General features: G+C 36.1%; 2 protein-coding genes across 2 annotated transcripts; one reads left to right on the top strand and one right to left on the bottom strand.

The window, feature by feature from the left end:
- Positions 1-33,084: 33,084 nt before the first annotated feature.
- LOC138711782 (cationic amino acid transporter 4) lies at positions 33,085-133,444 on the top strand. Its single transcript, XM_069842985.1, has 9 exons — positions 33,085-33,175; positions 37,603-37,768; positions 90,723-90,971; positions 97,826-98,200; positions 104,603-104,934; positions 107,513-107,761; positions 112,696-112,921; positions 125,973-126,134; positions 129,297-133,444. Exons 2-9 carry the CDS (start codon positions 37,627-37,629, stop codon positions 129,539-129,541), a joined length of 1,980 nt encoding a protein of 659 aa, XP_069699086.1. The 5' UTR covers positions 33,085-33,175; positions 37,603-37,626; the 3' UTR covers positions 129,542-133,444.
- LOC138711783 (tigger transposable element-derived protein 4-like) lies at positions 113,467-116,239 on the bottom strand. Its single transcript, XM_069842986.1, has 2 exons — positions 116,021-116,239; positions 113,467-115,795 (listed from the first exon to the last, which is right to left on the bottom strand). Exon 2 carries the CDS (start codon positions 115,792-115,794, stop codon positions 113,848-113,850), a length of 1,947 nt encoding a protein of 648 aa, XP_069699087.1. The 5' UTR covers position 115,795; positions 116,021-116,239; the 3' UTR covers positions 113,467-113,847.
- Positions 133,445-144,179: the final 10,735 nt, after the last annotated feature.

Genomic DNA, 144,179 nt, shown 5'->3' with positions numbered 1-144,179 from the left:
GCCATCAGGTAGAGGCAATGACTGTTAGATTTGGCAATGCTGGGATCTATTGTATTTCTGCCACGCGGCTAGGGGTTGAGTAGAGGATGGGGGTTTATGAGGGATTACCAATTCCAAGAAGAGAGGCCGTCATGTTTCCGAGCCAAGTATACACTTACTCCGTGTCAGCCAGCAGTAATGTTAATGTGCTGCTAAGAACCGCTGAGCCAGCACGGCACGTACTAAATACAGCTAACGGCTGTACTGAGGGGAATCTTCATAATTGCAGGAAGTTTACCTACTTCTCCTATCTTCATCAGCTGAAACGTCGTGCAGTAGGTCAAAAGCATTAGAGAATTAAGAATAATTAAATTGTAATTTTATATGCCTTGTACCTTCTTAAACACGACGCATGTGAAAGGAACAAGTACACATATTGCCACTAGTTGTTTACAATTTGGAATTTTAAGATGAATTACTGTAATTAAAATTCTAAAAATGTAATTATTGAGAAAAAGACAACTGTAATTTTGTTTCAGAAGGGCGATTTATATCTATGAAATATAAAATGTTCAATTAATAAAATTAAATAAAATTGTATATTAGTTGCCGACGACCAGAATTATTATGCAAGGCAATCTTCAAATAGCTGTCTACAACCAATGGCAAATAACAAAGGATTTTAATTTTAATGCTTCTGTAAATATAACCAAAGTGATGGATTTTATTGCTTCTAGTTCCAGAAGACCCAAAATAAAAATTGATAATAAAATAATTATACAAGTTAATATTCTTAGCTATTTGGATGTAGTATTACTTATTTAAAAATGTAGAAATGGCAAATGTAGTACTTATGAATAGATATTGAATCGCATACACCTTTAGAGAGCAATGAAGTTACTGAGTCTTGGAGAATATAACTGGTGACGTCAGTCTAGGGACACCACGTAGGTATATTCCAGTTCGTAACCTCGGCCTTCAGTTACATTGCAACTAATGTTCGCTACACAAGTAGGTCTACCTTAGAAATTAGTGCAAAGTGTGTTTTGATATATTGTACTCGCATTATTACATAGTGTGGGTATAATTAACTTACTGTAGATAAAAGCTGCAATGCCGAAATTAAACTGTTCGTTTTGATTTGAAATGGTTAGATGAGAAATATGGACATTGATGGGCAACTCGTGCTCACAAAGTGCTAAAAAACCTTGAAAAAGAGAAAGACAGACGGAGCCAGTCGCAGCAGTTACAAGTTGTTTGTAGTTTCGCTGCAAAAGCAGTTCACTGCCGCGGTGCGCTCTGGCGGCTCATGCAGGTGGTCGTGATATCTACTCCATGATTTGAATTTCAGAATGACGCCGGTACAATAATTATTAGTAATTTTAGATAGACTGTACCTAAACACACATAACAAAATTATATTATTTCCTAGCTTTGTAAATTAGTTTAGTACTGGAAACAAACCTGAATACACCTTTTCAAGAGACAACAAACATAGCTGCAACAGTTATTTATTATTATACTATTTGTTAATATTTATTATTATGTGTCTTATTTGAAACATAGAACGCGAGAATTTACAAGCCTTTACACTTTAAAAAGTATTCCTCTGTTCTCAGAAATGTAAGGGCCATATTCATAGACAATCTTAGCGCGGGCTTCCGGTGGATGATCAGCGAACTAACGTTTTTCGTATTCATAAACCAGTCTTAGCGATATGATATGAATCCTGTACAAGTAATCAGTCGATAGCCTGGGCTAGTTTAGCACGCTTGTAGCGCGGGCTAGCGAAATGTCTATGCATAGCACCCTTATAGACCTAGTCTATATTCGCTAACAAACACAAATTCAAGGAAGTATTTTTCACATATCACGGCAGATGAAATAAACTTACTTCTAAGCTCTTTCTGTACAATGAGGGCTTTTACACTTCTTTCTTGTATTAAACTCTGACTCAAGTACATACAGTATATATGGAAGCAAAGAGTATATTTGGAAATTCTGACTTAGGCAGCATTACGAACAGTTCGATTCCTGATTTCGCTGGAATCTGAGTGGCGTGCTGTTCTGTAGATTTATCAATTCAAGCTATAATCTTTCAGGATCTTCTATCGACTGTAAGCCAAAAGGATTTTTTAAAAAATCTCGATTCCTTGTCAATTGTCACTGTTTCCCCAAACTTATCAGTGAATTTTGCTGTAAGTCTTGAAGTAGGGTCTTATATTTGATAAGAAGGTTTTCTTATCACTCTTCAAGATAATTTATAATGAAAGTGAAGTTGTCTATGTTCTACATGATAGGCTACTGCCACATTTTAAATTTATCCATAAATGCTCTTAGCTAGTCGATCATATGTCGTGCAATTCTGTAACTCGCACGCACATCGTGCTAACGATATTTGATATCAGTCTCACATTGTTGATATCCCATTTTTATCTTTAGCTATTCTAAAGCAGATCTAGACAGTATTTATTTACTAAAACCTTCACTGTGTTTATTTGTAACATAAAATGTCATGCGTAAGAAAGTTAATAGAACATAATACTAGCTTTATCTCCTTTCTTAATAAAAAATCTTTCTCTTTCGAATCATCACTAAAGGGAAATGATCTGGGGATTATATTGGTTTCCACTTAAAACGAGCCGCTAATTACTGCAGACGCGAGCAATCTTGTATACAGACACTACAGTACAGAGTCCGTTCTACCTACACTGAGGTTGTGTTCACACTTCGAGAGCACGAGTTGCCCACCCATGGATATGGAAGTGACGTTCTTACAAGTAACGAAGAAAAAAATTTGTGTAAGGTGTGCAAAATAGAAATAAAATCAAGGAAGACCCGGGATATTGAAAATCATTGCAGTAGCAAATCGTATAGAAACATACAGAACTTAAATCAAATGAACACGTTCCTAAAACAACTAAATGTTCGCCACAGTCAGCTGTGTAATCAAATTTCAACAACGAGTTATGTAAGATGATGGTGAGTGCTAATACAAGGTGTGAGGGTATAAGTACCGCCCTTTTCACAGTCGTAGGGGACGGTCTACAGCAGCCGTGGCGAAAATGTGATCATGCACCGAGCCACTGTGTAACCTGTAACGTGCATAGCACCTATGGAGGGAGGCGGACACCCGAAGGGGAAGTGAAGCAACTGTCTGACTTATTAACGGATTTTCATTTTCCTTACGTCAACCACTTAAACATAATTTTATACAGTACAAGGCTACAAACTAATGTTTAGTACGTGCCTAGAACATATTTGTAACAGATAGGTCGGCCTTATAGGCTTTGACGTTAACAACTTTTGTCAGGTTTACTACGCTGCCATCTAGTAGTTACATTAGGAGTCACGTCATAATTCCCATTTGAATTGCATTAGCGACTATACTGCCATCTCGTGTTCGTTTACGGCGAATGGGTGGCGATCCTGGCGGTTGTTCTCTTCAAAGTGCTGCCGATTTTAACATAGCGATGAGTTATTTGTTACATGTATGATCTAGGGTACGTGTAACGAAGAAAGAAATGAATAAGAAAACATTGGGCACATTATCACAACCTAAAATTAACTGTCTTCAGAATGTCTCTGCGACAAAGTTTCAAAATCAGGAATTATGTCACTTACTGCCAGTCGTAGTTGGTCACGAAGGTATTTGTCTGTCAGTCGTGATCTAAATTTCGTTTTTACTATTTTCATTGTTGAAAATAATTTTTCACGAACGTAAGTTGTAGCGAAAATGGCTTCAACAGAGCAAGCGAAAGAACGAAGCTTCGGCTATTTATTTTTTGACAAAGATTTGAAAAGTTCAACATTTGTGAAGTCCTTACATCTAGCTTTAATTTAACATCACATTGTAAATCTGTGAGCATAAATTGAATATCTAACCGCATTATTCGTACATCTGCTGAAAAAGGATCGACGTACAGAGATAATAATAATAATAATAATAATAATAATAATAATAATAATAATAATAATAATAATAATAATAATAATAATAATAATAATAACATTTAACCTTTCAATGTTTCATGAGTGGCATGTGGTATAATGCCGTTTTATGTTATAGAACCGTTTTCCTCGTAATACTTGTGAATAAATCATACATTTAATAGTCTCATCATATTGGCAGCAAAAAGATGCGTTCTCCCATCCTACTTGAAACTTTCGTTTTTGTAGAGGTGCATGGTTTGGAGAGAGACATTGCGACGATACGCCACTCGCAGGTCAGAGACAAATAGAAATGAAACGGAATTTGACTCCAGTGAGTGAAAGGGTGGGGGTTGGGGAAGATAGGAAGCAAGAGAAATGCATAGCTATCGTTGCGAGCCACAATGTGCTCACGAGTCACATTTTCGCCACGGCTGTCCTAGGGCGACGTAGTATATTTCAAACATAGGCGACAATTACCGGTACTTAAAAACAATAATTACTACACCTTTTCGTTCATAAAACAGAAGTTATTTTTCGCTTGTCAAAAATTCAAGGAAGCATTTCTCCACCTTACAGCTGTATAATATGGTAAATCTGTTATTTCACCCTCATATCCTTTAGGAGTTTTCGAAATTGCCGATGTTTTAATGACTTTGATTTTATTTAGTTCATGGTGCCAACAACCAACTCCATAATATTTTTCATATTTCTTGTTTTGCTCCATAGTACCTCTTGATGAATTATAAAATGGATGAAAATTATATTATTATCAATCTTTAATTGTGAAATTACAGGGAAACAAATTATAAGTTTCAGCACAATATATCAATAATTGATCTATCTTTCACAAGGATCGATATTTTGGTCGAAATTCACGTTTCAGTGGGTTTTTCAATTGTATTGTTAATGACATGATACCAGTATATACTAGACTGTGTTAATACAGTGTTGAATAACGTTCTCATGAAATAATAACATGTGAGTGTAATTATTCTGGTTGAGGCCGAACTGGTTAAGAGTTGTAACTCTAGGAGTGAACTACGTCTCCTCTACCTCCCTCCTTGAATAAAGTATTTTACACTGATTCTGAAATGGATTTGTTTTTTTTACTTTATCAGAAGAATAATAGCAAGGAATAATCGCATTATGCAATAAGATGAACACATAAAAGTAACAGAAACTGCTAAACGACTTGGAAAAATAAATTTAAAACGGGCGAGGTCGGTGCAACTCTGCAACAGATCTATGAAGCGTGACGTAGAGTCACTCAAGCGTCAGTGCAAGATTCCGCCTTACTCTCAAGAGAGCTAAACTTAATACGTACAACTTCTAAATGAAGCAACTAACATCACCGTGCATTTTGGAGAACTCAGATATAAAATTCTCGCAATAAGTGATATTTAATAAGATACCGGTAGTGTCCAGCCTGAACAGCTTTTAGTCAAAGCCGTGCTTTAGGAGGTGAAGATAAAATGAATATAGCAGTAGCCAAAATTTTTTAACAAGTAATTCTTAAATTTGTCCGCCGAGTTAGCTCTGTGGTAGAGTGTCTGCCTCCAGACTAGCCGGCCCGGGTTCGATTCCCGGCGGGATCAGAAATTTTCATGTAAAATTTCTACCTCGGGACTAGGAGAGATGGCGGTGCACAACTTCTAATCACTAGATTGTGCACCATATGTCTGGATTAAATCTCAAATCTCTCCACAGTGCATATGAAGAAGATATGAAGAGAAGACATATGTCCCTGTTGATGGTGATTCGTCCGTCGGACGGGGACGTTAAGCCTGGCGGCCCCCTTGGTGCTATTCGACAGGAGTAGGCTACGTGCCGGCACCGGGTTTCCCCTTCTTCCTTGCTCATCTTCTTCATCATCATCATCACTCACTCACTCCAGGCACTACACTTACACATACTCTCACCCTAGTACACGACGTAACTCTCCACAGATACACATCGTGTACAGTGTGGCCCGCCGAAGTGGTGTACAACTATAAAAATGTGTCACAATCCTGCCATTTATCCGAAATATGCGGAACCCGAATCACGTAGAGTGAAGTGGGTAGGCATTGCATACATACATACATACATACTTAAATGTTCACATGAATAAATACGTAAGTTCGATCCAATAGTGAGGTGTCATCGCACAAAGTCAACCGACACATTTTTAGGCCAGTTTTGTCGCGACTATAATTTTTAAAATATACCACATATTCCTATTTATTACGTAAACGGAGATCGACAGACGAAGGATAAATGTATCCAACGTGACCTTGAGTTGGAGCGGGTGACGTCGTCTAGCGATAAAAGAGAGGAGGGAATTCGAGGCACGATTTGGCGAGTAGCGCGTTTGCCAAGACAGTGTAAAGGCTCTTTCACAATGAAAATTAAACATAACGTAAACGTTAACTTAACGTTGCGGTAAAATCAAGAAGTCATACCATCATTCGCGATGGGAACATAAACATAGCAGCAAACATACTTGGTAACCATGGAAACATAACAACGACGCCATTTCCTCATATTCTGTCGTATACTTCAGCGCTCCACGATTGTGTTCTGTTTGCAAATCACGTAAGCATAAGCATGAAAGTTTGGAGTTTGCAAACTTTCATGTTAACGTCTTACGGTAATGTTTGTGTCAATGCTTATGTGAATCATTGTGAATGATCCCAATTGGTAGCCTGGGCGCAAACTTCTATGTTTATGTTATGGTTATGTTTAATTTTCATTGTGAATGGGCCTTAACTCGAGAATGCGACGCCATAGAACGTTCGAAGTGGTGTCATACGATTTGTAACGAACCGAGCTACAATGTCAATTGAGCAATAATCAGCAGTCGAGACGTAACATTGGAAAACATGCAAAAGGGAGCGAACCTTTAAGCAACGAGTTGCAAACGATAGAGCATGATGGTTACTATAGCAACCGGCATGCTGACTCATTGTATACAAGATTGCTAATCCCACAGGCTACTCCGATTTCTTTAATAGAAATCCTATAAAGTTATTCATCGTTAATTCTGAAACAAAGGTTCCCTATATTTCTTTTTATACGTTGCTGACTTCACTGTCTATTGTGGTCACCACGATGGTTGTTGCCTCCGAAATTCGCGGCTGCATTATCTGCGAGGACAATACTTGAATTTAAAGCGTAAAGAAATTCTATACGCGGCTTCTAAAGGAAAGCAAACCTGTGGATCTCGTTGGCATGTTTAACAACTGTGTTCCTGACAAGGAGCTCCAGGAAAAATTCTTCAGTCATTTTATTGGATATAGAAACACGCTGAATTACAGCCCAAGTTGAAAAAGTTTTAAGGGGACACTATATTGAAATTACTAACTTCCATGTTTTTAAAGCTAAATTCACAAAACATTTATCACTGGAGTATCTGGTTAACAATAACACACATACAAAATTATCTCTCTCTATAATAAGTGATTTACATTTTATTAATATATTAATAAAATATTGTATATCTTTATATAAGAAGTCCCTTGCGCAACAGTTTATTTTATTTTTAACTGATATTCACTTATATGATTCTTTTATATACAATGGAACCAACATTACTATCGAGGTTTTATGTATAGTGAATCGTTAAATTGCTAGGAATTTTCTATGATTATTAATATTTTTTAAAATTATTTTATAATACAAATTCTAGTAATTTACTGATTGATTTTACAGAAAAATCCTATAGTAAGTTTTGATCCTATGTATATAAGGATCTTTGTAAGTGAATATCAGTTAAGAATAATGTAAATTGTGGCGGAAGGGATTTTTCATACAAGTGATTCAATATTTTAATAAAATATTAATGAAATATAAACCATTTATCATGTGTGTGTGTCTAATGCCTACCCACTTCACTTTACATGATTCGCATACTGCGGATAGATGGCAGGATTGCGACCCATTTTCAAATTGCACACCACTTCGGCGGGCCACGTTATGCATGATGTGTATCTGTGAAGAGTTATGTCTTGTACTAGGGTGAGCGCATGTTAAGTGTTCGTGTAAGTGTAGTGTAGGGAATGAGTGAGGATGATGATGGTGTGGAAGGGAGAAGGGGAAACCCGGTGCCGGCACGTAGCCTACTCATGTCGAAGAGCACCAAGGAGCCGCCAGTCTTAACGTCCCCATACGACGGACGAATCATTATCTACAGTGACATATGTCTTCCCTTCATATTATGCACTGCGGAGAAATTTGGGATTTAGCCCAGGCATATTGCTACACAATTTAGTGATTAGAAATTGTGCACCGCCATCTCTCCTAGTCCCGAGGTAGAAATTTTACAAGAAAATCTCTGACCCCGCCGGGAATCGAACCCAGGCCGGCTAGTCTAGAGACAGACACGCTACCACAGAGCTAACTCGGCGAATTAACCGGATGAAATTTTGCACATTTAAAATTATTAACCAGATATGTCAGTGATAAAAATTTGGTGAATCTAGCTTCATAAGTATGGTAGTTATTGATTTCAATGTTGTGACCCCTTAAAAATATTTAACTTGGATATTTCAGTAGGCCTATAGTGTTCCCTTAAATAAAACACTACCATCACTACCGCTAAATATATCTATCTGCCCTTCCATTCATCCATCCATCCCCATCTATCCATTGCCATCCACACCCCACTCACCCATATCCATACCCATCCATCCATCTCTTCCTCCATCAATCCATATACCCATACATCCATCCATCCCTTTACATAGCTTATCAGCCCTCGATATCTACCATACAACGGGACGAAGCTGCTGGTATTCATTAATCTATTGACTTAACGGATACGAGGCAGTGTACAGATATGGAATTAAAAATTTGTAGCGAATCTTTATGGGAGGCCACCTGTATGTAGGCAACAATTTCACACGACTGTCCAGAAGTAGCATATACAGGCTGTTAAATATTTTAGGAGGTGACAGTACACATCAAAACAAGAAAAAAATACCTACTAAACATGGGTCCTACAACACATTGGGCTACTTTCTGAGATCTGAAAACTTGTTCATAGGAAGTGCTCAATGTGACGTCCATTCATGGCAATGCATTCCTCTACCCTTCGGTGTAATGAATCACGCACTCTTTGAAATTGGCCTGGTTGTTCTTGTATGTGCTGACATGCATTGAAGACGCGATCCTGTAGTATCTGCACATTGTTGATTGGATTGGCGTAGACCAATTCCTTCATGTGTCTCCATAACCAAAAGTCTAGGGGATTTAGGTTTGGGGAACGAGCAGGCCACGATGTGGGGCCTCCCCGACCAATCCAGCGACTCTGAAATGTCAGCGTCATGTGTTCACTCACGTACACTGCGGAGAAAATGTTCTGGTGCGCCCCGTGCATAAACCACATCTGTAGTCTTTGCCGACATGGCACATTCTCCAGAAAGATAGATAATACGTTAATAAGAAAGTCCTGATAACAGCCCCACTTAATCTTTGTGGTAGAATGTGTGACTCTATTAATCTATCACCGAGAACGTCTGCCCATACATTGATTGAGAATCGGTACTGATGCCTTGTTTCTTCAACTGCATGGGTATTTTCATCAGCCCACACATGCTCATTACGAAAATTCACAACACCATCTCTGCTGAACCCCGCTCATATTCGCAACCAGACGTTTGTTTTCAGTATTCCTTGTGACGTATCAGTATTCCATGCCAAGGGTGTCAACTATGGTATGATTATCTGGTAGTCTGCTGTATTGTAGGGCAGAGAAATACATTGCCATGAATAGACGTCACATTGAGCACGTCCTATGAACAAGTATTCAGAACACAGAAAGTATGTGTTGTAGGACCCATGTTTATTAGACATTATTCTCTTGTTTCATACATATTACCACCCCCTAAAATACTGGATACTTTTTTTAACACCCTGTATACAGGGGCTCTTATTTACGGCACATGCGAAATGTGTTGTAAGCGAAACATACAATAAGGGAGCTCCAAATTTTATTTTCATATCTATTCAATCCGTGGCGCTACAGCCCGTGAAGGGCCTAGACCGACCAGCCGGCTGCTGGCCTCACGCCCACATGCCGAAGCGGAGGTGGACGATCACCCAACCAGAATGGAAGTATCGTGTGGTTAGCACGATGATCCTCCCTGCCGTTATAGCTGGCATTCGCAACCGGATTTCGCTACCTATCTTAGCTCCCCAAGTGCATCACGATGCTGGGTGGGCACCGGTCCCATACACTGGCTGAAATTTCATGAGAAAATGTCTTCCCCCATGAGGACTCGAACCAGCGTGCATTCCGTAACGCGAGTCCTAGGCAGGATGCCTTAGACCACGACGCCACGGCGCGGGACTTTCATATGTATACATTTAAATTCTTTATTCGGAAGTTGCATTGGTTCCACCTTTGCAACCTATGCGGATTGTAGTCACATATTGAACTCATTTTGACGGTGTATAGAGCTTCACTATACAATCACTGCGAGTTTTTTGGTCTTATATTTGGTTATAAATTGCCTTTCGTGAAACATATTCGATATTTAATAAGACGGTATGAGAAGTCTTCAAATCAACACGTTAATCTAAAGAACATTGTGGTGATATTCAACGTTAAATATAATGTTCGTTGACCCATTATAATAATCCAATGAAATTATTCAACTTCCGCAACATGTAGGCAAATTGAATTTACATTCCATTTACAGCAATGATAAAATATATCGTAACTACACCTAACTTCTAGTCAATGTATATCTATGATTCAATTGCAACCCAATTTGATTGATCCATTTGGAATGATTTTGAAAGTCAACATAAACCATTTGCACGTGAACGAAGTTTGACATCGAAATCAACACAACCATATAACATCGATGCAAGAGCCTCGGTATAGCACGCTCACAGCTTTCCTTCACCAGTCAGGTGTTTGTAGACTTGCAGCCATTTTGTCCATATTCTGACATATTTTGAGATTGATTTTTAGTTTTACCCGTGTTTTTTGCGTTATTGTGTTAATCTAACTTCAGTATGAATATGTTTTTTATTAAAAGGAGAAAAGCTGAAGATGAGCCAGTGAAAATAATTTAACAGTAACAAAAGTGAGAACGAACCAATTCCAATGTCGTGAAAGCAACAGTCCGTAACTACCAAGATATATACCGGTATTTATACCTTGGATTTACATTCAGTAGACCTGAAAGCCGTCCTGCACTAGAATGTGTCGTGTGGAGAAAAACTAAGCAACGAATCCCAAGTAAATTGAGAAGACTTTAGTAACTTATCCGGGGAACTATTTTAGCCGATTGTTGTCATCGGAAGAAACGCAACCAAAAGCTATGGAACGGAGAGAATCTATTTCTGAAGAGTTGCAAGTGGGCAGTTATAAAGTAGTGGCGCAAAAATTGAATCGATGATTGCAAAAAGCACATGAGTCGCCAATTCTTAAATTTACAGGAGAAGCAATAAACTAATTTGTATTCATATTGCTGCTTCGAGGATAACTTGCTCACTGTATGTAATTACAAATAACCATTTTTATTAGATGAGTTCATTGTAGTTAATGTATTTCACTAATGTAGAGAGGAATTTGAATTAATAAGTTTGTGACTCATGTGGTTTTTGCACTAATCAACTGAATTGAATATTTGATTTTAACTAAACATTGCCTTTTAATACATAGCACGCTAAGTTATTTGACATAGCATATACACTTAATGTAATTTGTTAATGCAATGATAAACTCGACATAGTGAATACAAATCTCAAACATTAAGAAATCTGTGGTTTTTCTTGTCCTTATTGTCAGAAATCTGTGTTCTAACTTAATCAGTTCCTTCTCAGTATATTTCATCACCTCTTCTTCTTCTTCTTCTTCTTCTTCTTCTTCTTCACTGTCTTCCGACGGCCATTGTTTTAGGTCTTCATACTATGGCTGGAACTCATGAGGGATGTATGAGACAAGTTTTTCAATACCTTGAAGTTTGGACTTTTTGATGGGTACCTTTCCTAACGGATTTGAATTCCCGATAGGCATAGCAAAAATGGTATTGGGCTTATTCAACTTGAAAGTATGTGAAGATATACCATCGATATAGCTTTGTATAACAACAGTACCCATGTTCTCTGCTTCATATTTGAAGGTCATAAGCTCAGATGGTGCAAATGAAATTTTCGAATGTCTTAGAACTTCTTTTCCATATGATTCATTGGAAAGACATCTCCGTTTATAATCGGCTGGCCACCAGGCTTTGAAGTCGAATATATCTTCAGCTGCCAGATGTTCAACTGATATTTTTTTGCATGATCCTACAATGATTGTTCTGTATTCGCCAGGAGCGTAGATCCTATCATGCTTCTTCAGCTTCTTCTTGATGGCACTGAAATCTCTGTCATTAGGCAAGAATGAATGTCCACGTTCCTTTCTCTTTTCTTCCCTGATTACTCTGGAACACTTTTCGAATCATCACTACTTGACATTTTATACTGTGCTAGTGAACACAGAACACTGAAATGACAGACGTCTTACAAGTGTCTGACCTTGAGTCGAATGACGTGAAATTAATTCAATACTGTCAACGTGATGGCTGAAAAACGTTTGCTATTAAATCGCTGCAAGTTCATAATACTCGTTGGGTGCAAAAACAGCATGAGTCATTGACTCGTGTGCTTTTTGCTCTCTCACCTATATTAGGGCTTAATATTCTAGCAAAGACTAATCAGATCTTGCGCCTTTTACACCATATGTGTAACTACATTCTGCGAGAAGGATTATGACATTAACTCAATTTCGTAAAAATGTTGACTCGTTGTTTTTGCAATCATCGATTCAATTGCAGCCCCACACTAATTTTACCTGCCTGCAAGGAAATAGTGAAATCAATGTTAGGTGACGGCACCGAGAAAATATCCTTGGTTCCATTGTCAAACGATACTATTTCCCAACGGATTGATGACACGTCTACACATATCCAGTGCAGTGTACGTGTAAAGCAAAGCCATCGACGGTCGAGTATTTTCATTACAGCTCGATGAATCAATTTATGTAAGTATAAAATGTGAATTATTGAGTTACATCAGATTTTTTCGAATATTGAACAATTCCTTTCAAGTACTGAATTACCCTCAATGTTATCCGGAGCAGATGTATAATTCGATATCTAGTATCTTGGAACAAAATGGGCTGGACTTACGACACTAACAAACATAAAAAAAAACAAGAAACGCGAGAGACTTCTCTCAGTTCAACAACAAATGCGTGTGTGTTTGTCTTCAATTCCACCACGAATTGAACGTTTGTGTAAGATGCAAAAATAAATATTGAATGAAACTGTTTTAATTACTTTTACCAACAATAATGCCTCAGAAGTTTCGCGGCACACCTGGCTAATCTCGCGGCACACTGAGAATCACTGGGTTAAACATTAATACAAATTAAACATTGTTTATACTGCTATTAAGAGTTTAATGTTCTTGATATGTGTAATTATAGTTGTTTTAATTATTATGTGCAATAATTGAATTGAAATATAAAAATAGGAAATTCATCCTTTGAAGAGGTGGAAAAATTCAAATACCTGGGAGCAACAGCAACAAATATAAATGATACTCGGGAGAAAATTAAACACAGAATAAATATGGGAAATGCCTGTTATTATTCGGTTGAGAAGCTTTTATCATCAAGTCTGCTGTCAAAAAATCTGAAAGTTAGAATTTATAAAACAGTTATATTACTAGCTGTTCTTTATGGTTGTGAAACTTGGACTCTCACTTTGAGAGAGGAACATAGGTTAAGGGTATTTGAGAATAAGGTGCTTAGGAAAATATTTGGGACTAAAAGGGATGAAGTTACAGGAGAATGGAGAAAGTTACACAACACAGAACTGCACGCATTGTATTTTTCACCTCACATAATTAGCAACATTAAATCCAGATGTTAGAGATGGGCAGGGCATGTAGCACGTATGGGCGAATCCAGAAATGCATATAGAGTGCTAGTTGGGAGACCGGAGGTAAAAAGACCTTTGGGGAGGCCGAGACGTAGATGGGAAGATAATATTAAAATGAATTTGAGGGAGGTGGGATATGATGATAGAGACTGGATTGATCTTGCTCAGGATAGGGACCGATGGCGGGCTTATGTGAGGGCGACAATGAACCTCCGGTTCCTTAAAAGCCAGTAAGTAAGTAAGAAAGAAAGAAAGAAAGAAAGTAAGTAAGTAAGTAAGTATGCATAATTGAATTAGATGTTTTTAACTAATAACTTGGTTTTCAAAATTATACACTGTACTTAAATAATTAAGAGTGATATAATAATTAACACAACTATTATTTTAATTTATAATATGATTTTAACAAAAAATCTGAACAAATGTGAAGTGGAATGAGAGAGAAATTGCAAGTGTGATTAAGTGAATTAGATATTTGATGTTTTTCAATGTTATGGGTTGAGAGTAGAATGCGGGGTAGGCCTACTATAACTGTAGGAGTATTATAGAAATAAATATATGGAAAGAGGAATAAAATAGGAAATTTAGGAGTGAAGCGAAGAGAAAGGGATCAATACGTAAATAAACAGAGGGTAGGAAAAAAAAGTGATGTAAGTGTTGTAAAATAGAGTAAACGAAAAAGTCAGCAAGTAATGTAGGAGAAAATAGCTGGAAAACAATGATTAAGAGTAGGTAGGATTTGAGGGTAGAGAAGAAAATAAATAAATAAATAACGCAAATTATTAAGGAAGGAATATGCAATATTTAATAGGTGAGCGAGAAATGGAAGGGAGACAGTCTAGGTAGGAGGGAGAGAATAGAAGAGGATATAGAGGGAAGGATTTAGCAATTCAGTCTTAACAGAACATTAGAAAGTAATCAAGAAATTCTCGGCAAAGAATACACTAATAGAAAAGAGTTGTATGTATTAAATGGATGGTGGATCGAAAAACAGAAATGTGAATGCCCACCATAACTGTGAATTGTAAAGTTGACTAACAAATAAATATATCATATCATATCATATCATATCATATCATATCATATCATATCATATCATATCATATCATATCATATCATATCATATCATATATCATATCATATCATATCATATCATATCATATCATATCATATCATATCATATATCATATCATATCATATCATATCATATCATATCATATCATATCATATCACATATCATATCACATATCATATCATATCATATCATATCATATCATATCATATCATATATCATATCATATCATATCATATGATATCATATCATATATCATATATCATATATCATATCATATCATATCATATCATATCATATCATATCATATCATATATCATATCATATATCATATCATATCATATCATATCATATCATATCATATCATATCATATCATATATCATATCATATCATATATCATATCATATCATATCATATCATATCATATCATATCATATCATATCATATCATATCATATCATATCATATCATATCATATATCATATCATATCATATCATATCATATCATATCATATGATTTTAATGTGTTTGATTTTAAAATCTGTTCAATTATCTATTTCACTTGATTATGCTGATACTATCACATTTGCTTCCAATGTACTATATGAGATATTGAACCTATGCCTGAAGATGCCAATTGGCGAAAACGTTTGCAATACAGTATATTTTATTAATAACACCAACAAATTAGTATATGCCTAAATAGTTGTTGTTTTAAAATCGTGATAAATCATTTTGACTGAAATATAGCCTATTCAATAAAATAATCTAAGTTCCGTATTTTAGATCCTATACATCAGCGATCATCACCACAGTGCACCCTCGAGCTAGCGTCTCTTACCCGCGGATAAGACACTGCACTAGCGTGCATCCGTGGCTGCTGCCGGGTATGCTTTCTCTCTCTCCTTTCTGCACGACGGTGCATATTCCGAGACAATCCTTACCCTTTACCCATTTGAGGACATGCTGACGACCACATCGTGAAGGCTTACGACTGGTGACCTAAATTTCATTATCTAGTCGCATAGAGAGGTTCTATTGCTAGTCGGAGTAGCCATCGTTTTATTGGTGACGAAGTCCATTTTGATTGACTCATTGATTTCGTGAGGACTGGATCCTTGATGGATCCTGGCACTCAGTCCGTTTAGGCTCATTGTACGTCCTACATGCGATGATTTGACGAATGACCCTGGTGGCATTCGTGAATGTGACACTGAGAGGCGGGCCATCCTTCCTGGGTCTTACAGGTAAAGTCTCATTCGCTAGTGATAATAGCCTAAACCCAGAGTCCAGGGTCCCAAGCTCTTAGAACCTAGATCAGAATCAGAAACCCCAAGACATCACCACCGCCTATTACAAATTATAGATGAAATGAGGGAGAAGTGAAGTATGTTTGTGGTAGAATCGTGCATAACCGATTACGAAAAATATAAATTATATACTGCTATTGAACGCCTGGCGCTGTAGTCGGTATGCAAAGCTCTTCCGTCTTGCGGAGTGTCTCAGTATTTGAGTTGTTTCTCGGTCTTTGTGGGTGGATGGCAAAGACAGACCACATTGAGCCATGCAGAAGCTCCAAGAGCCCTTGCAAGGACGCGATTATCAACGTGTAGGTCTACCTAATTGATCATTATTCCTCTCTTACTTCAATCAATCAATCCATCGACTCATTGATAATTTCCAAAATAAATTAGGGGAGAGTCGGGTAGTATCGGACATCGAGTAATATCGGACAGTGAGTTTCTTTCATCTACCACACGATGATAGTACCTGATTGACCTGTTTCTGTGATGTCGCATAGAGAAACGTAACCATGTCATTCAGGTACTACCATATGGTGGTAGATGAAAGAAACGCACTGTCCGATACTACCCGATGTCCGATACTACCCGACTCTCCCCTAATATTTACCGCGAATGCCTGATTTACAGTTATGTAACAACGTTAGGAATGCATTTGATTTCGCTACAATGGAAATTTAGTCTGCCAGCTTCTTTGTGTTCTACCAATAGTAACAACAGTACCGCGACCCGACTAAGGAACCGTTACATGGCGGTCAGGCCTTTGATTTTAGACGTTAATGTGGAATTTCAACAAACTTATATTTAATTTTGTATTTTCAACAATAGCCTACTTCTTCTTTCCTTGTGGAAAATGTAGTAAGTTGCCAGTTGTGTATCAGAATCGTTTCCGTTCACATTAAAATGGATAACTGGTTGAAAAGTGGAAGTTTGAAAAGGAAACAGGGTTTAACAAAATCACAAGTTAGTGTCGTGTCAACAGGTCATTCAGCTTCTAGTGATGTGTGTCAATCCTACAAAAGTGAACAGTGTGTAAAGAAAAGAAAGTACGATGATAATTACATTAGATTTGGGTGTTCATATATATATGTGACAAGGACTGTCCAAGACCACAGTGTGTTGTTTGTGGCGACATTCTTGCTGACAGTAGTCTGAAACCTTCTCTACTTATACGCCATTTAAAACTAAACAAATCTGCTGATTTTTTACACGAAAAGCTAACGAATGGAAAAATGATTTAACTACTTTTCTATCCGCTGCAAACAGTGACAATGAGAATGCTCTTGAAGCTTCTTATCGCGTTAGCTACAGAATTGCTAAAACTGAAAAACCTCATTCAATAGCTGAAGATTTAGTGCGGCCATGTATAAATGATGTAGTACAGTGCATCCTTGGAGAATCTTTCACAAAAAAGTCAATATGGTATCATTGTCCGACAATACGATCAACCACCGGATTAAAGACATGGCAAATTATGTCGGAAATGAAATTCGTGCTAGTCCTTCTTTTGCGATTCAACTTGACAAATCGACTGATGTTGCCAATTTAGCCATTTTGTTACTTTTCGTCCGTTATATTAATGGGGAGTCTGTAGAAGAGCAGCTACTATTCTGCAAACCCTTAAAAGAGAGAACTTCGGGAGGAGATATATTTAAGTTAACCGACGAAATACTTTTGCGAAAATTCAATAGACTGGACTCGCTGTGTAGGCATTTGTTTAGATGGTGCGAAATCTATGACAGGGTGTTATGCTGGGTTTGTTACCAAAGTGAAATCGGTAGCGCCGAACGCTTCTTGGACACATTGTTGCATTCATAGACAGGCTCTTATTTCTAAACGCATGCCCGATGGATTGAAATGTGTGCTGGACGATGAAGTGAAAATAATTAATTCTATTAAGGCTCGCCCTACAAATCTCTGCAGTGCTTTGTGAGGAAATGGGAAGCATTTATAAGTGTTTATTGTCTCATACTGAAGTTAGATGGCTATCTCGAGGTAGAACTATTTCCAGACTGTATGAGCTTAAGACGGAGTTTACGTTTTCTCACCAGCCATGCCTTTCACCAAGCAAAGTGCATGGAATATGAAATCTGGCTTCAAACTAGCTTATTTGGCAGACATTTTCTAAAAAAATTAACAGTTTAAACTCATCTCTCCAGGAGTCAAATATAAACGTTTATATTATGCAAGACCGTATCGAATCATTCACTAAAAAAACTTAATTTTTGGGAAACGTGTTTCAATAGGGATCAAACCGAGTGCTTTGATACCCTTCACGACTTCCTGGTGGAAAATCATCTTTCTTTGGACGAAAATGTTAAGAACATGATTAAAGAAAATTTGAAGGGACTTGGAAAAATCTTCAGAGAATATTTCCCTGCTATGTCCAATAATAACAATTGGATTCGCAATCCCTTCGAAGAGTCAACAATTTTAGAATCCACATTAAGCGCAGATGAAAAAAAGCAGCTTCTTGAAATTTCCATTGATTTTCAGTTACAGAAAAGTTATAAATCTTTGTCATTAATTGGTTTTTGGTTGAGTTTAAAGGAGTTCCCAGTGTTAGCGAATAAAGCCATAACGGCTTTATTACCCTTTTCATCCACATATTTGTGCGAAAAGTCGTTTTCTTCATATGCCTATTTAAAAAATAAATACAGAAACAGACTTTGTGCTGAAAGTGATTTGAGACTTTATTTAACTTCTGTGGTTCCTGACTTCAAAGCTCTGTGCCATGGATAGCAGGCGCAACCTTCTCACTGAATTCCAAGGAAGAGGTGAGTAATTACAATGAAAACTTGTATTTATTATTGCAACTAGGCCTACACGTTGTGTAACTTTTAAGCCGTAACTAGAGTAACTAGTATTGTGGATCCCTATCACCACGGCATGGCGCGTCCTCAGGTTGCGGATAGAGGAGACGGCCTCCAGATATGGAGGGTAGCTGCGAATATATTGAATAAGCAGTCGTGGACAGCCGATAAGAGGTGGTCCTCCAGCTTGGGGTTGGGCGAAGGGCTAACAACCCATCACCGTAAAAAAACAGCTTGTTACGAAACCTAACAGTACCAATGGCGGGTTTATGTGAGGGCGGCAATGAACCTCCGGGTTCCTTAAAAGCCAATAAGTAAGTAACTAGGCTATAGGTTTCAATCGTTAAGAGTTAAGTTAATTTAAGGTTATTATACCTTTTATTGGAATTAAATTTTATGCATGTCTACTGTATGTATAGTTAAAAGTCAGTGGTTCACCCAACTCAGATCGTTGTGGAAGGAGTTCGCGAGTCGAAAAAGGTTGGGAACCGCTGGTCTAGTATAGGGTCACGAAGCTCAATACGTAGTAAATATGCATCCACATATAGTTGCTAACAACTAGGATCGCTAATATCGCCTCATTACAATGTGACATAGTACCTTCATAGTCTATTGTTCCTAGCACCCCCACAACTCAAGCTTCGTGACTGTATATAGTGGACTGTGGTATCACGTAATTAGACGAGATTACAAACTCCTACTGCGTGAGAACTAACAGAGATATCAAAATTAATCAAACTGCACTTTCAAATAAAGAGACGAACGTTTCTGACGTAAGTCATGGCTGTACAAGTGGTGGAGTAGCGATAACATAGAGGGGAACAAACGTCATGTCATGCTCCAATAAACGGCCGTAACTCGGGAACGACTCATCGTATAGCTTCATTTTGGTGACACTGAATTACAAGTTCTAAAAATTATATCAATGTCTAAAGTTTATAGAAGTTTGAACGAAAATATTTTTTTAATAGTTGTGTTAAAGAGCTATTTTCAGTCAAATGTCGAAGCATAACATGAAAGAATTTGACAGGGGAAAAGGTTTCTATGTAGGCTATTCAAAATGGAAAGGAAAAATTTTAAGAGTTACAAAGTAAGTCATGGCGATTCATGTTCATACTTGGTGCGTATGATTCGAATCCTCTACCTAACTGTATGCCTTTCATTTCTTACCTCCTATATCACATCTCCGACAAGGATGCCCTTTGTCAGCTACCCTGATCAACATCTACTTGGAGGATTTGGTGAAGAACTGTTTTCAGAATATGATAGTAGGAAGAAGAATAAAGTCCATAAGATTTGCTGATGATATGGCGTTGTTAGCAGACGAGGAGATGATACTAAGGAATATGCTACTGGAGTTAAATGACAGCTGTGAGCAGTATGGAATGAAGGTGACTGCAAACAAGACGAAGACCATGGTCATAGGAAGAAAAATGAAGAAAGTAAACTTGCGAATACTAAATGAGGCAATAGAGCAAGTGAACAGCTTCAAATACTTGGAGTGTACTATAAGCAGTAACATAAGCTGCTGCCACGAAGTCAAAAAGAGGATAGCAATGGCAAAGGGAAGCTTTTAATAGAAAAAGGAGCATCTTCTACGGACCTCTGGAAAAGAATTAAGGAAGAGACTAGTGAAGTGCTTTGTGCGGAATTTGGCATTGTATGGGGCAGAAACATGGACATTACGAGGAAATGAAGAGAAACGAACAGAAGCATTTGAAATATGGATATGGAGAGGAATGGAGCGTGTGAAGTGGACAGACAGAATAAGAAATGAAATTGTGTTGGAAAGAGTGGATGAAGAAAGAATGGTGCTGAAACTGATCAGAAAGAGAAAAAGGTATTGGTTCGGTCTCTGGCTGAAAAGAAACTGCTTACTGAAGGATGCACTGGAAGGAATGGTGAACGGGAGAAGAGTTCGGGGCAGAAGAAGATATCAGATGATGGACTACATTAAGATGTGGGTCATATGCGGAGACTAAGAAGAAGGAAGAAAACATGAACGATTGGAGAATGCTGGGTTTGCAGTGAAAGACATGCTCATGGACAGAACACGTATGTATGTATGTATGTATGTATGTATGTATGTATGTATGTATGTATGTATGTATGTATGTATGTATGTATGTATGGTATGCTTTTTAAAAGACGTTGTCTTTTTCAGTCGGTGAATTTTCTGGCAGATACCTTACCCAATCCCATTCATTGCCTGCCATTCCGATACTTGAGTCGTTTTATTCTGATGACTTGATCGTGCTAAGCATCATCTAGGGCTCTAGGTCCTCTTTCATTGACTCCACACTTCAGGTTCTGAGATTAGAGTGGTATGTTCCTGGTCACGTTGCTATCCTTGGGGATAAGGAAGTAGATGTTGCACCCAAAGACGATGCTGTAAATACCACATTGGTACATTTATATAAGAAGTGACAAGACGTGATAAATTAAGTGAATCCTTTTGGTGGCAATGAGATGAACAAAGGCAATCAGTAGAGGACAATAAACTATGCAAAACTGAAGTCATTATTCGAGAATGGGATTCCTCTACAAAAGTCTCTCGACGTGAAGAGATGGCGCTTACCATTCGGCTATCTTTTACGTAGTTGGCCGTTCTCTACCAAAGTGGCAACTTTCATGTTCTGGTGATAGTAGAACATGTTTTTATTATATTGTATTTTTCAAAGACTCGGAAGATGAAGAGCGCGTAGAAGCATAACTGGTCCGTTAATGAATAAATGTACTTCAACTAACGACTGCATTGCAGGTGGCAGCAACTCCCATAAGGGACAATGCTACAGTTTTTCTCTAGTGGCACGTAGAAAAACATTCCACGTTAAAATAAAGAAATTAAGATCTCAGTAAAGAACATAATTTATATATGGCTGAAATATGTTACTGATATGAACGCTTACGTTATGTGAATAGCGATAGCAGGTCATTGCTCTTGTATTTAGGAAGTGAAATGTTACATTAAATATAATTCGTACTATAGGTTATATAAGTCCTGCGCCGTGGCGTCGTGGTCTAAGGCATCCTGCCTAAGACTCGCATTACGAAATGCGCGCTGGTTCGTGTCCTCATAGGGCAAGATATTTTCTCATGACATTTCGGCCAGTATATGGGACCGGTGCGCAACCAGCATCGTGATGCACTTGGGAGCAAAATCCGGTTACGAAAGCCAGCTATAACGGCTGGGAGAATCATCGTGCTAACCACACGATACCTCCATTCTGGTTAGATGATCGTCCACATCTGATTCGGCATGTAAACGTGAGGCCAACAGCCGGCTGGTCGATCATGGTCCTTCATGAACTGTCGTGCCTCGGATTATTATTATTATTATTATTATTATTATTATTATTATTATTGGCTATATAAGGAATTATTACGTGATAATCTTTGCCCGGGACTGGGAGAGAGAGTCGTAATAAGTGGGAAAGCGTTAAAAACCAAAGTGTTATATGCGAGATATACCTTTTTAGTTGGTTATTTAAAGACGCTGTATCAACTACTCGGTTATTTAGCGTCGATGAGATTAGTGACAGCGAGAGGAGACCGATGATTCGGCATTGATTACCTGACATTCGCCTTACGGTTGGGGAAAATCTCGGAAAAACCCCAACCAGTAATCAGCCCAAGTGTATGCGAGACATTCAAAAAACCTTATGGAATGGATCATTACATTTCTGGGCATTATTTTTCTTCGGTATTGGCAGCAAAATCTTCAGACCATTCGCCTTTCTCATAAATTTCATTGCATAATGATAAAATTTCCTTTTTATCTTCACCCGAGCATTTCACTTATTCAGTAAGAATTCCAACAATGCCTGATGTTTTTCCATGCTTCATTTCCCTAAGCGCTAGTTCAACTTCTTCCCTTAAAATAGAGAATCCTTTTTCGTCTTCTGATACAGCTGCTTCGTCTTCTATAGCCAAGTCATCTGGACGATTCCCTGTCTCATGTCATAATAGAATATGTAACAGTCAACTTCTAGGTTCAGGGTCGGAAAGCGCGGCAGTCCTAAAATTTATAAACATAAACATAATATTCTCGAACAAAATGCAAATGTTAATAAAATACGTTTGATTATGTATAATCGTGTAAATAAAGTAATATTTGTTGTCCAATGCAGGGTTCTTAACTTGCCGTTATCCGTCCCGACTGCAAGAGGAGACTCATAGATGGCGCAAGTATCGAGAAACGCAGACGACTTAGTTCGTCAGAAACTATCCAGAGTGCATCGTAGGCTGTGTATATACATTACACTTCTAATGAATGATGATTGAGAATTTTTGGATGTCACGGGAAATTGGAGTACCCGGAGAAACCCTCTGTTTTGCCTGGACTACGAGCTTGCGCAACAAGTTAAAAATTTAAGATGAACAGATATTTGAACCCGTACCCGGGCGCTAGCACTGAGCCATCGTGGCGGTAAAGTAATAATAGTAATAATAATAAAGGGTATCCAAATTGCTTGGTCACAGTTGGTATAGCGCTGGCCTTCTATGCCCGATGTTGCGAGTTCGATCCCGGGCCAGGTCGATGGCATTTAAGTGTGCTTAAATGCGACAGGCTCATGTCAGTAGATTTACTGGCATGTAAAAGAACTCCTGCGGGACAAAATTTCGGCACACCGGCGACGCTGATATAACCTCGGCAGTTGCGAGCGTCGTTAAATTAAACATATTATTTAACAAATTGCTTGTCGCAAGGTACGGCAAATGGGCAATAATAGAGCGATAATACCTCTTGAAGTAGCGGTCATCAGCACAGTGCACCTTCGGATTAGCGTCTCTTATCCGCGGATAAGAGACTGCACTATGGTGCACCCATGGCTGCTGGCGGTTATGCTCTCTTCCTCTTCCCGCTGCACGACGGGGCATATTACGATGCACTGCTTACTCTTTAGTCGTCAGCACTCGCTGAAAGGATACTGTCTTAGAGAGTCCTTTGGTTGATAGTACCCTGCAAGAGTCCCCTTGCCAGAGATACGGCGAAGACTTGAATGACATTTCCGTAGGAGTAGTTCTGTCGTAAGGAGGGGGTGGCGGAAGAGGCGACCTGATCTCGTTCGGGTTTAATGAACAGCGGACCTGTTACCTTGTAGGCTAAAGAGAAATATCTTTAAAGGTTGAGGGAGATAACCCACGCAGAAAAATTCTGAAGTCCAGACTGGACAGCAGGCTATAATGCTGTTCACACACCTTATTTCATACGTCTCATCTTCTTCGTACATTATTTTTTCTGGGTGTATATCATACTTAAATTACCATAATGAACAGCGACTGACAATACAATTAGGCAACTTTTCTAAAGCGCGAATGTCTCGTGTTGTTCTGGGCGGATGAAAAGCCGCGACCTCCACGAGCTAAGTCTCACGGAAAGGAGTATAATAACCTGTACATACAAATTAACCTTTATTACTAAAACCAAACGAAATATGGTGCAGCAAGATCAATTCCAGCAACGTTCTTTGGGAACAGAATACCACTGAAGAACAGAAAAGACAAATGAAATGGAGGTGGACAAGACACGCTCTACGACGCCACAAGAGAACACTGTAAAATAGGCGATAGGTACTGAACTGTAATTCACAAGGAAATCACAGACGAGGAAGATAGATCACTTGGAAGCGAACTATCGGCAAATAACTATAACTTAGTTAGGGTTACCATAATTCTGGATACAAAAATATGCATCTTAATTACACAACTTTTAACACTGTATCACTTCGGATCGTTTCAAACACGTTACAAAGAACAGATCACAGCCATAACAAAATCACAAAACACCTCCACATATGCAGAACACATCACAAATGCTAACCACACCCACACAGACATTAACACAGACCTGGAAATACTACACATCCAACCAAAAAACCAGTAACTAAACACACTAAAACAATATGAAATATACAGACACACAAAAACACAGCCCAACGAAATTATCAACACACAACTCAACTTCAAAATACGCACACTTTTTGACTCTACACACCCTCACAGGAAACAGAATAAGTGGCGCCAAGACCAACAACGACCAGTCCTGAAGATGACTCATAAATAGGTCGAAACATGTAAACGAGGTACGTTGAAATTTAACACAGGAAAGTCTTACCATACATATTCCGAAACAAAAATATGGATACATTATTGTTTCCCCAAAAATTAATTTGTAGTGTTTTGCCCAAGGACAGGTCTTTCACTAGAAACCCAACATTCTACAACCTCAGATGGAAGCCTCATATGATCCATGTATCTTAATGTTGTCTATAACCTGAAATCTTCTTCTCCCTCGAATCTTTCTTCGTTCGCCATGTTCTCCAGTGCATCCTTTAGTAGGCTGTTCCTTCTCAACCAGTGACCCAGCCAATTTTTTTCCTCTTCCTGATAAGTTTCAGCAATTTTCTTTCTTCACCCACTCTTTTCAACACAGCTTCATTTCTCATTCTGTCATTTTACACGCTCCATTCTTTTCCATATCCACAAATTCAAATGCTTCTATTCGCTTCCCTTCACTTCGTCGTAATGCCCACGTTTCTGCTCCGTACAATGCCACACTCCATACAAAGCACTTCACTAGTATCTTCCTTAGTTCTTTTTCCAAAGGTCTACAGAAGATGCTCCCTTTTCTATTAAAAGCTTCCTTTGCCATTGCTATCCTCCTTTTAACTTTCTGGCAACAGTTGATATTACTACTTATTCCAGGCCTACACCGAAGGTATTTGAATCTGTCCACTTGTTCTACTGCCTCATTTCGAATTCGCACGTTTAGCTTCTTTACTTCTCTTTCAACAAACAAAATCTTCGTCTTGTTTGCATTTATCTTCATCCCATACTGCTCACAGCTGTCATTTAGCTCCAGTAGCATATCCCTTAGTATCATCTTCTCTTCTGCTAACAATGTCATATCATCAAAAAATCTTAAGCACTTTATTGTTCCTCAAACTATCACCTCTCCTACATTCTCACCCCTCCTATTTCTTCACTATTCCCCGAAGTTGATCTGGATAGGGTAGTTGATAAAGGGGATTCTTGACGTACTCCTTTCTCCGTACCACTTGACTTCGGCATTTCTTCTTCTGGCATGACTTTGATCGTTGTTTCATATAAAGGTTCTCAAAAATGTGGGACATCAATTTGCATTAAAGAAGACTATCTACTACAGTGTACCATTACATGAAAAAATCTAACTGAATGCATCATAATTCTACTCTCATAATATTAATATTCTGATACCACAAACAGATACATATGCTAGTCTGAGTGATTTAAACCTACAACCTTAGAAAAAAGTTTTGTCGCACAGATACTTTATAAGTCTTAGAAAGGAGGAAGTGCGCATGATCAGAGGACGAGCGACCTGGTTCACAAGAGAAGGACTAGTTGAGATAATCAAATTAGTTTTGTTTCGTTGTATGTCTGATCATGCGCACTGCCTCCTTTCTGGAACGTAAGAAATATCTGTGCGACAAAATTTTTTTCTAAGACTGTACATAGTATTAATTATGTAATTTTATTATTAATTCTCATACTTCTGGAAACATTAAACTTTGTTTAGGAAATAAGTATTCTCTTTTATGTAACAATAGAAATCCACGCATGAAAACTGTCAATTGGCATTAATCTGAATCAAAGCTTTCATCTCTGTTTTACTTGGAGTCTATTCCTTTCAAGTGTCCAAATGATTTTCATAACAGAAAATTCTCCCTCCACAGGTGCAGAAGTTACTGGAAAAAAGTATCCCGCACAAGTTCCATAACTTTGTTAAAATTGTTATATTTCTTTTCACAGTCTTTTAATTTGTTCGAAACTTCATTTCACAAATTTACACCTTTGAGTTTTGTGTTCGAATCTCTTTCTTTTTCTTTATACTTCTTCACATTTTATTTAATTTTTAAAGCGCAAGATTCATGAGCACGACGTCATCACAAAGTTTGTCAGTAGTGATTAGGATTAGGTATGAGTGAATTTATAGCTCAACTGATTTCTTACCACTACTCCAGTGTAATTCATAACCTGAATCTACAGGTAAAATTTTTCGGCACTCTCAAAACTCCCCTCCCATATTTCGATATATGAAATTGATTGATCATAAACGTTCAGAATATATTCTTCGAAATTCTCTCTGTTCGTTTCACTTTTAGTGATCAATATCATCAGGTTTTGTTCAGTTATCTAGGGGTATGAATTTATATTATCTCCTGGAAATGACCTTTGCAATCTGCGAAAGCATTAATGTATCTTTAACACCGAAGTGTGTAAAACAGTGGCTATTACTATTCGTGAAATAGATGCCATCTCTTGAAGCATGTAACAATTAATTGAGCCGTTCAGAGCAAAAGTGGTGTAAGTCAGAATTGGGTAATGAGGTTTAAAGTAAAAATTATGTAAAATACAGCGCAAAGTAGCAATTAATAGGTCCTTCTTGCTATCCACTGACTACTAATAGTTTAAATAAATTGAATATTAATTGCTATTTCGCGCTGTATTTTACAGAATGTTTACTTAAACCCTCATTACACATTTTTTACTTACACCACTTCTGCTCTGAACGGCTCAATTATTAACCTACTTTTCGAGCCCGAACCAGAAAATACGAACATTTCGTTTGTCTCTTTTTTTAGAATAATGATTATGATGTTTAAATCGTCACTAAGTATTCGATCATTCTTCACAAACGATAGTATTGGTTGTACAGATACGGAAATAAAATTTTGAGCTCCCTTATTGTTTCACTTACAACACACTGCGCATGTGCAGTAAACAAGAACCCCTGTATATATGCTACTTATGGATAGTCTTGCGAAATTGTTGCCTACATACAGGTGGACTCGCAACAAGACCCCGTTTCAAATTTTAATTACGTATCTGTAAATAAACGTACAATACAGTTCGCATTTCTGTATGTGAACTGTCGAATTAATTGGAACTGAATTTAATTGAAACAAATATTAATAAAACCATTTCCTACATTTGAAATTGCACATTCCACTTAGGCAATCGAACATTTCAATTCTAAGGACCTTCGACCTTACTATCATAGAAAATGTTTTCAACGTTTTGAAGTTTCTACGGGAATAACCAAATGTGTCAAAATTAACATTTTTTCTTATTTTTAGCCTAAAAATACTTCATAGTATTGACTTCATTGGAGCGAAATTTCAAGGTCTTCAGAAAAAAAATAACTGCTTTCACGCCACATTTAAATAGTCGCTGCGCTCCAGTCCCTTTACTCTGTATTCAAACTTCTCCGTTGGATATCCGGAATTTATTTTACATTTTTCAACTTTTAATATGTAATATCTCAGACAATAGTAGAGATAACTGAATAAAATTTTCAGGGCATATTCTCACATTATACACGAATAATTCTGTAAGAGGAAATTTTCAAATAGTAAATTAAAGAATAAGTTAAAAATGGTCGTGCAATTTTTCTTTCTGTTCATAAAAATGCAAAATAAAAATATAATAATTAAAATTTCTAATAATCATCAAACAAAATTGATTAGCAGTCTTTTAGCTTTCATTTAAGACAAAATTGGTGATTCTGTGATACTATTGAGAGCAGATACGAGTAGGGGAGAGTTAGGTAGTATCGGACATCGGGTAATATCTGACAGTGCGTTTCTTTCATCTACCACCAGATCGTAATACCTGAATGACATGGTTACGTTTCTGTATGCGACGTCACAGAAACGTAATCATGTTATACAGGTACTATCATCTGGTGGTAGATGAAAGAAACTGACTGTCCGATATGACCCGATGTCCGATACTACCCAACTCTCCCCTACATAATAGACTACTGCATTTTTTATGTGTGATTGTACCATAAAGGACAAAATGTTGATTTAAAAAGCTTCGTACATTGATATGAAACTATGTTAGGGAAACAGAGGCTTTTCTTAAAATAATATGAGAAAAGAGATGTTCTGTATGTCCTTCCACTTAACAGTTCCGTCTTCAGACATACAGGCAACTGATTGTGTGTGTTTAAATATTAGCTTAAAATCTCCGATTATATTCGTTATGTTAACAACTGGATTTTCTTAACAGCTTCAATTTCAGGAATAGGATGTTTAAATGGCCACTTAATTGCGTACAAGTCCACCGTTGTGGAGTTAGTACACCTAACCGTGAAACGAGCCCAGATTAAAATTCTGGTTGAGTCAATTTATCTTGTTTGGTTTTTTCCGAGATTTTCTCTCTCAACCACTTGAAGTAGAATTGCTGGGTAACTTTCGGAGATGGATCTCCGACTCATTACGCCTTGATTAATTTCAACTTCATCTATCGTCTTCAATAGCTTCAGTTCGACCAGAAGATCGGACACACGTGGTACCGTGATTCGCCTACAGATGTCATCTGTCTAGGGCAGCTACATAAATTCCAGGAAGGCGTAGGGGCATTCATAGTTGACTACGGCATATCAGAGAGTGTACCTTCTTCGGACAGATACCGTCTTCGTGAATCGCGGTACCGCGATATTCAGGTCAATGGTTGTAGCAGGACGTACGTCAATTGCGAACAGATGTCATCGATCTCAGGGGGCGGCAGGATATCAACAGAGAGACGGAGGGGCGTTTCTACGTACGCGAGGACTCCGTCAGAACTGGATGCCATAGCTGAATTGATAAGATGGCACGAAGAAGTGAATCGCGTACTAGCAGGAATGCGGTCCTAAGAACTTCAACAATCTTCCCATAATAAGGAGGACGGAACAATATGCCTCAGGCTGCGTTTATCGATGCTCTGTTGTGGTAAATAAATAAATAAATAAATAAATAAATACAAGTAGTGGTAGTAGTACTATTAGGAAAGTTCAGGTTAACAGAGAGGGTTCATCAGCTGCTTGTCTATGACGTGAATATGTTAGGAGAAAATTCACAAACTATTAGGAAAAACACGGGAATTTTACTTGAAGCAAGTAAAGCTATAGGTTTGGAAGTAAATCCCGAAAAGACAAAGTATATGATTATGTCTCGTGACCAGAATATTGTACGAAATGGAAATATAAAAATTGGAGATTTATCCTTCGAACAGGTGGAAAAATTCATATATCTTGAAGCAACAGTAACAAGTATAAATGACACTCGGAGGAAATTAAAAGCAGAATATATATGAGAAATGCCTGTTATTATTCGGTTGAGAAGCTTTTATCATTTAGTCCGCTATCAGAAAATCTTAAAGTTAGAATTTATGAAACAGTTATATTACCGGTTGTTCTGTATGGTTGTGAAACTTCGACTCTCACTTTCAGAGAGGAGCAGAGATTAAGGTTGTTTGAGATTAAGGTTCTTAGTAAAATATTTGGGACTAAGAAGACTAAGGAGAATGGAGAAAGTTACACAACGCAGAACTGCAGGCATTGGATTCTTTACCTTACATACTTAGGAATATTAAATCCAGACGTTTGAGATGGGCAGGACATGTAGCACGTATGGGCGAATCCAGAAATGCATATACAGTGTTAGTTAGGAGGCCGGAGGGAAAAGGACTTTTGGGAAGGCCGAGACGTAGATGGGAGGATAATATAAAAATGGATTTGAGGGAGGTGGGATAAGATGATAGAGACTGGATTAATCTTGCACAGGATAGGGACCCATGGCGGGCTTATGTGAGGGCGGCAATGAACCTGAGGGTTCCTTAAAAGCCATTATTAAGTTGTAAGTGATAGTAGTACTACAGGAAGTCCCAACAAAAACGCCGGATTTAATAATGTGAATAAATGCAACAAAAACATATAACAAAGGAGGTAGCTGTGCAACCAATCCAACAATAACAAGACATTGTTGGGCCATTGTGCATTTTCTTGTTGTTTGTTTGGCGGCGCTATTATCTATTCTGTTATCTGTTTTTGTTGCATTTATTCACATTATTAAATTTTCGGACACTCTTTAATAATAGTAGTAGACTAGTATTGTACAGTGTGAGACCCACCTTACCGGCCCTGGCCGGAGGTGAACATCACTGGTAGTGGGGATGTAGTGGAACCGATAAGAAGTGTCGACAGGCTAAAGGTCTGACCATCCAGCTACCGCAGGGGTTAATACATATACCTAAAGTCGTTCGTTAATGTTCTTATGAAGCTTATACTGTAGACGTTATCAGTTCGGAAGTTGGCGAATAGGGGCGTAGTTTAAAGTACTTTGGAGTAACAGTTGACGCATTACTTTTCCATTCTTCACAGGATCGATGAGGTAAGTCCCGTATAATAGTAGTGGTAGTAATGGTGCTAGTAGTAGTATTGTAGTAATAGTGTTAAATGAATAAATCTTAATGTAAATTTTCGGGAATAAATAATTCTTCAGTTTTCATTATCATTGCATATTTCCATTCCATTTTAGTATACCCTTGAGTAGCTAGCTGGGGAAATGACTAAACTCTTGCGTAAGGACAATTTCTAAAAGACGAGAATTTTATTACACACTTAATACTCAATTAATAATATAGGCCTACGTATAATAGATAATTATTAATTTTGAGTAATATGTAATGGAAAGTCATTTTAGACATGGTTTTTAGAGTCCATTTTTTAAGTTTAGAGTATATTTCATAGTTTTATTTTGTCTATTTTAGGCACCTATCATATACTTACTTATGGCTTTTAAGGAACCCGCAGGTTCATTGCCGCCCTCACATAAGCTCGCCATCCATCCCTATCCTGAGCAAGATTAATCCAGTCTCTACCATCATATCCCAACTCCCTCCAATCTACGTCTCGGCCTCCCCAAAGATCTCTTTCCCTCCGGCCTCCCAACTAACACTCTATATGTATTTCTGGATTCGCCCATACGAGCTAAATGCCCTGCCCATCTCAAACGTCTGGATTTAATATTCCTAATTATGTCAGGTGAAGAATACAATGCGTGCAGTTCTGCACTGTGTATTTTTTTTATTTTAGTAGGTTATTTTACGACGCTTTATCAACATCTTAGGTTATTTAGCGTCTGAATGAGATGAAGGTGATGATGCCGTGAAATGAGTCCGGGGTCCAACACCGAAAGTTACCCAGCATTGCACTGTGTAACTTCCTTCATTCTCCTGTAACTTCATCCCTCTTAGCCCCAAATATTTTCCTAAGCACCTTATTCTCAAACACCCTTAACCTCTGTTCCTCTCTCAAAGTGAGAGTCCAAGTTTCACAACCATACAGAACAACCGGTAATATAATTGTTTTATAAATTCTAACTTTCAGCTTTTTTTAGAACAGACTGGATGACAAAAGCTTCTCAACCAAATAATAACAGACCTTTCCCATATTTATTCTGCGTTTAATTTTCTCCCGAGTGTAATTTATATTTGTTACTGTTGCTCCAAGATATTTGAACTTCTCCACCTCTTCAAAGGATAAATTTCCAATTTTTATCTTTTCATTTCGTACTATGTTCTGGTCACGAGACATAATCATATACTTTGTCTTTTTGCGGATTTACTACCTATCATACAGCTTATTAAAATAATAAATAATGTCAAGCATTTTTTTTTTCAGGATTTACTAGGATTAATTTAGAAAAAAAAATGTAATACAGATCAATAGTTTACTGCGAAATTTTAGAATTCTGTAAGTCATCTTTAAGGAAGTTTGAGAAGCCCTGTTTTAAGGAAAGCTCTCCCAACATAATATTGGGGTAGCTGAAATTTAAACAACTACGGTACTTAGAACACTTCACTTTTATTTCGGAAGACACTAGCCTACTCAGTATTTTAACATCTAACACCGAGTATTCCGCACTAGTCCACATGTTACATGTGATACATCTTCTGTACATTCGTTATTGATTACACAGAACTGTTAAAATTGATTTCTCCTGTAGCGTGCACGGAAAGTCTGTTCAATCTTTGCCAAGTGTCTTGTTATATCCCATTCTAGATGAACTGTTCTTTGTTTCATATGAGAAGATTGGACCTGTACTGTACCATGCCATGACATTAACCGGCGATGTTCCCCTTTTCCCTGCAATCCTTCACGACGCCACCTACATCCACCACGCTCTGCTGATCGATCGGAACTCTGGCGCGTATATATAGCCCGTGGTCACCCAACCCGGGCTTGCGTAATACGAGAAAGAGCGCTACCACTCGCTGTACAACATGCTCTTCGAGATAACAGATGGAACAGGATTTTGTCTAAATTAACTAACCTTCATTTAGGTAAGATACGTGTGTGCTCATTTATGCTGTGAAAGAAGTTGTACTTACAAGAATTCTCTGTACAATGTCAAGTGATATTGATGTTCTATCATGTTCCGGAATAGTGTCAGAATGGTGTTGTAGGTAGATTAAATTTACATTTTATTGCATTCCGATATACTGCTGTATTATAATGCTTCGTCAATTGTTGTTTTCGAATTTATTATATTATTCGAGATAATAATTTAAATTAAGAACGCATTGTGAAAGTGACACGAAAGTACTGTGTAGCTGGTAATTTAATATCATGTTTAGTTATTAACACTTGATTTTTATAACAATGTTAACTGGAACTGTACCATATGGAGTGTAGCAAGTGAACAAGTGCACCCACATTTTCAGTATTTAAGTCGTTGTCAGTACACAGTGTTGCTATCGACTGAGGTAACATATGGTAGATATTGTTCAACGACATACTGGATTTATCATTGCAGTTTCAGTCACTTATGCCACAAACAAATGTTCTGATTTAACTATCGAGTGTTGTTCAATATTTTAATTGCGTAAACTATAAATAACGTACAGTACATTATAATTATATTCTAGTCAGTAGAATACTTGTTATAATGTTCTATAAAAATATTTACCGGCATTACTGCTAAAACAGAGAAATTATTTGGTAAATGGCATTTTATTTAATTAGATCCATTCGAGCACAATGAAGAGAATTAGTATACTATAAATTTGAATTAATTATATATGCTATTACTTCAGGGAAATAAATGGTAATTCGGTAGAAAACGTTGCTCAATATGGCGGGCATCATCGACGATTAGTGACACGTTAGGTTTGGTTTGTTCAGGCTTTTGGTATGCCTACCAGTATCAAGAAATGTATATGTAAGGCATGTTAAAAACATGAACCAAACCAAACCTAACCTATCATTGATGTCCGTCATATTGACCAACGTTTTCTACCGAATTACCAAATAAATTTTTTGTTTTGAATTTAGTTGAATTACAAATTACACATACATATTATAGCTTGCACCCAAAAGAGCAAGTGCTCGTGTTTCGGGCAGGTCCAGTTACATTATGATACCAAAAGTTAAGTGACGTCATTAAAATTTTAAGTAGAGTGAGAGAAAACACACTAGATGAAAAAAATACATAAAATATCTATACGAAGAAAGTTAAATAATGGACAGTTTAAATTTAAATAAAGAAAATATTTAATTATATTACTGAAAAATGTTAAGTTACTTAATTCTAATTTATTTTAATAAACCGATTGTTTGAATTAATACAAGAGGGTGGAAGTGCATTATATAGCGAAATTTATAAACTTGTACTTGCTATTTGGGAAAAGGAAATTGTACCAGAACAATGGAAGGAGTCCATAATTGTACCTATTTTTAAAAAGGGGGACAAAACCAACTGTGGTAACTTTCGAGGAATATCACTTTTGTTGACGTCGTACAAAATTTTGTCCAATATTCTTTTGAGGAGATTAACTCCGTACGTAGATGAAATTATTGGGGATCATCAGTGCGGTTTTCGGCGTAATAGATCGACTATTGATCAGATTTTTTGTATTCGGCAGATAATGGAGAAAAAATGGGAGTATAAGGGTACAGTACATCAGTTATTCATAGATTTCAAAAAGGCATATGACTCGGTTAAGAGGGAAGTATTATATGATATTCTTATTGAATTTGGTATTCCCAAGAAACTAGTTCGATTAATTAAAATGTGTCTCAGTGAAACATACAGCAGAGTCCGTATAGGTCAGTTTCTATCTGATCCTTTTCCAATTCACTGCGGGCTAAAGCAGGGAGATGCACTATCACCTTTACTTTTTAACTTCGCTTTAGAATATGCCATTAGGAAAGTTCAGGATAACAGGCAGGGTTTGGAATTGAACGGGCTACATCAGCTTCTTGTCTATGCAGATGACGTGAATATGTTAGGAGAAAATACACAAACGGTTAGGGAAAACACGGAAATTTTACTTGAAGCAAGTAAAGCGATCGGTTTGGAAGTAAATCCCGAAAAGACAAAGTATATGATTATGTCTCGTGACGGGAATATTGTACGAAATGGAAATATAAATATTGGAGATTTATCCTTCGAAGAGGTGGAAAAATTCAAATATCTTGGAGCAACAGTAACAAATGTAAATGACACTCGGGAGGAAATTAAACGCAGAATAAATATGGGAAATGCGTGTTATTATTCGGTTGAGAAGCTCTTATCATCCAGTCTGCTGTCCAAAAATCTGAAAGTTAGAATTTATAAAACAGTTATATTACCGGTTCTTCTATATGGCTGTGAAACTTGGACTCTCACTCTGAGAGAGGAACATAGGTTAAGGGTGTTTGAGAATAAGGTGCTTAGGAAAATATTTGGGGCTAAGCGGGATGAAGTTACAGGAGAATGGAGAAAGTTACACAACACAGAACTGCACGCATTGTATTCTTCACCTGACATAATTAGGAACTTGAAATCCAGACGTTTGAGATGGGCAGGGCATGTAGCACGTATGGGCGAATCCAGAAATGCATATAGAGTGTTAGTTGGGAGACCGGAGGGAAAAAGACCTTTAGGGAGGCCGAGACGTAGATGGGAGGATAATATTAAAATGGATTTGAGGGAGGTGGGGTATGATGATAGAGACTGGCTTAATCTTGCACAGGATAGGGACCGATGGCGGGCTTATGTGAGGGCGGCAATGAACCTTCGGGTTCCTTAAAAGCCATTTGTAAGTAAACCGATTGTTTGAAATGAAGAACTCTTAATATTCACAAAATTAATACAGTTACCAGTAAAAATGAGTTTATCTCGTACAGAATAATTACTCAATTCTAGATTTATTTTAATAAACTGGTTGTTTGAAATGAAGAAATCTTAATATTCACAGAATTAATACAGTTACCAGTAAAAATAGGATTATCTCGTACAGAATAATTACTTAATTCTATATTTATTTTAATAAACTGATTGTCTGAAATGAAGAACTCAAAATTCACAGAATTAATACAGTTACCAGTAAAAACAGGCTTATCTCGTACAGAATAATTACTTAATCCTAGACTTATTTTACTAAACGTATTGTTTGAAACGAAGCAGTCTTAATATTCACAGAAATAATACAATTACCAGTAAAAATAGGCTTATCTGGTACAGAATAACTATTTAACCCTAGAATTATTTTAATAAACTTATTGTTTGAAATGAAGAATTCTTAATATTCACAGAAATAATACAGTTATCAGTAAAAACAGGCTTATCCCGTACAGAATAATTACTTAATCCTAGACGCATTTTAATAAACTTATTGTTTGAAACGAAGAATTCTTAATATTCACAGAAATAATACAGTTACCAATAAAAATAGGCTTATCTTGTACAGAATAACTTTTTAACCCTATACTTGTTTTAATAAACGTATTTTTTGAAACGAAGAATTCTTAATATTCACCGAAATAATACAGTTACCAGTAAAAATAGGCTTATCTGGTATAGGATAATTATTTAACCCCATACTTATTTTAATAAACTTATTTTTTGAAACGAAGAATTCTTAATATTCACAGAAATAATACAGTTACCAGTAAAAATAGGCTTATCTGGTACAGAATAAGTATTTAACCCTATACTTGTTTTAATAAACTTATTTTTTGAAACGAAGAATTCTTAATATTCGCAGAAATAATACAGTTACCAGTAAAAATAGGCTTATCTGGTACAGAATAACTATTTAGTTTTAATAAACTTATTTTCTGAAACGAAGAATTCTTAATATTCACAGAAATAATACAGTTACCAGTAAAAATAGGCTTATCTGGTATAGAATAACTATTTAACCCTAGACTTATTTTAACAAACTTATTGTTTGAAATGAAGAATTCTTATATTCGCAGAATTAATAGAGTTACTAGTAAAAATAGGCTTATCTTGTACAGAATAACTATGTAATTCTAGATTTATTCCAATGAAGTGATTGTTTGAAATGAAGAACTATTAATATTCACAGAATTTATACAGTTACCAGTAAAAATAGGCTTATCTTGTACAGAATAACTACTTAATCCTAGACGTATTTTAATAAACTGATTGTTTGAAACGAAGAATTCTTAATATTCACAGAATTTATACAGTTATCAGTAAAAATAGGTTCGTCTCGTACAGATTAATACCGGTATTTACTAAAGCATACAATGAAGGAAAGTGTTACGTTGTAAAATAACTAATTAAATTTTTTCTCATTTCAGGAAATAAATGTAAATATAAGGATCATTGTTTCATGTTGAATCACACCATTTTTAGCAGAACCTGTGCTGAAAGAGAGATTTATTTTGGTACAAATTATTAATTGTATTATTTTTAACCAAACGACAAAAAAAGTAATGAATTGTGTATTAATTAACTTGTTATTACCAATTTCAGGTAGATAAAATCAAAAGCACAAACATGCCAAGTTCCCGGAGGATGATTTTAGGTCACGTGGTGACTGACCTCAGCTCGAAGATGAACCGCACAAAGAAGCTGGGTTCTGACCTCATGGAAACACCGCTCAACCGTTGCCTTAATACTTTCGACATTACTCTTCTTGGTATGTAACTGGAAATCTCTATTTTAAAAGATAAATGCTTTTTTTGATACACGTGTAGTAGGTGACAAGTGTGTTTAGCCATTACCTTCTGAACAGATCTGCCCATTACGGATGATGGTGATAGCATGATGATCATATTATTTTATTTTGTAACTATTTTTACTTTAAGACCTATTTAAAATTAGGGATGACATTGCGTATGTACATTCTCTCAAGTATATAATTATCAACGGTAATCTCACTACAGTTCTGATTTATCTAAAGAAAATCAAAACTGGAGTGAGATTTAATTGACTATTAAACGGGTAAAAGGAGGTATATACAGATTAGAAGAAGTAAAGACTCTAATACAATAAAATATTAATAGACTTACTGAAATACTAACCTGTCTTCAAAATGTATTATTGTACCATCTCATCATTACAAATATTCTGCTAGATGGCAGTAGTGTGTTTCAGCTGTCCTCTTGTTACCAATTGTGCCAACTAAACAATTTTCATTGAACTCTACGGACAGGTTTTATTGATTCAGTTTCATTTTTATTAAAACAGTTGCATTCCACTTTAATTATCAATATACACATATGTATATTAAACAGACTCTGATACGTAACTATCCATAATCTCATACAGCAGAAGCTGTAATATAACCTAAATAATATAAAGAAGATAATTGATAGAAAAGTTTTAATTAAAGATGATGAAATAATCACGAATCATTCTAAAAGAAACAATTATTGTTAGTACAATGTTGCAAACAAAGAAACATATGCTAGGGAGGTGATAAAAAGAAAAAATGCTAGGGAAGCGATATAAAACAAATGCTAGGGAGGTGATAAAAACTGTAGGATAAGAAATCATGATTGGTTGAAACACGTTGTTCCGTACCGTTTTATTGGTCAAAAGTAGTGTGGTGTAGTAAAAGTGTAATAGTCACTATAACATACAAGATGTATAAATAATAACTAAATATAAACGTATATGTTCCGTTATTTCAATACTATCACGCATTATGATGAAACAATACGAAATTTCAAATTCAGGCGTCTTTCTATAACACCTACAGCTTACACTAGGCCTATATCATTTGTTCATTAGATGACAAAGACTCCAGTTACATTAAATTTAATTCTATTCTTTTATAGGAATAATGATATCGTTTATTTTCTTTAAACTGGTCTCGACGTCGGCCAAGTTCAGTGTATGTCAAAAGAGATATAAATTTATTTCATCTTCCTATCAAAAGTAAAGATAATCAAGACGTTGCGCTTACGTTCACACATCCCATGGAGTCCTGTTTAGTTTCAGAATATAACAATTTATTTTTTTATTGTAGGGAGGGCTGGAAGTCTGTTCCTTGCTTTGTTTTCTTTCCTTTATTGTATTATACGAGAACCTTACGTCATACTAACCATATAACCTGGGAATTCGACTGCTTGTATTAAGAATTTAAATAATTACGGACAGCAAAAAGAAAACCTTGAACACCTTATACAACAACAATAATAATAATAACAATAATAATAATAATAATAATAATAATAATAATAATAATAATAATAATACTTACTTACTGGCTTTTAAGGAACCCGGAGGTTCAATGCCGCCCTCATATAAGTCCGCCATTGGTCCCTATCCTGAGCAAGATTAATCCATTCTCTATCATCATATCCCACCTCCCTCAAATCCATTTTAATATTACCTTCGCATCTACGTCTCGGTCTCCCTAAAGGCCTTTTTCCCTCCGGCCTGCCAACTAAGACTCTATATGCATTTCTGGATTCGCCCATACGTGCTACATGCCCTGCCCATCTCAAACGTCTGGATTTAATGTTCCTAATTATGTCAGGTGAAGAATACAATGCGTGCAGCTCTGTGTTGTGTAACTTTCTCCATTCTCCTGTAACTTCATCCCTTTTAGTCCCAAATATTTTCCTAAGCACCTTATTCTCAAACACCCTTAACCTATGTTCCTCTCTCAAAGTGAGAGTCCAAGTTTCACAACCATAAAGAACAATCGGTAATATAACTGTTTTATAAATTCTAACTTTCAGAGTTTTTGACAGCAGACTGAATGACAAAAGCTTCTCAACCGAATAATAATAGGCATTTCCCATATTTATTCTGCGTTTAATTTCCTCCCGAGTATCATTTATATTTGTTACTGTTGCTCCAAGATATTTGAAATTCTCTACTTATTCAAAAGATAAATTTCCAATTTTTATATTTCCATTTCGTACAATATTCTCGTCACGAGACATAATCATATACTTTGTCTTTTCGGGATTTACTTCCAAACCTATCTCTTTACTTGCTTCCAATAAAATTCCCGTGTTTTCCCTAATCGTTTGTGGATTTTCTCCTAACATATTCACGTCATCCGCATAGACAAGCAGCTGATGTAACCCGTTGAATTCCAACTCCTCTGTTATCCTGGACTTTCCTAATGGCATACTCTAAGGCAAAGTTAAAAAGTAAAGGTGATAGTGCATCTCCTTGCTTTAGCCCACAGTGAATTGGAAACGCATCTGACAGAAACTGACCTATACGAATTCTGCTGTACGTTTCACTGAGACACATTTTAATTAATCGAAGTAGTTTCTTGGGAATACCAAATTCAATAAGAATATCATATAAAACTTCTCTCTTAACCGAGTCATATGCCTTTTTGAAATCTATGAATAACTGATGCACTGTACCCTTATACTCCCATTTTTTCTCCAATATCTGTCGAATACAAAATATCTGGTCAATAGTTGATCTATTACGTCTAAAACCACACTGATGATCCCCAATAATTTCATCTACATATGGAGTTAATCTTCTCAAAAGAATATTGTCCAATAATAATAATAATAATAATAATAATAATAATAATAATAATAATAATAATAATAATAATAATTTCAAGGGAAAAATTGTTCCGGGGCCGGGTATCGATCCCGGGACCTCTGGTTGAACGTACCAGCGCTCTACCACTGAGCTACCCGGGAACTCCACCCGACACCGTCTCAACTTTTCCCTTTATATCCACACAACTCGCGTGGGCTGACGAAACGCCAGAGACCCACAACGAGTGCACACAATCTCTGTGTGACTTGGAATTGTGGTTTTCTGTTAACGTACACAGTAACGTATATATTAATATAATATATACGTTACTGCGTACGTTAACAGAAAACCACATACTATATATTAATATAATATATACGTTACTGTGTACGTTAACAGAAAACCACAATTCCAAGTCACACAGAGATTGTGTGCACTCCACCCGACACCGTCTCAACTTTTCCCTTTATATCCACACAACTCGCGTGGGCTGACGAAACGCCAGAGACCCACAACGAGTGCACACAATCTCTGTGTGACTTGGAATTGTGGTTTTCTGTTAACGTACACAGTAACGTATATATTAATATAATATATACGTTACTGCGTACGTTAACAGAAAACCACATACTATATATTAATATAATATATACGTTACTGTGTACGTTAACAGAAAACCACAATTCCAAGTCACACAGAGATTGTGTGCACTCGTTGTGGGTCTCTGGCGTTTCGTCAGCCCACGCGAGTTGTGTGGATATAAAGGGAAAAGTTGAGACGGTGTCGGGTGGAGTTCCCGGGTAGCTCAGTGGTAGAGCGCTGGTACGTTCAACCAGAGGTCCCGGGATTGATACCCGGCCCCGGAACAATTTTTCCCTTGAAATTATTCAAATCTGCTTTACAGGGAGCTTCACCTGAAAGACTAGATTTGCATAATAATAATAATATTATTATTATATACTATATACCTAGTTTATTATTATTATTATTATTATTATTATTATTATTATTATTATTATTATTATTATTATTATTATTATTATTATTGCACGATCAATGATAAATTATACATGACGATTCAGGAGGGATAGTAAATATTTTAGAGGGCGGTAGTATGGACTAGTTTGAGTAAGAACATTCATATAAATATGTGTCCAATTTTCAATGAGGGTGCAGATACAGCTGTTTAAAAGTTACCCACAACAAATGACTTAATAATATACAGGGTGCACCGCTCGAATGTACCTAATTTCAATTGTATGTGACTGGTAAACGGTTGAAGATAGAAACCTACAGTAACGTTTATATGAAAGGAAAACTCAACAAGTTTCGATATGCACATCACCATATCTCTACGTGAGCTTCAGCTGTTACTGTGACGATATCGAGGCGATGAACAATTTCTTGCCAAGCACGTTGGAGCATGTCCTCTGGAATGCTCTCAATACCCTCTATGATGCGCTTCCGAAGATAACGAAGGTCTCTGACTGGGGTGGCATACACTTTATCTTTGACGTAGCCCCAGAGAAAGAAATCGAGCGGAGATCTCGGAGGCCAAGCGATCGGTCCTCCCCTATCAATCCAACGGCCAGGGAACACGTTGTGTAAAGTCGTACGAACGTCATTGATCAAGATCTGCGCCGAGACGGTCTAGCATCGCATTGGCTAATTCCACTCGTTTGGGTTTGTCATCCGGCTCCAGACGTTGCATTAACTGCACTTTGTATGCGTACAGTTTGAGACGTTTGTGGAAAATTCGTTGCAATGTTGATTTTGGTACTTGAAGTTCCCGCGAAGCTCTTCTTAATGACTTCCGCGGGCTTCGCTCATACGCGGCTTGAACATTTGCAACCATTTCGTCGGATGTTCTACGACCACCACCATGCTTCTTCAACACTGATTCTGTAGCTAAAAATGTATCGTGCCATTTCTTAATGCTCTTAGCAGTTGGAGCATCATGGTTAAACACTCGCCGATACTCCCTTTGAACTTTAACAATTGATTTAAACTCCGCATACCACAACACAGTTTGCGCTTTCATCTGCGGTGTCGTCATTTTGTCAATCGATACAATCTACGAAAAGAAACCGTGTCTGCGCACCATCTACCGACAGGATTCGAAACTTGTTGAGTTTTCCTTTCATATAAACGTTACCGTAAGATTCTATCTTCAACCGTTCACCAGTCACATACAATTGAAATTAGGTACATTCGAGCGGTACACCCTGTATTTTGGCCTACTGCTTATTTGTATGGTATTAATACATTTCAACAGTCTAATGCACTCTTCCGTTCTGTTGAAAACCATAAGTGTTCTTTGGTTATTTCACCACGATTAATCAACTACTAAGGTTATTTAGCGTCTGAATGAGATGAATGTGATAATGTGAGCGAAATGAGTCCGGAAGTTATCCATCATTTGCTCTTAATGGCTTGAGGAAAAACCCCGGGAAAAATCTCAACCAGGATTTGAACCCGGGCCCGCTCGTTTCAATGCCAGGCATGCTAACCGTTACTCCACAGTGGTGGGCATAACAGTAAGTGTAGCAACAAATTATTTCTGCTTTCGGCTTTATTGCTTCTCAAAACATTCCCCTTTAAATCTTATGTGCTTGTCCATTCGATGGAACCAGTCATTAAAGCACTGCACTCACTGCACTATCAGATCAAGACTGTAGGACGAGTGAAGCAATAATTTCACACCTGAAGTGACTAGAAAGTCCACTGTTTGGTTCCGCAGTGTGGAACGATGCATTGTCATGGTAAAGGATGATGTACGGCTTAGAGGTCGTTCTATACGCACTTTTAACAATGCTAAAAGGAATTGGTTGGGTCACTGGCTGAGAAAAAACTGTCTGCTGAAGGATGCACTGGAAGGAATGGTGAACGGGAGAAGAGTTCGGGGCAGAAGAAGATGATAGACGAAATTAAGAGATGTGGATCATATGCGGAGACAAATAAAATACATAAAATAGAAAAGAAGGAAGAATGCTGGGTTTACAGTGAAAGACGTGCCTTTGGGCAGAAAACTATGAGTGAATGAATGAATGAATCGGCAAATAAATGACTATATACCACTCAGTCTTAACCGTACAACGACTCTTCAGTGGAACGAAGATGACAGGACTAGAGCACCTAAAGCAGGGTTGGGCAGAATTATGCACTCTGTGCTTGCACGGTGTACTACGAGAGAAGTGTGCTTATAGAGTGCACGAAAACCGGTTTATTCAAGTTGCGGTACATACTGTATGTTTCAAAAGAAAAAGTTATTCTACCAAACTAAATAAGAACACAAAGTAATGAAACACTTCCTTAAACACAAAACAAAACATATCTGTTGCACATTAATTCATATTACTCAATTTCTCAAGATTTGGAGAAACTGTATTAGCACAAGCTATGCGAAGAACTGCCGTTAAAAGCCCATCATTTCTTGTTTGAGATTTGTTTATTTTCGTAATAGAAAACAGCTGTTCTCATCTTTAAGGGGAGAGGATGGTATTTTTTTAAACTTTTTTCCTATTTGGTGTAAAATATTAATTTTTTGTATGTAGAGAGCTCATAGCTGTGGCAACTCAACCAAATAAAAATATTTTGAAAAAAAAAATATTTGGGGGCCCAAATTTGAAAAAAATATACCCAATGTATGATTGTACTAAAACCGATATATCTAAACCGTTTTTAAAGATAGATTCAAACAGTTTTTTGCAATGTATTTGCAAAAGCATGTTCTACAAACTGTCAAACAGAATTTTTTATATTCGTCCCTATGTTTGTAAAATAAACAATTAAAATTTAATAACAATTTTCTGATTTCCTTTCTTGCAAAAAAAGGACCCATTTTTAAAATGAAATCAATCAACAAAATTCTGTTACAGAGAAAAGTTTCCTAATAGTCTTAAGAATGTGTGTTCTAAATTTCATATATGTATCTTTAATAGTTCAGAAATTATATCCATTTTTGTCTGGCAATGCAGCAAAAAAAATGAAGTTACTGGAAACCGATAAAAGCGAGCGTGTGATTTAAAAATCCATAGCGCAGGAAGTTTAAAAATGATGTCTCAACATCCGATAAGGGCACAAATACCCACAAAATGTTATGCAATGGATTCCACACATATCAAAGGGTATTTTAAAGAAAAACTTTTTTTTTTAAATTTAATTTACCGGAAACAACAATAAAAGTAGGCGAGTGATTTAAAAATTCATAACGCAGGAAGCTTAAAAATGGCGACTCAACATCCGATATGGGCACAAATACTCACAAAATGTTATGCTATGCATTCCACACATATCACAGAGTATTTTAAACATATTTTTTTTTAATTTACTCATTTTTCACCAAAAAATACTATCCCCTCCACGTAAGTGGAAACAAATAAACACAAAACTTTCTCACACAGCTTATGCAGATTGGGAAAGCGTCCTCTTGGGAATCCGTCATAAAACTGCATAAGACTCGACCTTTAATCATATTTCGCTCGCATCTCTCGATCACATCGCAGGTCAATCAATTCTCACTACAATGAAGGGGGGACGTTATCAATAATCAGTTGGAATCGGAACATGGAGCAAAAATACGCAAATCCATTTCCAGGCAATCTAAATCGTGGAACCTTGATGTAAATTCCTCTAATAGACCGGATAGAATACATGCGTACATTTCTAAATTTTCATTGTTCAAAATTCTATGCGCTTAGATAAGGATGGGAAATGATAGATTATATTTCGCCCTTTTGCATTTGACGTATCCATAACAGCATTTTCTCCTTAAAAGTTGCAATTCTATCTGCAAATTGTGTATTAAGAATTTCTTTTCCCTGAAGTCCTAAATTTAGCTCATTTAAAAGCTGTGTAAGATCTGTTATAGCTGCTGGCATACTACAGAGCGCTGCAGCGCTCGCACTTGGAATATCCCCGTGCGCACGGAGGGCAAATGCACTCAAACGCCCATCGCTGAACTAAAGTATCAGGTAATCTTCTTCTTGATAGTGCTTCGGCCTCGTTTGACTTTTTGTTTTGGCTTATCTTCGTCTGGGAAGATCCACTGTGACGATTGTCGTTTATTTTCTGACTGACAACAGTCATGTTTCATCAGCTCTTATGTAAAAAACAGAATTTTACCGGCCTCTATTAAATTTTTTAAGCATTTCCGTGCACCAATCAAAACGTGTTTCTTTCTCAGCTTCTGTCAAATTATGTGAAATCCATCGAGCACACAGCTTCTTCACAGCAAGAAGATCGCGGAAAACCTTTTTTATTACTCTCAAACATGATTCCCAAAGGTGCCCGAATCTCGGCATGGGCGATTCGATTATCTTCTTTAATCATTAAACGAACAGTGTCGATATTTCTGTCACTGTCCTTGCAGCACATAGAGCCTCGCTGAAATCGTCACTGATGTAAAGTTACGTACGTCCACGTTTGCATTCCGCAAACCAATCATACACAGTCCTTTCGGATGGTAGTTCATTTCCAAAAGCATTCTCAAATCGATGGATACATTCTCTTGGCTTCAGTGATGACTTAAAATCATTAAAATGTCATAGCTCGAAAGTCTTGTCGACATTAATTTGATAGACTATTAACTTAAATTATAAAATATTTTTTTTTATTTATAAACAGTAGTTGTTTTAGAAACTGAACTATCGAATAAAAGACAATATACAGGGTGTTTCCGTGTTGATGATACATACTTTCAGGGATGATGGAGAAGGGCAAATGTATCAATTTGAGATAAGGAACCCCGGTCCGGAAACGCCTCCGTCGCAAATTATAAGCCAAAGCCATAACACTCAGCGATATAGCAGTAGTAAGCGTAGGCAACCCGACCGACATCTAGGCGCACATTATGAGGGGTTGGGAAAGAAAATTCCACGAATGCAATGCAGATGGCGTGAGTTAACTTTAGTAATGCAATGAAGGTAGCGTGATGTGTATCCTTAATGTACTTGGTCAATGATGTCAACGAGAGCCCGAGAGCAAACGTGCTCATAGCCCGTTTGCGCTGATCAGAGCACGTAAGGCACGCAGGTACAAGTCACTGGTGAACACAAGAGTTGTACATTACACATTGACGAGAAGTCGTTCAGTAAGTTTCAGGCTGACTAGACTCTTGACTTCTTATGTAAGTGAAAGATGAGGTGATGCTCTTTTTGTTGGTTTGTGGAAGTTATTTAGTTACAAACACAAGCAGTGTCGAACGCCTGAAATTATTAGTTCATCTACAGAATAATAAAATATTCAAATTAATTTGTTTTTATTGACATTAAATAGTAGTAAATGTATGTGAAAATGTATTTATGTTTACAGGATAAAGTACAAACAAAAGTGTGTGCTGCTAATGGCGTAGACTCCTTACATGTCAGTTACGAGTTGTGTCTATAAATTGTCCAGATTTTCGTACATAAATTCTCAGTTTGACGATGTTTCTTACCATTACGATTTTGTTCTGTCCAGGTATTTTGAATTGCGTGATTATTATTTATCAGAATTCATTATAGAAAAATAGAGACAGTCCAGAACTAGTTGACTCTACATGGTTCGCGGAACTTAACTTTCTCAAGAATATAGGTCTACTCGAGAATCTGAACATTTTGAATTTGAGATAGCAAGGAAAGAATCAATTAATCTGTGTCGACAGATATTATTAAAAGATTTCAGATGAAGATTTCATTGTGGATGTCACAGATCTCACAGCACAATTTTTATAATTTCAACGCCTTCAGTCATTGAACTTCTGCTCAACAGTATAAAATACTGCAATGTTTTAAAAATCTCTGGGAAGAGTTCCATAGACGATTTAAAGATACTGACCTGCTCCATTTAAAGTCGGATTTGTTTTGTGATCCTTACTCACCAAACCCAGAAAATATACTAACACAGTTACAATTGAATACCTGAATTGACAAACATTCCAAGTCCAACATTTACCGAATTGGACTTTTTACCTAAAAAGTTGTTTTACATGATAATAATAATAATAATAATAATAATAATAATAATAATAATAGTTTTATTTTCCCTGGCAGAGTTAAGGCCATCAGGCCTTCTCTTCCACTCAACCAGGATCAAATCACATACAGAAAAATACATACCGGTATACAAATATTAACTTAAAAATAATAATAAACATAATTAAGTAAAAAAAAGAGATTGAATACATATATGCAATCAGTATTAACTTTAAAATAACAATAATAAAAAATATATAATAAAAAAAGAGACTGAATACATAATCACAAACAGTAAAATACATTCTAGTATACAGTATTAACTTAAAAAAAAGAATTAATACATATGAATATAATCTCACAACTAAAGGAATAGTAGAATTAGTATGCTCAGCACAGCACGTGGTACATTGAGACAATGACAATTACCTAGATGTAAGTGTTAATGGAAAAATAAAGTAATGACTGTGTAAAATAAAAATAATAATAATTTATTTATTTATTTACTTTACTTATATTTAATGTGCTGTACAACAGCCAGATGCCAATTACAGTTCAGCACAAACAATAATAATAATAATAATAATAATAATAATAATAATAATAATAATAATAAATAAAAATTATACCTAAAAAACTAATTCTTTGCATTTAAAATATTTCTAAACAACCTAATTTTAAACAACTGAGGACTAAGACTACCCCTGATATCCAGCGGCAGCGAATTCCATGAGCGGGCCATGGCTATTGAGAAAGAACTTGAGTACAGAGATGTCTGATGACGTGGTATTGATAGCAACAGATTGTGCTGTGAACGTGTATTACGATTATGATGTGAAGCTAGGAGAGTAAACTGAGAGCCAAGGTAGTTGGGTGTGGAATCATGTATAATTGGATATAGCAGGCAAAGAGAATGTACTAAACGTCGATCTTGCAAGCGGAGCCAGGAGAGTCGTAGAAAATATTCCGATATATATGATCATGTAGGCTATCACTCTGTATAAAAAAGAATATCCCAAGTCCTACTCTAAGCCTGTGTTTTTGGATCATACAAATATTTATTTCAATACTCATAATGCAAGCCTATATAGTTTCTTTGCGGTCTTGGAAAATTTACTTCAATGGACTAGGAATGTTAGCCAATTCAGGTCTTCCATTACAAATTATTTTGCTGCAGGAAACAACATTTCACCGGAGATATGAAGGTGGGTGGCAAAAATCAGAAAAAGCACTTCTGAATTACGTGAGAAGGCAGGAATTTAAATTTGGTTCTAGAAGTGTGATGATGCTCATATAAGTAGTACATGATTATGTAACAGTTAATAATAATTAGGTTAATTATAGGTGCCATGCGTATAGTAATCAACGGGTAAGGTCAATATTGTATTTTGATAATTTAAATTCTCGCTATTTGTATTGCAGTACGATGTGGCAATGTTGTACGCTGCCTTGCTCTCTCTATCTGTCTCTCACGACGCAAACGCTAGCAGACTACCGCCTTCCGAATTGTCGTCGACTCTAATACTAAAGCACTAAATGAGTTCCGAAGACAGATCAAGGATGCCCAAGTGGAACAAGCCTTAGATTTAGCTGAATGGTCAGCATTACAGTTCCGATACCTACATGCCAGAGAAAGAACCCTATAACTTATTAATTTGACATGGAACACGGTGGGACTTGGGAACTATTTGGGAAAACGGATGCTTGAAAAAATCTGGTCCGTTACATACGAAAATTTCACAAATCCAACTACCCCCATCTATATAATTTATTGTGTTCTATACTGGAAACAACAGATGTAACGCCTGATGTTAGATAGCCCAGTCGAGTAGCTGCCACCTGAAAGCCTTCTGGGGTTAAGTAACTTTTTGTGCAAACGGAGTTTTGTTCCTCAGAGGATTACACAAGTTAAATTCTACAAGTGGGTATGCAAAAAAACAAAAGAATATTAATATTTGATGTGTTTCATTTGTGTAGAAAATTATTTTCAATAAGGATTCGATGTTTAATTTTCATTTAACTGATAACTTTTTTTATGACTTATCTCCCTTTAACCAAACTCTATCGAATTAACGTAACTTTCAAATCCATACTCTGCCCACCTCAGTAGCGTTGTTTTTATATTCTAGGCCCTTTTTTACTCCTCATAAAATTGTACAATAACCCACCACAACAAATACCTTCGGTCTGATCACACTATTTCTTACATCCTTCAGTGACGTTGAAAACCTGACAGATCTTCATCGCCTGGTCGCATGTATTCATTTTTCACAAGAGTAGGGAATGATGAAACTACCGTGTATGATCGATTATTTCAGGGCGTTCTTGAGCATAGATAACAATCTGTCGAGACAGACCAATGAAGGAAGGAGAGTTGCAATTTAGATGATGTGCACATGAATCGCTGACGCATTCTGTTGTTCTCATGCTGTAACGGCATGAAGAACGTACTTTGAAGTACACACTAAAATTAATTCACATTCACAAGTTTTACACTCCACGTAAGTGTAACGATAAAAAGAAAATTAACTAATGACAGATTCTTCTTAATATTTTATATATTTCTGGCAACCAAACAATATAAGAATGTCGGAAATAGTAGTGGTACTTACATACAATATGCTTGAATTGTTCGGATGAGAGATTTAAGAGCATACTGCGTTTCAAGGATGGTAGGTGCATTATAACGGAATCGAGGAAATGTTAGAAAAAACTAGATGAAGTCGAGTTTTTCTGTTCCCGAGATTCTGATACGCACTTAACACATGTGTATTATACTATTTTTGCACGATCATATTTTCACAATTGCAAATATTGTAGGCCTATAATTTTTACTATATTTTTAGACTGAAAATATAGAGTACGTAGATTTATTTTTCAAGGGCTTTGTGCATTGTTTACTTGTAGACCAATAGGTAGCTAAGTAATCTCAAAAATCGAGTTTGTTGATACGCCGCCATTTTAGTCAATGTAACTATTATACATTCAAGGAGTATTATTTTGCTAAAGTATTTGTTAAAGTCGGTGTTAGGGTAAGGTTGCTTATATCGCACCACTTTAGCATTTATAATTTTTATGGAACAATACATTTTTTATTTTCTACATTCCTTTACAGAGATACATTCCCAGAACATTTACCTTTCATGTAAAAAAAGAATCCTTGAATTTGATTTAATATTTTTTAATTAGAATGACATTTTCGAAACACTTGTCAATGGTGCTAATTAGGCAACAGTTTCCTAAATAGAACCTGCGGTTTCTTAAATCGCACATCTTTATCTGCAGGGAATAGGATGAAGGAAAGCTTTTAATGTAATGTAATACATGCAAATTACAAGTTTATTGAAATGAAAGAAAGTAACGCTTCTTCAAATGAAATTGAAAAAAAAATAGAGCATAAATTCCCTTACATTTAAATTGCGTGAATCCGTTTTTTATTGCTACACATTTGCCATGTGTTTTTTTAGTAGGTTATTTTACGACGCTTTATCAACATCTTAGGTTATTTAGCGTCTAAATGAGATGAAGGTGATAATGCCGGTGAAATGAGTCCGGGGTCCACACCGAAAGTTACCCATCATTTGCTCATATTGGGTTGAGGGAAAACCCCGGAAAAAACCTCAACCAGGTAACTTGCCCCGACAGGGAATCGAACCCGAGCCACCTGGTTTCGCGGCCAGACGCGCTAACCGTTACTCCACAGGTGTGAACTTTGCCATGTGCTTTCAGTAGGCAGTTCAGATTGTAAACTGTGTCACCTTTTCTCAACGATCTCGAAGCCAACGAAAAATTGCTTCATGATATACATTGTCTGAAATGATTTGAAAATAGGAACATCTAAACGCTGGGCCTAAGAGTGTTATGACGAGAAAACTGAAGCAGGAGCACACCCTTTTCCTGAGATAATCTAATAGCTTCTATAGGCGGAAATTCGGGCCACAACATCCCTGAATATCACCGGCTTCATTCATCACCAAAATCATATTCATAACAAATCAGTAATACATCTACTGTCTTCGCGCTACGAGTTGGCGCGGGGAGTAGATAGGCGGGACGGGGGAACTTTACTCTACACTCTGACCTGAAAACTTCGTCCACTTACTTGGCTACACGGGAACGGAGTCAGACATAAAAGATTCCGCATCTTCGGTGCTGTCGCCATGACTATCATTATCACATTTTTCAAAATTTCTGGAGTATGATCCGTCCATGATAATCGTCTCTTTATGTTCCAGCCGTGTATATTAATTCGAATCTCTCAACAAAGCCATTAGCCCCACCGCCCCCATCCTGATGGACAACAATGAGTGTTCTGGACACATTCACGGTAGTCAAAACTCCCGTAACATTTTTATCGTGCCAGAACTTGGGAAACGTTAAATTGGTAGGCCTATCTATCCGCATTTCGTCCAGATACAAAATCGGTTTTTCCACTTTCCTAAGCTTTCTTATTTGCTGTAGATATCTTCACGTATTCTAATTTACAGTGTCTTCCTCAATCTTTTTTGCTGCACACTTCTTCCACCTGAAATCCTTTTTCTTCAGTATTCGTCTTAATATTGTCTTTCATTTCAAATCAATTTTCTCTTGTAAAAGGGTAGACGTTTGTTGCAGCTTGGTACTATTTTTTTACTTGTTATTTAACGACACTGTAATAACTACTAGCTTCTTCAGTGTCGATTGAATTGATGATGGCGAGATGGTATTTGGCGAAATGAAACCAAGGATTCGCCATAGATTAACTGACATTCGCCTTCCGCTTGGGAAAACCTCGGAAAAACCCCAACCAGGTAGTCAGCGCAAACGGGAATCGAACTCACTCCCGAGCACAACTGCAGATCAACAGGCAAACGCGCTACCTCCTGAGCTACGCCGGTGGCCCTCTTTCTTTTTCAAATAAAAATTCTCAATTATATCTTTTTTTTTCAATCTCCCGTCGAAGTCATCATCTACATTTGCATTTCGGTAGTCTGGACGTTTACATTTTTTTTTCTCCCTCAGGTGTCGACAACGCACTTTCTTCTGTGCAGTCTTTCATTTCATTCCTTATACGCTGTATTGTTCTTGTGGATAGATTAGAGTACTTTTCTACCTTTGCTGTAGGTTTCGTAGGAGGAATGCAAAGTCACTGTTGTTCTTTCTCTTCATCACACAATTATTTTGCACTTCTAATAATATTCCTTTCTTCGCTATAGATTGTCAATCCTTGTTTCCTCTTTGTCGACATATTTACAATAAACAAAAAAACTGCTATAAACCTAAATAACAGAATACAATAACATAAATTCTATTAACTATATTATTATCAACACTATTAACACGAAAAGCAAAGGATAACTAAAGCAATACAAGATTTGTGGTATACTGAAAACAACTGTCTTGTTGAAACTAATAAAACACTACAGTAAAAACCCCACTATTATTTCACAAAGTCGCAAAGATTCATAGACACGTGCAGTAGATGTTTGTGGAACAGGAATATTGCAGTGAACAGCGCGGTGCGCATGCGCAACTGTTTCCCCTCCGCCCCGTCTAAGTACTTAAGCCGCCTTCTCCTGGCGTCACAACATTACAGGCAACGAGTTAGAAAGAGAAAGATATAGAGTGGTCATTGCGCCGCCATGTTTGAAGAAAATTGAACGACCGTCGGTAATGAACTTATGCGCCCAAAACAAACTGGGCGTGGTGATAACTGACATTAGAATCGTCAGCTGTCTTAATTTCGTTTGCATAAATCAGTTAAATTGAAGTGGAAAAACCTAGTATTTCGCCAAATACGTGCTAGGAACTTAATCTAAACTTATGTACGCTAAATTTAAAACACTTGAGCTATTCCTAGAAGGAATGCTTAAAAGAATAACCTAAGCAAAATTGTCATGTAGTATGACAAGAAGTCCTAGCAAATATACTGAAGAAAATGTTAATATTCCTAGGTTCTTTTAAATGCGACCTGCAAGATTGCCTATAAAATGAACGAGTATGATTCGGATGAGTTTATTAAATTGTTTTCCCAGTCTCTACACGTTGCAAAACTATTTACTATACCATAAGATATGGAATGAAAGTAGGCCCTATATGTAGTAAACAACCTTTACCTCCAAGCTTGTAACGTGGGTGAAACATGACAAAACACGCTTTCAGTTTTTTTGTTACAGTAAAGTATACTTATTATCGAAATGTGAACGTGAGGCCAACAGCCGGCTGGTCTGTCTGAGCCTTTCAAGGGCTGTGGCACAACAGATAATTATTAGTGTATAATTGAGCACCCACGTACAATAATGGGGTAAGTAGTTACGAAATATATTCATACTTACCCCATTATTGCACGTGGGTGCTCAATTATGTTCTTTCATGTCCTTCCAGTCAAAATACTAACAACAATACGACCTACCCCAGAGTTTTGCGTTATTTTGGATGCGAGTGTCGAAATACAATTTTAATATTTGATTGCTATTACTAGGTTTGAAACGGAATTGTAGCGGTTTTATCCGTATTTAGTTTAACTTTATTACTAGTGAACCATTTATTTGATTAATCGTTTGTCTTCGAAATAGGCCTACTTCTTATAAGCTACAGCTCATCGTCTTCTTGTATAAGCAGTAAGGACAGAAGGAGCAGAAATAAAGGATGCCGGTGACGAAATACAATTTTAATATTGTATTGCTATTTGTTTTTCACTGGGTCTGAAACGGAATTGTATTGGTTTTATCCGTATTTGGTTTAAGTACATTACCAGTGAACCATTTATTTTGTTTATGCCGAGCGTTGTTACACATTTATGCATGAAAAAAAATGCTGCTAATTAACAAAACTATGGACTTAACTTCATAAAATTTACATGAAATATGATATATCAGTTGTCTTTTTCCTTTTGACATTGCAGTTATATGCAGCACACACAACAGGCATGTTTTTTCTTCGTTTTTTTTGTACTCCTTACCTCCGTTAAACAACATTGTAAGCAGACGAATTTTTACAAAGGTGGGCGCTTAACTCAGATCTGCCGTGTTTCGCGGTGGCACCGCAAAGAGCGCTGTACAGGACAACATGGCCACTCTATAGTCTTCTCTTTCTATCTCGTTGATTACAGGCCCATCTAGTTCACAATAGAATCAGTCTCAACAACAGTAGCCTACACAGACCTTCGGATTTCATCCAAAAGATTAACTCTTAATATGACGAGTGATTTTAAAGCGAGTATAAATAACAGCAAAAAAAAAAATAGATTAAATTAAATAAAAAACACATTGCTATTCATTTTTATATAGCAACGCGTTATAAAAATTGTATTCCACATTAGCGTTCCTTAGTAACCAAATCAAAACAAGGTAAAGTCAACAAGCATTGTTGTTGCCATTTTTAAAAATGTTATTACACAATTATTTTCTTTTAATTTTAGCAAAATACACAACACGGAGATAACCATATTGTATACCCGCAAAAGTAGCTTTATTACACTCGCGGTCTTGAAAACTCCACTAATGCATAAAGCTGCACTACTGCAATCACTCTTACGAGTACAAAATACACATACTACCAATTTATTAATAGAAGAGTGTAGAAAACGAAATTGTACCAGAACAATGGAAGGAGTCTATAATTGTAACTATCCTTAAAAATTAGGACAAGACTAACTGTAGTAACTTTCGAGGAATATCACGTTTGTTGACGTCGTACAAAATTTTGTCCAATATTCTTCTGAGAAAACTAACTCCATATATAGATGAATTTATTGGGGATCATCAGTGTGGTTTTAGGCGTAATAGATCGACTATTGATAAGATTTTTTGTATTCGACATATATTGAAGAAAAAATGGCAAAATAAAGGTACTGTACATCAGTTATTCATAGATTTCAAAAAATCATATGACTCGGTTAAGAGAGAAGTTTTAATAATATTCTTATTGAATTTGGTATTCCTTAGAAACTAGTTCGATTAATTAAAATGTGTCTCAGTGAAACTTACAGCAGAGTCCATATAGGCCAGTTTCTGTCTGATGCTTCTCCAATTCATTGTAAGCTAAAGCAAGAAGATGCACTATCACCTTTACTTTTTAACTTTGCTCTAGAATATGCCATTAGGAAAGGTTAGGATAACCGGAAGGGTTTGGAACTGAACGGGTTACATCAGCTCCCTGTCTATGCTGATGGCGTGAATATGTTAGGAGAAAATCCACAAAGTATTAGGGAAAACACGGGAATTTTACTTGAAGCAAGTAAAGCGATAGGATTGGAAATAAATCACGAAAAGACAAAGTATATGATTATGTCTCGTAATCAGAATATTGTACGAAATGGAAATATAAAAACTGGAAATTTATTCTTTGTAGAGGTGGAAAAATTCAAATATCTTGGAGCAACAGTAACATATATAAATGGTACTCGGGAGAAAATTAAAGGCAGAATAAATAAGGGAAATGCCTGTTATTATTCGATTGTGAAACTTTTATCTTCAGTCTGCTCTCAAAAAAACTGAAAGTTAGAATTTATAAAACAGTTATATTACCTGTTCTTCTGTATGACTGTGAAAATTGGACTCTCACTTTGAGAGAGGAACAGAGGCTAAGGGTGTTTGAGAATAAGGTGCTATGGAAAATATTTGAGATTAAGAAGGATGAAGTTACAGGAGAATGGAGAAAATTACATAACGCAGAACTGCATGCATTTTATTCTTCACCTGACATAATTAGGAACATTAAATCCAGACCTCTGAGGTGGGCAGGGCATGTAGCACGTATGGACGAGTCCAGAAATGCATATAGTGTGTTAGTTGGGAGGTCAGAGGGGAATAAGACCTTTCGGAAGGTCGAGACGTAGATGGGAGGATAATATAAAAAATGGATTTGAGGGAGGTGGGATATGATGGTGGAGACTGGATTAATCTTTCTCAGGATAGGGACCGATGGCGGGCTTATGTGAGGGCTGTAATGAACCTCCGGGTTCCTTAAAAGCCGTAAGTAAGTACTACCACATTTTATTGTTTGTTAATGTGTCCTACGACAGCTGCTTTTTGTAGTTCTGTGATACTATGTTTCCTAAGATATTATTATTATTATTATTATTATTATTATTATTATTATTATTATTATTATTGCTATTATTATTATTAACTATTATTATTATTATTATTATTATTATTATTATTATTACTTCGTTGTTTAACGATGAACGATGCTGTATCAACTACTAGGTCATTTAGCGTCGATGGGATTGGTGATAGTGAGATTATATTAGGCGAAATGAGACTGAGGATTCGTTATAGATTACCTGATATTTTCCTTACGGTTGGAGGAAACCTCGGAAAAAATCAAACCAAGTAATCAGTCCTAGAAGGAATCGAACCCAAGCCCGAGCGCAATTCCGGATCGGAGGGCAAGCAAGAGCTAAGCCGGTGGTGTATTATTATTATTATTATTATTATTATTATTATTATTATTATTATTATTAATTCAATATGACTAATAATGGAATTATTAATATTATTTCCTCAGAGTAGATAATCATATCCAAAGTACTGAATCAGAGAACGAGCTTCCTTCATCTCACGTTCCGTATTACATAGAACTTTGAGATTAATTACTGCATTAGGCATGCCGTGGATGAGAATCGTATTCCTGCCGCCAGTTGAACTGATGATGTCACAGAAATAGACCCTGCTTAGAGAACAATTATTGGATTTTGCTTGTCAGGACTGACTTAGGCCTAGAGCATCACACACACACACACACACACACAAACACACACACGCGCTCGCGGTGAAAGTATTTTCATATTCATTATTACCAACGTCTACACTTAAACAACATTAAAATTGTTATCATTGTGCATAAGTTACATTTATTACGATGTACCGAAGTACATATGATATTTCAGTGCAGAAATTCTGCGTCATCATATGATGATGGAAGAGTGGAACAGAGAAAAATTCTCTCCGCACCGGGATTTGAACCGGGGTTTTCAGCTCTACGTGCTGACGCTTTATCCACTAAGCCACAACGGATTCCCATCCCGATGCCGGATTGAATCCTCTCAGTTTAGGTTCCACGTCTTGGGTTCCCTCTAGTGGCCTACCCTCATGCACTGCATCATAAATGTATGACAGTGGCACAATGTTCATACATGTGCAGAGGTGCACTCGTTAAGAGTGACTAAATGGCCGGGATCCGACGGAATAAGCGCCGTCTAAATCACTAAGGCTACTATGCATAGATATTTCGTTAACCCGCGCTGCGAGCGTGCTAAACTAGCCCCGGCTATCGACTGATTACTTGTACAGGATTCATATCATGTCATATCGCTAACACTGATTTATGAATACGAAAAACGTTAGTTCGCTGATCATCCACCGGAAGCCCGCGCTAAGAATGTCTATGAATATGGCCCGAAGTGATTATTTTTCGCATATCATACATTGCGATGTACCGAAGTACATATGATATTTCAGTGCATTGTACTTCGGTACATCGTAATATATGATATGCGGAAAATAATCACTTTGGGCCATATCCATAGACATTCTTAGCCCGGGCTTCCGGTGGATGATCAGCGAACTAACGTTTTTCGTATCCATAAACCAGTGTTAGCGATATGATATGATATGAATCCTGTACAAGTAATCACTCAATAGCCGGGGCTAGTTTAGCACGCTCGTAGCGTGGGCTAGTGAAATGTCTATGCTTAGCACCCTTAGTGATTTAGACGGCGCTTATTCCGTCGGATCCCGGCCACTTAGTCACTCATAACGAGTGCACCTCTGCACATGTGTGGACATTGTGCCACTGTCATACATCTATGACGCAGTGCATGAGGGTAGGCCACTAGAGGGAACCCAAGAGGTGGAACTTAAACTGAGAGGATTCGATCCGACATCGGGATGAAAATCCGGTGTGGCTTAGTGGATTAAGCGTCAGCACGTAAAGCTGAAAACCCCGGTTCAAATCCCGGTGCCGGAGAGAATTTTTCTCTGTTCCACTCTTCCATCATAAGTTACATTGTTCTATGTTAGTTACGCCACAACGTAAGTATAGTCTAGACCAGTGATTCCCTAACTTTTTCAAGGCGCAACCCAATTTTGAGCGAAATTTCCGTTCGCGACCCTCACCCTCCCGTACCGGTTCTTGACTCCATTCGAAAAATGTAAATTTCTAAAGCCACCGGCTTAGCTCAGGCGATAGAGGCGCTTATCGTCTGATTCGGAGTTGCGCTCGGGCGTGGGTTCGATTCCCGATTGGGCTGATTACCTAATTGGGTTTTTCTGACATTTTTCCCAACCGTAAGGTGAATATCAAGTAATCTATGGAGAATCCTCGGCCTCATTTCGCCAAATAACAACTCGCTATCACCAATCCCACTGACGCTAAATATCCGGGTAGTTCATACAGCGTCGTTAAATAACCAACTAAATTACAATATGAATCCCTGTAAAATCACAACTATAATTTTACTCAAAACTAATGGATACCAACCGAAGTATGATTTTAAGCAACAGCTTTTTGAGTATTTTCTGGAAGAAACTCAAAACAATTACGTCAGTCACAGATTTATATTGAATCCACTGCATTCAACTGGCTGAAATTCAATACAGGGTGACTCACGAGGAAAGGTAAAAAATTTGGGATGTGAACTCTGTAGTCATTCTGAGTCAAAAATTTCATATGAATATAGTTCCGTTTTCGAACGGTTACGGAGGTATGGCTCTTTGATTTCACAAAAACTTCTGAGATTCCATTGTACTAACTCGCGTTTAGAGACAGATAAAGGACAAATTTAAAGTTTATGTTCATGTATGCATACATATCTAATATTCTAGATGTCGGGGTCGATGTTTTCGCACATTTTCAAAGGTACTTCCTTCTGCTTCAATGCACTGTTGCGCTCGGGCGTGAATCGCGCTCGTCGCTCGAGAGTTGCACGTGGCTGTTCTTTATGCGGCGTGCAGCATCGAAAATACGATCGATTAGTGCCTCTCTCGTTTTCACCTTCCTTTGCTATACCAAGTCTTTCATCCAACCCCAAATACAGTAAATACTCTTCGATATGGTATCTTCTGTTCGGAAAGCGTCGTTCAAATTCAGCGACAACACGCAAGGAACTTCCATCGCACAAACCATAAACATACACAATATTGGCGTATTCTGCAGTCGAAAATTTATAAGGCATCTTGAAAAACACAACTTAACACTTCTGATAACTGTACCTGTATAACTACTGTATTGTAAGTAGCTGACTGAACTGCTGTGAACTGATAAGCGATAGTGTATTTGTGTTGTGTGCGGGATCTGTGTTATTACATCAGATAAGGGCAGGCGATTGGACATTTGTAATGCCCCATCACCCCGTCTGTGAGGGAATGAACTTATCCACGTCGCTCACAGTGCAGATTCCAACGTTACCGTACGTCATTCATTGCGATCGGTGACCTTGTCTCATGTTCTCACGTCAGCAGCACATGGTAACGTCTGATTCACGTTGGGGTGAGACGTTTTAGAAAAAAATGCATCTAGCTCTGCCATCGCTCGAAAACGGACCTATGTTCATATGAACTTTTTCACTCAAAATGGCCTAAGATCGTATACTAAATTTTTTACCCTTCCTGTGTATATATATGTACAGTATGTATATATGTAGAAATAAGTCGTTGAAATATGTACCTACTGATGGAATGTTGAAACTAACGTTTTTCTTCGAAGAGCATACATCAGTTCTGTGTCAAGAGAATACCTAGAGCTTCAAAAAGAAGCTCTTAAATTTTGTATAACATTTGAAACCTCGTGTTTATGAAAAACAAATTTCTCCTTTATGATTGTCATCAAAACAAAACTGAGAAACCGCTTTAAACTTCAAATGATATCACTGTGTGTATCGAATGCTTAGTCCAGATTTGAGAGGCTGTTTTCTGGAAGAATAAAAACAGGCATATTTATCACAATAACTACTTTGTACCTTATAATTATTTAAATATTTTTTTATTTTTTTTTTCATCATTGCTTATTTTTATGTTTATAAATGAAAAATAAATATATGTTAATAAGACGTCTTTATTTTGTAAATCATCTCGTGACACCCCTCAGCTCTTTACACGACCCCCACTTTGGAAATCACTGGTCTAGACTAAAGCAAAGAGTTCTTATGTACGATATATATGTTCAAACAAACTCGTGCACAACTGTAGTAAAGCGATTGCCAAGAAAATATCCTCACAATTCTATTCCAGATAGGGATCTCTGAACGAAATAAAAAATAAAAAAAAAAAAACTTTCACCACATGCAGGTCTACAATGAAGAAAAATTAGGTGAAATAAGAGGACTCAAACATAACCCCAAAAATATCTCCGTCGGCTTGGTCAGAAAACAGGCGTTTCAGATTCTCAGCAAGAACTACAACTTAACAGCTTACATTAAATCCCTATAAAATTACTGTACAATAGTCCACGAATTATTACCACGCGATCACGCGAGTAGATTCCAATTTTGTAACTGTATGCTGAAGGGTACTGATGATAGGAGAATAGATTCTGAATTAATCATAAATTCGGATGAAGCTTGTTTCAAATTGCATGGTCATATCATTACACAAAACAACCAGTACTGGAGCGCAGAAAACCCCGACTTGTGCATGAAGTCCTACTACATAATGAAAAGATTGGTGCGTGATGTGGTTTAAGTGCAAGCAGAATAATAGGGCCTATTTTTTTAAGAAGAAACTATCAATGCTGCAAGATATCAAACAGGAATATTACGATTTTTTTAATTAACAGACATTCATTGCCAGCCAAATTGTTATCAGAAGAATTCTGCTACTGCATACACTGCTTACGAATCACTAAATCTTATTTTAGAGATTTTTAAGGACAGAGTTTTCAGCAATGGGTTTGGCCTTCTTGTAACCTCGAACTCACTATGTAAATTTTTATATGTGGGGAACTTTGAAGACAAAATAAATGTTATATGATATTCTTATTTAATTTGGTATTCCCAAGAAACTACTTCGGTTAATTAAAATGTGTCTCAGTGAAACGTACAGCAGAGTCCGTATAGGTCAATTTCTGTCAGATGCGTTTCCATTTCACTGTGGGCTAAAGCAAGATGCACTATCACCTTTACTTTTTAACTTGCTCTATCTAGAGTATGCCATTAGGAAAGTCCAGGATGACAGAGAGGGTTTGGAATGGAACGAGTTGCATCAGCTGCTTGTGTATGCGGATGACGTGAATATGTTAGGAGAAAATCCACAAAAGATTAGGGAAAATACGGGAATTTTACTTGAAGCAAGTAACGAGATAGATTTGGAAGTAAATCCCGAAAAGACAAAGTATATGATTATGTGTCGTGACGAGAATATTGTACGAAATGGAAATATAAAAATTGGAAATTTATCCTTTGAAGAGGTGGAAAAATTCAAATACCTGGGAGCAACAGTAACAAATATAAATGATACTCAAGAGGAAATTAAACACAGAATAAATATGGAAAATGCCTATTATTATTCGGTTGAGAAGCTTTTATCATTCAGTCTGCTGTCAAGAAATCTGAAAGTTACAATTTATAAAACAGTTATATTACCGGTTGTTCTTTATGGTTGTGAAACTTGGACTCTCACTTTGAGAGAGGAACATAGGTTAAGGGTGTGAGAATAAGGTGCTTAGGAAAATATTTGGGGCTAAGAGGAATGAAGTTACAGGAGAATGGAGAAAGTTACACAACACAGAACTGCACACATTGTATTCTTCACCTCACATAATTAGGGACATTAAATCCAGACGTTTGAGACGGCCAGGGCATGTAGCACGTATGGGCGATCCAAAAATGCATATGGAGTGTTAGTTATGAGACCGGAGGGAAAAAGACCTTTGGGAAGGCCGAGACGTAGATGGGAAGATAATATTAAAATGGATTTGAGGGAAGTGGGATATGATGATAGAGACTGGATTAATCTTGCTCAGGATAGGGACCAGTGGCGGGCTTATGTGAGGGTGGCAATGAACCTCCGGGTTCCTTAAAAGCCAGTAAGTAAGTAAGTAAGTAAGTAAGTAAGTAAGTAAGTAAGTAAGTCACACAATAGAGAAGAATGCTCGCTACTGACAGACATAATTCTGAACAATTCTTGTTAACATAGGTTAGTACTCATTATTATCAGTTTTAAATATAAATGTATGTTTTCAGAAAAATAGGTATATTATGCGATATTATTAACGACGATGTTGGCTCCCTTTCTCCAGTTGCAACGTGAGGCATAGCGCAGGCACAGATCGGAGTCTGACGGCTACTAACGCTACTAACTGCTCTGTATCATTTGACGAGACTTGAACAAATTTGCATCATGCATAGACGAAACGATTAGTAGCCTGTGGGTGGCATAAAGTTGTAGTTATCTAATTAGACATACTAAGTATATATCAAATATTCATATGAATGAGGTCTCGCCCACCTCATTGAATATTACACGACTAGTCTTAACTAGTCAGTTGTATTATTACTGATAAATACGAGAAAAATTCGTACCGGCATCGGGAATCGAACCCAGGACCTCTCAGCTTTGCGCGCTGAGCGCTCTTTACCAACTGAGCCATGCCGGGACACGATCCACGGCGCCGGCCGAACCCCTCTCGTAGTACTGTTAGCAGTTTTCATTAAACTGATGTTGAATACGGCCACAAAGTCATTTAATATGCGCTCCTGCATACATATGACGTGTATCGTCTTAAATGCAGGTAGTAAGGCCGTAAAACAGTACTACGAGAGGGGTTCGGCCGGCGCTGTGGATCGTGTCCCGACATGGCTCAGTTGTTAAAGAGCGCTCAGCGCGAAAAGCTGGGTTCGATTCCCGGTGCCGGTATGAATTTTTCTCGTATTTATCAGTAATAGACATACTAAGTTTTAATATGTAGTCTTACGTCAAAGAGCAGGTTTTGCATATATTTGGGCCAGTCAAGCTTTTCTTAAATCACTGCCGGAAAGATCTTGAGTTCTTGAGAGTTAGATTCACAAAGTCTTCTTGGAAGTAATGGTGATATATTCGTTCCATACTTCTGCTGTTTACTAACATCAATTCTGGTACCCGTATGATACTTTTATACAGGGTGTTTCCGAGATGGTGTTACAAACTTTCAGGGATGATGGCGAAGGGCTCATGTATCAATTTGAGATAAGGAACCCTGGTCCGGAAATGACAGAGTCGAAAGTTACAAGCAAAAATAGTTGTGTGGAAATGAAATAATTTTATTCCTCTATACACATTATTTATGTGTATTTATCTGTACATCTTACACATACTGTATTCATCTGACGTTGTTTACGTTGTCTACTTACAGTATTCCATTTAGTGCGCGTCTGAGGGATGGGGACAGGAAACTACACTAAAGCAATGCAGATAGCGTAATGTGTAACGGACATGGTCGGTCCTGAAATGCACGTCTGTAGACAGCAGTGTATGTGTACAAGTTGCAGTGTCCAGTCGATCAGTCCTAGTGAAATGGAGGAGTACACGAGAGCGGAATAAGCAGACCTGATTTTCGAATATGGATGAGCCAATGGGAACAGTACACAAGCTCACACATTGTATCGGGACAAGTACCCACGTAGGAGACATCCGGCCCAAACCATCTTTCCTCGACTGTTCCAAAGGTTAAGGGAAGGAGGGCACGTGGTACCAAACTACAATTACAATTCCACACAACTATTTTTGCTTATAACTTTCGACTCAATCATTTCCGGACCATGGTTCCTTATCTAAAATTGATACATGTGATCTTCGCCATCATCCCTGAAAGTTTGTAACACCACCTCGGAAAAACACTGTATATAATTTTTAATAGACGCAATTCTTTTTCATATTTGGGGAATTTTGTTTTCCGTTGTTTGGTTTGAATCTCACCAGACTTCAACGCCTAATAAACTCTGCTAACAGATCTCTGCAATTTACTCAATCGTCTGGTTATTTATTCTTGTGTTTATTTTTCTTCAGAAAACAATGAGTTATAGTCCAGTCGCTCTTATTTCCGGCATCCAATCACGTTGCAGGTCGGCTACATTTAAACGTGTGCGTCTTGTCATTCGCTATTGATGATGTAATGAATTTCCTAAGGCTCGATAAATACTTAATATAATCGCCCGCCATTTTGGCTCTTTCGTTGGCGTTCGCAGAAATCACACGAGGACATTATTTGCCGCTCAATTATTTGCTCAATTACAGTGCGTTTGATTTATTATCATAGGAGCTACGGCATGATAATGTTTAACGGTGAAGCAAATACATTCATCTGGTAGCTCGGCAACGAAAGAACAAAAATGGCGAACGATACTACCTACCTAGACTTTATAGAGCCTTCACTTCCTAAGACGTAAGCAAAGGGGAGGAGTCACACCGGAAATAACAGCGACACGACTATAGTGCATACCCTCTTCAGTCACGTGATTCGGGTTACGTATATTGCGGATAGATGACAGGACTCTGACCCAATTTTCAAGTTGCACGCACATCACTTCGGCAGGCCACGCTGTGTGTATCTGTGGAGAGTTATTTCGTGAGTGTATGTGTAAGGAATGGATGAGGACGATGATGAAAATGAGGCACGTAGCCTATCCTGTCCAATAGCACTAAGGGGGCCACCAGGTTTGAAGTCCCCGTCCGACGGACGAATCACTATCAACAGTGACACGTCTTCTCTTCATATGAACTGCGGAGATATTTGGGATTTAACCCAGGCATATTGGTGCACAATCTAGTGATTAGAAGTTGTGCACCGCCATCTCTCTAGTCCCGAGGTAAAAATTTTACACGAAAATATTTGACGCCACCAGGATTCGAACTCGGGCCGGCTAGTGTGGAGACAGACGCGCCACCATAGAGCTAACTCGGCGGACTTCATCTATCGTAATCAATATTTGAGGGGCTCACAAACAGAGTGGACCAAATCCACCAGTGATCAGTTTGTGTATTAATACAATCTCGGATGAAGGAAACTTAGATTTATTCATTGCCATAACAAACGAAGTCCATAACTCATTTGTTACTCCACAGAGCGCAGCATTTCCTATGGAAGCTGAAGGTTGCTAAGCGTGAGCCAGGAACTTTAAGACTCAATATCTCAGAACTATTACAGATGGACTTGGTCCACTCTGGTTGTGAACCCCTCATTTACTGGTAGGCACTCTGGTAATCAATAATGAACTCAGTGGAATAACCACGGATACATATTATAAGGTTAGGGATTTATGCATATAACTTTTCTACGTTATGCGTAAAATAAGGGTAAAAATGTGTACCTACTTTGTCAAATATTAACAACGTAATAAATTCTAAACTTGCTTTAAATACAATAAACTAATAAAATGTTAGCTTGTTGGTCGAGTTATCAGGCCCAAGTAGTGACAGGTGCATAGGTGACTTGCGGAAAATAAAACGTATTTCACTTTTTCTTTCACTTCTTCCCTTGCGATATGCCACACATTGTTTTCCCGTGTTAACTGTACTTTGCTTCTAGCCGACAAACATCCTTGCTTGTGACATCCAACGTTTCGACCATCAAAGGCTGATGAAAATAAAATTATTATCTTGTGTATTTTGTCACTTTGTCACTTTCTCACCAAAAGTCGGTACTTTTCGTCGTTTTAGTTAATTTCGAACTCATTTTCTGGCTGCGGCATTTGTTATGAATAAAATATAGTGTATTTTTGTGTGTAATATTTACTTCGTTTTTCTTATTGCAGTGAACGATGCAGTAGTTCTGCTCACAACGACAAAATATTATATATCTGTGTGTGTTATGGGATTTATTCGATTAATGTAATCGATTAATTGATCAATTTCTGTTGTAAGATTAATCGATCAAAAAATTTAATCGACTAAACGAGTCGATTATAATTAATCAGTTGTAGTTGTATTAATTATTATTTTGTTAATACAAACTCATACTAAAAATTCCGACAATATTCCTCTCTCGGAAATTGCTTATTTAAAAGCACAATAGTACTGTTATTTTCTAACTGCAAAGTAGGTAGCGTAGGGAAAATCTTTGCAAAAACACTTCAGAAAGAGGACAGTGACCTAGTCTATCTCTACTGAAAGTTGAAACACAATGCGAAACCCTTATTAAGTTTTATGGTTTTCCAAGAAAACCTCCACCTCATCTTCCTAGCATATGAAATACATACTTTTCTGGAATTCGTCTCCCTCATCCTTTATAAAATAGCCATGTCTACACTGTGTGCAAGTGAGAGCGTAACTATATTCTTATCTTTCTAAAATCTGGTAATTCGATTACAATAGGGGCCAGTCTTCTGTTCCGACCGCTCGCTGTAGTTTTGCAGTTGCAGTTTCTGTACTGAGTTTGTATATGAAGGTTGTGTGTTTAGTTTGATAAAGAAAAAAAAAATCACTTTTCTGTGGTCTGTGAAAAGTGTAAACTCTATTATGTCATATGAGAATTTGGGAGGTAAACTATGTGAAACATTTGGAGTTAAATTAAACGATCGTTGAGAAGTGCTTGACAGAAAAAAGTTTTTTTTCCTCATGTTTAGTGATGCAGGAAACATTGTTACGGTACTAAACTAGAGCTGCACTTAATTCGGAGCATGTGAATGCACTCACATATTTAAAATAATGGATTTTATTTTTATTTTATTGGCTTATTATACGACGCTGTATCAACATCTAGGTTATTTAGCGTCTGAATGAAATGAAGGTGATAATGCCGGTGAAATGAGTCCGGGGTCCATCACCGAAAGTTACCCAGCATTTGCTCGTATTGGGTTGAGGGAAAACCCCGGAAAAAACCTCAACCAGGTAACTTGCCCCGACCGGGATTCGAACCCGGGGCACTTGGTTTCGCGGCCTGACGCGCTGACCGTTACTCTACAGGTGTGAACTAAAATCATGGATGAAGCAGTATTAACTAGATGAGTCTTCATACTTTTTTATTTATGTTTGTCTCAAAAATTCCTGGAGAAAGTTACACAATAAATTATAAGCCTCATAATAAATATGTTAATAAATAATTGAAATAGTTGTTTTGTAATATAACGATACAATATACAGATATACAACATTTAATATTTATGCTTATCATCGAACAGAAGTTAAATTTAACAATAATTGTGTATCACAAGTATATTGAAACATATTTTCAAATCGATCAAAACTCGATTAATTTATCGATTAATCGATTAAATTCAAACAACAGCACTAAAAAAACACACACACACAAACACGCACGCACGCACACACACACACACACACACACACACACCCCGTAAGATCACCCTAGACTCCCTCCAAAACAGCAGGAACCACAATTCATTAATAGAAGAAATCAGAAAGGAATTGACTTCCTTAAGAGGAACAGGTTGGATCATAACCTTCAGCTGGGTTAAGGCGCATATAGGGATCTTCAGGAACGAGCTTGCCGATCGCCTTGCCAAGAAAGCCACAAGAGAAGATACACTCCACTACAGCAAGATCCCCAATGAGTGGAGTAACAAAGACTTCGCGAGAAGAAAGCCTTGCGAAGTGGGAAAATCAGTGGCAGCTAGCAAAAAACGGTGCGGAAACAAGAAGATATTTTCCACAAGTCTCGCAGAGACTAGCACTACACATACCTGTTTCAGCTGGACTGACAACCATGCTAACTGGTCATGGAAGAATCAACGCATACTACCACAGATTCCGCATCATACAAGACCCAACATGCAGCTGCAATAACGGTGAAAAAACAGTTGATCATATTTTACTCGAGTGCACGAAATACAACAAGCCCCGAAACAAACTGAAAATGATCATAAATTTCAAAGGAGGAAGGTGGCCACCGAACAAGACCGATCTCATGGAAAAATACTTGAAGGAATATTGTAAATTCGTAAGAGAAGTAGATCTAGAAAGTAGACGAAACGTATAGCATTAAGATAACGAAATGTTGAACACGTTAAGGTAAAAAAAAACTATAGAATTAGAATTTAAACTTATACAGAAAAAGAGTTCACAAAATAGATTAAGAATAAGTAATAAATACCAATAAGACATTAGTTGAGGGATTATATTCAAACATATAAAATTTGTCAAAATAGAGTAAAATAAAATATGATTATATTAAGTTAATATAAATAATAATGTAGGATACAAGTCTCATAATAGAATATCAGAATACTTAATAACAATGTAACATATAATATACACTATTCAAAATTATTTCTAAGTTGATAATATGATATATTCATTCTAGTCACAATGGCATTAATTACATTGCCCTATAAGTAATAAATTCTGTCGCATATATGATTGTAAGAACATTGTAATCCTGCAAGCACAAACCAGACATGTAGTATTGCTTATGTAATGGAGCATGTTGTCCAAATAAAGATTAGAAAAAAAAACACACACACACATTGTTTTATTATGCACAAAAGGAAACAAAGTGCATTACTCACAGATAACATCCTTCAAAATGATCCCCCCAGAGCTTCCACACATCTTAGCCAAAGATGATGCAGGCGTTGAATACCATCGACTGTCTGCGATTCGTCTATGTATACCACCTCTCGTCGAAACGCTGTTATGATGTCCTCCCTGTTTGCAAACCGCTTCCCATGCAGCGGCTTCTTCAATTGCGGAATGAGATCAAAGTACCATGGACTGAGATAAGGCGAGTAGGGAGGACGTCCCAATGCACTATCGTCTATCACCCAATGCTTCTCGTAGCTCAGAATAACACTGACAAGCATTTCTACCAACGAAAGAACTGCAATTTTCACGTATGACCGCTGTTCAAGTTTACCTAGTCTACATCTATCTTGGAGCACAGCCTCTAGTCTACTAACTTTTGTATGTGCTGTCAACTAGTCACCAATGCAAACACACGCAATCTAGCGGTGGCATCCCATACAGCAGGCATGTCAATTTATTGATGCCCACAGAAGCAAGCGCGCGCTTTAGAGCCTAGGAGAGCCTGAGCGCTTTACAGCGGAAAGGAAAGAGACAGACGAAAGAGATGGTATATGCCGCTTGGTCGAGCTATATTCAGGGATGGCCAGCACTGATTCAATAAAGGGAAGAGAACTTATTAAAACTGTATCCATGTTAATTTTTAGATTTGCCTGAGAAGTATAAGTGCATTATAAGAATTTTTTTTTATTTTATTGGGTTATTTTACGATGCTGTATCAAAATCTAGGTTTTTAGCGTCTGAATGATATGAAGGTGATAATGCCGGTGAAATGAGTCCGGGTTCCACCACCGAAAGTTACCCAGCATTTGCTCGTATGCATTATAAGAATGTAAGTTTTAATTTTAATGTTCATTTTTCACAAGTTTGATTCTTTTATTCAAAAGAAATATTTTCTCAACGTTTCGTATAGAAAAGTGAAATTTTCAGGTATAGGCCTATTTATTTAGTAGCCTTACAGAATATTTTCGTAACTCTAATATACCGTATATACGTACTGCTGAAGATAGTGTATTGAAAATTTTGAAAATATTCGCATGGAAATTGTTTGTAAGGAAATGAATTAACAAAGCAACTACTGTTACATCACAAGCAAAAGATACGTGGCCATGTGTTGTAAAAATGTCAGCTCTATAGCTTCAGCACATTTCGAGAAAAAATTTAATATTCTGATGATAGGAAGTTGCTCACAAATATCACCTTAAAAGCATAATGCGATAAGAGTTTTATGTAATATTAGTTACACTTAAAACAGATACAGTAGGCCTACCTAGGTAACTTTGCTTTGTACTATAATATTGTTTTCATTAGTTTATTTATTACTTTTGTAAGGCTAAAGATATCATCAATATAAATTCCAACTTATCATGTCATACTCAATCTCTTTCTTTGGAATATCACTTTCTTTATGAATGATGTGTTTCATCCACTTAATACAGTATAATATTATACTACTATGGAATTTAAGTGAATATTCCTTCTTAACTCTCTATTATGTTATTAAGATTTAAAACACAAGTGCAATATTAAGAAATCAGTTTTAGTACTTTTGTTTTACAGACAATATAGATAATATTAAACAGAAAGAAGCCATATAAAAATAACGACATAAAATTTCACGTTCCGTTTGAAGTTTGTACACCACTGTTTTCTTAATCCAACAGGTTCCTTATTCATATACACAACCCTTCCTCTTTCCATACTTAGGGCTTGCTGCCCGCGCACGACGTCAAGGTCAGAAAAATGCGCTTGCTTTGACATCACTGCCATACAGTGTACAATAGGTTTCCAAACGTACAGTATATACTGTACTAACCACATTTTCGGTTATTCGAAAGATATAACATACTTGCCATGACTTATGAAATGATAATCGTATAGGCTAATTTGTGGATACTTCTCCAGAATATTTAAACCAAAAATAGAGAACTCACGAGTCGCCATGTACAACATGCAAGGAAGCCTGAATAATATTATGTTAAGTAGACACCAAAATTGATGGTTAAAAACCCGTTTATAACATTAATTTACACTAGGTCTATATAAGAAGATATTTAAGAGCTGAAAAGACTTTAATTGGATTACAGTCAACTCTGGGTATAGTGAACTCGGTTATAGTGAACATTCGGCTATAGTGAACGTAAATCCGCATACATTAAAAAGTACTTTAATATGTATTTACGTTTATAGTGAACCTTGTATCCTGACAAATTCTTATTTGAAGTCAGACCTTCCTGTATAAAATTGAACGAATGTGTTGGAACAACATTCTAAGTTTCTTATTCCTTTAGTCAAAGGACAAAGGTAGGATTAGTGATTCCTAAGCAATGAGCTGTACTGTAAATCTAGACAACGCGTGACGACCTTGCCTCACTCCACCGTCGAAGGGTTGACATTCTGTTCTCAGGTACTCTACTCTACTGTTATTTCTAATCCTCTACTGTCAAATGGTTACCTTTTGTCCTCAGAAACATTTTCATTATGACTGATAGCATCGAAACAACGGAAAATGAAATTGCCTTCTTTTATTAAAGGGGGATGGACATTATGTCCAGAGCATAAATGAAGGTAAGATTTCGATGGCTTTCAAACTCCGTCAACTCTCTCCCAGTTTCCATTAAGTGACCCGGGAAATTCCAAGGCTGAGTACGCAGACATACCATAACAGCGTTTGTCATTTATACCTGATCTAGTGTTCCAACAGTGAATATATTGTATAAAAATGTCGAAGCGTAAAGTGTTTTGTTTGGAAGATAAGGCGAATATTATAAGTGACGTTGAACGTGGTCTTTCGCAAGCGGACTTGGGTCGATAGCATAGTTTAAATAAATCAGGAGTTTAATCCACTCCACAAAAATGAAATATTTTATTTTCTTGTTCACAATTTCATTCATTTCTGTCATTTAAGGTTAGGGGACAGACACTTCGGATATAGTGAACGAAATATGCAAGTCCGCAGAGGTTCACTATATCCTGAGTTGACTGTATTTTATTTTGGCTTTTCGATTTCATTGACACTACAAGGTTAAGGGAAATTTGGAGATTTAACTTACCCTTTACAATTTCGGAACGTTAGTGGAATGAGTAACTAGGGATTTTCAAGTGTTTCATGGAAAACATTTCTATTGTCTCCTCATAACGTCTGGAAAGCCCTATTCAGTGGTCATTTATAGAAATATTAAAGGAAGGGGAATAAATCGTGCAATATATGAATATATTATGTAGGCTATATACAGAATGATTCAGTGACTATGTTACAAACTCTTAGGGGTGATAGAGGGGACAATTCTGAACAATTTTCATATAGGAACCTATGTTCGGGAACGTACTGTTTTATAATTACAAACCTAGATATATTAGTCAGTGTAACCAGCCAGAATCGAACTCAAGGCCATCCTTTTGAAGTTTGGTGCAAACGACCGTTCCTGCAAACGTTGGTGATTTCTCATAAACATGGTATAAGCTAGTTGGCATCGTAAATGATATTTTGACTGGTTAAATCTTGCAACTTTCCATGCAACTTGCTGATATGCATTTCATTTATGCAAGAGCAAAAGGCAATGGAAGGAAAGTTGTGAGGTTTAATCAGTCAAAATATCATTTACGACGCCAAGTAGCTTATACCATGTTTATGAGAAATCACCAACGTTTTGCAGGAACAGTCGTCTGCAATCAAACTTCAAAAGGATAGCCTTGATTTCGATTCTAACTGGTTGCGCTGACTAACATATCTAGGCTTGTAACTACCAAACGGAAAGTTTCCGGACATAGGTTCCTATACGAAAGTTGTTCATACTGTCTCCTCTATCGTCATAACATAATCACTGAATCACCCTGTATATATATATATATATATATATATATATATATATATATATATATGAAAATCCTTACTGCCATATAGCTATCGGAATGTTTAGAATACGAAATTTAATATTCTGCTTGTCTCTATTCATAAACTCGCGCAACTGGTAATGAATTTATGCAGCAGTCTTGTATGATAAAAGCAATTCACAGGACGAAATTCAAAGCTGTCATGATTTTCGATTGTAATGTATTTACTCATTTTTAACCAACATTTAACAAACACATTTATTTTCCGCACATATTTATTTATTTATTTAACTAGCTAGCGAGTACAAATTAAAATTATAAAACAAAAATGTTTTAGCCACTACCGTAAGAGCCAGGCTCGGTGTACGGTGTGGTCTTCACCAATAATATAATAGAGTAGAACATAACATATAACATGATCTTACAAGTTAGCACGTGGTTTCCCAACGTTTTATTTTAAGCTTGTGCATGAGCCTATTTGTTCGGAATTCTTGATCGCCAGTAATATTAAATTGTGTATGCATACAGAACAGAAAACACACTACAAAGACATATCAACACACAAACAACACAAACAAATAAATACAACCACACAGGCGTATACAAACTCACATACAATAGTTGCGACAGTTTCTACATTGGACAGACAGGCAGATCATTCCAAACTCGATACAAAGAACACAATAAAGCAATAACCAGAGGACACAATACATCTACATATTCCGAACACATAATTAATGCTAACCACATATACAATAACATAGATACAGACATGAAAATCCTACACATACAACCCAAAAACCAAAAACTCAACACACTAGAACAATATGAAATGTACAGACACACCAAAACACATCCTGATCAAATTCTCAACAAACAGATCAATTTCAGAACACACACACTATTTGACACAACATTTCAACACTTTTCAACAATCGAACGCACCCACACAACAGGCAGTGAAGTTCGAGATGATGCTGAGATCTAGTAGGCTCTAAGGATGGTGTAAAGAAGCACTGAAACAGCTGTAAGCCGCACATGCTTACACAATTAACACGGTGAGATCGCCATTTAATCAATTATTAATATCATTAGTTTCAGGGGTTTATTCTTTGAGATATTTCAAACAAAAAAGTTTAATACAGTTTTGCTCGTTTTTGCTTCCTTATCGAGGTAACATTATTTTACATATTTCATAGCGTGTTTTGGGGAAGTCATTAATTGAATTCACAATATACTTAGGCAATTTAAGAGAGCAGTGTATTATGATGATAAATTATTGAAAGAATTTTAGTTTTGTCCTTCAAATGTGCAGAAATTTGATCCGAACAAATGCAACTTTGCAAAAATTCCTTTGCAGAACGAAAACTTAATTTGTTCGGATCAAATTTCTGCACATTTAAAACTAAAATATTAACATTAACATTAACATTAATAATAATAATAATAATAATAATAATAATAATAATAATTCCGTTTGCAGTTCTGGGTAACCAATGCCTGTTCTGTGACTACAAAATCTTTTCTGTTGATCGGTGAAATGGTCTTCCTGTGTTTTGGGTTCCTTTTGGTCTATAATTTAAGATTTTCCTAGGTAAACGATTAACTGGCATCCTCTGAACTGGTATGTTTTTATTTGTTACCATTTCTCCGAGATGTCATTTTTCCCTAATTTTCTCACTTCTAATTCTATCTCGTAAAGTCACTCCACTTAATGAGGGTAGAAACCTTTAAAATTTTTTCAATAATAATACACTGCTCTCTTAAACTGACCGAGCATATTGAGAATTAAATCAATGGCTTTCCCCCCCCAAAAAAAACACTATGAAATGTTTCACATAAAACAATTTTTATCTTGGAAAGGAAGCAAAAACGAGAAAAACTGTATTAAACCTTTTGTTTGAAATATTTCAAAGATTAACGACATTACTTACGGCTCACCCTATGTAAGTAAATAAGAAGGCACCTAAATAAAACCTTTTTTAGGAAAATGTTGTAGTCTATACAGAAGGCATGTTAAAAATGTAAAACCATTTATTTTCATAAAAATCAATGAAATTAATTTTTTGAGATCATTGTTTCTATTATTATGAGAAAGAGAAAACAGATAGTTTGATAAAATTAATTTCCGGTAAGTGTATTTGTTGATAACAATACTGAAATAAAATACACCAGTAATCAGGGAAGAACATAAAGGGTGATTCCCTTTCCAAAAAAATCCTAGCTATACCTGTACCATTAATGTATTAATTATAACTCTGCTGGAAATTGCTTTCTTTACTGCTGCAATTTAACGCATTCCCTGAGACATTTCATTTCTATTATTACGTATTGCACTGCATGGGTGTGGTCATGCTTACAACTCAACCTGTCAGCTGTGCCAACATTCATACACTCTCCATTAAAGTGCCGGTACTCAAGTAAAAATATAACCTATAAATTAAAAAAAAATAATAAAGACTAGACATAGCTTATACAGTTAAGTGCCACTTCTAACCAACAGAGTCTATTTTTGGTATCAAAGAGGTCATATGAAACTTGTGTTGGACAAAGTGATCAGTATGCAAGAGTACTCCTAATCATGGAGCGTATGTGGCTCTAGTGCTAGTATGCTGGTCTTCGATCCAGGTGGTCTTGGTTTGATCTCTGTTCAGGTCGTGATCGAATTTGTAGTAGAAAAAGCAGATGTTGCAGAGGTTTTTTGTCGGGATACTCCTGTTTTCCTCTATCATTTCAGCAACACTCTCCACTTCATCCGCACTTCCCCTCTTTCATCATCATCATCTCCGTTTCTTTGCCCCTTTTCGGGCTTGCAACTGATGCAAAGTCTGCTGTGGACTACTACCGTACTTGGACCCCATAGTAAGTGGTCATTAGTTGCTGGTGGTAGTGCTATATGTACAGTGGACTCTCTCATGGGCTCACGGTACCTCGTGGGACTGTGGTGATGCCTACGTGGAAAGGTAAAGGGATTCTGCAGGCATGCACATCATTCCATTCCAGACAGCACAAAGAATCCACCTAAGCGGCATACATGTGAGAGCAGTCCCATCCTGAATCTCTCCCCTTAAAGCCTTGGTTTTTCTGAACCGACGCATGCCACGTGCGTCGGTTCAGAAAAACGAAGGCTTAAGGGAGACTAGTACAGAGTAGTCATAATCATGAATCCCATACCGTGTTCCCACAGGGCGTGAAACGCTTCTGTAAATTACGCTTTTGTAAGCCACTAACCGTGTGAACGCGGTGTAGTAAGCTTGCCTATAACGTCAAACAGTTCACGATACCGTCGTGACGGGATCAAACATAGTCGTGAGCCACCTGGCTTTGGTGAAGCAAGTTGTCTTGTCAGCTTGTTTTTTGATTTAGTGACAATGATACTATACGATTTTTGAAACTATACCAAATGAAACTTGTTCTGTAGGTACAATTCAACATTGGGCGAGTACAGGAATCGTGATATGGCACAGCAGCAGCTAAACGAATATCTGTTACCGTAAATATACCAGCATTTGGACTGAAGGAAGTTATAATTAAATTTAAGAACTTGAGAAGTTCTGTTGCCAGGAATTAAAAGAAAATTTCTGAGAGTGAGAGCTCAGGAAAGTCTACTGATGAGATCTACAAATCTAAAGTTGCTTGGTTTATGAGAATGAACTCTTTCATTCTACATTCTAATTTTGTTTTTGCAGTTATTGCTTTTCTCGTAGAGTTTTTGTGTCACATTTTAACAGAGGTCGAACTTGCTCTAACAAATCTTTAAATTGTACCTCTGTCATTCTCAACGAATATCTGAAATCCTCAGGATGATTTTTAAGCTCTCCTTCAATAAATGTGGAAGCTTCTAAAGCAGCCGTGGCGAGAACGTGACTCGCGAGACATTGTGGCACGCAGTGATAGCTGTGCATTTCACTTGCTTCTAACCTCCGCCAACCCCCACCCTCTCACTCACTGGAGTCAAACTCCGCTCCATTTGTATTTGTCTCTGACCTGCGAGTGGCATATGTCTCTCTGAAAACCATGTACGGATGGGAGGACGCATTTTTTGCTGTCAATATGATGAGAATATTAAATGTATGATTTGTTCACAAGTATTATGAGGAAAACGGTTGTACAACATAAAACGGCATTACGCTAATGTTACTGATGAAACACTAAAAGATTAAGTGTTACTGTTGTTGCTATCATCATCATCATCATCATCATCATCATCATCATCATCATCTCTGTACGTCGACCCTTTTTCAGCAGATGTACGAATAATGCGGTTAGCTCTTCAATTTCAACTCACTGATTTACTATGTGATGTCAAATGAAAGCTAGATGTAAGGACTTGACAAATGTTGAACTTTTCAAATCTTTGCCAAAAAATAAATATGCGAAGCTTCGTTCTTTCGCTTGCTTTGTTGAAGCCATGTTCGCTACAACTTACGTTTGTGAAAAATTATCTTCACGATCACGACTGACAAACAAATACCTTCGTGATCAACTACGAGTGGCAGTAAGTGACATAATTCCTGATTTTGAAACTTTGTCGCAGAGACATTCTGAAGACAGTTAAGTTTAGGTTGTGATATTGTCCATTTATTGTTCATTTGTATCTTCGTTACACGTACTAAATATTAGTTTGTAGCCTTGTACTGTATAAAATTATATTTAAGTGCTTGACGTAAGGAAAATGAAAATCCGTTTATGTCATCACTTCCCCTTCGGGTATCCGCCTCCCTCCATAGCAGGGACGTCGCTATGGGGGTGCGAAAGGGTGCGCAAGCACCCCATAAAAAATCGGAGCACCCCTTTCCGCACCCCAAAGGACATTTAAACTTCCTGATTTGGGCAATTCATTTTTAAAAATACTAGGCATAAGTTATTTTGAAGAACAAAAACAAACATATTCTTAGAGTGTAAAACAAATTTAATTAAACGCGAGAAATAAAACCTAGCCATCATTCAAACTGTACATAACATTTGACATTTTACACGATTCACATTTAAACGCAAATCAACGTTAATCTTGCTTTTACTCTATCACTAAATAGCGTTACATCAGCTTGAACGTCGTTAGTATTAATATGTATCGGTGCAATGCAGTCGACTCGACAATGAACATTCTTCGATGTCAGACTCATTATTGGTAAGCCTATAGGTTATATTGATTATTTTTCAATATATTTAACATGACTATAATCTTCGTAGAACAACACGACTATTTGTGAAGTTTCAGGAAGATTGAATGAATCTGAATTTTCATATGACATCATATTAGCTGTGTTACGAACTGAGCTTGTATCACGACAATAATGCAATTATGAGGAAATGTTTCATCAGTGCGATAGTGCAGTATACAGTTGACTTCAAACATAGTGTGTTCTTACGAGTTACTAATTTAAATAATATTTTGTTCATAATTATAAGAGATTAAGTGATTTGGTTGTAGAAAGGCAAATTCTACAGTCTGTTATATAATACGAGGCGCATCCAGAAAGTAAGTTTCCCGATTTTTTCCCCTTGAAAGTAAACGTAATTAGCCGTGTCAATTGCGCATGCGTAACAGATCTATGACGTATCAATCATATGCCAGCCGGACAGGTCCCGCCTGGTGCCAGTAGCGTGGCAGCAGTGGTCCGAAATGGAAGCTCTTATTCCTTCTCCCCCCACCGCCTGCGAAGTTCGGTCGGTGATAAAGTTCTTTATTGCACAAAGCATTGCGCCAATTGAAATTCATCGGCAGCTCTGTCAGGTCTATAAGAGGTGAAGACGTCTGTCGCACGCTGGTTCCATTCACAGGCGGCAGAGTTCTATGACAGAGGAATACAAAAGTTGATCCCACGATACGACAAGTGTCTCAATTCTGATGGTGGCTATGTTAAAAAATAGCTGAAACATTGCCAATAAATTTTTTCCTGAAGTATGTGTTTTTTTTAAATAGGGAAACTTACTTTCTGGATGCGCCTCGTATCTACCGGGCAAAAACGTAATATTTCGGACTTCTTTTAAAAAATTACGCAGAAACAAACAAAAGTAAGTGAAGATGAAGATGTTACAATAGAATCTGAAAGTGAAGTGAAAGCGATAGAGTATGATGTACTCGCGCTTAATGAGAGTGAAAAGGGCTTCTCTCTCGATATAGCTGAATCAGTGTCCGATGGTCCTCAACAGTTCGTGTTAAGTGAATACCCGAAAAAAAACATTTGGGAAGGAGCCGGAGGAGAAAAGAAGTTTCCAATCTGAATAGTATTTCTCAAGATGCTGCATTTTGTTTCACGTGCCGTTTTTTCGACTGAGAGTGGTAGTTGTCGTCCCTAACAACAAAGGGAGGAAAAAAGCTGGAAAAAAAAAGCACTGTCCGCCGACGCAGAGATATAAAAAAAACATGAAAATGTTTAATCGCGTAACAAAGTTGTGCTGCATAGGAAGAATACCGACGTATGAAAATAAGAGATCAACAGACATCAGTTGGGATCTTGATAAGCGAAGCACACGCAATTAAGGTGCGAGAAAATCGTATGTTGGACAAATAATAGAAATTCTCAGGTTTACTACTATACAAGGTAGACTATCACTCAGAGAGGCAACAATGAAACCCAAGACAATGAAAAGCGCGGAAATTTCTTATAGTTACTATAGCTAATATCTAAAAACAATCCCATTGTACAAGACAAACTAAAAGAAAGGCCAAAAAATGCTAAATATACTCATCCATTAATTCAGGATGAAATCTTAAATGTCGTTGCTAATGTTACTCTTGAAGTTGTAATAAACAAATAAACAGCGCTATTTATTTTGCTATTATGGTAGACGAAACTAAAGATGTAAGTAAAACTGAAAGTTATCTGTCGTCGTTCGTTTTTATTTAAATGACAAAGTTCATGAACACTTTTTAGATTTTAGACCAGCTAGCCTAACTTGTTGGACGCCACTTCACTTTGTATGTTTTCACTTTGAAGTTGTATGTTTTTATGTCAGGATTAGCCATGCATTCCCTTTTTATTAATGTTCAGCATGAAATGAGAAAATCTGTTATAGAACTGAAAGCTCTGAGTAAGACGAGGTGGATTTGCCAAGCAGCAGCCTGCGAAGCTACGAAGAAAACATTGCCTGTCATTATTGTCACGCTTCACAGACTAGTGGAAGATAGAGGAAGAGGAAATAGATCACAAGAGGCTTATGGGTTATTTAATTCAATATACCTGGAATTTTTAGTTCATTTGTGCTTATTTACCACATTGTTGAAAGATATAAAAATTGTGTCTGATGTTGTACGGAGTAAAGATTGTGACATTGGTAGTGAGTACACTTTGATTGAAAGCACTATTGATCTCCTTAAGATTCTACGAAACTATAGGGTGGATTTTAGAAAAATATGCCTAGAAGGTTGTTTACTGAAAGAAGAAAATGGAATTCAAGACAGCAGGCGTGGAAGGTCACGCCATCTTCCTGAGCACTTGGAAAAATCTGTTACATACAGCATTACCATAAGGAGAAACTTGAGTCAGAAGATGATTACTATGCGGATGACTTTCTACCAATTCTTGATAAAATTTTTAATGAATTGGAATGCAGATTTTCTGAACATAGCTCAATAATTAAAGGCATTAAGTGTTTGCAACCCGGATCTAAGAATTTCTTGGATGTCAAAAAACTACGTCCCTTAATGCATCATTATGGATGTGATGAACAAGGTGTGGAACCCGAAGTGAAACTAATCCCTAAAACCATTGAACATTATGAGAATGAACTTGATGTCACTACTGAAAACATTTTAAAATTTGTCAATATTCTTCAGAAGTATAAATTGGCATTTCATGAAATTCACAAACTTTCCATAATTTCTATTGTAACACCATTATCTAGTGCGGGATGTGAACGTGCATTTTCGTGTTTACGTCGCATTAAAACTTACTTGGGAACAGAACAGGCCTTGAAAGTCTCAGTGATCTCGCTGTAGAGCATATCGTAAAGGCGCTGGATATTGAGGATCTAATTGACAAATTTGGCGCTGCCCATTGTAATCGACATATAGCTTTACATTAGGAAACTCAACACACATTCCCAGGTAAGTGGTGGTGGTGGTGGTGGTGGTGGTGGTGGTGGTGGTGTTACATATTAATGTTAATAAACAAATGTATAGTATGCGCAAAAGTGCATGAGAGGACATTTTGGATTTTTTATGTATCACATTTTTACACCTTGGCACCCCAATTTTACAGCTCGCACCCTATCTGCACCCCCTCTGCTCTGATCCTGGCGACGTCACTGCTCTATAGGTGCTATGCACGTTGCAGGTTACACAGTGGCTCGGCGCACGATTACATTTTCGCCACCGCTGTTCTAAAGCTTTGCGTTGTAGTGTCCACTGTCTATGCTAACCCATCATCTCCTTCTCTTTTTTTTTTTTTGCTGCAAGAAATGAACGATTTCATTCGCTGAAACTGAACACTTAAGCACACATCCTTCAGCAACTAACCCGTCCATGACCACGTCTCGACTGACTACTTCGTTCCTTCCGTGTGAACAGACCACGCTTTCCAGCAAGAAAGAACCAGCTTGGAGCAACCACGATAGTTAAATTGACGCGTTTCACGCCCTGTGGGAACGCAGCATAGGATTAAGTTGGTCTTTTTCGGCGTCCTATCTTCGTCATTTTGATGGTATTCTTAGATTATTTCGACAGTGGAGTACTTTATACTCTAACAAATAGTTACTATACCACCACCATCACAACCATCTTCATCTTCATGGTTAGACCGTTTGATTTGTTTCATTTTTAGGAGTTGGTGAGATACAGATTCATTCTATAACTTTTCTGTTTGTTATTCTCAAAATAAAGAACCAGTATAATGCTGAAAAAGTAGGCTGCATACAACCATGTCAGAATATTACCGAACTTTTAACAGACGCCAGGAATCTGTTGTTATTAATGAATATAGTAGGTCTCAGTTTCATATGGTAGTCAATATCTGACAATATAATAAACATGTGGAAAATTGTAGAGTGGGAGGGCAGTGGAGCAAATAGACCCAATGAATAAATCAAACCCAGCAATGGAGCACAGATTCGATTACTGAACAAAAGCAGTATTACTAGACAGAGATAATTCACTTTACATATTTAAAATTATTAATACACAGTAATTAAAACCCACAAGTTTTGTTTGTTTGCTTGTTTGAGGAAAAGGAAATATTTCACAATAACAAGTTACTAACTATGAGAAGTTACATCTTCTCTCATTTTGAAGTAGAAACAGCGGAAATATATTCAATTTCCTCTTAGATTGTATCTTTAAAAGTTATGTTTAAATGGCTGCAGTAGGGTGCCAATTAATGTCATTTGCAGTATCAACCAACTGAAGTTGTTTTGTAACATTCTCTGTAAACCAATGCCTTTATTTTTAGGTTGCATATCTGCCCTGATAATACAGGTTACAAAATCAATACGTACTTCTCAGAGTCACAAAGAATATGAACACAACCTAGTAAGTCAGTGAAGGAAACTTGAAACAAAGTAACTTTCTCTCTTTGGATAAGAATGACGCAAAATAATAGTACAAAAATCCAGGTTAGAACCGAGAGTTAAAAATATTGTCCGATAAGATTTCCAAATTAAATAATAAATGTCTTACTAAAAGGATATCTTACAACAATAGGGAAAATATAGTAGTATGGATTTTTAAATTTCCAAGAATGTATACTTACACTGTACCAAATTACTTTAAAGCCACTGCTTTTTCTCATTTAGTGTCATAATTAGCCTAATTACTGGCAGGGCTTAATTTCAGCTGGGGCTCAGCTCCGGAACATCTCACCAATGATGAAAAAACTAATATCAGTTGTAGACAGTGTTGCAATCTCAAGTGCCGAATGTGAGAGAGAGAGAGAGTTTTCCACAATGGACATGTTAGTCACCCCGATAACGCATCTCTTTACGTATAAAACGAGCATGATTTACCCTTATAAGACGTGTGGGACCTCCAGTAAATAAATCCAATCTACACGATATGTAAACTCATGGTTGACAAAGGAATGACACTCCACCCTAGACACTAAACAACCCATTTATGCCCATAACTTTTTTTGTTGAATATTTTCATAATTTTACTAATTATAGTTTATATATATATATATATATATATATATATATATATATATATATATATATACACACACACACACAGGGTGCCAAAAAATGTATACACTCTTTAATAGCTCATAACTAACTCACTTTTTAATATTTTTTCAAGTGTCACCGCTTAAAATAATGGCTGAAGTAAGACTAAACTTTGAGGAAAGAAAATTCATTCTAAAGTGCTACTGGAAGACTGAGAACATAAGTGAAGTGCAAAGACGGTAGAATGGAGTTTCAACGAGATGCACCAATGCGACTCACAATTGCTCATTTGCGAGATAAGTTTGAAGATGAAGGAACTGTTTAGAATGTCCATAAGAACAATTCCGGAAGACACGAACATCCACCAGCCCCACAAGAGAAAGAGAAGTCATCAAAAGGTTTCAGCAATCTCCTAGAAAATCTGTTCGGCAAGCAGCTCATGAGACAGGACTTTCAAAATCGAGTGTCCATCGCATTTTGAAGCATGCTCAATGGAAAAGTTTTATTCCTAGATTAGTCCACGCTCTCAATGAAGATGATCATGACCGGAGAATTGAATTTTGTGAGTGGTACCAAGCAAAATGTGCGTAGGACAATCAATTTCCTTACAAGATTGTGTAGTGATGAGGCCACGTTTAAGTTAAATGGCTCAATTAATCGTCACAATTGCACCTACTGGGCATCTAACAATCCTCATGTGACAGTGGAACACCATGTGAACTTACCAGGAGTTACAGTGTGGTGTGGTTTGTCAGCATTTGGTTTAATTGGACCTTTCTTTTTTTATAGCACCGTGACTGGTGCAATTTACCTCAACTTGCTAAAGGAATCCACCATGCCATGCATTGAAGAGATGTTTAGGAATGAAGAATGGTACTTCCAGCAGGATGAAGGACCTCCCCACTACCACGCGATGTGAGGGCCTATCTTAACGGCCACCTGAAGAAGAGATGGATAGAATGAAGAGGTAGTACCGAGTACTCCCCTCGCTTACCGGATTTGACTCCCGATGGATTTTTTTCTGTAGGGAGATGTCAAGCACAATGTTTATAGCACAAAACCAGCTACAATCGATGAGTTGAGAGCAGCCATTGAAAGAGAATGTGCCCAAATACCAATCGAAATGATTAGGAATGTTTTGGATTCCATCGGTCAGCATTATTAGCTGTGCCTGGACCACAATGGCCAACACTTTGAACACTTTCAATAAATGACTGATTTCTATATTGGTTCACATTATTTTAAACTTTGAAACTTTTCTGTATCATAATAATTCTTAACGTTGTAGTCATTGAAAGAGTGTATATATTTTTTTGGCACCCTCTGTACATATATATCCAAGGAGTAACCTTCTATGAATGAAATTTTATTTGTGCCCTTTATTACTCTGTATAGGCCTGGTGCGAAAACGCAACACTAAGCACATACGATATCAATATTGCTTTAAATTACAGCAGGTCATAGAACATTTTGAAATGACATATAATGTAACATTTATGACTTGTATCTATAATTTTATAAATTAAATCACAAATAATTGTCAATCAAGGTTATTTTAAGAATTAACTCTAACATCATATTCAAATTCAGTAAAGGATGTACAAATAGTGCCAAAAGAGAGACTACACTCTAGCACAAAATTCATGAAAATATTTAGAATCCAGTCACTCTTTTTTTTTCCTCACTGTTATTTATACTCGCTTTAACATCTTTGGTCATATCGCGAGTTAATCTTCACTGTGAAATCCAAAGGCCTGTGTACTATTGTTGAGACTGGTTCTATTGTTGTGAACTAGATGGCGACTGTATATGTATTACTGATTTGTTATGAATATGATTTCGGTGATGAATGAGGCCGGTGATATTCAGGGATGTTGTGGCCCCGAATTTCCTGGCATTTGCCTTATGGTTGAGGGAAAACCCTGAAAAACCTCAACCAGAAAATTCAACCCAACCGGGAATCGAATCCGGACCCTCTGCGTAAGAGACTAGCATGCTGACCCCTACACCACAGAGGTGGTCAGTCACTCTTTTAAAACAGTTCATTTTACATGAAAAGCAAGAAAGCATTTTTCATGGCGGACAACTTCACATTTTGCGCATTTCTTCATTGTCGTAGGTTGCACGTAGCGCACCTTGTCCTCCTATTCTGAGATGAAATGTAGTGACTCACATTGTCGAATCGAGAACCTAAGAAAACCCTGCTGGTCATAGGTGTCTTCACAGGACCAGTTTTACTTCTTGGATGGCCGAATCTCTGCAGTATTTCAATAGATATGTTCCTTCGGAATTCCAATAGGTCTAGTGGTGTATGAGAGCCAGTGGCTCTAGTGGATCTTCTGTGAAGGTGCCAAGCATGCTGCAGTGATACATTCAGAATCCAGATGAAAGTAGGCCACCACCATTTCTTTGAATGGACGCTGGTTCTATAGCTGGATACGTTTTCATCCTTTATATCTGTGCCACCCATATTTGAATTGTAAGTTTTTACCTAAAAAGTTGTGAAATCTGCACTATCTTGTTTTGAGAAGCTGAATAGCGAGATGCATTTGCAAGTGTTCTATGCCTTCACAATTAGACACCATGGTAACAACGGAGTTGTCATTCCATCAACAAATTACCAAGGGCGTACTCAAATCTGTACATACGTCATATGAGCTTCTGTATTTTTTCTTCATGTCAGTGACATGACTAAGCGTATATGTCTCAGTAGTCAATTCTATTTCCCCTTATGGTACCTATTAGTCCCACTCCCATTTCTGTAAATGCGTTCACTGTTTCAAAGATGTAAAATAATTCTCAGCAAGAATGTGATGGGGAAGTATGTTTCTTTTCATTGTCTTTAGATAGGGTGTCCACAAACTGCAGTAATACTCCACCTCCAAGGCCATACTCTGCTTTGTAATTGGTATGTTGACCTTTAGCACCCTGGTAAATTTCAAAATCAACCAAATAACAAAGTTTTAAATTGATACACCAGACTTTATAGCCAAATCGTATTGGGTTTCCCCTAATGCACTGCTTTAGGCTATGACGTCCAAAATAAGGAATTATCCCCTCATCGCGAACATCTTCTTCTTACTACGTTGACTAATTCCGCTTATATTCTATGTCTCAGTAGTCATTACAGCTTAATCTGAATGCACATTGCATGCTATTGGAAGTTGACTGGTATCAGAAATTCTCAAAATCTCATGTTGAGACTGAAACACTAATTCTCCATCAGCACAAAGCTGATGTGAATTCAAGTTGCTGAATGTTCCTCCTATATCTTCATCCGCACTATCTTCATCTGTATCATTATGGACGTCCGAAGGACCTATATACACATCAATACTTTCTGTAGTACAGTCCGCCGAGTTAGCTCTGTGGTAGCGTGTCTGTCTCCAGACTAGCCAGCCTGGGTTCGATTCCCGGCGGGGTCAGAAATTTTCTTGTAAAATTTATACCTCGGGACTATATACTAGGGGAGATGGTGGTGCACAACTTCTAATCACTAACTATCTTGGAAGAGAGACACTTCCTGGACTCATCTCTACCCGGGCAAATTTCATGGCTCCAGTACCTTAAATTTTACCAATTTTGCACTGATTACTGGTATATGTAACGGCATCATTTCAGTTTTTGCTTCAGCGGTGGCAAGAATTTTTAGAGAAAACTGTATGGGATAATATATCGTGTGCCGCACTCTCTCCCTGTTTCCTCTGAAATTAATTATTTTCCATATGGTAAACTAGGATAAACTTGACTGCTGGAGTAAACTTGGCCATAAAACAAGGAAAATTTAAACTATGATATCACATTCACTGAATTAACTTTTAAACTTCATTAACCTTTCTCCATTTCTTAAGTGTTATTTTTTATTATTTCAAGTTACAAATAGAGCTGGTTTACATGGTTTAGTTATTTTTTTGTTTTATTGCCCAATTTTCCTCACTTCACAGTACATTTCCAGTTTCCACTTCTAACTTTTCTTATAAGATATGGTACGTAATTTACATGTACTTGTTGATATATATAGGTGCGAACAAACGAACACACACAATTTTACTTGTAAGTAAAAAAAATGTACTTTTATTTACAGTAGATAACAACCACAAATGTAGCAAAGACTAATGCAGATATTGCAGATTTACAACTATTTTTTTGAAAATGATCACTGGTAACAAAGACTCATTGATATCCATGCTTTAAACCACTCTCTCAAAGGAAAATGATCTTCATGATACCTGATAACTTCAGTTATGGGGATATGAAAATTATGGAATTATTATTTCTATTAGTACGGTAGCTAGTTTGATTTTTTATAATTGAACCAACCTCCCTCCTCTACGGATAATACGCGAAAATTGCAGATTTGATATTGCTGCTCATGAAGAAACACAGAAGTAGATTATGGAACACCAGAAAATAAGTATTAATGTTATTATTATTATTATTATTATTATTATTATTAATCAAGAAATTGTGAAATGCTAGCAGAGAAGACCGAATCTCTGTCCCAAATATCATAATGAGACTGTAACAGGCCAGTGAGCCCTAATACTTGCATGTCGATGATGATGATGATGATGATGATGATGATGATGATGATGATGATGATGATGCCATAAGCATCCATCAGTGCTGGGTTTCAAGAGGACCTGAACCTGGTTCTCCAATGTGGAAAGCTATTGAGCTAATGATGTGCTAATTATACAGATTGTAGATTTTTCACAAATTTAGGCGACGGTTTTTGATAGTAGCTTTTGACTGCACTCACACAAAAGTAAAAGTGAAGGACTGTAATGTAACAGAAAGTTATAGACTACATTGAAGTAGAAAATAATCATCATCATCATCATCAAGGTTTAGGCCTGATGGCCTGTTCCTTCCTCTTGGAAAGTGTCCTTCCTAGAAAATTATTTTTACTGAAATATATATTCAACTTGTTTTGAATAGAATTCAAATAGCAAAACATAATGTTGACAAGCGAAAGATTTAAGCATACCATGCGTTAAATAAAATACAGGATCCGGCAGAATGATCTCCCCGGTTTGAATTGGCCGCCATACAGATTTCTTGATAGTCGTGCTTGAGTGGCATATATCTTTGAGCAGCACAAGCCATGCCATTTCAGTTACCATCAGGTGAACATCGTGCGTTTGTTGTTGAGCTATTTTAAAAAATGACGACTGTAATTGCAACACTAGGTCGATACGAAAGAATTTCTGATTAAAAAACCCTACTGATATAGGTGAGAAATGACAGACAAAAGGTTCAACTTTCAAACAGAAGTCGTTCGGTAGATGTCGCAATGTTTGGGCTCCCGAGAATATTGCAATAGTGAGGCATACTGTTACCACATCTCCACGACGTTCAGCCATTAAACACTCTCTGGTATTGGGAATATCTGATCGGAGTGTCAGACGAATCTTATACCTAGATCTCAAGTTCCATACCTGCAAAGTTATGGTGGTTCAGGAACTTCGGCAATGTGGCTGGCTTAACCACCAAGATGCTTGCAGACCATTTTGGAAAATGTTCCAGGCAATGCTGTTGTGCTCAGTAATGACTAAGCTCATTTTCTCATTTTCATTTGTCGAACTGCGTCAACAAACAAAACATTCCATACTGGTCCCCAGAAAACCCTCGACCTTTCCACAGGGAGCGTGTTACTGTTTGGGTGTCCTGTTGCACAACTTGGAATAACAGAGCTATGACTTTTTGAGGAAGAAGGACGCACAGTCACTGTTTGAGGAGTGTATAGCTCATGAGGGTAATATTATTTTCAAACAAAGTGATGTCAAAATGGCAAATATTCCTCTGTAAGATGATAAAACAAAATTTTGAATAGGATCTATGTTGTTCTTGTTATTTATGTTTCTAATCGGGGAGTTCATTCTGCCAGTCTCTATAATTGAACGCTTAAGACTTTGGATACAATCACTTTCTGGAGAATGTCTCCTTGGTTAACGTTTTCTTCTGACTTTTAAAAATTAAATTTCATAGTATATACACATATTACTTGCAGTAGTACTGTATATCTTGAGCAAAAATGACTGATAGATTAGAATTGAGTACTGTCTAATGCGAGTGCACTAACAGTGAGCTCTACAATCTAGTTATAACACATCAGTTGTATTAAATGAGGTATGTGGTCAGTGTTTGTAGTTTGCCGTATACGAACATCTGTTCTTAATTATAACATTCACTGATGTCGCCCAGCACTCAAGAATTGCTGTCGTATAGTACCTGTTTCTACTGCCTCTTTCGTCCAATGTGTATTTAGGGAACGTAATGCTTTTGATAAAATAAGCAAACTGCACAGGTTAGCTGCACACAAAAATACTTCTTCTTCTTCTTGTTCTTCTTCTTCTTCTTCTTCTTCTTCTTCTTCTTCTTCCTATCACGTATTAAGCCTGGTGGCCTGTTACGGTCTCACTCCATCGTTTCAGTGAACAGCCCAAAGATCTTGTTCCTAAAGGGTGGTAATTTAGTGCTTGGCGTGGTACCCTTATTCTAGGCATCATGGATATATGAGATTTCCATTTCTGTATATAATTTTGAATTTTCTCTAAAATTGGGTCAATATTTAATTCTTTCAAAACATCCTATTTTTTTATCTAATCTAGTATAGCCAGTTCTCAAAAACTTCATTTCATTGGCAGTGATTCAGTGTTCATCAGATGTACGTATGGTCCAAGCTTCTCTTCCATACATGAGAACAGGTCTCGCCAATGTTTTATAGGCTTTAATTCTTGTAGGCCTATGCTTTTGAACAAGAGAAGGTTTAAAAATATTATTAATGGTATTCATTGCATAGTTAAAGTGATTCCGTTTTGTAGAAATATCTTTTTCTTCTTCATAGCTCAAATGATAACCCAAATATGTAAAACATGAGACCTGTTCTACAGGTTTATTATAAATGTTAATTTTGCTGCGGATATTATTTTTTCCGATGAATCCCATTACTTTAGTTTTATTAACTGAAATTTCCATCCCATATTCCTCAGAAATGAGTTGTAATTGGAAAACAGAACGTTGGAGGCCATTTTCAGAATCTGCTAATAATATTACATCATCTGCAAACAGTAATATATTTAACTTTAAATTTATATTGATGTTCAAATTACCATGTTTTGTTCTTGTCCAGTTTCTAATCATATGATTCATATATATATAGTAAATAGTAATGGAGATAGGCTACAACCTTGACGAACATCTTGAGTAATTGATTTCCACTTAGTTTGATTGTTTCCAGTACATACTGAAATATAATTTTCACAATATAAATTATAGGTTGAATTTATTAATTATTATTAAAATACTATTTGTTAATTAACTTATTATTATCATTATTATTATCGTCGTCGTTGCCATCTTTATTGTTGTTAATATTATTACTGTTTTATTATTATTATTATTATTATTATTATTATTATTATTATTATTATTATTATTATTATTATTATTATAGGTGATAGGAAAGTGATCTCATAAGTATGTTACATCCTAACATGATAGTTCGTTAATTACATAGATGTTTTAGTCTGTTACAGTTACCGGTATGTTTCAAAATATATGTAGCTGATTTTTCATTTTTTTTTTAACTAACAAAAGTTTAATTACTGGTACTTACGTTAAGCTGGGAGGCCTATATTGTATTTATAATCGAGAGGTTAATTTTAACACAAAACTAATTTAATTTTATTTGAAATAGAAGTGAAATCTTTCTAAAAGTGACGGTTTTATTTTATTATTATGTTGAGTCTTTTAAATGGTGTATGTTTTATTGTGTTGTTTTTTTTTATTCTAGGAGTGGGTCATATGGTCGGTGCTGGAATCTATGTCCTTACGGGAACTGTGGCAAAAGAGATTGCAGGTCCTGGAATTGTTCTGTCTTTTCTTCTGGCTGGAATGACATCCCTACTTGCTGCCCTCTGCTATGCTGAATTTGGAACCCGTATTCCAAAAGCTGGCTCTGCATATGTCTATACTTATATCAGTGTTGGGGAGTTCTGGGCGTTTGTAATTGGTTGGAATATTATACTAGAACATATGATAGGTAAGAACCAACATATTCGTAAATTATCATAAGACAATAGATTTACTGTAGGTGAGAATGATGTTCAAGTTTTCTCTCATGGTCTCAAATGCTGGAAAAATTCCTTCATTAAACGAAACACGTTTAACTTCACCCTTTCAGGCCTGATGTACATTATAGTGTACATTGTTTCTTTTTTTTTCTTCTTTTTTTCTTTTTTGGAAGTCTTCGATAGTTTTAAATATTTTGAAAAATTCAATGTGATAGAAATGGAGAATATTATTTTTGAAACATTTCTATACCTGAATTAAAAATAAAATTTAAAATTTTGGGGACCCAGGGGTCAAAATTGTCCCCAAATTTTGATTTTCTGTGAAGACTTGATTTGGGAATTTTGGATCCCCAGAATGATTATGTGACCAGTTTTTTTTTTTTTCAATTTTTTTTTAATATACATTCAGGTCTGAAGGAGTTAAGCTAAATTCTCATCTGATGCATCGAAACATACACACAGAATAGTCCTTTATCCATTTCAATGAAGACAAACAGTGATTGAAGAAATAAATTTATTGTGAAGTTCTATTTATACTTTATTCCTACATGACTTCCATCCTCGAAAATTCTCTCTCTGAATTCAGTTTGCTTTTCCTCTTAAGAAATGCACATTCCTCCATAATCACAGAACTACAGCGACTTTGTTAGAGTTTTTCTACTGACTACCAATATGTCTTGTTGATAAGAAAAAAAAACTTCCCCTCTTTACGACTTTTTTTTAACCTTGTACAGAGGAGGGACCCGAAAGCTTGCACTGCAGCCTGCACAGAACGATGTTTAAGTTTTTCTCTCATGGTCTCAAAATGGTTTCAAATGTCGGAAAAATTAAACGAAACACGTTTAACTTAAGATAAATTCTCATCTGATGCATCGAAACATACACACAAATGTCTCTGAAGTCACTATCCACTTCAATAAAGACAGACAGTGATTGAAGATATAAATTTACTCTGAGATTCTATTTATATTTTATTCCTACATGACTCCCCAGGGTCAAAGATTTTAAGGAAAAAGTTTAAGCAGAATGAATACGATCGACAGGAAGGAAAGATGTACACATGGACCTTCAAGAGTTCGTAGATAAAGTGATGAAGCATCTGAATTCAGACAACAAATACACTGCATACCGGTATTTAAATATAATGGATGAAGACAATGTACAGCTTTAGATATAAAAAATTATTGTAGTGTGAATTTCTGTAAGCCCACTTCGGGCAGCAACTGGTTCACGCAACTAGGGAAAGGATCTTAAAAGTATTTATTTCAGTCACTGACTTCACAGCATATGTTTAAGGTGCTACACCTTTACATTACGTATTTAAAGACGTATGAACGTTTTCGTTGGTCTACGCCAACATCATCAGATACGAAGTACATTTCAGCAATATCAGTGCTCTCTACATAATATCTACAAATACAAAACATATTTAGTGGCATGCATATTAAAAACCAACATTGCTGTGATACACATTGACATTCTATATGACTGCCTTGATTGTCACTTACTTAAAATACACGTATAGATTACAAAAAACAACATCTAAGAAGGCACGTCTACACTGATTAATTCTGATACTTGACTTGCGCCATACCACACGTTCATTACAATTACAGTATTGGATACCGACAATACATTGCCATATTGGAGGAACAGCATTAGCGACAAAATCAAATATACATCATTAATCAACATCAAACAACCCAACGTATAATACATTGGCATTTATAATAAAACCATATAAACTTGAAAAACATTCAAATAATTACGTGACACAAACCATGATACATACGTTTCTGAATGGTGGAAATATATATATTATTGTGAAACAAATAAGAATATAATAAATGTAATTAATGTAATTTTGCAACTCTTCACATTCATAATACTTTTTATCTTAGTTTTATATTTTATTATTTTTATCACTTTTAAATCATGTCATTTTATTATCTCATATGTGAAGACTTGCATTTATATATATATATATATATATATATATATATATATATATATATATATATATATATGTATGTAAATCAATATTTTTTGTAATCTATACGTGTATTTTAAGTAAGTGACAATCAAGGCAGTCATATAGAATGTTAATGTATATCATTGCAATGTTGGTTTTTAATATGTCTCATTTTGCATGCCACTAAATATGTTTTGTATTTGTAGATATTATGTAGAGAGCACTGATATTGCTGAAATGTACTTCGTATCTGATGATGTTGGCGTAGACCAACGAAAACGTTCATACGTCTTTAAATACGTAATGTAAAGGTGTAGCACCTTAAACATATGTGTGAAGTCAGTGACTGAAATAAATACTTTTAAGATACAATATAGATTTCTCTGAAAATTAAAAATGAATTGCAAAATAGGGAATGGATGTTTATTTTGCATCTAATTTACTCCTTAAATATATCACTGTTATAGATTTTTTATAACACTTGATCTATAAACTGATAGAAAAGCAACAAACAAACAAACAAGACAAGGTAAGAAAAGAGCGGAGTCTTGTATAAGAAACTCGTTCACGTGTAAACCTAAGCTCTCACGAAATCAACCGGAGTGTTCCGAACAGAATTTGACATGTGCCAGCCAGTCATTTTTTTTGTCTAAGATGGTCCATGTTACAGTGATTTATATTATGACTCATAAGTAGGAAACAGTGAAAGGACGAAAAATAACATGCAAGTGGATTATCTTTCATAACTGTCATTACTTAGTTGGTATGCTTTTAAATTTAAATTTTCAAAAATGGATAGGAATAAAAATGTTTCTTGTATTTGTGCATTTATTCATGTTTCTTTTGTTTTATTTATATAATGTTTAATACAGCAATCAATTCGCTTCATCTGTTAAAATTTGTAATTTCTTTTTCATAGTGACAGAAAATATATGTTGTTATTGTTTAGCTAACTGTTCGAAGACTGATTGTGTGACACAAATATGGCATTACTTATAAGTCAACTAAGCCAGGAGATAATGGGGTAGGGTGGCCAAGAAAATATATATCATCAGCAAAATCAAGATCTTCTAAACTATCTTTCATGTTTCAATGTTTCGTAGGTATCCCTCTCTTTCTGACACCCAGCATATTTCTCATTATCAGTAAGAAGATGGTCGGAAATAAAATGAATCCTTGCTGTAACTATTTGAAATTTCAATATTATAACTTGTAAATTTTCCTTCGTGTAAAATTCGATATTTAAAGTAGTCATCAACAATTTCTGGATCCCAAATTTCTAAGTTCTCTTGAAATGTAGATCTGTAGCATGTTATTTTTTAAGAGAATCCGGGGATCCATTCTCTCATCACATTCCTTCCATTTATGTATTACACAATGGGCTCAATTTTTAATTCTTTCAGAATGTTTTTATTTCTTAGATGTTCAATAATGAACATTCTACAGTCCACCTCATGGATCTCATCTTGGCCACCATCAGTCTTCAATCATTCAACTTCCTTAGAGTCCATCCCTCATTACCGTATGCCAGTAGCCTATTGGTCGTTCAAGTATTTCACAGGCACGAAACCTTGTGTATTTCTGTATTTGAGAGGTTTAAATAGGGCCTACAGTACCAATTACTATACCCGTAACTTTGATGAGTTTTGAAATTCTGATTGAAATATCGCTATCATTAATACGAGTAATATGACACATTATAGTTCAACTGAATGACTTTACACATTCAATTAATGTATTTTCTATGATAATTTTAAATGGACTTTGTTCTTCTACTAAAGATCCATCACTTTCATTTTGTTAGTAGATATTTTCATATTAAACTCTGAAGTAATTTGTTGCAAATTATAAATATCTCACTACATATCTCCGATTTGGCAATAATAATGCGATTGTCAGTGAAGCTTAATATATCTAGACATACATTTCTATTGACTTGTATTGCAGCATGATGACTCTCTGTCTGTATTTCAAGAATGAGATTCATGTATACCATAAGCAAAAGAGAAGAAAGATCACAAGTTTATCTAACTCCTTGAAACCCAATTAGATATTCCATATGCAATTTTTATGAAAATTTCATTATGACTATACCTATAAATTATAGGAAGAAATAATTTGGTTGGGTACATACTTTCTAATAGTTAGTTTTTGTTTATTTTATCAATAATTTTTTTAATGTATAAATACCAAATACTTTTCAATATTAAATTTTTTGTGCTTTTCATGGTAAAATTTATTATTATAGACATCGTCTGTCAGTTGTACTCATTATTTGATTTATAGGTATAAACAGAATAGTCCAAAAGAAAAAAAAACCTAAATTTATCTCCGAAATTGATGGTGGTCTGACGAATGCCATATGATAATCAGTGGACATGTCAATAAGGAGAACTGTTGTTTCCTCGGTTGGGAAAAAAACAGATGAGTATGCACATTACATCGGGAGAAAGTAACAGTGTGGGTCACTGTGTCTTGTCACGGCATCATTGGTTCACATTTCAATGTAAATGAAAATGGAAACAGTACTATCGCCACTAAACAAATGCACAGAGATCAAGTTATTGAATGTTTTCAGGGGGATTTGAAAACATTTTGTGAGCTAACCGATCCTGTTATGGGCAAGTGTTTCAACAAGATCGAGAAACTGTCTACACTGGTCACGAGAATGGGGATCTACACTTAGACTTTTCATGTTCTGCACGAAGTCCTGACTTGTCTTTGTGTTATGCGTTTTGTGAGAGATACTGAAAAAACAGTGTTTCATACCCATTCCACACGACGATCTTCGTGATAACAGCAAAACAGTTCTACAAAACATAACAAGGGAGCATTGTGATGCTATGGTCATTAGGATGGACACTTTAGAACAATATGAAATTTACAAACATACAAAACTCACACACTCACAGCCAATGGCGACTGATGATATTTTATGTATATAGGATATGAGATTGACGACTGAGGACCGAGACAGATACTAATATTAATAATAATATAATATTAGTAATAATAATAGTATTAATAATACAAGTAGGCCTATGTTAGTCTTTGACTCACCATTCTGGAACTGGCAATTTATTTGTAATGAAGTTCGATTCTCCTCCCCTTTTAGTTGCGAAGATGGCTCCTAAGCCATTGTAGTACTGCCCGATATTTACCAATACTCCGTTGTACATTTGCGCAATTAATTTCTTCTATATTTAAATCATTCTAAATAATCAAATACAACTTCAGATATTCTTTCGGCTGTCCTGTCATCTAAAAGTCCTATTAATTCTTGTATTTATTATAGCTTATTTTATTTATCTTTATGTAATTTTGTTTTTTATTCATTTTATTTTTTTATATTATATAATTTTAAATTATTTATTATTTCGTTTATTCTATTCTTTTAAAATAGACCAATGCATTTAAGAAGGCTTAGAAGGGTACTTGAAAATTCTTATTGTAGTCTCTGACAGAGTCACCATCACCCAGAAAGAAGGGTCGTAGTATTAGGATAAGTGGTTATATCCTCAAACGCAGTTAAACTCAAGCCATGCCCCTACCTCCGCACTCTCCCCTGTCCCCTAACTTCACAGCTAGAAAAAACAGTTTGCTGTAAGATATTTGGATGGTTCCTCGGAAATTATTTCTGAGCTGTGCAGTGGCAACAACTCACCACAGAAAGTGAAAGCGTGAAGGAAATTATTATGTCAGGACGCAATGAAAATCAAAATCTGTAATTAAAATGTTTTCTATCCTCAGAAGCACGAAATTAAACTGTAGGATCATCCTCATATCTTTCATGGAGGAATCACCACTGCTCACAGCACATCCTGAACACTGAACTGAATTTCAAAACACACACTTTTTTCGACACAATCATGCACACACCCCACCACAACAGGAAACCAGAAGATAGTGCTAGATCTCACTTGGCTTCGGACAATGAGGGACACTACCTCGAAACTAGTCAGCCGGGTATTTTTATAATATTAACACAAAAGCAGTTATTATAAATCAGTGATGCCATAAACATTAGCGGAAGGCATATAGAACACACTGTTGTACTATAGATATTTTGTTGTGTAATAGTACATTACGCAACGAGTCTATAATGGTAGTAATTAAGATGCGAGTATGTTTATGAAACGAGCGCGAGTTTCATAATTTTCATACGAGCGTCTTAATTACCATTATAGTCAAGTTTCATGCGACTTTTTATGCTCGACCATATTTCTAACTTGAAATTATTCATAAGTATTCATGTTATTCTTATCTGACTGAGGAGCGGAACTGACCTTGTGCAATACCTCGTAAATTGTGAGATGTGCGCAGACGCGAAAGTATTGATTTTTTCCGAGAAACAAATGTCGACACTGACCTTGATATAATCTAGAGAGTAAAATAAACATTAATCTTGATATAACCTTGAAACTGAATTAGACATTGAAAAACGAGATGACAAATGGAATTTATTTGAATATTATTTACAATTAACGCTAATTATTATAGTAAGAGAACTGACTTTATTTCAAATATAGGTGATTCATTGATTTATTGTTGTCTTTCAATTGCATATCCGAGAATAATCAATACTTGCGCTTTCATATTGCTACAATGGTATTTTCTGATTGGTGGAACACCTGAACTTTAATGAATAGGTGTACTTTAATGAGGTCCATTAAAGGGCTGCTACCAGGTGTATAATTACTACATTTCGGCATGGTCGAGCATAAAAAATATTATCAAACTGTTTCGATTACACTTTTTTTTGGATCAACTCATACATTCTTTCATTCGATGCGATGCATGTGATATTTAATATATGTAGCCTAATGCAATTTTTCCTTGTGTACATTTCAGGGGCAGCATCAGTGGCTCGTGCATGGAGTGGATATGTGGATTCACTCGTGGGGTTTGCAATCAGCAACGCCACTATTTCAACTGTCGGTGAAATGCATGAGCAATTGTTGGGCCGCTACCCTGACTTCCTTGCATTTGCAGTTTGCCTTGTCTATTCTTGTCTTCTTGGTGTGGGAGTGAAAGGATCAGCCATATTCAACAGTCTCTTCACTATTATCAACTTAAGTGTGATGATTCTCGTTATTTGTGGTGGTTTTTATTATGCCCATATTGAAAACTGGACGGCAGGGAAGGGCTTCCTTCCCTTTGGTTTCTCTGGAGTAATAGCAGGAGCAGCAACTTGTTTTTATGCCTTTGTTGGATTTGACAGCATAGGTATGTTGCATTAGCTGTTCTTGTTAAAGTGTTCATAGTTAAGACAGTTAAATTACAGTAGACTATACAGAGTGATTCACGAGGATTTACAGTCACTTACGGAGCTTATTTCCGAAGACATTCTGAGCAAAAGATGTCATATAAACATGCGTCCTAATCTCAGTATTTTCAGTTACACTAATTTGACATTGTTAGTAAAATACTGGTACCTTTTTTCTTTAGTTTTAAGGGTACTGGTAAATGAATATTGCAAATAGCGAAAGAACTATTCAGAAATATCATTTCTTTAATTGGCTAGTATTCTGAAGCTAAACATGTGTTGTTAATTGCTTTGTACAGATTTTGTTTTTCAATTTTTAACTAAAAATTACATCATTCTTACGCAAAGTCCACACCTGTGGAGTAACAGCGCATCTGGCCGCGAAACCAGGTGGCCTGGGTTCGATTCCCAGTCGGGGCAAGTTACCTGGTTGAGGTTTTTTCCCTCAACCCAATACGAGCAAATGCTGGGTAACTTTTGGTGCTGGACCCCGGGCTCATTTCACCGGCATTATCATCTTCATTTCATTCAGACACTAAATAACCTAGATGTTGATAAAGCTCCGTAAAATAACCCAATAAAAATAAATTCTTACGCACATATCACAACAAATGTTACAAATCATACGACTTTAGGAACTTGATTCTTTACAGTTTAATTCTGCATCCTAATTTACAGTCTTAAAGAATTTACCAGAGTGGTGTGATTTGTAACAATTAAGTGTCTAAGAAAAATGTATTAATTTTGTAGTTAAAAACCGAAAAAAAAAAAAAAAAAAAATCTGTACGAAGCAACTATGGAATTCACAACACATTTTTAGCTTCAGAATACTAGATAATTAAAGAAATTATACTCCCGAATAGTTCATTCTTTATCTGTAATATTCTTTTACCCTTGAAACTGAAAAATAATGGTATTTTACAAACAACTTCAAATTAATGTAACATTGAAAATACTGAGAATAGGACCCATACTTATATGACATTTTTTGTTCAAAATGTCTTTGGAAATACGCTTCATTAAGTGCAGTAACTTCTCGTGAATTACCCTCTATATATATATATATATATATATATTCAAATAAGATTTGTAACAGTTATAATGACCCACGATAATGTGTATTTAAACAGTTTTACCACAAATTTGGTCCACGGTAAAATACTAATTTTTACCGTACTCCATTTGTGTTGTATTTTGGTCCAAGGAAAATACTGATCTTTTACGAAAACACTTGATTTGTTATTCACTGATTTATAGTACAAAGTGGATCACTATAGCTTAGTGTCTAAGATTCAAACTCTGGGAGATCGTGCATGAAGATGGCATAGCAAACACAATGTGAATAGGAAAAGGGCATACACTTTTCAAACAAAATAATTACTGTATCTATGTACGTTAATAAGACAATGAGGTAAGGCTGTCCAATTTACTCTGTATTATTAAATTTATATTTTGATAAGACAGTTAATGAATAAAAATCATTAACAAAAAAATGGAAACAGTTTCTCTAATAAAACATTTCTTTACATGGATGCGTAAATTTTAATAGGAAAAACGTAAGGTGAATTACAATCTGAACAGATTACTCAACATACCTTAAAGTGGGGTGACTTTGAATGCTGAGGTGACTTTGAACAGTAACTTAGCACCTTTCTAAATTAAATGCTGTACCCAATTGCGAAAAAACTGTTTAATTTGTCAATAAATTAGTTCAGTTTTTTCGCAATTGGGTACAGCATTTAATTTAGAAAGGCGCTAAATTACTGTTCAAAGTCACCTCGGCGTTCAAAGTCACCCCACTTTACGGTACCCATGAGCCAACAACACTACAATGAAGAAGTAACACAATCAAATGCATAACACAAGAAAATGGTTACAACCCAAACCTAATAGACAACATCATAAGGAAGAAAAAACAAAAACTCAACAAACACAAAAACACACAAAATACAACACAAACACAAGAACTACATCACACTAACATACGAAAACAAAGACACACATAAGATCGCATCCTCATTCAGAAAACAGAAATACAACATAGCATACAGAACAGAAAACACACTACAAAGACATCTCAACACACGAATAACACAAACAAATAAATACAACCATACAGGCGTATACAAACTCATATGCAATAGTTACGACAGTTTCTACATTGGAGAGACAGGCAGATCATTCCAAACTCGATACAAAGAACACATTAAAGCAATAACCAGAGGACACAATACATCTACATGCCGAACACATAACTAATGCTAACCACACATACAATAACATAAATACAGACATGGAAATCCTACACATACAACCCAAAAACCAAAAACTCAACACACTAGAACAATATGAAATATACATAACTTACACACTAAAACACACCCCAATCAAATTCTCAACACACAGATCAATTTCAGAACACACACACTATTTGACTAAACTCTTCATCACACGAACACACCCACACAACAGGCAGCGATGTTGAGATGACGCCGCACAGAAGGCTCTGAGGATGGTGTCAAGCAGCACCGAAACAGCTGTAAGTCGCACATGCTTACATAATTAACACGAGTAAGATCGCCAATTAATCAATTATCTGAACAAATAATTAACGGTATCGTGCATAAAACTGTTAGAGGTATGAGGAATGCTTGAGGTTGAATGAAAAAAGAGCCAGGATGGTTTCTTCCTTTTAATTCATAGACATAAGTTATGAAAATAAGCTATACTGTGTGATGTACAGTCTGTGTTTCATCTAGACCTACAAACATATTACAGTAGTTTAAATAGCATGCGTTAAAATAGAGTCACACGTGCATTACATACTAAGAAGTGCTAAGAAGTAACGGAATGGTTTTAAGCCATTTAAAAAGGAACCGGGATGCCATCCCGCAGCATCGCACCCCACCTCAAGCCCTGGGTACGAGTATAACATGAAACATCTGGCTAGACATAATATGTCCAAATCTGTAGGAAGATAGGTAAAAAATTTACTGAGGAGTGAAACTGAAATAAACAGTATTGAACAAGCTTTAACTTCCGCACATTTAGAAAATATACTTACATTTTCAGAAAACAGACAAGATTCTAATAAGAAACTTCACAGATATATAATTACATAAATTATGTTAATATGATTAATTTTTGTTAAGAGTAACATTCTCCACTAATGTTATCTCCCCAGATATATACAGTAACAAAACCAATATGCATAGTCATGAACACAACAAGTTTTTAAAGAATTACATAATATATTAAACAGAAAAATGTCTGACATCTCAGTAGGAGCGGTCGTCCCTATTGTCCTCCATCTTGAGGGCACTTCTGACCTACTTAGTATAGAATTAAAAATTAAAAATCCACTGTACGACTGTAATATGAAAATTAAATCTTGAGTGGAAAAAGCATCTTCAGAACACTAAAATGAGAAGGAAAGACCATAAGCATTTGAGTTTCTAGGGACAGGAATGAAGTTCAATAATCAATGAAGTTGATAATAATAAATAATTAATATGGTTACTATAAAACTTATACCAATGTAAACATATTTTAACATTTCTGCTTCTTACATTTTATGATTTAGGTATATTAGATTTATTTATCTTTTAATAAATACGAAAACAGAGAATATTTTAATATAGAAGAAATTATAATTTTAAATTTTAATCATACTAACCTGCTTCAGACGACAGAAGTATACTTTGGTCTGAAAATCATGTAGAGGATGAGTTCGTATTGTCTGTGTGTGTGTGTAAGTGTACATATGTAGTAGTGGCGTACACAGAATTTTGTCAAGGGGAGGTCATTATTAAAATTGTTATAATTTACATTATCGATATTTTAAATTCTGTGTATCATCATCATCATCATCAATATCATCAGCTGACTTTTCACAGGGAGATGCGAAACTAGTTCTAGGAAGAATATTCGTGACAACATCACACTGCGACTGCGAAGAAACATTTGCCAATGTGAAATTTTCACTAACCTCGCGAGAATCACGACGAGACTTTTTGCTAAAAAATTGTAAAACTGAGCTTTGCGGTTGCTTAAGCATATCAAAGAACCCGGAACAATAATGTGAAGTTTATATTAAAAATATGAACTGTCAAATGCACAAAAAGTTAAACGAACTTTTTACAATAAAGTCAGAGCTCAAACTAACGAACGGATGAATACCGATCTTAAAATGAGTTTAAAATCGACAAATGCACAATATTTAACATTTACACTGCATAACTGTCATAACAACCTTTTCAATATGTATGTTTCACAAGTTATATTTCATATTGTGTCAGCTTTATTTTATTACAAGGTTGGTACTAGGCGTTAGATCTCTCTATAATGAAGATAACATTGTTATAATTCGAATGTGTCGCAGCACCAAGCACAGGGATTATATTGAAGAAAAGAGGACTACGCCTTATGTCGATGTAGATTTTGTTACCCTGACAGAGAAAAATTAGGGAAAGGAAAACGATTATGAATAAAAAAATACTCAAATCTAAATATGTTATTTTTTTCAATAAGTGTAAAGGGTGGGGGTTCAAACCCGGTAACCTCCCCTTGCATACGCCCCTAATATGTAGATACCGGTACCGGTTGAAGGGGGGTGTGAGTGTGTGTTTTCGAGAGAAAGAGAGAGTGTGTGTTGTCGGAAGTACATATGCGTGTGCAAATAGATGAACGCTTGGGTAAATCAGTGTATGATATGTACCAGTATTTATATAGATACCGGTACCTACATATATGTGTAGACGAATGGGTGGTTAAACAGAAAAGAAGGAAGTTAGTAGTTAGATGAAGAATTCGAGAACTCTAGAAGGTTCGGAGTTTACATTGCATATGTGTACAAATATTGTAACATTTGCTATATCTACTGTAATAATTAAGAGCCCTGATTTATATGTACTACGAAGTAGCACTATTGCTATTTCGTCTATATTTAACCACGTTCCCATATGCGTCTGATATTAGATATTTCTGAATATTATGCGTGATGTGGGAAACAATGCAAATTATGTCCAATCACACAAGCCTTTAAAAAAGATAAATCCTAAATATTAACACGGTAAAGAAGTTAGAAATTTAATCAGCAAGATAAAACAAATTGAAGACAGCATCTCTTGATAATGGTAACTTTCATGTGTAAGCTTAATACGTTCAGTGCATGGTTCAATAAGTGTGTACATTACTTGCCTCCTTTAGGTATTATTAGATAAAGACTGGAAGTTTTAAACTTCGTAATGCTGTAACCTATGTAGGCCTATGCTTTCTCAACCGTAATGTAGCCTACACCACATACCGGTACCCAAATATTCGAGGATTATTTCATAAATCATAGCAACTACATTATATCAGCCAATGAAATTGCAGGAATAAAAATCCACTATATGCGATTGAAGGTCACTGGAATGTGCTTCGCAATGCTAGTACCAAACTGGGTCCAGGTACAGGAGACAATGGTTAAGGTATATTGAAAGAGGTGTAAAAGAAATCATTGTTTTATTATGCACAAAAGGAAATAAAGTACATTACTCACAGCTAACACACTTCAAAATAATCCCCAAGGCTTCCACACATCTTTGCCAATGATGATGCAGGCATTGAATACCATCGGCTGTGTGTGATTCGTCTATGTGTACCACCTCTCTTTGAAACGCTGTTAAGATGTCCTCCCTGTTTGCAAATCGCTTCCCATGCAGCAGCTTCTTCAATTGCAGAATGAGATCAAAGTCGCATGGACTGAGATCTCTCACCCATAGCTGCAAAAGGTTTCTGACAGGAGGTAACACACTATCACCCAATGCTTCTTGTAGCTCAGAATGACATGACGAGCATTTCTGCTGCGAAGAACTGCAATTTCCATGTATGACTGCTATTCAACTTTACTTACATTCATCTTGGAGCATAGCCTCTAGCATACTAACTTTTGCGTGTGCTGTCAACTAGTCACTAATGCACACAGAAGCAATCTGGCGGTGGCATCCCGTACAGTGTACAACAGGTTTTCAAATTATATACTGAACTAACCACATTTTCGGTTATTCAGAAGATATAAGATAGTTGCCACGACTTATGAAATGACTCTCGTAATTGCTGTCATTATTAGCTTATAAATCCGGGCCCTAATGGTATAGTATAGTATTTATTAGCTGTCGTTATAGCAAAAGCTAATGACATTGTCAAATTACGAGTGTGAAAAATATTCTATTACACCACTAAAGATAAAACAAAATGATCCCAAATACTCCTTAGAGTTTACAATAATTGAGAGTCAACGTAATCAAAAATAGGTTAATAATAATTTAGCATAAAAAATATATGGTTACTAAATCAACAAACAATGAAAAATGTTACAGCTACTTCTGGGGAGGAGGCTCGAAATCCAACAGTGTCTATTCCAGTAGCCACTATTGTGTCCATGTCGGTGGTTACTTTGGGCTATATACTAGTGAGCGCAGCTCTGACCTTAATGGTTCCATTTTCAACCATCAATCCAAATGCTGCCTTACCTGAAGCATTCTCCAGCATTGGCCTGAACTGGGCTAAATATGTGGTATCAATTGGAGCATTGTGTGGAATGACTACAACTCTTTTCGGCTCCCTCTTCTCACTGCCCAGATGCATGTACGCCATGGCTAGTGATGGACTCCTCTTCAGCTTCCTTGGATCTGTAAATCAAAAGACACAGGTAAATTCTGGAAATATTACTACTGTGTTGCGGGTTAAAATTTCGCATACTGTTCACAAGTGAAGGATCTATGGAAAGAGCACATGCAAAGTTACGTTTTGTTTGTTTTTTGGTCCCTTCTGCTAGCTCACAAAGTGAACTAATTACCTTTATAGTAAATCATAATGGCAAAAAGCCTGTCATGTAAAATGAGACATTAAACTAAAAGATATGAAAATTCATAACTCGTATTAACGTATTGAAGTTAAGAAATGCTCCTCTGAAAAATTTAAGAAAATGACTAGCATGTTCTTTCTGTGGACCTTCAATTCTAATTTTAATCAATTGCGTGTGATAAGACTGTCTTTAATGAACAAATGTATGCTCAAAAATATACTCTTTTGTCTTAAAAAAATAATATTGAATTAATATTACTGCAACTTCATTTCATTACTTACATTACTAGTAGGTCTACATATTACTTCTCCTCTTGACATACTGTACTTAATGTAACTTGTACATGATGTTAAATTAATAAAAATATAAAATTCACTGAATTGGTTTCAATAAGGGTAACAATGTGATTGTATAAATGATGTAGGTGATAGCACAATTTAGTACTGTATATACAGTCACGAAGCTCAATACGTAGTAAATATGCATCCATAGATACAGTAGTTGCTAACCACTAGGATCGCTAATATCGCCTCATTACAGACAATGCGAAATAGTACTGGCACAGTCTATTGTTCCTAGCACCCTCACAACTCAAGCTTCGTGACTGTATATACTAATAATAATAATAATAATAATAATAATAATATTTATTTGTCAGAAACCAGTGTACAAGGCCTGGATATGACATCGTCAGGTTCGATAATACACACACACACGCACACATACACTCACACATGCATAAACAAACTTAGCACAAATAAATATAGACAAGTAAACAAATAATTATAAGCAAATAAACATACATAGTCAAATAAACAAACACTGAGAGATAAACAGAGTATGCTGTAGGTTAACACATTTACATAAGGACAAAAGGTATAATTAAAATACAAAGAGACAAATTAGAATATAAAGAAAGGGTTACATTTCTAAAATACAATATTTACATCACACTCCATGAATTCATTCACTGAATAAAAAGGTCTGTTCAGCAACCATCTATGTATGCAGGACTTAAACCTATTTATTGGTAACTTTTTCGCTTCCAATGGTAACTTATTAAATGTATTTATGCCATTAAAAAAGCAGGTATTTGAGCTCACACTCAATCTGCACCTTGTGTAATCTAATTTATCTTTATTTCTAGTGTTGAAGGAATGTATATCTGATCTAGTCTGATAAAGATCTATCTAGACTGTGAGGATAGGCAGTCGGGTTAAAATTTGTTTTCTTAGAATATTAAATGCCATTATTGTCGCTATTTTTAAGCATGATTTCATACAAATATATCACTGACTGTCTTTATGAATGCTACATGTCCATTGTTGCTTTAAGAATGACGACACAGTGCGCGGTTTCACAGATGAACTGGTAATCACTCTTGTAGTAAAAGTATTCTTTTATACACTTTGAGCTTGTATGAATGTCGAATCATGATATTTTGTCAGAAAGAATTACAAGATAAACATTTTAAGTATCGACTTTTTTAAAGTGTTTTTTTTTTGTAACTCATAACGAAATTCGAGAATGTTTCGCAGACCCTTTGGGTAAAAAATGTTGTCCCTTAAATTTTGTCACCCCAATCTGTCTATTGGTAAATGCCTGCCTGTACAGTTCAAGAAAGAAAAAAGGCTTGGGTGAATTTTCTAAGTTCCAAATTCAACGCATTCTGTATGCTCAGTGCTCCGAAGCAGTGGTACATACACACGAGATTGCTTTGGAGTTACTGATACTGAAATTAATTTGTAGCCCAAAAGGTATTTGAAAAGATGCGATAAAAATTGATCTCTTCTTAACAGTACCGGTACATGGATATTTGTAAATCATGCAGTAACATAGAATGATGAGAAACAAAATTAACCAGCATAATTAATTAAAAAAAAACTCTTTCCTCAACAGTTTCCGAGCCCTGAACTTTGCAGTATACAAGCAAGCACATTAGCACAGAGCTATTGAAATGCTTGCGATGAATTGTCATAATTGGGATTGTCGTACTATAATGTGTTTGTTTAACAATTTGATCTTATTTTCTGATTAAGTTCGTGTTTTTTGCATTATTTTCAAAATACCTTCCTGTAACTCAAATAATACTGGGTTTAAAACTACTGTTAAATTACCTATGGCGTGAATCGTGCTCTGTAAAGAGCTTCAAGAGTTGGACCATTTTTTTCTTTCTGCGACTACTTAGTTAAGTTCTGTTCCCAATTTCATTGTAAAAAGGAACTCACTTTCTCATTATTTCCTTACTTATTTCTTTCTGTGGAGCTGTTTTCAATATGTAAAATTTATAGACCAAAAGTTGCAACTATTATACCTACGAAGTGCCACTGTGTTCGAAAGTTACTGACTGATCTATAACATTTTATTACGGTGATTTCAGAATTGTCTTATGAAAATATGTTTTTCTTCTTCTTTCATTCAGGTGCCTCTAACTAACTTAGCTGTGTCAGGAATTTCCAGTGCAGTCATTGCCCTGGTGTTTGATCTCGAGAAATTAGTAGAATTCATGTCCATTGGAACTCTTTTGGCCTACACAATTGTAAGTGCTTCTGTTATAATTCTGCGGTATCGGCCTCCCACACCAGAGGAAGCTGCAGTGCTCGGAGTTGGGACTATGGCTACCGATGACAGTTCACAGTCTGGGGCAGAGCTGGCCTCACCACAATCAGATGTAAGTGTTCTCAACAAAAATGCAATGCAATAATCAATTAAATGCTGAATATTCCTATTTTCAGAGGTTAATGTATGAAATAATACTGATCTAATTAGTGTAGTTAAGAATTAATGATTTGTTTCGACTGACCATATCAGAAATAATGTTACCAGAGAAAAATTAGGAATGTTGTTGTTGTTTTCTAATGCCAGGCGTTTGACAATAAAGTCATTTGACCTCTTGCACTCCAATATTTTTCAAAGATATCATGGTCAGCCACTGAAGCACAGATTTTGAGGTGTTCCGAATCCATTTCTTGGTTTGAGTTGCACAATGGGCAATTAGGGGACTGATATATTCCAATTCTATGCAGGTGTTTGGCCGAACAATCATGGCCTGTTGCCAATCTAAATGCAGCTACAGACGATTTTCGTGGTAAATCGGGAATTAACTGTGGATTATGATGCAGAGAGTTCCATTTTTTCCCACTGTGTTATCAAATTTTGTTTGTTGAAGTCTAAGTATGTAGATTTAATAAAAATCTTTTCACAGAGTAATACGTAGATTTAGTAACAGGTCTGTAAGTAGCAGTGCTGCCCTTCTTTGCTAAAGCATCCGCATTCTCGTTTCCCAGGATTCCACAATGGGATGGTATCCATTGGAATACTATTCTTTTATTGAGTGATATTAATTGAGAGAGCATTTTAGTTATTTCTGCTGTTTGAGATGAAGGTGTGTGTTTAGAAACTATTGATAGAATAGCTACTTTGAAGTCTGACAATATAACTGCATTCTTAAATTTATTGATGTGGCATAGAAGATTCCTGAGACTTTCACATGTTTAATGTACAGTATGGCCATTTATGTAAAGAGGATAAAACTGACTAGTGTTATCAGGATAGACCTGAAGGATTGAAAACAAGGGGAAGAGACCAATGATGTACAAACTCAGAAAAAAATTTGGGCCACCAATGCTTACTGAGTATGCGCAGTATGTTATAACTGGAACTTGGGAAATTCAGGTGGCCGAAATTTTTTTTCTGGATCTGTACTAGATGTATGAATTCATAAATTTCCTTGAAGATGTAACAGTCCAACAAAATTAATCCTCACAGCTAATGATGAAAATTATGATTACTTTGTGGTCATTTGTTACGCGTTCATTTGCTCGCTCATTGTCAAGTTATAAGGATTAAGATGTGGTACTGGTGGCAATGGCAATGACAATAGTGGTGGTGGTGGTGGTGGTGGTGGTGGTGGCGGACACAAAAACATTGAAGATGTACTTGTAGTTATATAGGCTACTTAATATCGTTTTAAGCTACAGAGAATATTCATTTAATGTGATAATATTATATCACGATAATGCGAAAATTGTGAAATAACAAAGGTATTATGTGAATAGGAGGAGAATTCTTTCTCCGTCTCCAATTTATCCATCATAAATGTTACAGTATCTATCTTGTTTATGGACCCTAGTTATTTTCATGAGAAGCTATTAGTAGATTGAGGTACAGCTGCATTGTCTGTGGTGGTGGTGGTGGTGGTGGTGATGGTGATGGTGGTGGTGGTGGTGGTGGTGGTGGTGGTGGCAGTTGTGGTGGTAACAACATTACTGGTGATGTTATATTGTATACTATCTTTCATAAGCCGTGAAACATTTTAGAAATTCACCACAAATAAACTCTGCAACCGATATGCTGAAATAGAGACAAGCTCATCAAGATTTTTATTATTTTTTAACATATTTCACAGCTTATTATCAATCTTTCCACCTCTGCTGATAGGACAGACACCTATGTGATAACCCGAGCTAGGAAGTTGGTACCAAAACTGTTAAGTTGTGTGAGCTTGGACGATATCTCTACCGAATGAAAAGTAATAGCTCTCAATATCAGTGAACCAGAACGACAAACATGTACAGCAGGATGGTAACCAAGCCACGGCCTTAAAATAAGAAAGCAATAAACGAATAATATTATTAAAAAACAATAATTTGTAATAAGTAACTCCCAAACTAAAATAATTTACACATACGTATAAAAATAACATACAAAGTATACAATTATGATTCTAGCCTCATTATAACAAATAACAATGAACATTTCCATTTTATCAAAAGAAATACTCCTTTTAAGTGCAGAAAAAAAAACTATTTGTACTCTGAAAATATTCGTTCTACATTACAAGATGTTACTGGAGCAAATCTGAAATATGATACAGTACTTCTCACTATCATCAGGTGAACAACTACTTTGTAAATCTAACAGTGTATCTCGTATACGTGGCACATAATATTAAACCCGTAATTATTTTCAAGAAAATTTTTCATTTCTATTGTAATGACAGATAGGAAGTTCGTGTCATAATTCCGATGTTGAACTTGGACTGTAACGCAACCAAATGCATAGCAGCACGAGACGTCAACATTTAATGAAGAATAATCTGGGAAAAAATAAACGTGTTACACACTCCTGTTTGCACAATTATTTAATAAAAGATTAGTTTACTTTTTTCGAATATTGTATAATATTAACATTACGTAAATAATACAATAATAACAGAATAATTCACTTTGTTCAGAACCTAAATTCTGCAGTGCTCGGGAAAAATGACACAAGTCAGTTTCCACAAACATTTTTTGATAATTTATTGACAATTTACGAAACATCTGCTCGCCTGGAAAAAAATACATAAGTATTCCTCCCATTACAATAATTCATACAGAAAAAAATCAAATCGACATAAACCAGTGTAAGTTGTCAATAAATTATCAAAAAAGGTTTGTGGAAACTGACTTATGTCACTTTTCCCGAGTACTGCAGAAATATTAATATAAATTAACAATATTCTTCAAACTATTCACGACTGTACACAGCTCCACAGAATGCCACTATGCATTGTTTATGTGAACTGCGTATGTTCTGTAGCGAGTGGAGCAGAGCAAAACATAGGTACTCCAGTGGCGTATACTGGTTAAAGGGTTTGGGCTACCGCTGACCCTATTATTACACAAAATATATCTAACAATTACTTTAATTTTAATTACTATGGTAAAACTAATAATACAAAATTATTACATTATGTTATATTATAAACTTTTTCTTTTGTAATTTCCTTGGGCTACCGCCGGTAGCCCCGGTAGCCCGCAAAATACGCCCCTGAGGTACTCCTCGCTGTATTCAAATGAAATCTACTGTTTTTGGTACGAACTTTCTACCTATGGTGATAACTGATAATCCATAATAATCACATGTGCGTGTCAGCATATCACAATCGACCAAAGCCACATCAGTGGTGATACAGTTGAAGATTAGTGGGGAGTAGAAGCACGAAGACAGTATCCTTCACAAACTCCAACAAGAAAAAGTCACGGGGTTAAATCCGGGGACAGGGGTGGACACGGCATTAACGCGTCATCTTTTTCTGTGCATCCTATCCTTTATGGCAAATTTTAATTGTTTGAGGTAGTGAGCCAGACAACTGCCTTGTTGAAAGATGTAATCATTACCATTATCTTCATTCAGCTGTGGCATCAGCCAGTTTTCCAACATGTTCATATAAACCTGAAATTTGTCATACCATTTCTTGATACCATTGAAAACAGATGCTGCCTTCTGAAATTCTGCTGAAAATCATCACTGTACAGTCATAATAGACCAGTCTGTTGAGTAGAAATTGTTACACACAAATTGACTGCTCATGTTTAGTGAACGCCATATTTGCTATTATTATCTCCTAGCAGAAAAATAAGGCAAATAGAGAGTTTCTCTCTCAATTGGCGTAAGAATTACCATCATCCATTGCATACTTTATTTGTGGTGACTTTCTTAAAATGTTTCACTGACTTATGAAAGACGGTGTATTATGATGAAAGTAATATGGTGGTATTTATGTCTCTGGTGTTCGAGGTAGTGGCAAGAAGGTTGTTTACCTAAATGAAAGTTAATTATGCAAATCTGGCTTTCAGGCAGAAGCTCCCTGTGAAGCAGGCTTGAATAATTTCAAGGGAAAAATTGAGTTGTGTGGATGTAAAGGGAAGAATTTTGACGGTGTCGTGTATAGTTCCTGGGGTAGCTCAATCGGTAGAGCATTCGTGCACTAAATGAAGGATCCCGAGATTGATACCTGGCCCCAGAACAATTTTTTCCTTGATATTATTCAGAAAGTTAATTTGTAAAATTCCTTCCATTTCAATGTAACTCAAGCCTACAGTTTTAAAAATTAAAAACATGTTACACCACATAAAAATATCTCTAAGTTATACCAGGTGTTTCATGAGTATCTGATCATTTGGAAAATTGACAGATTTAGGTGATTTTTGGATATGTTATACTTCTATGCTAGAAAGAACCTTTCCTGGTGCAGTACTACAGTGGATTTGGTCATGGGTGTGCCTGCCAGAAGGCACCATTTTTCCATGAAAAATCATTACAGGATTCAAACCTTATCGTAGTCACAAAAAAAACAGATTACGTACAAATTACAGTGACTGTACACAAATTATGGCTCACAGTTTTGAATATACCTGCCATCCAGAAAAGTACACAGATGCAAGTGATGGAACACCTTCTCGTACACTCTCAATAGCATATTAGGAGTGACCATCTATAGTATGTGGACGACCCTATTCACCAATTTAGTCACAGTAAGTGCTTTGGCTCCATACATACGATCTTTGACAAATCCCCATAAAAATATCCAGAGGAATTAAGTCTGGAGATCGCAAAGGCCAAGTGACACTTTTTGGTGGTCACATTTGTCATTAAATAGCTGTATGGCACCAGGAAAGCTTTCTGTTGGCATGTATGCATAATGTGTCTGAGAATCATCATAGTCCATAAACTTTTCGAGTGAAAGACTCGGTATATAATAGGAATATGTAACCATACAATACATATACAGGCCTAATTAATTTACAATTAATATATTGAATATTTCATTTTTTACAGATTGTGGAGCTAGCAACAGCAGGGAGACTAAAGCCAAGTTTCCATTGGCTCAGTCCACTGATTGGCAACTGTGAGCCTGGAGGTGCCGTCTCAGGTGCAGTGTTTGTGTTCACATGCTTCAGCACCGCCCTTTGTATACAGCTGCAATTTTCTTCACATGAACTGAAATCTGGCGTTTGGTGGACAGTGCTGTTAGCAGCTTTCTTCATTGTCTGCCTAGCAGGATGTATGTAAAATAATTATTTTCAGACTAATTTCTGAAAAGAAGCAAAGTATGCATGTTTTGTGTGTGTGTGTTTTTTTTAATACTTTATTCCTCAGCATGTCCCATTACAATATGTAATATTATAAGCTATATATTCTTACTCCTATGCTGTAGATTTTAGTTTCCAAACTGTTGTATTTCTTAGATTAGTTTAGGCTATTAAAAGTATTTGTAATTTGATCAATTGAGGATCGTTTTTGCTTAATTTGCTAACTGCAAAATTTGCAAAATTGAGATATTGATGGATTCGTTAACATAAAGCAAGTCTGTACATGATGTTCAAGGCGTCTTAGCAAAATTGGGTTTTTCTCTTCATTGTAGTGTGTCAAAGTGTGAACGTTTTTTCAAAACTTGCTTTCTGCTATAAGTGAGAGTTACAGGAAAACTTGCTTACTATAGTGTTTTGTCTCTCCTGTAAAATTTAGTTTTTTTCAGTTAGCAAGTTTTGCAAAAAACGGTCCTCAATTATAGTGTGTTCAGATCAATTAATGCTATAAGGAGCCTGGGGAGGTTTGACCCATTATTTTTATTTTATTTTTATTTCCAAAAATAAATTTCCTTAGAGGTGATGAAAACATACCATTAGATAGACTAAGATCTCAGACATATATGGTAAATTACAGAACAGCCTATTCTTAATGTATTAAATTTCATATATGTTTTTTAATTATACTACTTTCTGGGTCAAACCTCCCCGCATAAGGGAGGTTTGGCCCACATGTTGGGAGGTTTGACCCAAGCCTACAAAACAGTACAAGTCTGCAATATTTAAATAAATTAGGAACATGAATACAAAGAACACTATTTCTAACAAAAGTACCAAACACAAATATTATAAAAATATAGAAAATAGTAAAAGTTCCACTGAGAAATAGCACTGTTTTCACTTAACGCACATTTAAATTAATAAATCTCACTGAGAACCTAAGTTTTGAAGACATTCTTTCAGTTCCATCTTGAAAAACTGGTTTTGGAAGAATTTTCATATCTTCAAATGGCACATAACTAGTGTCTTCAACATCAGGATACACAAAGCAGTCTGACCCGAATCGGTAGCGCCGCATGAATTTCACTTTACACTCATATTCTCTGATCTGTATAACTTTTCCAACATAATGGCATGCTGTCGACTTGGTGCAGAACTTAACCAAGACGAAATCACCACTTTTAGCAGACATCACTCCCCAATCTTCATTATTCACCTCCTCGCAGTCGTCATCATCAGTTATATTTTCAGAAGCCTCGTCCTCATCAGCCGTAGGAGTAAAGTGAGATTGTCTTCTCTTTTTCCTCTCCTTTTCAATTGATACAGAGTCCTCACAGTCATTAGGAAATATTTTCCTAATAGTTTTGGAAGGAAGGGTAGCCTGATTTCTCTTCCTATTGACGCGTTCTTCGTACTCTTTCTCAATAGCTGCTTTGACAGGTGTGTCTGTCAACACACGACTAACAACCCTTTTGCGGCCATTTTTACTTTTCTTTGGACCAGCTTTCGGGAAAGGTCTTACTTGTTCTGGTGAAATTCCACTACAACTTGGCTGGGTAATCAGTGTTGGATGGGGTTCTTTGCTTATGGCTGCTGCATCTTCACTGGCAGGACTTGGTCGATAAGTTACATATGAGCTCATAAAATCAGTAGAATTGAAAATAGTGGAATCAAATGGCCAGATCCCAGTGCATTTAAAGCCACTGATTATATTGGCAGGAGTGAAAGAAACAGGAAATGCATTTCCAACAAATTTTGGGATCTGGTAGATAGTTGCAGTCTCTCCTGGATGAGTGGTCATGAAGTCATCAATAGCTTGATTGTAAACAGTTTTGAAGGGCCCAAATACAGTTCTATCAAGTGGTTGAGTTTTATGGCTTGTGTGGGGTGGCAATGTTATTAGTGTGATACCATTGTCCTTAGCGATCTGAAGTGTCTGTGGTGTTACGTGAGATTCATGGTTGTCTAAGATGACAAGCACAGGACGTTCTTTAGAGCACTTTGTGTGTTTGATAAAGTGTTCCCAGTAATGAACAAAGGTCTCTCCAGCCATCCACCCACTTGGACTAACACCAGCACAAGAACCCACAGGAGCACCATCAATCATTTTATCATTTAATCTCTGTCTTGGATAGACAAAGAATGGTGGAACAGCATTTCCTGTTGCACTTACTGCACAGCAAAGTGTAACAAGTGTCCCCCTCTCAGCGGATGTCATTTTTGAGACCTGTTTTTCCCCTTTTGGTGCAATTACCTTGCCAGGTTTCTGTACATTTGTTACCCCAGTTTCATCCAGATTGTAAATTGATTCTGGGCCAAATTTATTGGTGTGATACACAGAACGAAGATTCTGGAAGAACTCGCCTACACTTGTTGGGTTAAAGGCTGTCCCTCTCCCTAGACTTTTTCCCTGGGGATTCCGCAGTGACAGTCTTGGGTGACGATGCATGAATCCTCTCTCCCAATCATAACTGGCTTGATTGTTTTTCTTCCAATTATCACCGATTGGTTTACCTCTAGCGACTGCATATTCATAAGCAAATCTTCGCAACTCTTTAGGAGTAAGACCATAATTCAACCTAGCTGCTGTTAGAAGGTACTTTTCTAAATCATTTTCCTCTTCTGAACTAAAAATCTGAGAGCTGTTGTGGTCTGCCTTGAAAGCTGTTTCATTTCCTTCCTTTACTTTAGAAACATACCTCCCTAAAGTCTTCCTATCAACTTCATATTCAACTGCAGCTGCTCGAATGCTCACATTATCATCGAGGACACACTTTACAGCAGCTTTCATTACTCCTGGATCTACTTTCTTCCTTGGATTTTCAGTAGGTTTCCACTTGAAAGGCATCCTATTAAGAAATAAAAAAAATGTTATGAAATCACACACCATAACATGGGTCACACCTCCCTGCAATTTTGGGTCAAACCTCCCTCATGGGACTTTTTGTATATACTAAAATATTTATATACTTAATAATAAAGAAAACTACACAATAAATATATGAAATTGAACCTAAAAGGATGTAGAATCAAATGTAACTATCACTATTACCATTAAGATTGCAATTACTTACTTGGATTCTTATAAACAAGAGCATCAAACCAACATCAGCAAGCAACAAATCAAACAGGAAGTAGAATCTCAGCTGTTCTTGGTTTCACTGCCTTGATGAGCATAAATATTACCTCTGACATTAAAAGCAAAGAGAACCATGACAAATAGCAGAGATAAAAATGGCGGGATTTCAAATTATAGAGATGGGTCAAACCTCCCCTATGGTCAAACCTCCCCAGTCTCCCTTATATCTCACAAAGCTTCTAAGGTGTCTTCTCATTAGTTCATCGAGTGAGTGAGTGAGTGAGCGAACGTGCATGTCTTATAAAAGTTTGTAGGCAGGTGGAGAAAAAATAGTGACGCATGCATATTGCAGTATAGTTAACAAAATGTCTATTTCAGGAACATTTGCCTATTGATGAATAAAATTAGCACGTGGTTTTTAAAATACTGTACACACACACACACACACATATATATTTAATGATGTGTTTTGTTTTTGTTTAAATGTAGTCTGTGTAATGTACATCACAGTGATTTGATTACAATTTTCCGTCATCATTAATATTAAGTTGATGGTTCAGAGCAGCACGTCTAACTATGATGTAGAACTTTGCTCCTACCTGCATACACATTTCTGAGTATTTTTCGTGGTGCGAGGTCCGTACATGTGTATATCAGTTTACGTAATGTCATGAGAAGGAACATTTTCTGAAAATTTACTGGAAGTTTTCCACCTGACGAAATCGTGACATTCTTTGCTCCCTGACCTTAAGAGCATACACATAATGTAATACTCATTCAGTATCCTCACTAGCCACCAGTTTATCAAATGTAAGTCGTCAAATCTTTGATGACTGTTAATTCCGACTCCAAAACAGCGACATTGCCAAGGTTGTTTACTATAATATTCATATCAAGAAACAAACACTGAAGAATGTCATATATTGAGAACTTTACGGATCTAATTAATTGTCACAATGTTGGTAGCTCTAGATGGGGCTGATGCATGCCTGCCATTTTAATTAGTTATTGTTGGCTGAGGGAAACATTAATATGAGATATGGTTCGTGATTCCTGACTTCGTTATGTGTGTGGACTATCCACTTTATACAATGCATTCGCAGTTCAGTCAGTCACTTATACCAATAGCAAGTGTGAAATTCTACATTGTATTGAAAGTGGTCTATGACTGTTTCGTGTATAGTTAATTTCTATATAAAATTTATTTTTAATCTTATCCGTTTAATTTGTGCATGTAGCTACAGTTATTGTGTTATGCAAAGAAAAAAAAGGCGTTGTGTAAATGGTGGCTATTTGAGCAGCAATTATTTCATATGTCATAATCATGAAACTTAGTAAAATCAATAAGCTAAAGAAATTCCTAAAGGGAAAAATTTTCAGCTTTAAAACTTTCCGGAAAATTTTCATCACTACATGTTCTGTATGTACTTGAATATGCATGCAGTGATTTTTAATATAGGCCTTATATGTCTTTGATCTTCATGAAAGGAATTTAAATTGTGGATGCTGAATTTCTTTATATCTAAAATTGCCACTGAAAGAAATTTTAACGATTAGTTTAAATCCATGATAAATTAAATTTAATAAGAATATCTTCTCGAATTACATATTAAATGTAATAAGAGATACTCTATGACTATTATATATTACAATTTGCATAGTAAAGGATTTGGAGCACTATAAGGTTATACAAAACTATTGTATTGATTAAGCAGAAGTACAGTTCAGTTGTGGAAAATTACATGCAACTTATTACAAAATTATTTGAGAACTAAATGAATGTATTACATAGTTAAAGAAATATTTTGACCAACATAGTATAATATACATTTCAACGATTATGGATAAAAATACTCAAATATAAATGTCATTTTTTTAAGTTCAAGGCTTCAAACCCGGTAAACCCCAAATTGTGTACGCCCCTGCATACGATATTTTTAAACTTTTTTCTTTTTCCAATGCCACAGTTGTCATTTTGACATTTCTGGTCTCTCCTGGCAATTATTTATTTGTAACCCACTTCTGAGGTTGGAGTGCCTGGAAGGCGGAGTTACACTGCCCCGATGATATTATAATAGGATGATTATGAAGGTAGGGAGAGGTCTTAAACCTAAGCCTAACCTAATTTCCAGACCATGGACGAACACAGAAACATTCCCATTAAGGAAAAATTCCTGTGTTCTAACCGGGAATCCAACCTGTGTCCTCATGAACTGTAGTCAGAAGCTCTGACCACTAGCTCATGAGGCTATATTTCTAAACATTTCGAAAGAGACGTTCATCAGAAATGCATGGCACAGAAAATGGCAGAAAGCTTGTTGAAAATGTTGAAGTCCAGTAATATTATGTATATAAATTCTGAAATGTATACTGTACGTTAGATGATGGGTTTGGAGCAGTAACTTGCTAAATCACAAAATAAATATGAATTTAGGTATTAATAAATTTTGTCATTGTAATCAGTTAATAAACATTGAAATTTCAATATTTTGTCACATGAGATGCAATCTTTTGGAATTTGTGATTTACAATTAATAATAAACAGCTGGGGAAATCTATGAGATAGAACTACTATTAAGTCATTAAGTTAATAATTTGGCGTAACATATTATTGCCACAAGTCCTGAAAAACGCCAGAGAAACGCGATGTAAAATTACAGCCAAATAAATATTGTTTTATACTCGGGTTTCCCCCTCTCCAATCATCAATTGTCAACTCTACCCATATTCATATCACCCCTTCCTTTAAGACAGAACATGTACTGTACCGGTACATGATGGAAAAAGGATGTCCCTCCTTGGTTGATCTAAAATCTGGCAACTCTGAACTGAACCTATTTCTTTACACAACTGAAGTTCTGAGAATAGTAATTGCAAACATTTATCCACGAACCCTATTGAATGAGAACTGTATAAGGAGAGAGAGGTACACCAGGACATTCTTTTTCGAATTCCGACACCCAGTGTGAAGCCGTAACAATATTTGGAATTAATTCGTTAGTGTTCGGAAAATGCTACCAATACTCTTTGGCAGGGTGCAGATTGAATGTTTTCTCCAGGGTGGGAGGGGAGACAATATTAAAAATTAAAAAAAGAAAAAAATATAAATCAGTATTAATTATGCAGTTTTGTCCAACTGATAAAACTGTGCGAAAAGAACAAGGTCTCTGGCCGCCTTTATAAAGAAAATTTAAATTATAACTGTTAAACAGGAGATTTTCCAACTCATTGTCGATAAAAAATATTGTTCATAATAATTAGCAGCATTAGTGGACTCTTAGCTATTGTCACTGAGGTCAACTTAAATACGAGTACATTAAAAGAGAAAAAAAATGAAAATCGTTGTTGTTAAATGAGTATACAGCATTAGTAACATAAAATACTGCAGCTATAAATTTGACATAAGAAGGAGCTTGATATTATTGTCCTTGGCAAGGATTAATATGAATTCAGCATGGGACACGCAATTCTCTAGAGCAGCGATGTCAAAGCAAGCACATTTTTCTGACCTTGACGTCGTGCGCGGGCATCAAGCACTAAGTATGGAAAGTGGAAGGGTTGTGTATATGAATAAGCAGCCTGTTGGATTAAGAAAACAGTGCTGCACAAACTTCAAACGGAACGTGAAATTTTATGTCATTTTTATATGGCTTCTTTCTGTTCGATATTATCTATATTGTCTGTAAAACAAAAGTACTAATACCAGTTTCTTAATATCGCATTTGTGTTTTAAACGTTAATAACATAATAAAGAGTTAAGAAGAAATATTCACATAAATTCCATAGTAGTATACCGGTAACTATATTGTACTAAATGTATGAAATACATCAATCATAAAGAAAGTGATATCCCAAAAGAAGAGATTGAGTATGACATGATAAGTTGGAATTGATAGTGATGGTACCTTTAGCCTTATAAAAGTAATCAATAAACTAATCAAAACAATATTACAGTACAAAGCAAAGTTACCTAGGAGCTGTATATGTTTAAAGTGTAACAATATTCCATAACAAAACTCTTATCACATTATGCTTTTAAGGTGATATTGTTAGCAACTTCCAAACATCAGAATATTAAATTATTTTCTCGAAATGTGCTGAAGCTATAAAGCTGACATTTTTACAACACATCGGCACATATCTTTTGCTTATGATTAGACATCGGATTTTTAGGCACTAAAAATTGCAGTTTTAGGCGCCTAAAATAAGCTCAAAATTTGTAAAATTAGGCTCTATTTTAATGAAAATAGGCATTTTGGGCACATCAAGGTATCATACTTATTTCTTTCACTGAAATTTTTAGTTATACACTAAAATACGCACAAAAAAATATGTTTAAACATTAAAAAAGAATACTATATTATATTTATAAACAGAGCTGCACAAATTTAATATATTGAAACTAATGAAATAATGTTTATTGATATCAAGATTACTCATTTTAAGTTATTGAAATTCAGTTCCATGCTCAGACTTTATTATAATTATCTGCACAGTACACCACCAGAATTTTTTCTAAATTCTCCACAGTTAACCTTTGCCTTTTGTCACTGAGAATCATTTTGAAAGCAGAAAAACTTCTTTCAACCGAAACTGATGTGAGAGGCGCAAATTTTAAATTAGTTACAATAGAAACATCAATACTTACTGGAACATTTACACTTTCCCCCGATATCACTCTTTATACTTTTTCCAACAATGAAAATCCTACATTCTTATTTAATACGTTGTCCCACTTATTTTTTACTTTTTTCCCAGTTTCGCCCAAAGCAGAATGTATGTTCACTTGAGCTTCCTTTACTATTGCTATTTGGCTACAAAGAGATTGTTTTTCACGTTCTAATTGTTCAATGCTTGCAGGTATGAAAGAAAAGTTTGATGTTATGTAGGCAATATCGTTTTTCACTCGTGAGTCATTCAGATAATCTTTCGCTGCTTTCACACACGCTGCACTATCAGTTTCAGGTAATTTATCAATAACTGTGACCACTTCTTTAAAATACTTAGAATAATACACCACTGACTGAATCCAGGTTCCCCATCGTGTAACAACCGGCTGAGGTGGGAGTGAGATATCTGGAAAGTTCTCTCTGAATATTGAAATCCTGGATGGGGCTTTACAAAAACTTTTTTTTGTGTTAGAAATAAACGAATTGACAAGAGGAAATTCATTCCGAATTGTTTCAGAAACCCTGTGAAGGTCATGTGCTAGACAGGTTACATGCGTGAGGTTAGGATAAAATGTTTTAAGAAGTGGAGCTGCAGCAACCATGTATGAGGCAGCATCAGTACAAAACAACAGAACTTTAGAATCGTCTATATTACCTGAGTATAAAGACTGTAGGCCTTTATTTACAAAATAAGCAATGGCTTGGCTATTCACTTTCGAAAGTTCCTTAACATATACGAGGTGTGGAATCGAAGGTCCATCAGGACTAAGTTTTCCTACTACCATATTTGCTATATACCTATTCATAGGATCTGAGGTTTCATCCACAGAGACCCATATGTAAGAATCACCTATATCCTCCCGAATGGAAGCTAAAGTTTCATTGCATATTCTGTCTAAGTAATTTTTTCTTAGGGTCGACTCAGATGGGATATTTTGTTTGCAGTATTTTTGTAAAAACTGTCTTAAAACCGGATTTTCAATTGCATTCCAGGGAATGTTAGCAGCAACAAACGCTCTGGTTAAATCAGCATAGAAATTGCTGCTGAGATTGGATGAAGTAGGCTGTGTTAGTAAAGTTTGTTGCAGTTGACTTTTCTGCTGAGCTTTAGCCTTATGAGCCGCTCCATGCACATGCTGCTTTAGGTGGCACTTCTTTTCTTGCGAAATCTAAAAATGTAAAGTAAACTGAATTAAAATAAAATCCTAATTGTTATATTGCCGTATTTCTATCACAAAGTTAGTGGGTTCGAACAATCAAAATTTTAATGACCTGCAAATACTTTAACTATCGGAATTTAAAAGGTTAAAGTGTAGTGGTCTTAAAAAGAATTATAACTTACCTCAGGATAGCTCAGTCAATGTATAAATATTATACGCCTACTCATTAAAATTAATAGAATTTATATATTTCAACTATTGTTACATACCTGTTTGCTACAAATCTTGCAGAATATTATTTTTCCATCATAAGTGAATTCTGAATATTCTGTTAGCCATTGCCGGATCAATGTAGATTTTGCACTTATATTTTTCGGCATTATCGCGTTAAACTTCACAGGAAAACGTCCTACCGCTCAAAACTTCTCAACACAAATAAGGTGAGGGAAAGAGCAACTGTTAACGAGCATTCAAATGAACCGTTGTTATTGAGATTCAATTGGGCAAAAATACAAAGTTCCACTTATTGTTGCATTTCCTGGTAGTGTTAACACTAGGAGGGCCATTCTTTTAAATATTTTGTAACGGTTTACCCTACTAGTTCGCAGTTTTACGACTTTTCATAAATATTTCAAAAACACTCTTTCTCCAAAAATTGTGATTTTATGACACTCTGAAGGGCAGTACAGCTAATCGGTTTCAGACCGAAAACAGTCATTTTTATAGTATAGTATATCTCTGAATCGGTAGCAGCACATGTTGTGATTGTTGCCTGCTTCAAAACTAAGGTTGGTTCTTTGTCGGCATTTATGCCTCCTAACATGTTAAATTCGGTGAAATCTATTGCGAGTGTCGTGAGATTCAAAACATTTTATTTCCTTTATCAATGGTTTCATGGCCGGTGTGAAGCAAACTTTCCACTTTTTAAATGCCTTAAATTTCGCAGTGAATGCATGTATAAATTATAAAAAGTAAGAGTAAAATGCGAAACTTTACAGTGAGTTAGGCATTTTTAGGCGAATATTAACAAATTAGGCTCTAATAACCGTTTTAGGGCATTTTAGGGCACTATAAAACTCTTTGAATACCTTTCAATTTCCATGAAACACAAATATTAATAATTATTTTTACTTTTCTCCTAAAGAAACAAAATAGGCATTTGCCCTAGAATCCGATGTCTGCTTATGATGTAACAGTAGTTGCTTTGTTAGTTCATTTCCTTACAAACAATTTCCATGCGAATATTAAAAAAATTTTCAATACACTATCTTCAGTAATATGTATTTACGATATATTAGATTTACGAAAACATTCTATAAGGCTACTAAATAAATAGGCCTATATATGAAAATTTCACTCTTATATAAAAAAAAGTTGAGAAAATATTTATTTTGAATCAAAAATCAAACCTGTGAAAAATGTGCATTAAAATTAAAACTTACATTCTTATAATGCACTTATACTTCTCAGACAAATCTAAAAATTAACATGGATACAGTTTTAATAAGTTCTCTTCCCTTTATCCATTGAATCAGTGCTGGCCATCCCTGAATATAGCTCCACCAAGTGGCATATACTACCTCTTTTGTCTGTCTCTTTTCCAGTGTAAAGCGCTCAGGCTCTCCTGAGCTCTAAAGCGCGCGCTTGCTCCTATGGACATCAATCGACATGACTGCTCTAGAGGGTGACAATCCCTGGCATCCTCTCAGTCAATTCGTACCTTACTCTATGGCAAGCACGGGCAAAAAAGAGTCACGTGAATAATTTTTATACGTATTCTTCAACAATTTAGCCACTTTAGCATGTAATGATCAGCAAAAAAATCTTGTATTTTACATAGAAGGCTAAATAAAGTGTCAAAATGCTCACTGACTGAAGAGAAAGTTTCTTTAACTAAATTCTCACATGCCAGAAGATACATTCTGCTAGACATATCTCTTTTCGTTGGCCCAACAATTACATTGGTCATGTGACGACCTATGAAATGGAATGTTTCATTGATACAAACCCAAAGTTTTTCATTGTCCCATTCAGCTATCATTGTTTATACAAATTTGCCATCAATTTTTCTCATGTATAGCTAGCTACCTAGTTAGTTGAGAGTCCAAAGGGAAAAAGACCTTTGGGGAGACCGAGACGTATATGGGAGGATAATGTAAAAATGGATTTGAGGGAAGTAGGATACGATGCTAGGGACTGGATTAATCTTGTTCAGGACTTATGTGAGGGTGGCAATGAACCTCCGGGTTCCTTAAAAGCCATTAGTACGTAAGTAAGAAAGTAAGTAAGTAAGTAAGTATAGCTAGCTACCTGCTGCAACGTCGATTCATCAGGAATAGTTCTCCTGGTGTATTTTTCTAAGAATTCCCAGAGTTTTTCACTTTTTAATTCAAAGAGTGGGATGTTGGCAGAAATAAATGAACTACACAGTTCTTCATGAAAGAAATACACATCATCATTTGATTCACTGGATCCTTTCTATAATTTCCCAGAATAAAACTTATCATAAGCATATATGTGTTTAACAGTGCTACTTACGTGACACTTTACGTTGAAACTTTCAGAACCTGACACATAACATTTACAAAGTTTGCAGAATAGTCTATTGTTTTCAGTGGCGTAGCGTCAATGTAAGCTAAAAAGCTTAGCTTCCCCAGTTAATAATGATTTTATAATAAACCTGCAGTTTATGGAGAAAATTATTTATCAATTTTAATAGAATTTATATTTACGCTTTAAATGTTGTGATGCGGCAGCCAGGATGATTTGTGATGCAGCAGTAAACAAGAAGCCTGCACACACCAGCTTCCAAGCAGACCGGTTTCTTCCACCCCGCAGATTTTCCATCCCTTTCTAACTAAACTACCGGTACCCTAGTCGCAAGGCTTCCAAGAAGCTAGCTTTAACATTTAAATTCCGAGTTATCCCTTTTCGTCAGCTGTGTTCAGTTGAAGTGTTAGTGTGCATTGTGGCTGATATAATAAATAATGAGCGAAATAACAGTTCCTGACACGAATTTACTTGAATTTTTTAGGACAATTGTATTATCAAGACTGACTTACGAACAAAAGTGTGATTTAAAAAACAAATGACCGACTCCCTTGCTGTCAATGAAGGACACAACCAAAAGACAGACGCATATTTACGTAATGATACTAATATTATGATTTCTCTAAGTATGACAGGAAGTGAGCTAATGTTATACGTATACGTGTCTATTTGTTAAGAGATATGTGTAAACCGTGAAATCATATTTTATTACGTCTCATTTCAGCTCATGCCTTATTGGTGTTACTTACGATGTTCCAACCAATCTTAGACTGCTGACTTGAAATTGACTACTATTTATTTAAGACTGTATTTTTTGTAATACGTTTTCTCATATTGCATGAAAGACAACTTGAGTTAGCTTCCCCTACTCAAAATTTCATGCTACGCCACTGATTGTTTTCAATAATAGACACACCATCCTAATTTTGTATACACTGTACTTGTATTATTTTCCGACATATCTCTGCAGGAAATGTGCGCGAATTTCTGACTGACACATTTTAACACAACTGCACTGTTTAGTTGTTTATACTTTGACGAAGCAAGTACTGTACAGGTTCAGTGTTCTCTACGCATGCAGGATGCTTTAATCAGTGTTTTTATAATTTTGCAACAAGTTGCGTGTAATTTTCATTGACTCCTGCTTTATCAGTGTAGCAGCATGGCTCAAGTTCACTAAACAATGTTTCACCGTTACTTTATAGTGCTCCAAATTCCTTGCCATGGTAATTTGGCATATGAATATGCCTTCCTGAGGAAGGTACCAGCAACGTGTTCCTATGACAGTGACTATATGCCATCGTGAAGAGCACTAAGTTAGTCCCAGAAACATCCATAAACACAGATATGTCAAATGAATATTAGATAATGTAAAAACTCCAATGTAGGCAGATCTTGGGTCTTGTGAGTGTTCATAAAGATTTGCTAATATATTTCTGAAGTTTTCCTAAGGAAGATCGAGTGATTCCTGCAAGCCGGTCAATATACATTTTGTTATGCCATTGCCTCATATATAAAAATAAAAATCAAGTTTATTATTTAATGACTCTATTTTTTTATATTTCAGGTTTGTTGATAATAGTGGCACATCAACAAAACACAGTAGGTCTACGATTTAAAGTTCCACTCGTTCCATTAATTCCGGCACTAAGTATCTTCTGCAATGTTGAGTTGATGATTCACCTACAGGCCCTCACATGGGTTCGGTTTATAGTCTGGATGGCATTAGGTAAGAATTTCTCAAACTTTACTTAAATTGGATATTGAATAACAGGTAATATCGCTTATATTCTACCGGTAGTGCATTAAGATAATTGTTGTCTATGAAAAATTCACAACAATGTAACAAAGCAGTGTGCTATAGCATGGACCATGAAAATCTGCTAGCCCCAAATATACAGAGCGAGCTGTAAATAATGTCATTAATTTCAGGAGACTATTCCTTGAGATATTTCAAACGAAAAAGTTTAATACAATTTTTCTAGTTTTTGCTTCCTTTTCGAGATAAAAATTGTTATATATGAAACATTTCATAGCATGTTTTGGGAAAAGTCACTGAATTAATTCCAATATGCTCAATCAATATAAGAGAGCATATGATAATAAACTATTGAAAGAATTTCAGTTTTGTCCTTAAACATGCAGAAATTTGATCCGAACAAATGTAACTTTTCATTTTGCAAAGGAATTTTTCAATGTTACATTTGTTTAGATGAAAATTTCTGCACATCTAAAGGACAAAACTAAAATTCTTTCAACCATCCACTATTATAATACACTGCTCTCTTAAATTGACTGAGCATATTGGGAATGAAATCAATGGCTTTCCCAAAATACACTATGAAATATTTCATAGAAAGCAATTTTTATCTAGAAAAGAACGCAAAAATGAGCAAAATTGTATTAACATTTTTTGTTCTAAATATCTCAAAGAATAACCCACTGAAATTAATGACATTACTTACGGTTCATTCTGTATACTTTTTTAATAAATTGGCTGGATTTTGTTGCTTAACATGAAGTAAGTACCGGTAATATTGGCAGAAAGGTTAACTTATTTATTCTAGAAAGTAACTAAACTCAACAATAATATATAAAAATTATTTCCATAGTAAGGAGTTCACAATTAAATGTTAATTTTATGCCATGTGGTATCCTTTTGTGTTTGGCAGTGTTATAAAAATATAGTTGCTATGCAGTGTCGTGCAATTTGATGAAGGAAGAGAACAAAATCGCAAATGACAATGTGGGACTTTTCACTTACTCTCCATTCACCTCATGTGATGTCGAAAGAAGCTTCTCACATTATAAAATTTGTCTAATGATAAAAGCACAAGTTTTTCTTTTGACAATCTACATATGTACATAGTTGTAGGCCTACATTGTAATTTCTTATTATGAAGAAAATAATATTGACATTACTAAGTAGTCGAAGATCGTATGAACTAGGTATAGGTTATTCGTTATCTCGTAAAACCAAATACTTATGTGCGCCATAGCTTACAGTTAGAACCTTGTGGTGGGGGTAAGCGAGCTAGCTTGCTACAAGCAGAAGTGTAGCAAGGAAGGAAGTTTCTCAGTCCACTTCCTTCTTTCCCTGACACACAGGTAGGTACACGAGATATCAAATGGCCTATACATAAGTGCGAAATGTACGGTTTATTGTATCGAGGCATTTCTTATACTCAACATTATGTGGTGGTTCGTGTCTTGTTTACCTCGGAATTACCTCTGTGGTAGCTGAGTGGTTAGACCTTCAGCCTGTCACGCAAGCAGCCTGGTTCGAATCCTGGTCAGGTCTGGAATTTTTCATTGAAAAATCCACAGTGACAACAGTGACACTTATGGCGGACAAGGTCGCTGTTGGGGTTTTTCTCGGGGTTCTCCTGTTTTTCCCCATATTAGGCATTTACATCATTCCGTCACCATTTCTCCATTTCAATCTCATTCTGTAGCATTCCCCAAATGCCGGCTGGTGATGCATAGAGAGTGCTGGCCTAGGGATGAGTGGGGTTGCCTACTCGAAACCTGGGTATACAGAGAACCTTAGTGTAGTCAGCCGGTGTGGGTTTGGAAATGTGCCACTAGAGAGTTAGCACAATAGACGTTAACAGGTCGCAGTACTGAACCATAGTGCCCCCCCTCCTTAAATTCCATTCCATTCCATTCCATACCTTGGAATTCAATATACTCGCCACAGAACACTCCAGTCATATTTAACCTAGAAGATAAGGCTCGGAGTCACGCAGCCTACTTATGTGTCTCTGCATTGACTCTTAAGCCTGGTTTCCATGGTGCTTGTTTCTATGATGGATTCCAAGCTGGCTGCGCTGATGGCTATCCTGAGTGCTCGCTTGCTGGAAGTAAAGTGCTCTGGTGGTTGCTTTGGTAGCTATAGTCGTGACGCTGTTATTCCCGGCGTGATTCCTCCTCTTTGCGTATGTCTTAGGAAGTGAAGGCTCTATAAAGTCTAGGTAGGTAGTATCGTTCGCCATTTTTGTTCTTTCGTTGCCGAACTACCGCACGAGGAATCTATTTGCCACATCGTTAAACAATATTATGTCGTAGCTCCTATGATAATAAATCAAACGCACTGTAATTCAGCAAATAATTGAGCGACAAATAACGTCTTCGTGTGCTTTCTGCAAACGCCTGAAAGAGCCAAAATGGCGGGCGATTATATTAAGTATTTATCGAGCCTTAAGAAATGAATGACGTCTTCACCAGCGAATCACAAGACACACACTTTTAAATGTAGCCGACCTGCAACGTGATTGGCTGCTGGAAATTAGAGCGACGGGACTATAGCTTGTTGGTTTCCGAGGTTAGGTTGCTTGCTATTTTTCGTGTTGGTTTGCATGCTGGAACCAAAGAAGATGATAAAGTATCACTGCTGAAACCGTGTCGCCATGTTCGTTGTAGTTCAATTAAATCTGTTTTTTTCCTATATTCTTTGGTTTCTAAGAAACAGCAATCAAATATCGGACTTTAGCTGTTTTGCACTTATGGCTTAATTACCTTATTACGACGTTTACTATTGTTAATGTAGGACTTTAGTTGTCCACTCCCGGTTTAGTTTCTTTTTGACCATGAGTTTGGCAACAGATGAAACAACAGATGATTTTCCAATTTGAACTATGAAAAGCGCCACCTGCGTGAGAAAAACAACCAGCATAGGAGCAAACATGGGAGCCATCGCCATACCCATCAGAGAACCAAGCTTGCTGGCCAGCAAGGAAACATGCAACGGAACAAGCACCGTGGGAACTGGGCTTTATGTTACATTTTAATACTGCACAAAGAGTTTTCTCTTTGTTTTGTGTACAATCTTTGAAGCAAAAGATATTTTATAGACAAAAGGTAACAAATTAATTCTGTATTTTTATTATAGGTTTACTGGTTTACTTCTTATATGGAATTCATCACAGTAAAGAAAGTGATCCTATGAGTTCATATTCCATCCTAATGACATCATCAGAAGCTGGAAAAGGTAAATGGGGATCAATGCATAGTACAGGACCTGTACCAATTCTGTCTCCATCACAAGAAAAACCCACGTCATCGTCGAAGCCATCGAAAGATATTTCAACTGATGATAAAAGGCCAATTGTTGACGAAGAGGAAGTTCCCCAGTAATGAAAATGTGAGACTGAACAGAAATATGTGGATAACTAGTTATTTTAGCTGTAGATATCACTAACCAAAGAAAGTCATAATGAGTACTACATAGAATTAACAATCTTGTTAACAGTAAAAGCATATATAGAGATGTATACGTTAATAAGTTGTGTACAGAAACCATAATTTATAGGTATTCATACTGACATCACTACACTATATGCAAAGTTTAGTGTAGCAGACATCAGACATAAAGAAGTGGATCTTCTTTCCAGGCAGCTATAGATGAAATAATATTTGTTTGTATAAAGAATTTGTTTTGAACTTGAGATTTATAATATATGTTTTACAACAAAATATACAATAACAGAGGTGAAAAATAATTTAATAATAATATTAATATAAGTAAATTTAAGCAAATGACCTACAAGGATATCAGAATGAAGACCATATACCCTATCTCAAACATAAACTGTGATAGTCCAGTTTTCAGAGGTTTCAGAATTAGAACTTTTGAAGAGTAATGTATTGGGATTTTTAAATTTTGGGGGGGGGGGAGTGGGGGGAGGTATTATGTCTAGCAATTTTTCAAGCTACCCAATGTACCTATTCAATTAACGCAAATGCTTCTGTCTTTAATTTTTCTTTTAACTTTGTTCAAATTAGAAATGAAAATAGTTAGCTACATTGAATTACAGCCAGTAATTTTTAAATGAAGAAAACTATTTATATTTATTACAGGTACAGTACATAATATCTATAGATTTCACATCATCAAAGCCATCAAGTATGTGACCTTACATGGCATGAAAGGAAATTTCGTTACATACTGTTATAAAAATATAAACTTACTAAAACTATAATGAAATCAGTATGATCCGTGTTACACTAGCTATAGTTTATTGAATATAATGCATCACAATTACACATTTACACCACAGCACAACAAAGTCTATTAACTGCAAAAACACGTGTTACTTTCATTCATCTGGATGCAGATGTTTGTGAAACAGGAACTGTGTTGTTGATCATAGTGAATTCAGTGTAAAATGCGTCAACATTTTATTCTCTTTTACTATCACCACACCAGTGTAGCCTACATTGTGGTGTCATTCAGCCTGTTCAAAGTGGTTCACCTGAACCACTTGTTAAATTTGTAGCAGTTCGTAGAACCAGTTGCTGAATCTTTTAGGTTAAAAAATGGGAACTTTAATAAAATTCAACACGAAATTCTCCAGTTTTTTTAATATCATAGTAAACATAATGCAAAAATAAATTTCAATACATCTCGAAGTGATCTTATTTATTATTACTGGTATATTGTTATTTCCCATCAAAGTCTCCAGGCAATCACGACAGGAATATATGTCTGTAATCTCGAAACCCATCTGCAATTACTTCGGCAGTCGTTTACCTCTTCCCCTTCCAATGGCAATACCGCAGACACAACAATGAAACGTAGTATTCAAAAACACACTTAAAAATAAATAGACTTTAACTAGAAAATATACTATTAAGTACATGAATAAAAAACTTCGTTTTTCTCTTTTAACACTTCTCCTGTATTTTTTATTCCGTTTCAATCAATCAATCTTCTTAATATATCCATCTGTTTGCTGACAACATAAAGTCCACTATAGTCCACTGTAGTCTATTCAGTTGTTGTTTTCACGAGAAAAGAGGGGTATTTTGATCGGTGTTCATTAGTATAGTATTTATTAGCCGTCATCATAGCAAAGCTAATGACATTGTCAAATTACAAGTATGAAATTATCGTACTAAAATGAAAAATAGATAAAACAAAATGATCACAAATACTCCTTAGAGTTTACAATTGAGAGTCAAGATTATCAAAAACAGGTTAATATCTAGATGAAAAATGTAACACACTGATCACAAATATTATTTCATACGCTCTGTTTATATACAATAAAACAAGAATTAACTTAATTTATGAGAATTTCCTAATATATTACAAAATAATAATAAAACTCAGAGAAAGAAACCTAAAAAATATCTACAGCTTGACTTCTAACTCAAAATATTCTTGCACAGAATAGAATGGGTTTCTAAGAAGCCATGTTTTCACTTTGACTTTGAATATGTCTAGTGACACTTCCTATGCTTCTTGTGGTAACATGTTGAACATCCTAGAGCCCAACATGTTAGGACTACTTTTAACTTTGGATAGTCTGCAAAATGGTATGTCCATTTTTCTTTATTACGAGTATTATAGGTACTCATGTTTATCCATCCTACTAGTGAAGCCATAAAGATTTTTCTTGATGTAAAGAAGGAGTTCCAGAATATATTCATTAACAACTGTTAAGATGGACTCCTGTATGAACAGTGGTTTACAATGTGATTTGCTTGGTACTTCTGTGATAATTCTTATTGCTTTCTTCTGAATGAGTAGGACTTCAATAAGTTTATTGCTGTTTCCCCACACCAGGATTCCATACTTTAATATGCTATAAAAAAAGAAAAATAAACACTTCTTAGGTACTGCAGGGTACTTTGTGTCTAATTACTCTTAAGAGGTACAGGACTATGGATAGTCTCCGAGAGATATATTCAATGTGGCAATCCCAGGTTAGTTTTGTATCAAGATGGATACCAAGTAATTTTACTACCTTTTTTTCAGACCTTTCTTCTTTTTTCAATGTCAAAATTAATTTTTGAGTCTTCTCCTCGTTTAAAATTAACTTATTTGCTCTGAACCATTCTGCTGCTTCCACAACTGTATTTGAGGTTAGCTGACGCAGTTGCCTGTTGCTAGTAGCCAGAGGTGGGGTGTAGTCAATATATACTGCAGAGCTGTGTCTTCTGCAACTGGTACTGATGATTTTCATTTACTTCTTTTGTGGTTTATGGATGGACAGTATAGAAGAATGTGTTCCAGATCTTCATCATGATTATTAAACCACAGACAAGTAGGATTGTCAGAAATGTGAAATCAGTGTAGGTACAATTGTGTGACAATGTGACCTGTTCTGGCTCTTGTTAAAAATAAAATGAATTATTTTTCCATTATGTATATTGGCAAATTGTATGGATTATTGGTCAATTGGCCAATAGCACCTGGTATCATTTGAGCTGCACTTATGTTTGAATCTGTTATCTAATATTTTTAGCAATGCAATGAGTGTAGACCTAGTAGTGCAATGAAGCGTCAAAGCATTCGATCAAGTTTTTTCAGTAGTGGTGATGGTGGTAGTAGGTCTACATCAAGAAAAGTAAAATACAGAGATGCCCAAAAATTGTATAGGCCTACATACTTCAAGGTGCAAAATATCTTAATAAAAGCTTTATTACTAAATTGATACATCAAAGAATGGTTGTGAGAATGATTAACAACTACTATCACAACAAGTGCTTGAAGTGCTTCCCATTAGCATCCGGACACATCTGGGTTCGATGAATTATTCCATGTGCAACATTAATCAATGTGTTCATTGTGATGATTGCATATGACACTTCAATTTCTTCATGTAGCTTCACTAATATAGCTGGTTTTCTGCAATAAATCACATCCTTTAGGGTTCCTCATAAATGAAATTTGAGTGGAGTTAAATCGAGTGAGTGTGGAGGGTGCTCAATGGCATCTCTTCTTCCTTTCCATTAACCTAGTATGGCCTTGGTGATAAGTGATAGTGTGGTGGTGCGCCATCTTGTTGAAAATAAAATCGCTCATTCCCATACAGTGCACAAATGGCAAGTAAAACGGATGTATTAAGCAAGTCGAGGTACACAAGGCCAGTAACTATTCTTCAAAAAAGAATATCGTAATCCAATTACATCCCTGGATGGCAGTTCATACCGGACATTAAGTCCCAGTAAATTGACTTCTTGAGTACATGAATGTGTGATTATGTCTCGTGACGGGAATATTGTACGAAATGGAAATATAAATATTGGAGATTTATCCTTCGAAGAGGTGGAAAAATTCAAATATCTTGGAGCAACAGTAACAAATGTAAATGACACTCGGGAGGAAATTAAACGCAGAATAAATATGGGAAATGCGTGTTATTATTCGGTTGAGAAGCTCTTATCATCCAGTCTGCTGTCCAAAAATCTGAAAGTTAGAATTTATAAAACAGTTATATTACCGGTTCTTCTACATGGCTGTGAAACTTGGACTCTCACTCTAAGAGAGGAACATAGTTAAGGGTGTTTGAGAATAAGGTGCTTAGGAAAATATTTGGGGCTAAGCGGGATGAAGTTACAGGAGAATGGAGAAAGTTACACAACACAGAACTGCACGCATTGTATTCTTCACCTGACATAATTAGGAACTTGAAATCCAGACGTTTGAGATGGGCAGGGCATGTAGCACGTATGGGCGAATCCAGAAATGCATATAGAGTGTTAGTTGGGAGACCGGAGGGAAAAAGACCTTTAGGGAGGCCGAGACGTAGATGGGAGGATAATATTAAAATGGATTTGAGGGAGGTGGGGTATGATGATAGAGACTGGCTTAATCTTGCACAGGATGGGGACCGATGGCGGGCTTATGTGAGGGCGGCAATGAACCTCCGGGTTCCTTAAAAGCCATATGTAAGTAAGTAAGTAAGAAAGTGTGTACCAGTATACATTTTTTTGTGTCCCTCGTATATGACACAAGATGCATCTCAGAAAGTAAAAAGTGAAATAAACTTGATGTAACAGTAGAGGATATAAGTGCGTGTGCTGATGCATCTTCAGATGTTTCAGACAATTTGTCAATGTGGCCAGATTGGTCAGATATTCAGAGTGTGTTTGTATTGTGAATATTCTGTACTCCCCTTTTTCGTGACGCGAATCAGCATTTGAAATTTTCTAAATTATTCTACACATAACTCTGCAATAACAGCCACTTATTATTAGATACCTTATTTAATATATTTCATATTAAAATTATGAAATTTCAGTCATTAGCAGAGAGAACTGATTGCTAAAAAATTAGAATGAGACCACTGAGCATAAGCTACATTTAGCAACTTCTTGTAGTACGAGGTCTACACTTTGAGAGGCAGAAAGTATGCAATGTTCGTGTTCTTTCCTGCTGCACAACAAGAATTCTTTTCCTTTAGATTTTACTAGTATGATTGTGTGAATATGAATTAATTTGATAACATTTTTAGGGTTGAAAATTGTCTTTCAATTAACATTAATAGGAAATTTAAGATATATACGTCATAACATGGTAAGTACTAAGTACTGTAGGCCTATGTGTATTTTTATAAGCAATGTTGAAGTGATATTTACTTTTTCATAACAAAAGCAAAATTTACTGTCACACTTTGTTTTATATACATACTTACTTACTTACAAATGGCTTTTAAGGAACCCGAAGGTGCATTGCCGCCCTCACATAAGCCCGCCATTGGTCCCTATCCTGTGCAAGATTAATCCAGTCTCTATCATCATATCCCACCTCCCTCAAATCCATTTTAATATTATCTTCCCATCTACGTCTCGGCCTCCCCAAAGGTCTTTTTCCCTCCGGTCTCCCAACTAATACTCTATATGCACTTCTGGATTCGCCCATACGTGCTACATGCCCTGCCCATCTCAAATGTCTGGATTTAATGTTCCTAATTATGTCAGGTGAAGAATACAATGCGTGCAGTTCTGCGTTGTGTAACTTTCTCCATTCTCCTGTAACTTCATCCCGCTTAGCCCCAAATATTTTCCTAAGCACCTTATTCTCAAACACCCTTAACCTATGTTCCTCTCTCAGAGTGAGAGTCCAAGTTTCACAACCATACAGAACAACCGGTAATATAACTGTTTTATAAATTGTAACTTTCAGATTTTTTGACAGCAGACTAGGTGATAAAAGCTTCTCAACCGAATAATAACACGCATTTCCCATATTTATTCTGCGTGTAATTTCCTCCCGAGTGTCATTTATATTTGTTACTGTTGCTCCAAGATATTTGAATTTTTCCACCCCTTCAAAGGATAAATCTCCAATTTTTATATTTCCATTTCGTACAATATTCTGGTCACGAGACATAATCATGTACTTTGTCTTTTCGGGATTTACTTCCAAACCGATCGCTTTACTTGCTTCAAGTAAAAATTCCGTGTTTTACCTAATCGTTTGAGGATTTTCTCCTAACATATTCACGTCATCCGCATAAACAAGAAGCTGATGTAACCCGTTCAATTCCAAACCCTGCCTGACACTTTGTTTTATATTCGTATTTTTATTATAGGCTATTAGTATAGCTCAAATACATTTAAATTTTCATTAATAATAGACTACATTATAGCCAGTATCTTCAGAGTGCGAATAAAGATTTCTAATGGGGGGGGGGGATAGAATCCTAGATAGAGAATACCATGCATAAAATTATTATTATCCTCATTCGATACGGCTCAATGCTTGGTCACACTGAGTTGCTTGTCTTGCATCTTGATCATAAAAATAATTATATCCATGAGCAGCCTTAAGAAAAGATATGTAATTCCTAAGTTATTGATTGTTGTCAGCTTGCTGATGATGATAATAGTACATCAATATTATTTTCTTTGCTTACTTTATACAAAGTGCATATGCTCGTATTAAAACAATTATGTTTTGTGAGGGAGGATAGAAGTTATCCCTGGCAGGGAAGTTAATATGAATTTATGGAAGGGGGATAACTTTCCAACAGGGGGAGAAATCCCCCCCCCCATTAATTCGCACCCTGAGTATCTTCATAGTTCCACTAAAAGTATAATTAAAAATAGCTGAAAACACAGTTTCAGCATTATATGATTAACTTACTGTGCCCGTATTTAAAAATATGGATCTAGACTTCATATCATTAAATTAGCTTCTGTTCAGATACATGAAGTTCCAGACATAACGTCAAAATTCTTTATGCTAGAGACCAAAATGTAGAGGAAGTTGTAAAAAACACATAACAATTGAAGACCTCCTTTGAATAAGGATGTAACCAACAAATCTATAATACACGTGGGAGGTTGAAGGAAAATAATTTCAGGGGCATATTACGTTATGTCTATGTTTACTGGCAGAACCATTTGATTAATCAAGGATACAAGTTTATTCAGCTATTGGATGCATTCATTTATTGTTACAAAAAATTCTTCAAAGTTACTTTTTCCATCAAAGTCACATATTTCATTAATTTGATGTTACAGCCTTTTTTGAGGGAGACCTTCAATTATATTAACACAAATATAGAGAAAGAAATTTAAACTGGCACAAAATCCATCCTATCTTGTCTCAATTTCTTACAGCAACAAAGTTTCACCTATGAACAATCATTTTATAATTACTACGGTTTCTTGTTGATCTACTATTGTATGCACTGTTAATATTCTTTATTTAGTTCGGTCAGCCAGCAAGAAGTGAGGAGTCAATGACAGACACATGTTTAGTGAATCCCTGTAAATGTATGTCATCTGCGATTATGCTAGCTGAATGCTCATCTTAAGTTTTTATTTGCCTCGGACTACATTGCTGAAAGTAAAATTTTGTAAACATAGTAGGGGAGACTGTTGTACCTTGAATAATTTTTTTGTTTCTGATTTGCTGCTACCTAGCCGACTCAAACTGAAGTAGATTGTAGAGAAAGCCACTAGCTAGCTCTGGTCATAGTTCTGGTTTGATTTATTATAAAGTGTGAGTTCTGTGGTCCAAACAATTTTTTTGTACCAAAAGTAAATATTTCGTTCATTGTTGTTATGTTTTTTAACACGAAACCAAATTGTATTTGTGTGTGCCATCATTTGGTGAGCAAATACATATGTTAATTTCCATGATTTATTCTCATCTCTAGTTTAGGCAGCCATATTTGTTTAAACGTGCACCCTCGATCACAAAACATATTGTATCAAGGAACATATTACAAGGTACATAATGCTATTTTTATTTGCCAATTTAGTGATAAAATTAGTGTACAAAGCAAGAAACAAAACAGCTTCACAACAATTCAACAATGAACTAGATTCACACATACGCATATATATGTAATTTAGCTTTATAGGAGAGTGAATAAACATTTTAAGACTACGAAATATAAGTATTTCAACTCATAGCTGGTTAATTCTTATAGTAACACAACTTCCTTCACTACTTAGAACCTTTGAATTTGAATGTTAACAGATGTTAAAACATTAAAAATAATTTTTGGAGTCTGGAAAGATTCTTGCCATGAGTGGAGTTTTATCTTCATCCTATGAGGCTTCGTACTTCACCCTTGTCTTTCTTTCAGACATTCAAATAAAGAAAATCTCATCGAGAGAATTGGCATCTGGAAAGGTTCCCAAAATACTGGCTGCATTTCCACGTTGGATGGCTATTCCTATTCGTTGCCGTAGGTAATTGGTGCAGTGAGGGTCTCCAGTAACAGTCACCAAACTTCTACCAATTTCGGAAACTAGGTATTTTGCTTCTTTACACCAGGAGCCTATTGTTTCCACAGCAAAGATGATGAAGATGTAATTGTCTACTAGATGTATGTATTTATGATGTTTCTGCGTATGGCAGATTCTGCTGCAGAGCTTGCGATTTTAGAAGTTGATGGCAAGTGGGATGGAGCTAAGGTATCCACGCATATCGTATCCCACATTAGCGATTTTCCTCTGCTCCACGGGACCAAGGTTAATCCATCAGGGGTCTTTCCATCCGTGCGACTAATCCCAGTTGGTTCTAAAATAGCAGGGATACCAGAAGATGTTAATGCTCTCGTAATTATGTTGTTAATTGTTGAATGCCTAAAAACAGTCCCTTACTCTTGACACAGCTCAGAGCATGATGACCGAAAATATCGACAACTTCCCCATATACACATTTATGTGGTAGGCAGATTTTGCATCCAAGACGTAGAGCGAGTGCAGTCTTAAAAGACTTGTTGTCCATCAGCATTCCAATATTTGGGGAAGGTAGAGCTTGTAGCCAGGAACCCGCTTCTTTTTCTTGTAGAGCCAAAAGCAGTAATGGCTATTCAAATGAAGAAGGTGAAGAACATTTCACTTGTTATTTTGCGAGCCATTTGATTTATATTGCATATATTAAATTATGCAATTTTAAAAACTATAGCGCTGTAAATCAATAACTCTCAAGTACAGTATCACCAGTCTCTTTAATTATTCCCGCTGTTGTGTAACTTTCATGTCTCAGTTCCTTGAGCGGTAGCAACGAGGCAATGATTCTCAAATTTAAAATACTATTTTTTTCTTCTATGTTAGGGTGGTTGCTATGACAACGACTGAAACATTTCCCCCCGCACTTCCAATTCTTCAAGAAACGGGTATTGCTGTGATGAACACGTATTTGGTCTTCAGCCCAGCCGATGCCCTTTCTATAATGGATGACGTGGAGATTACCGACTACTTGGCTCTCCAGCAACATGGCCCGTCCTAAAGAAAATCCTTTCCTAAAAATTCTGCTTTGTCAAGTCTTCTTCCTATATAGGTCCTATCATGTTTTATGATTTTAATTTTTGTGCTGATACCTTCATTCCTTTCATTTTTATTCTTCTGGCCACAATTTTACTGTTCCACATAGGAAAATTCCGTTAAAAATTAATACTATGAAAGCAATGGAAAGAAAGTTTGATATTCCGAACACAGCCTTGTTAGTGGAAGTTGTGAATGAATTTTTGCCATTCCTCATTGCTTCAGTCTGTTTTTCGTCGTCTTTTGTGTCGGTAGGCCATATGTCGAGCTATTCAGTTGTGATACCCCTAATTTTTTTAATATAATTTATTTTACTTATTACTTTATTAGCTGAAGACATTGAGTGTGTTTCAGTTTGTAATGAATTTCTAATAAGTGTGTTAGGACCTACTATATAAGTTTTTGTATTGTTATGTTGCAATGTGAAAATGAATCCCTTCAGTGACACAGTGTGTACATTAATTCAAACCTCGTTTAATCGCTGGTGTGAGCAGTATAAGAGATATCTATTGTTTTTAGACAGTACTCAACCAATTTTAGACATAAACTGTAAAAAGTTAAACTCACAAGCTGGTAAATCATACGAACTTAATTTTACACCTTCATGGTACTACAAGCATCAGTGAGTGGTTGTGTGGGAGCCACTACACTGAAATACTATTTTGTTAGTCATGCCTACTACTTGGAGTTAAAAAAACATGTGTGTAATGAAACTGGATTCAGTGATTTTCTAAAATAATGCTCTACAAAAACATGAAAATTCGGCGGAACATTTAAAGTGCGTGCAGCAGTTCAAACATTTACAAAAGAATATGAACACTATTGGGAATATTTTGAAAGAAAATTTTAGGCTATTGTTAGTGCAATATATTGAAAATGTTAGTTTAAACAGACATGTTATGCGGTCAGTCATAGACGCTGCTTTGTATTTAAGCAAACAGGAATTATCATTTCAGGGCCATGAAGAAAGCACTTCTTCGCTTAATGTGGAAATTTCAGCTACCGCACTATGCTAGAATTTTGAACGTAGCAAAAAGTAGAAGTGAATTCTCAGGGAGAAAGTACAGACTGCTGCTACAGTGGAAAAAGTGATGTAAAACATGATCGTAATTACAAGATATTGTTCTTTGAGATCATTGACAACATCATCATGCAGATCGATAAAAGATTTGGGGATTTAGAAAAACCTCGTTTCGTCAGCTTGCTGATACTTCCAAATTTGACACTTATAGTAGAAACTTCCCACATGATCCGCTTTTTTCACTATAAGCTAGCTATTTCAGCATATTAAAAAAGACGCAGGTTCTAAAAACTGAACTTGAGCTTTTATAGCAGAACAGTGAATCAATACAGGAATATACCAGTTAAGAAAGTGCTAGACTTCTTCGTGACACAAAGATGTATTTGGAGAAGTGTATAAGTTATATTCCCTCATTTTAATACTATCATCTACTAGCGTATCGGTCGAGAGGAGCTTCTCATGTTTAAAACGAATAAAAACAAAACGGAGAAACTCAATGTCACTGAAGACACTGTCAGCGTTAGGGAATATTTCGCTCCAAAAAGATATGTTGGACAAGATGATGGAATCACAGCCCCTCCATGAGAATGTTATTGGCAGGTTTGCAGGCCTGAAGGAATGGAGAATCAACTTAGTGTACAAAAGATAGGTAAGCAATAAGCATATCTTAATTTACATGTACCGGTGAAGTACATTGATAGCTGGCAGAAATAAATACAGTATCAATGCAACTAGCCTACATGGGCTTTGAAAACCTTGCAACAATTTTGTGCTTCACCTACTTTTTCAGGCACGAGCCGCTACTGGCCAAAAGTCGACCTTGGTCTGTTTCTGATGTACAGGATGTTACAAGAGAATCTAGGATGTGCCTAATAATTATATCATCCCAACAATTCTGGACGTCTGGATGAGCTGGCGGAGTAGAATTCCTAGATATATCATTCCACCTATCCAAAGCCTCCGGGAAATAGATTTCGACCTCATCACTGAATGAAGGAAAAACAGATTTGATGATATCGAAAACTGCATATGCAGAAGCCAAGAATGACGGTGTACAGATGTCACCAATTTTTCTAATACCGAGACCTCCAAGTCTGATAGGAAGGCAAGCTTGTGTCCAACTTCTGTCCTCAAGTGTAGTATTGAGAATAGTTTCTGAACATTTTCGCGTCATATCGTCTGATTGTTGGAGGAATAATGGAAATAGCCACAATGGAGCTGTCCTCATGAAATAGGTTAGTTTAGAAATTACTAAACAGTTTTTAAGGAGGAAATATGATATATGAGGATTAAGAGGCAATAGATGATCAAATAGCGTTTTCAAAGCCAATAATTTCTGTTCAGCAATAGTTTCGATTCCTTCCAAGAAAACAGAGGAACCAAGGATGGTGAGATGAGACTTGGAAATGATCTTAATACCTGGTGCAACTGCTTGAAAAGCAGATACTACAGCCTCATTCCTTTCGGAGCAGAAGTTGGAGTTGATTTCCAATCCAATGTTAGAACAAAGATCAATTAAATTCTGAAGGTCAGCAAGAACAACATTAGGATCTAATGGTTTCTGTTTTTCTTTTATTTAACATCATGCCACGAAGTAAGTCTGGAGTTAAGAGGAGCCCTATTGATTCGGATGCCTTGAAGAAAGCTCATGAAGCAGTTATGGCTTCTTCAGGAATTAAAATCTCAATAAAAAAAAGCCAGCAAATAATGGCAAATATATTTTTTAAATTATTATGAGTTTTATAGCTATATTTCCACCTACATCCCCTTTGTTCCATTGTTCCAATGTACAAGAGGGTATGATCCAAGGTACACGAACCCGTTGTACCATGAAACTCTTTACATATTCCTTCATTTTATTTGTTTCATCCTTAATAGATCTATAAAACAGGAAAATACCTGTAGGAAGTTGTAAAGGAAGCTTCAATAATATTATTTCAAGCATGTTTTCATTAAAAAATTTAATTTTCCAAAATTAAAAAGAAAAAAGAAAATGTGAAAAATGGTTCAAGGTACAACAGTCTCCCTTATATAGTAATTATTTCATTTAGTTCATTTTTATGTGAAATGTCTTAATATTTGTTAACTTTGGAGATCCTAAACTTTGAACTACTTCATTGGTGTGCATATGAATTTTGATGCATTGAACTGATGGCTAATATGGAGGAAATAGATATCTAATTCCTCGGACTGTGTGCTGAAAAGTTTGTAGAAGCAGCCATTTGGTGAACTTAAATGTGACAGGAAGTGTGATATAATAAAGCAGACATGGCTCATATCACAACTTTCTAATATGATCACGAAAACGAAAATTAAGTTCACCTTTTCCAGGAATTTTGATACTCTTCTTTTAAATGGTTATGCGGTTACAAAAACTGTAATGTTGGCCATGTATTCTGTTTTCTTCCGATGGGTTGTGCACCAAGAATGGAGTGGGTGACACGAACAATTTCATGACTCTGAAAAACTGACATGAAAATTCAAAGAATCACATTACATCTGAAACGACTAATTAAATTTGGCAATACAGAAATAGATATTTTCTTGGGTAATGCTTTGAAATTAAGCGTGCAAAAACATTTGGAAAAGTGAAAAAAATTCAACACACTGTAAGCTGTTTAACTGGTGCAATTTGTTTCGTAATTTAACTAGAGATTTCATATAGGGCATACAATGAAATTTAGGATAGGTAATGAAAATCGAGTGCACTACGTAGAATTGTTACATTTACTGGCACAAATGGATAAATGTTTATCCAATCATTTAGAAACAGCAACAGTTTTCCAATGTGTTTGAAGTGATCATCAAAATGATTTCATGGATTCCATTACATTCACTAAAGTTATGCAAGCAGAAATTGTAAAAGAACTGGAGAAGACACTATTTATTGCAGCTATTATGGATGAGATGGTTGACTCTAATAAATCTCAACTTTCGACTATTTTGCGATATGTTTTGGATGGTAAAATCTGTGGGAGATAATGTTAGTGATGATAGAACTGGTTCTAATTTGGAAAAATAACTGTTCGGCTGCATGAATGTACGTATTTCTTATTTTTTCATTTAGACTCGTGTCCCTGGTTGCGGGGTCGAGTAGGAGACAGCATCCTCCATTTGTCACGGTCCTCCCAGCTCTTCTCTTCCATTACTTCTCGCCAGTTTCCCTCTTTTTCAGTGTCCCTCTTAACTTGATCTTCTAAACTTGTTCTAGATCCTCCTACAGGTTTTTTCCCCTTTTACTTTCAGTTTCAGTGCCTTCTTTGGTAATCTCTCTTCATTCATCTTCATAACATGTCCAAACCATCTAATTCTGTTTTTCAATATATTCTGCAATTTTGCAATTTCCAAAATATTTCTTATATATTCATTTTTAACTCTATATCTTCGTGTTTTCTGTACTATATTGCTAAGGAATTTAACTGATTAACTTTATAACTTCTTTACTGTGTTAATATTAGACTAGTTTCAACGTGGTATTCATTATTGTCCGAAGCCTAGTGAGGTCCTGCACTATCTTCAGACAATGACGAATGCCACATTTAAACTAGTCAGCCAGGTAATTTTTCTAATATTAACACAATAAAGAAGTTATAAAGTTAATCAGTGATTATACAAGTGTTGAAAGAGTGTATCTAACAATGAAAATAAGGAATTTCACCTCTGTCACCTAAATTCTGCTGTGATCTTCTTTATTATAGTCCAAGTTTCCGCTACGTATGTGAAAACTGGTTTAAAATATGAATTATACATGATTTTCTTGCATTTTTCAAATATGTCTCTGTTCCATAGTACGCATTTGACTTGTTAGTACATCTACCACTATACTGCATTCTTCTAGTAATTTCATGTTGTATCTTACCATCATTATTCACTTCACTTCCCAAATACTTGAAATTTTCTACTTCCTCTAAACATTTTCTATTTAATTTAATTCTAAACTTTAATGTTTATATCGAGACGTAGATGGGAGGATAACATTAAAATGGATTTGAGGAAGGTGGGATATGACAGTAGAGATTAGATTAATCTTGCTCAGGATAGGGACAGTTGATGGGCTTGTGTGAGGACGGAAATGAACCTCCGGGTTCTCTAAAAGCCATAATTAAATAAGTATTCTTGCTACAGTTTTTTCTTCGTTTATTTTTAATCCATACAGTATTCATTTATTACAGTATTCCAATTTATCAGTCTCATTTCTAATTCTTGCTCATTTTCTCCCCAAACCATTATATC

The sequence above is a fragment of the Periplaneta americana genome, chromosome 13, assembly GCF_040183065.1.
Source record: "Periplaneta americana isolate PAMFEO1 chromosome 13, P.americana_PAMFEO1_priV1, whole genome shotgun sequence".
Taxonomy (NCBI): domain Eukaryota; kingdom Metazoa; phylum Arthropoda; class Insecta; order Blattodea; family Blattidae; genus Periplaneta; species Periplaneta americana.
This window is presented reverse-complemented; position numbering and strand designations above follow the sequence as displayed.

What these genes read in the sequence shown, in the direction of transcription:
- LOC138711782 (XM_069842985.1), top strand. Translation starts at nt 37,627, where the DNA reads ATGCCAAGTTCCCGGAGGATGATTTTAGGTCACGTGGTGACTGACCTC. An exon ending in CTGTAAATCAAAAGACACAG is followed by an intron (nt 104,935 to 107,512) that starts GTAAATTCTGGA and finishes TCTTTCATTCAG; the next exon opens with GTGCCTCTAACTAACTTAGC. An exon ending in CATTGTCTGCCTAGCAGGAT is followed by an intron (nt 112,922 to 125,972) that starts GTATGTAAAATA and finishes TTTATATTTCAG; the next exon opens with GTTTGTTGATAATAGTGGCA.
- LOC138711783 (XM_069842986.1), bottom strand. Translation starts at nt 115,794, where the DNA reads ATGCCTTTCAAGTGGAAACCTACTGAAAATCCAAGGAAGAAAGTAGAT.